This window comes from Pristiophorus japonicus, unplaced genomic scaffold (assembly GCF_044704955.1).
Source record: "Pristiophorus japonicus isolate sPriJap1 unplaced genomic scaffold, sPriJap1.hap1 HAP1_SCAFFOLD_826, whole genome shotgun sequence".
Classification (NCBI taxonomy): domain Eukaryota; kingdom Metazoa; phylum Chordata; class Chondrichthyes; family Pristiophoridae; genus Pristiophorus; species Pristiophorus japonicus.
The window spans coordinates 3,205-147,383 of NW_027254747.1; the positions used below are offsets into that span (position 1 = coordinate 3,205).

Genomic DNA, 144,179 nt, shown 5'->3' on the forward strand with positions numbered 1-144,179 from the left:
TCAGATACAAACCGGGCGAGTTCCAGATTGGATAAATAACACCCAGTTGGAAGAAATGGCACAGCACACTGGGCCATTAGACACCTGCACCCTGAAAGGAATGACTAGGGTGTATGCGGTTACAGGAGGATGTGAGGAGAAACAAACATAATACGAGGGGAAGAGTGCATCTGCGATGGACCAGTAGGAGATTAAAAAGAATGGAAATATAAGGGGAATATCTTTATCCGGATGCCGGAGAGAAGGAAACCTAACTATATGCTCTCACCCAGTGGGAGACTGGAGCAAGGATAGCTGTGGGTTTGACAATACTACGGAAGGATGTGTCATTGGAATAAGCCCTGCCCGAACCGAACCCACACATTAAGCCTATCAAGGGCGAGGAGAATATTGTGTGGTAACTAGACTGGGAACTTACGATGACGGAGGCTTGACTTGTAACATTACAATGCCTAACTTTTGCTTTACTCCCAGAGTGTTGGTGGTAGTGGGAAGAGCACACATGACGTATATAAACGCCAGGAAAACAATATAAGCGATGAGATTAAGCAAGATATTGATGATTACATGGAAGAGCAAGCACCACCAATTCCCGTTACTTGAAGATTTAACTGAGCTCAAAGGACCGTTAAGAAATTACATTATAAGATATTATGAGCTAAAGGATAAAGGCAAAGAACTGGACAGTGAGATAAAGGATAACCTGAAAAACCCGCCTTGATACTTGAGATTATACATCCGTGGATAAGGATCTTTTCACATACCCTAGTGGCAGTACAGGTAGTAATAGCCTTGAGTTGGTTGGTGATGTTATGTAACAAGTGCAAAAATAGGAGAGGCATACCCGAGTAAAATTACAAGATAGGGATTTGAATTATATCCCATGTGTTAGTCCTAGTGCAGCTGATAGTGGTGCTGATACTCCGGGGAGAATGTGCAGGCAGATACAAGAGACGCAGAGCAAAGACGCTGGCCAAGGCCCGTAACCAAGAACGTAGAAAGCCTTTGTTAGATCCAAAAAGGGGTAATCAAACACAAAGACGGCATGAATACCTGATACGAGTCGTGAGTGTCCCAATCCTATCGCCTGATCAACGAGACACACATGACAGGAAAAGGCAGGGAAAGGAAAATTGTTGTTCATGGTGGGTATTAGGGGTTACCACCTGATCAATTGGGAGATTGTAAGAGCGAAAAACCTTAATTAGGGGTAAAGTAATTTGGTGTAATTAAAATAAAGTAAGACTGAAAGTAAGGTTTACAATGTGTTCATGGTAGAATAGCTGAATTAGGCAGAAACACTAAGGTCAGAGAAATTCTCTTAGGAGATAAGAACACCCACAAGATTTATGTAAACAGTGCACAGAAATAATGAGAAGAGGCCACGATGTTCCAGCCACAGGAGATAACAGGGACAATGCCTCTTAAGCAGAGGGTAGCCATATGTCTGCCAAGGACATTAGTCTGAGAATTAGCCTGGGAAGACATTCCTAGAAATGTAACACATAACCTGTAGGCAGCTATTCCCTAGCAACAGTCGTCAGAACTGAATGTACCAATGGAATCATTAGAAATTACTGTAACCAATAAAATTAATGTAACTGTAGCACCCAATGAGATTGTTGTAACCTGTATTAACCAATGGAACACTTCCCCACGTAGTTCCACCATTTTGACTATCTCAACTGTATAAAAATGTAATTACACAGCTTGTCCTGAGAGATCAGCGTTGAGAGCACTCAGTAATGGTACTGATGAGGCCGGATCTCCCTTGATTAATCAGGTTTTAATAAACAACACTTTTCTCCATAAAAAATCTTTCATGTGAGTGTTATATTTTTTAATACTCCACAACATTAGCTCCAGACCCCCAGACTGAGCATTAATCCAGCCCGGGTAATTGACGGAAGCTCCAGACCAATAGGAAGAGCGGGGTAGGGGCTGGAGGACCGAGCAGGTGGCTGGTCCTCCAAACAATGGGAGTGAGGGGGCGGGGCTTGACACACCCAGTGGGTGGGGCTGAGCCTGGATTGGCTGAAATGCTATCCCATTTTTAAAACTGGTTTCTCTCAAACTCCAGCAAAAACTGGACCTTTTGTTGTGGCTTTAGACAGATGGAACTCTGGGGTGGAGCAAACATTGCAACATTTGGTAGTGAAATGGGTTCATTCAGGACACACAGCAGGGATTATTTCAGGAAATAACACAGTGCAGTGAGAAAGGAAATGCAGTGGATGTTGTGTAGATGGATTGTCAAAAGATGTTTGATAAGGTGCCGTACAGGAGGCTTGTTGATCAAATTAAGACTCACGGTATTAAATGGAGTGGGGCAGAGTGGAGAGGAAGTTGGGTAAAGAGCAGAAAACAGAGTAGTGGTTAATGGATGTTCTTCAGACTGGAGGGATGTAAACAGTGGTGTCCCCCAGGGTCAATGTGGGGACCATTGCTCCTCAATATAGAGAAATGATCTGGACTTGGGTATATGGGGCAAAAGATCAACATGTCCAGATGACGCCAAAAATGGGGAGCGTGGGAAACTGTGAAGATGACTGTAAGTGAGTTCAGTCTGAATGCACAGGTTTGTAAATGGGGCAGGTAGATGTCAGATGAAATTTAGTGCAGAGAAATCTGATGAGATACATTTTGGCAGGAAGAAAAAGGGAGCAAATGAACATTAAATAGTAAAACTTTAAAATAAGCAGAGGAGTAGAGAGATTTTGGGATCACGAAGACATGGCTCCAAGGTGACCAAGGCTGGGAACTCAACATACATGGACATTCAACATTTAGGAATGATAGACAGAAAGGAAAAGGAGGTGGGGTGGCATTGCTGGTTAAAGAGGAAATTAATGCAATAGTCAGAAAGGACATTAGCTTGGATGATGTGGAATCGGTATGGGTGGAGCTACGGAATACCAAAGGGCAAAAGACGCTAGTGGAGTTGTGTACAGACCACCAAACAGTAGTAGTGAGGTTGGGGACAGCATCAAACAAGAAATTAGGGATGCGTGCAATAAAGGTACAGCAGTCATCATGGGCGACTTTAATCTACATATTGATTGGGCTAACCAAACTGGTCGCAATGCAGTGTAGAAGGATTTCCTGGAATGTATTAAGGATGGTTTTCTAGACCAATATGTTGAGGAACCAACTAGAGGGCTGGCCATCCTAGACTCGATGATGTGTAATGAGAAAGGACTAATTAGCAATCTTGTTGTGCGAGGCCCCTTGGGGAAGAGTGACCATAATATGGTAGAATTCTTTATTAAGATGGCGAGTGACACAGTTAATTCAGAGACTAGGGTCCTGAACTTAAGGAAAGGTAACTTCGATGGTATGAGACGTGAATTGGCTAGAATAGACTGGCAAGTGATACTTAAAGGGTTGACGGTGGACAGGCAATGGCAAATATTTAAAGACCACATGGATGAACTTCAACAATTGTACATCCCTGAATGGAGTAAAAGTAAAACAGGGAAGGTGGCTCAACCATGGCGAACAAGGGAAATTAAGGATTGTGTTAAATCTAAGGAAGAGGCATATAAATTGGCCAGAAAAAGCAGCAAACCTGAGGACTGGGAGAATTTTATAATACAACAGAGGAGGACAAAGGGTTTAAATAAGAGGGGGAAAATAGAGTACGAGAGGAAGCTTGCTGGGAACATAAAAACTGACTGCAAAAGCTTCTATAGATATGTGAAGAGAAAAAGATTAGTGAAAACAAACGTAGGTCCCTTGTAGTCAGATTCAGGTGAATTTATAATGGGGAACAAAGAAATGGCGGACCAGTTAAACAAATACTTTGGTTCTGTCTTCACGAAGGAAGACACAATTAACCTTCCGGAAATACTAGGGGACCGAGGGTCTAGTGAGAAGGAGGAACTGAAGGAAATTCTTATTAGGTGGGAAATTGATGGGACTGAAGGCCGATAAGTCCCCAGGGCCTGATGGTCTGCATCCCAGAGTACTTAAGGAAGTAGCCCTAGAAATAGTGGATGCATTGGTGATCATTTTCCAACAGTCTATCGACTCTGGATCAGTTCCTATGGACTGGAGGGTAGCTAATGTAACACCACTTTTTAAGAAACGAGGGAGAGAGAAAAGGGGTAATTATAGACTGGTTAGCCTGACATCAGTAGTGGGGAAAATGCTGGATTCAATTATTAAAGATGAAATAGCAACACATTTGGAAAGCAGTGACTGGATCGGTCCAAGTCAGCATGGATTTACGAAAGGGAAATCCTGCTTGACAAATCTTCGAGATTTTTTTTGAGGATGTAACTGGCGGAGTGGACAAGGCAGAACCAGTGGATGTGGTGTATTTGGACTTTCAAAAGGCTTTTGACAAGGTCCCATACAAGAGATTGGTGTGAAAAATCAAAGCGCATGGTATTGGGGGTAATGTACTGACATCGATAGAGAACTGGTTGGCACACAGGAAGCACAGAGTTGGGATAAACGGGTCCTTTTCAGAATGGCAGGCAATGACTAGTGGGGTTCCAAAGGGCTCAGTCCTGGGACCCCAGCTATTTACAATATACATTAATGATTTGGACGAGGGAATTGAGTGTAAAATCTCCAAGTTTGCAGATGGCACTAAGCTGAGTGGCGGTGTGAGATGTGAGGAGGACGCTCAGAGGCTGCAGGGTGATTTGGACAGGCTAGGTGAGTGGGCAAATGCATGGCAGATGCAGCATAATGTAGATAAATGTTAGGTTATCCACTTTGGTGGCAAAAACATGAAGGCAGAATATTACCTGAATGGTGGCAGATTAGGAAAAGGGGAGGTGCAACGAGACCTGGGTGTTATGGTACAACAGTCATTGAAAGTTGGCATGCAGGTACAGTAGGTGGCGAAGGCAGCAAATGGTATATTGGCCTTCATAGCTAGGAGATTTGAGTATAGGAGCAGGGAGGTCTTACTGCAGTTGTACAGGGCCTTGGTGAGGTCTCATCTGGAATATTGTGTTCAGTTTTGGTCTCTTAATCTGAGGAAGGACGTTCTTGCTATTGAGGGAGTGCAGCAAAGGTTCACCAGACTGATTCCCGGGATGGCAGGACTGACGTATGAGGAGGGACTGGATCGACTGTATTCACTGGAGTTTAGAAGGATGAGAGGGGATCTCATAGAAACATATAAAATTCTGATGGGACTGGACAGGTTAGATGCAGGAAGAATTAAAGGCAATGTGGAATATTGGCCCCTATGACCAGAGTTCTAGACTCTCGAGCCAAGAGAAACAGCCTCTCAACATTTGAGAGAGGTAGTGCTTCGTGACATCACCCCTGAACGATCTTGTGGTGGACTCCCTCACTAAAGGAAATAGTTTTTCCTTTAATCATCTTAAACATCTTAATTAGGTCAATCATTAATCTTCTATATTCAAGGGAATACAAGCCTAGTCTGTGCAACCTGTCCTCATAATTTACGAAAGTCACCACTGCAAGTACAGGATCATAGAATTACAGAAATTTACAGCACAGAAGAAGAGCATTCGGCTCAACAAGTCCGCCGAATCCCACTTTCCAGCTCTTGGTCCATAACCTTATAGGTTACGGCACTTTAAGTGCGCATCGAAGTACGTTGAGGTATGCGATGAGTGTTTCTGCCTCCCTTTCAGGCGTGAGTTCCAGACTCCCACCACCCACTGCGTGAAAAATTATCCCCTCAAATCCCATCGGAACCTTCTACTGATTACTTTAAATCTATGCCCCCTGGTTATTGACCACTCTGCTAAGGGAAATAGGTCTTTCATATCCACTCTATCGAGGCCCTTCTTAATTCTATATACCTCAAATAGGGCTCCCCTCAGTCTCCTCTATTCCAAAGACCACAACCCCAGCCTATCCAATCTTTCCTCAGTTAAAATTCTCCAGTTGAGGCAGCATCCTCGTAAATCTCCTCTATACTGCACATCATTCCTGTAATGTGGTGATCATAACTGCACGCAGTACTCTAACTGTGGCGTAACTAGAATTTTATATAGTTCAAGCATAACCTCCCTGCTTTTATATTCTATGCCTCGGCTAATAACCACCTTATCTACTCGTCCTGGTACCTTCAGGGATCTGTGGACATGCACTCCAAGGTCCCTCTCTTCCTCTACATTTCTCAGTATCCTACCATTTATTGTGTATTCACTTGTCTAGTTAGCCCTTCACAAATGCATTACCTCACATTTCTGCAGATTGAATTCCATTTGCCACTGTTGTGCTCACCTGACCAGTCCATTGATATCTTCCTGCAGTCTACAGCTTTCTTCTTCATTATCAACCATGCGGCCAATTTTCGTATCATCTGCAAACTTCTTAATCAAAACCCCTACATTGAAGTCCAATTCATTGATTATATACCACAAAAAGAAAGGGACCAAGTAGAGCCCTGTAGAACCCCACTGGAAACATCCTCCCAGTCACAAAAACATCCATCAACCATTACACTTTGCTTCCTGCCTGAGCCAATTTTGGATGCAACTTGTCACTTTGTTCTGGATCCCATGAGCTTCAACTTTCGTGACCAGTCTGCCAATAGGACCTTATCAAAAGCCTTGCTAAAATCCATATAGACTGCATCAAACACACTACCCCTCATCGACCCTCCTTGTTATCTCCTCAAAAAATTCAATCAATTTAGTCAGACACTACCTTCCCTTAACAAATCCATGCTGACTTTCCTCGATTAATCCGTGACTTTCTAAATGAAGATTTATCCTGTCCTTCAGAATTTTTCCAATAATTTTCCCACCACCGAGGTTAGGCCGACTGTCCTGTAATTACCCCTTTCTCCCTTTTTAATCAACGGTACCACATTTGCAGTCCTCGTGTCCTCTAGCACCACACCGGTAGCCAGAGAGGATTGGAAATGATGGTCAGAGCCTCTGCTATTTCCTCTTTTGCTTCTCTTAACAGCATACATTTCATCCAGGTCTCGGGATTTATCTACTTTCAAAGCTGCTAAACCCCTTAATACTTCCTCTCTCACTATGTTTATTTCATCTAATATTTCACACTCATTGTCCCCAATTACAATGTCCACATTGTTCCTCTCTTTTGTGAAAACAGACACAAAGTATTAATGAACCATACCAAGCCTTCCCCCTCCACACAGGTTTGCTTTATGGTCCCTAATAGGCCCTTTTGTTATCCTCTTGCTCTTAATGTATTTATAAAACATCTCTGGGTTTTCCTTGCCATTATTTTTTCATGTCCTTTCTTTGCTTTCCTAATTTCCTTTTTAATTTCACCCCTGCACTTTCTATACTCCTCTAGGGGTTCTGCAGTATTGTGCGCTCGGTATCTGTCATAAGGTTGTCTTGATTTCTTTATCCTACCCTATATGCCCCTTATATTTGAGAGTGACTTACCCAAGTCTGAAACTAGGGTCTTAAACTTAAATAAAGCCAATTACATAGGTTTGAAGGGCAAGCTGGCCAAGGTAGATTGGAAAAATAGATTAAAAGGTATAGCAGTCAATAAGCAGTGGCTAGTATTAAAATATATAATTCTCAACAAAAATACATTCCATTGAGAAACAAAGGTCTAAGGGAAAAATGATCCGAGCGCACAATACTGCAGAACCCCTAGGAGTATAGAAAGTGCAGGGGGGAAATTAGGAAAGGAAATTAGGAAAGCAAAGAGAGGACATGAAAAAATAAAAGCAAGGAAAACCCAGAGATGTTTTATAAATACATTAAGAGCAAGAGGATAACAAAAGGGCCTGTCAGGGACCATAAAGCAAACCTGTGTGGAGGAGGAAGGCTTGGTGACTAACTAAAGAAGTTAAATATAGCATTGGATTGAAAGAATGTTGTAAAGATTAGTGATAAGTCTGAGGATTGCAAGTTTCAGAAAACAGCAAAGGATGACCAAAAAATCGATAAAAAGGGAAAAAAGGGAAACAAGAGAAAACTAGTCAGAAATATAAAAACAGATTGTAAGGTCTTCTACAAGTATGCAAAAGTGGAATAGAAAAAATAAACATTGGTCTCTTAGAGGCTGAGACAGGAGAATTTTTATTTTTTATTATTCGTTCATGGGATGTGGGTGTCACTGCCAAGGCCAGCATTTATTGCCCATCCCTAATTGCCCTTGAGAAGATGGTGGTGAGCCACCTTCTTGAAATGCTGCAGTCCGTGTGTTGACGGAAGTCCCACATTATTATTGAATTATTATGGGGAATAAGGAAATGACAGAAACATTAAACAAATATTTTGTATCAGTAGAAGAGGTACAAAACATACCTACAATGGTGGGGAACCTAAGGTCTAATGAGGGTGAGGAATGGGACTAAAAGCTGACAAATCACTGGACCCAACGGCCTACATCCTCGGGTTCTAAAAGAGATGGCTGCAGAGATAGTCGAGGCATTGGTTTTGATCTTCCAAAATTCCCTAGATTCTAGAACGGTCCCAGTGGATTGGAAATGTAACACCGCTATTCAAGAAATGAGGGAGAGAGAAAACAGGGAACAGGCCAGTTAGCCTAATAGCAGTCGTCTGAAAATACTGGAATCCATTGTTAAGGAAGTGGTATCAGGGCACTTAGAAAATCATAATATGATTAGGCAGAGTCAACATGGTTTTATGAAAGGGAAATCATGTTTGACAAATTTATTAGAGTTTTTTTGAGGATGTAACTAGCAGGGTAGATAAAGGGGAATCAGTGAGTGTAGTATATTTGAATTTCTAAAAGGCATTCGATAAGGTGCCACATAAAAGGCTATTGCACAAGATGAGGGCTCATGGGATTAGAGGTAATGTATTCGCATGGATAGACGATTAGTTAACGGACAGAAAGCAGAGTAGGGAAACATAGAAAATAGGTGCAGGAGTAGGCCATTCGGCCCTTCTAGCCTGCACTGCCATTCAATGAGTTCATGGCTGAACATGCAACTTCAGTACCCCATTCCTGCTTTCTCGCCATACCCCTTGATCCCCCGAGTAGTAAGGACTTCATCTAACTCCTTTTTGAATATATTTAGTGAATTGGCCTCAACAACTTTCTGTGGTAGAGAATTCCACAGGTTCACCACTCTCTGGGTGAAGAAGTTTCTCCTCATCTCGGTCCTAAATGGCTTACCCCTTATCCTTCGACTGTGTCCCCTGGTTCTGGACTTCCCCAACATTGGGAACATTCTTCCTGCATCTAACTTGTCTAAACCCATCAGAATTTTAAAAGTTTCTATGAGGTCCCCTCTCATTCTTCTGAACTCCAGTGAATACAAGCCCAGTTGATCCAGTCTTTCTTGATAGGTCAGTCCTGCCATCCCGGGAATCAGTCTGGTGAACCTTCGCTGCACTCCCTCAATAGCAAGAATGTCCTTCCTTAGGTTAGGAGACCAAAACTGTACACAATACTCCAGGTGTGGCCTCACCAAGGCCCTGTACAACTGTAGCAACACCTCCCTGCCCCTGTACTCAAATCCCCTCGCTATGAAGGCCAACATTCCATTTGCTTTCTTAACCGCCTGCTGTACCTGCATGCCAACCTTCAATGACTGATGTACCATGACACCCAGGTCTCGTTGCATCTCCCCTTTTCCTAATCTGTCACCATTCAGATAATAGTTTGTCTCTGTTTTTAACCACCAAAGTGGATAACCTCACATTTATCCACATTATACTTTATCTGCCAAGCATTTGCCCACTCACCTAACCCATCCAAGTCGCTCTGCAGCCTCATAGCATCCTCCTCGCAGCTCACACTGCCACCCAACTTAGTGTCATCCGCAAATTTGGAGATAAACAGGTCCTTTGCAGGTTGGCAGGCTGTAACTACTGGGGTGCTGCAAAGATCAGTGCTGGGGCCTCAGCTATTTACAATCTATATTAATGACCTAGATATATAGATAGATGATGTGAGTGGGCAGTAAGGTGGAAGATGGAGTATAATGCAGGGAAATGTGAGGTTGTTCACTTTAGTAGGAAGAATAGAAAACCATAATATCTTTTAAATGGTGAGACACTTTTAAATGTTGGTGTTCAGAGGGATTTGGGTATTCAGAGAGATTTAGGTGTCCTCGTGCAAGAAACACTGAAAGCTAGCATGCAGGTACAGCAAGCAATAAAGGCAAATGGCACGTTGTCCTTTATTGCAAGGGTTGGAGTATAAGAGTAAGGAAGTCTTGCTACAATTGTACAGGGTCTTGGTGAGTCCACACCTGGAGTACTGTGCACAGTTTTGGTCTCCTTATCTAACGAAGGATATACTTGCCTTGGAGGCGGTGCAACAAAGGTTCACGATTGATTCCTGGGATGAGATGGCTGTCTTATGATGAGAGATTGTGTAGAATGGGCTTATACGCTCTGGAGTTTAGAAGAATGAGAGGTGATCTCATTGAAACATACAAGATTCTGAAGGGGATTGATAGCATAGATGCTGAGTGGTTGTTTCCCCTGGATGGAACTAGGCCCAAGGGAAAGGCCATTTAAGACGGAGATGAGGAGGAATTTCTTCACTCAGAGGGTTGTGAATCTTTGGAATTCCCTGCTCCCGAGGGCTGTGGATGCTGAGTCTCTGAGTATATTCAAGGCTCAGATATATAGATTTTTGGTCTCTAGGGGAATCAAAGGATATGGAGATCAGAGAGAAAGTGGTGTTGAGGTCGATGATCTTATTGAATGGCAGAGCAGGCTCAAGGGGCTGTGTGGCCTATTCCTGCTCCTATTCCTTATGTTCTTAAATTGACATCCAAGGGGCTCTAGATTTATTAGTCCCATTCTTTTTCTTGAGGGTTCGTATGTTCCCTCACTATCTCCCTCCTTGAATGCCTCTCACTGCTCGGACGCTGATTTACCTTCAAGTTCCTGTTTCCAGTCCACTTTGGCTCAATCACATCTTGGCTTTTCCCAAAATTAACTTTTCCCCAATTGAGAACCTTTATTACTGGTCTATCTTAGTCCTTTTCCATAACTACCCTAAATCTAGCTAAATTATGATCACCAGCACGAAGATGTTGTCCCACTGATACCCCTTCCACCTGCCCAAACTTCATTCCCCAAAACTAAGTCCAGAACTGCGCCCTCTCTTGTTGGGCTTGCTACGTCCTGCCTAAAAAAGTTCTCCTGAATGCATTTTAAGAATTCTACTCCCTCTATACCTTTCACAGTTTATATTAGGGTAGTTAAAATCCCCTAGTATTATTGCCCTATTATTTTTTTCGCTTCGCAGAAATTTGTCTACATATTTGCTCTTCTATCTCCCTCTGACTGTTTGGGGGTCTATAGTACAACCCCAGCAGTGTGATTGCCCCTTTTTTGTTCTTCAGTTCATCCCACATGGCCTCATTTGATGACCTCTCTAACATATCGTCCCTCCTCACAGCTGTAATTGTTACTTTACTCAATATTGCGACCCCCCAACCTCCTTTTTTAATCCCCCTCTCTATCTCATCTTAAAACGCTGTAACCAAGAATGTTGAGCTGCCATTCCTGCAGTTCTTTTAGCCATGTCTCACTAATAGCTACAATATCATAATCACATGTGTCCATCAGTGCCTCGTCTATCTGCCATCATTCCCTAGACTCCATGCACTGACATTGAAGTGTTTCTGAAGAGGGCTGTCTTATGATTAGAGATTGTGTAGAATGGGCCGAAACACTCTGGAGTTTAGAAGAATGAGAGGTGATCTCACCGAAACATACCGACACTGGCGTTTAGCACTGCCAAACTCCCTTGTTGTCTATTTTCTAGCCTTTGTTTCTTCTGCCTTCCAAACATTAGCAAAATCTCTGGTGAGGATATTGGTCCCGGTCCTGTTGAGGGGCAACACGCCCGACACGTACAGGTCCCACCTCCTCCAGAAATGGTCCCAAAGCTTCCCTCCTGCACCATCTCTCCAGCCTTGCATTCATCTGCTCTATCTTCCTATTTCTGTACTCACTAGTACGTGGCACCAGGAGTAATCAAGAGATTATGACCTTTGAGGTCCTGCTTTTAATCACTTTCCTAGCTCCCTAAAATCTGCCTGCAGCTGAGCAACCCGTGGTGCGTGGACTTGGCGCTGGTTGTACTCCCCAGAGCAAACATCGGGCTCACCAGTATCCAGAACTGAAAACCGGTTAGCGAGTCAGGGGACTCCTGCCCCACCTGCCTGGTCCACCTTGTCTGTCTGGCGGTCACCCATTCCCTCCTATGCCTGCACACTCTTAAGCTGCAGGGTGAACACTCCCTGAAACGTGCTATCCACAAAATTCTCAGCCACATTGATGCACTGTGGTGAGGGTTTCTGAACCTTCCACACTTTCAGGCAGTGAGTTCCATACCCCCACCACTTTCTGGGTAAAGAAATTTCCCCTCAAATCGCTTCTAAACCTCCCCCAAAATTACTTTAACCCTATACACCATAGTTGTTGACGCCTGTGCTGAAGGAAACAGGTCCTTCCTATCCGCTCTATCTAGGCCCCTCAAAATTTTAAAGACCTCATTAAGGTCTCCCCACATACTCCTCTATTTCAAAGAAAACAAACCCAGCCTAATTAAGAGGGTTGGTGGGCAGGAGGAGGTTGCAGAGATAGGGAGGGGCGAGACCCTGGAGAGATTTGAACAAGAGGATGACAATTTTAAAGGCTGATGCCACCAGCCATCTCGCCCAGCACAGAATGTGACGCACTACCAACAGGAAGGATGTTACTTTAACTACTACAAATGCATAATAAGGGGAAATCAATCACTGTACATTTAACTAACAGCAACATGGAAAGAGGGAATTGAATGACCTTTAAATACCTAAGTCCACTTGGCACTAAAGGAACTCCAGGGACCCAAAATACTGACAAATGTTAAACTGTTTTGTTAAGAAATTGCGATCTAACTTTTTAAAAATAAATAGTTTAATAGAGATTCACACTGACTCACCTGACTGGCCGACTCATGATCCAACCCTCAAGCACCACGATTGGTTGCAGAACATTTTGCTCCCTGGGCCCTCCGGCTTCTGAGCTCTCTTCCTGTTAGTTCCCAGGGCAATCAATCACCACTCGCCAACATTATGCTGCCAGATTAAGTTGAGGGGCTCAGAGAAAGAAAGAAATTGAGGCCATGAATCTGAGTTAAGAAATAAAATTGGAGAAGCATGATTAAATGAACGAAGAGAGGCAATATAAACTAAAGGGTATAATCCTAAAGGGGGTGCATGAACAGTGAGACCTGCGGGTATATGTGCACAAATCTCTGAAGGTGACAAGATTGGTTGAGAAAGCAATTAAAAAAGCTTACGGGATCCTGGGCATCAGAGTACAAAAGCAAGGAGGTTATGATGAACCTTTATAAAACACTGGTTCGGCCTCAACTGGAGTATTGTATCCAATTCTGGGCACTGCACATTAGAATGTGAAGGTTTTAGTGGGTGCAGAAAAGATTTACAAGAATGATTCACGAGATGAGGGATATCAGTTACGTGGGTAGACTAAAGAAACTGGAGCTGTTCTCCTTGGAGCAGAAAAGGTTAAGAGGAGATTGGATAGAGGTGTTCAAAATCATGAGGGGTCAGGCTAGGGTAGAGAAACTGAGGAGGAGAGCTTTAAGGTGAGTGGCAAATGAACCAAAGGCGATGCAAGAAAAACTTTTGTACGCAGCGAGTGGTTAGGATCTGGAATGCAAGGCCTGAAAGGGTGGTGGAGGCAGACTCAATCACAGCTTCCAAAAAGGAATCTGAAAGAAAAACATTTGCAAACTCAGGGGAAAGGGTGGGAGTGTGGGACCAGTTGGGAGCTGGCACGGGCTCGACGGGCCAAATGGGCTTCTTCCATTATCTGATTGGGTGAGCAGAACTACTCTGTTCCCTGACTCAATCTAAAGCCTTCCTGATTGTGACCACCTCTTTTAAACCTGCCCTGCACCTTCACTGCTCCAAGGAGAACCACTCCAGATGCTGCAGCCATCATCTTATTGAGTAGCGGAGCAGGCTCCAGGGACCAAATGGCCTATTCCGGCTCCTATTTCTTATATATTCATGTCACTGGTCACCATCCTGTACCTGAGGGCCTCCCTGCACTAAGATGGCCGCCGCGCATGCTCCCTGCCCTGCAGCGGGACAAACTATGACGTCAAGAAACGCCTCGCCCCTCTCGCTCCCCGCGCTGCCAAAGATGGGGGCCGCACTCCCCCCGACAAACCGCCATCTCACTCTCCACCCACCAGTAACCAAGGCCCGTCGCCGCCCGAAGCTATCCTGCAGCCGCCACCCACCGACGACCCAAACCTCGCCGCCCGCGGCGTCAGTGAGTGTGTGAGGCCGCACGGAGCCTGGGCCGCCCCTACCCCGCGGTGTCAGTGAGAGATAGCCCGCACGGAGCCTGGGCCTGGCCGCTCCTACCGCCGCCCCCCGCGGAGTCACTGAGTGAGACAGTCCGCGCGGCAATCTCCACAACGGCTCTCCGAACATCCGGGCCGCGAGCGGAGCCCGCCGGCCAACCGCTCTCTCGCGCGCCGCCGCCACTCAGCCCGCAGCCAATGGCGAGGTCGCACGGGGCATCAGCCCACCCAGCGGCCGCTGCTCTGCGCCAATCAGCGGCGGGGCGTGGGGCTACTGTACCAATCAGTGGGTGACCAATACAGGGCGCGCTCTTCCTGAGGGGGCAGGGTCACTGCGCCTGTTTAAAGGGGGAAGGGGCTTCTCTTCTGAGGCAGTCCCTCGGAGTCGAGGATGACTTGCTTCCACATTAAAAATTAATTCTCAGGTGACTGAAGAGTCCAATGCGTGACTTACAGTCTCTTTCACAGGTGGGAACAGATGGTGGTTGAAGGAACGGGTGTCACTGTCGCCTCTTGGCTTCAGCTTGCTCCCGGCGAAGAGACTCGAGGTGCTTAGCGCCTTCCCGGATGCTTTTCCTCCACTTAGGCCAGGGATTCCCAGGTGTCACTGGGGATGTTGCACTTGTTCTGCGTCGGCACACATTCAGGGACTGAACTCCAAGTCATAGTCAACATCTTCACTGAGGCGTAAGAAAGCATCGGCCTGACACTAAACATCCGTTAGACAAAGGTCCTCCACCAAGCTGACCCCACAACACACCACTGCTCTCCCAGTCATCAAGATCTACGGTGCGGCCCTGGACAACGTGGACCATTGCCTAAACCTCGGAGCCTATTATCAGCAAGGGCAGACATCGACGACGAGATTCAACACCGCCTCCAGTGCATCAGCGCAGCCTTCGGGCGCCTGAGGAAAAGAGTGTTCGAAGATCATGCCCTCAAATCTGCCACCAAGCTCATAGTCTACAGGGCCAGTGATACCTGAGACGTGGACCATATACAGTAGACAGCTCAAATCGCTGGAGAATTACCACCAACGATGTCTCCACAAGATCCTACAAATCCCCTGGGAGGACAGACGCACCAATGTTAGCGTCCTCGATCAGGCCAACATCCCCAGCATCGAAGCACTGATTACACTTGACCAGCTCTGCTGGGCGGGCCACATCGTTCGCATGCCTGACAAGACTCCCAAAGCAAGCGCTCTACTCAGAACTCCTACATGGCAAGCGAGCCCCAGGTGGGACACCCTCAAAGCCTCCATGATAAAATGGAACATCCCCACCAACACCTGGGAGTCTCTGGCCAAAGACCATCCTAAGTGGAGGCAGTGCATCCGGGAGGGTGCTGAGTACTTCGAGTCTCTTCACCTAGAGCATGCAGAAAACAAACTCGGGCAGCGGAAAGAACGTGCGGCAAACCAGTCCCACCCACCCATTCCTTCAACGATTGTCTGTCCCACCTGTGACAGAGACTGTAATACCCATATTAGACTGTTCCGTCATCTAAGAACTCACTTTTAGAGTGGAAGCAAATCTTTCTCGATTTCGAGGGACTGCCTATGATGATGATGATGATGATGATGCACTTGTTCAAGGAGGCTTTGAGGGTGTCACTGCCTGTTTTTAAAGAGGCAGTGTCCCTGGGATGGTTTAAAGGGGCAGTGTCTCTGAGACTCACAAAGTTGCAGTGTCCCTGTGCCTGTTTAAATGGGCAGTGTCTCTGTACATGTTTAAAGGGGAAGTGTATCTGCGTTTGTTTAAATTTGCAGTGTCTCTGTGCCTGTTTAAAGGGAGAGGGGGTGAAATTTTGCTACTTTGTATCTCCCATTAACACTCCCAGCTGGTGAAATGGGATGCAAATGAGTTTGCGACTGGGCGCAGTGAGAACAGCGCTTTCCGCTAAATTTGCCGGGAGTTTTGCAGCGACGGTAAGACGTTGCACCCCGCTCTGCTGTGCTCCGTGAGGCTGGCGTCATCACCATGCACAGTGCCCCGGACCAAAAATTGTCCCTCGCCCCCTGGTCCTGCGCCTGGCACTGATGACGATAGCAGCCGTGTTTCAGTCGGATGTCGGCTGGTGGAGCGCTACTTACAGGCCCCAGCATCTGGTTTACTTTTAGTTGGCCAATAATGCTTCTTTCTTAGTTTCACATAGTCTCTGTGCCTGTTTAAAGGGACAGTTTCTTTGGATTCTCTTATTACTTCAAACCGGTATGCCCCGCTTTGTGATTTGGAGAACACGACAGGCAGTGAGGTCAGCACCAGTGATACCGAACCTCAATCCTAATATCAGCATCTTGGAAAAGGTAAGAGGAAGGTTGAAAAGTTCAAGAGGACATTGTTTGAACAGCCAGAGCAAGAGCAAGAGGCAATGGGCAATCCTCATTGGGGACTCCACCATCAGGCACACAGACAGCAGCCTATGTAGAGGTAAGGCTCTGTCAATAGCAGTCTTCTGTTTTCCAGAGACCAAGGTAACTGATCTCCAGCACCGTGTGGAAGAACTAATGAAAGGTGAGTGCAAAGATATTTAGTAGGTTTACATATTGGAATTAATGATATCATGGATAGAAGTCCATTTGTGATGCAGGATTCCTACAAAAGCCTCATAAATGTCCTTCAGCAAAGGGGTGCAAGGGTAGTAGTCTCCGGGCTATGAGGGGGGAAAGGGGTACGGAGGTGAATGATCAGCCATGATCTTATTGAATGGTGGTGCAGGCTCGAAGGGCCGAATGGCCTACTCCTGCACTTATTTTCTATGTTTCTACGTTACCAGTCATGTCCAGATCGATGGAGAGAAATAGCCAAAACCTTGGGATTCAACATCTGGCTTCAGGACCTCTGCAAAAAGAAGCAGCTTCACTTCATCAATAATTGGGAGGTTTTCGCTGGACAAGGTAAGTTGTTTAGGAGAGACAACCTCCATCTTAACTTCTTGGGAGCTAAAAGGTTGGCAGAGGGTGCTGAATTATCCCAGAGTTCAGCAAGGGGATAGTGTAGATAAGTTCAAAGCTAGCCTTACTACATGTGAAAATTACATAGAAGCAAAGCATGACGTTGAATCAGTTAGGAAGCAAACTAGAATTAATAACTAAGAAATAGATGGGAGACCTTTAAATTGCCTTCATGTAAATGCAAGGAGTGTTGGAAGCAAATTGTTAGAATTGTAATCCTGTGCTGTGTTGGAGAATTTAGATGTATTGTGTATTTCTGAGACATGACTAGATGACAATGATGGCAGACATTCACCTAAAGGTCTACAATGGTTTGAGAAAGGATAGTGTAGGTCAAAGGGGAGCTGGGGTTGCTATTTCAATCAGTGAGAATCGAACAGCTAGAGAGACTTGATATTGCCTCATTAGGCACAGCTGAAGTGATCTGGGTTCAAGTGGACCAAGCTGACGGGCAAGGATTAATTATTGGTAATTGCCTGTATTTTTAATTGCTCACTGCACTCTGGAATGGTTCCTACAGATTGGAAGGAGACTAATGTAGTCCCCATTTTTAAAAAAGGAGACAATGCAGACCCGGGTAGCTATAGGCCCATCAGTTTGACATCAGTAATAGATAAAACTCCGGACCCCATGAAGTCTCATGGCTTCAGGTCAAGCATGGATAAGGAAATATCCTGCTGATTACCACCTACCGCCCTCCCTCAGCTGATGAATCAGTACTCCTCCATGTTGAACACCACGTGGAAGAGGCACTGAGAGTAGCAAGGTCACAGAATGTACTCTGGGTGAGGGACTTCAATGTCCATCATCGAGTGGCTCGGTAGCACCACTGCTGGCCGAGTCCTGAAGGACATAACTGCTCGACTGGGCCTGCAGCAGATGGTGAGAACAACTCGAGAGGAAAAACCTACTTGATGTCGTCCTTACCAATCTACTTGTTGCAGATGCATCTGTCCATGACAGCACTGGTAGCAGCGACCACTGCAGAGTCATTGTGGAGATGAAGTCCCGTCTTGATACGGAGGATACCCTCCATTGTGTTGTGTGGCACTACCACCGTGCTAAATGGGATAGATGCAAAGCATATCTAGCAGTTCAAAACTGGGCATCCATGAGGCGCTGTGGGCCATCAGCAGCAGCAGAATTGTATTCCATCACAATCTGTAACCTCAAGGCCTGGCATATCCCTCACTCTACCATTACTATCAAGCCTGGGGACCAACCCTGGTTCAATGAAGAGTGTAGAAGAGCATGCCAGGAACAGCACCAGGCACACCTGAAAATAAGGTGCCAACCTGGGGAAACTGCAACACAGGACTACATGCATGCTAAAAAGCAGAAGCAGCATACTATAGACAAGGCTAAGCAATCCCATAACCATCGGATCAGATAAAAGCTCTAGTCCTGCCACATCCAGTCGTGAATGGTGGTGGTCCATTAAACAGTTAATGGGAGGAGGAGGCTCCATGAATATCCCCATCCTCAATGATGGTGGAGCCTAGCAAATAAGTGCAAAAGAAAAAAGGCTGAAGTGTTTACAACCATCTTCAGCCAGAAGTGTCAAGTGATCCATATCGGCTTCCTCCTGAGGTCCCCACCATCACAGAAGCCAGTCTTCAGCCAATTCGATTCACCACGATATCAAGAAACGGCTGAATGCACTGATATAGCAAAGGTTATGGGCCCCGACAACATCCCGGCTGTTGTGTTGAAGACGTGCTCCAGAACGAGCTGCAACTCTAGCCAAGCTGTTCCAGTACAGCTACAACACTGGCATTTACCCAACATATAGAAAACTGCTCAGGTATGTCTGGTCCACAAAAAGCAGGACAAATCCAATCCAGCCAATTACCGTCCCATCAGTTTACTCTCAATCATCATCAAAGTAATGGAAGGTGTCAACAGTTCTATCAAGCAGCACTTACTCAGCAACAACCTGCTCACTGATACCCAGTTTGGGTTCTGCCAAGACCACTCAGTTCCAGACCTCATTACAGCCTTGGTCCAAACATGGACAAAAGAGCTGAATTCCAAAGGTGAGGTGAGAGTGACTGCCCTCGACATCAAGGCATTTGACCGAGTGTGGCATCAAGGAGCCCTAGTAAAACTGAAGTCAATGGGAATCAGGGGAAACATTTTCCACTGGCTGGAATCATACCTAGCACAAAGGAAGATGGTTGTGGTGGTTGGAGGTCAATCATCACAGCCCCAGGACATCGCTGCAGGAGTTCCTCAGGGCAGTGTCCTCGGCCCAACCATCATCAGTTGTTTCATCAATGACCTTCCTTCCATCATAAGGTCAGAAGTGGGGATGTTTGCTGATGACTGCACAGTGTTCAGTTCCATTCGCAACTCCTCAGATAATGGAGCAGTCCATGCCTGCATACAGCAAGACCTGGACAACATTCAGGCTTGGGCTGATAAGTGGCAAATAAAATTTGTGCCACACAAGTGCCAGGCAATAACTATCTCCAACAAGCGAGAGTCTAACCACCGCCACTTAACATTCAATGGCATTACCCTCGCCGAATCCTCAACCATTAACATCCTGGGGGTCACCATTGACCAGAAACTTAACTGGATCAGCCACATAAATACTGTGACAACAAGAGCAGGTCAGAGGCTGGGTATTCTGCAGTGAGTGTCTCACCTCCTGACTCCCCAAAGCCTCTCCATCATCTACAAGGCATAAGTCAGGAGTGTGATGGAATTCTCTCCACTTGCCTGGATGAATGAAGCTCAACACCATCCAGGACAAAGCAGCCCACTTGATTGACACCCCATCCACCACTTTAAACATCCACTCCCTCCACCACCGGCGCAACGTGGCTGCAGTGTGTACCATCTACAAGATACACTGCAGCAACTCGCCAAGGCTTCTTCAGCAGCACCGCCCAAATCCGCGAACTGTACCACCTAGAAGGACAAGGGCAGCAAGCACGTGGGAACACCACAGTCTCCACGTTCCCCTCCAAGTCAGACACCATCCTGATTTGGAAGTATATTGCCATTCCTTGATTGTCGCTGGGTCAAATTCCTGGAACTCCCTCCCTAACAGCACTGTGGGAGTACCTTCACCACACGGACTGCAGCGGTTCATGAAGGTGGCTTACCACCATCTTCTCAAGGGCAATTAGTGATGAGCAATAAATGCTGGCCTTGCCAGTGACACCCACATCCCATGATCGAATAAAAAACTCGCAGCCCAGCAATGTGTTCAGCACAGAATGATCCCACACAAATCTAATCCCCACTAACACTTTCCACATTCATTCACTAGAAACAGCCCAGTGCCCGCGAGTAACTGCAGCTCTGTGTCTGACTTCAGTTTAAACACACAACTCAAAACATTGCAAAGAGAAAACAAACCCCATTATAGTTCAACAGTCTATTCATGAGCAGTGAACCCTTCACCCCAACTCCTCATTCACCCCTACTCTCCAACCCCCCCTCACCCCAACTCCTCATTCACTCCTACTCTCCAACCACCTCACCCCAACTCCTCTCTCGTCTTCCATTGACTTGAATGGATCGTATACTGACAATTGATATCTGTCAGAATTTGAAAGATATTTACAAATGCATCGAGGGGCTTTTAGAGTTTGGATCTTTCTTTATTCTGTCCACTCGAGGAGTTAGATAAACAATTTTCTCCTGTGAATAAAAAGCTGGAGTACTGGGCCATGATGTGTTTACTTGTTCATCTTATTGTCTCTAAATATTTAATCTTGTGGTTTCAGACACAAGATAATCAAGCTCATAATAGATTGTCTTTTACTGATGTTATTAACAGCACTGCAAAATACAGACAGTATAGTTACCTGATCTGGAGAACGGGGATAATACAGTGAATTCAGAGCTCTCTGCTCCCCAGGTCTGTTCTAACAAGCTGCGGCTACACTGGTGATATTTATGTTTACTACATTCATGATCTAACCCTGCTCAAACCATAACCAGGATATCTGTGCATTGTTCTGACTGTGACCACATGGCTGTGTCTCTATCATACACAGACACCGTTTCCTTGTTTTACATCTCCATACACAGACCGTCTCTTTACACATTACACATCACCCAGTCCAGGATGGCCAGCTCTCTAGTTGGCTCTTGATATATTGGTCTAGAAAACCATCCCTTATACACTCCAGGGAATCCTCCTCCACCATATTGCTACCAGTTTGGTTAGCCCAATCTATATGTAGATTAAAGTCACCCATGATAACTGCTGTACCTTTATTGCACACATCCCTAATTTCCTGTTTGATGCCATCCCCAACCTCACTATTACGTTTGGTGGTCCATACACAACTCCCACTAGCGTTTTCTGCCCTTTGGTGTTCCACAGCTCTACCCATTATAGATTCCAAATCATCCAAGCTAATGTCCTTCCTTATTCTATTGCATTAATCTACTCTTTAACCAGCAACTCTACCCCATGAGATTCGGCGGCAGTTGGTGAGGTGCGAGTCCGGGGTCGGAGGCCTATAAGAGGCCCAGCGGCAGCGAGAGGCGTACTTGTGCAGCTACAGGGAGAAGGCAAAAAAGAAGTAGAAAGAAACAGAAAGGTGATGTCACAGCCAAGAGGGTAAGTGATTGGCTGGTGATTGGTGAGTAGTTTTTCTTTCTTCTCTTCTATAACAGTAAGTAAACTTTAGCATTGTTGTTGCCTATCTAAGGGTTAAATCATGACAGGACAGCTCGACCGTGTGTTATGCTCCTCCTGTACCATGTGGGAACTCAGGGACGACTCCAGTGTTCCTGACAACTACGTGTGCGGGAAGTGTGTCTGCCTCCAGCTTCTGACGGACCGCGTTGCGGAGTTGGAGCTGAGGGTGGATTTACTCTGGAGCATCCACGATGCTGAGAATGACGTGAGTAGCACATGTAGCGAGTTGGTCTTACCGCGGGTGAAGGGTCCACAGCCAGATAGGGAATGGAAGACCAGCAGGAAGAACAGTGCAAGGAAGGTAGTGCAGGGGTCCCCTGTGGTCATCCCCCTGCAAAACAGATACACTGCTTTGAGTACTGTTGAGGGGGATGACTCATCAGGGGAGGGCAGCAGCAGCCAAATTCATGGCATCGTGGCTGGCTCTGTTGAACAGGAGGGGAGGAAGAAGAGTGGGAGAGCGATAGTGATAGGGGATTCAATTGTAAGGGGAAAAGATAGGCGTTTCTGCGGCCGCAACCGAGACTCCAGGATGGTATGTTGCCTCCCTGGTGCAAGGGTCAAGGATGTCACTGAGCGGGTGCAGGACATTCGAAAAAAGGAGGGAGAACAGCCAGTTGTCATGGTGCACATTGGTACCAACGACATAGGTAAAAAAAAAAAAGGGATGAGGTCCTACGAAACGAATTTAAGGAGCGAGGAGCTAAATTAAAAAGTTGGACCTCAAAAGTAGTAATCTCGGGTTTGCTACCAGTGCCACGTGCTAGTCAGAATAGGAATCGCAGGATAGCGCAGATGAATACATGGCTTGAGCAGTGGTGCAGCAGGGAGGGATTCAAATTCCTGGGGCATTGGAACCGGTTCTGGGGGAGGTGGGACCAGTACAAAGCAGACGGTCTGCACCTGGGCAGGACCGGAACCAATGTCCTAGGGGGAGTGTTTGCTAGTGCTGTTGGGGAGGAGTTAAACTAATATGGCAGGGGGATGGGAATCAATGCAGGGAGACAGAGGGAAACAAAAAGGAGATAAAAGCAAAAGACAGAAAGGAGATGAGGAAACGTGGAAGGCAGAGAAACACAAGACAAAAAACAAAAAGGGCCACTGCACAGCAAAATTCTAAAAGGAAAAAGGGTGTTAAAAAAACAAGCCTGAAGGCTTTGTGTCTTAATGCAAGGAGTATCCGTAATAAGGTGGATGAATTAACTGTGCAAATAGATGTTAACAAATATGATGTGATTGGGATTACGGAGACGTGGTTCCACGATGATCAGGGCTGGGAACTCAACATCCAGGGGTATTCAACATTCAGGAAGGATAGAATAAAAGGAAAAGGAGGTGGGGTAGCATTGCTGGTTAAAGAAGAGATTAATGCAATAGTTAGAATGGACATTAGCTTGGATGATGTGGAATCTATATGGGTAGAACTGCAGAACACCAAAGGGCAAAAAACGTTAGTGGGAGTTGTGTACAGACCTCCAAACAGTAGTGGTAATGTTGGGGAGGGCATCAAACAGGAAATTAGGGGTGCATGCAATAAGGGTGCAGCAGTTATAATGGGTGACTTTAATATGCACATAGATTGGGCTAACCAAACTGGAAGCAAGACGGTGGAGGAGGATTTCCTGGAGTGCATAAGGGATGGTTTTCTCGACCAATATGTCGAGGAACCAACTAGGGGGGAGGCCATCTTAGGCTGGGTGTTGTGTAATGAGAGAGAATTAATTAGCAATACCGTTGTGCGAGGCCCCTTGGGGAAGAGTGACCATAATATGGTGGAATTCTGCATTAGGATGGAGATTGAAACAGTTAATTCAGAGACCATGGTCCAGAACTTAAAGAAGGGTAACTTTGAAGGTATGAGGTGTGAATTAGCAAGGATTGATTGGCGAATGATACTTAAGGGGTTGACTGTGGATGGGCAATGGCAGACATTTAGAGACTGCATGGATGAACTACAACAATTGTACATTCCTGTCTGTCGTAAAAATAAAAAAGGGAAGGTGGATCAACTGTGGCTATCAAGGGAAATCAGGGCTAGTATTAAAGCCAAGGAAGTGGCATACAAATTCGCCAGAAATAGCAGTGAACCCGGAGACTGGGAGAAGTTTAGAACTCAGCAGAGGAGAACAAAGGGTTTGATTAGGGCAGGGAAAATGGAGTACGAGAAGACGCTTGCAGGGAACATTAAGACGGATTGCAAAAGTTTCTATAGATATGTAAAGAGAAAAAGGTTAGTAAAGAGAAAAAGGTCCCCTGCAGTCAGAATCAGGGGAAGTCATAACGGGGAATAAAGAAATGGTGGACCAATTGAACAAGTACTTTGGTTCGGTATTCACTAAGGAGGACACTAACAACCTTCCGGATATAAGAGGGGTCAGAGGGTCTAGTAAGGAGGAGGAACTGAGGGAAATCCTTATTAGTCGGGAAATTGTGTTGGGGAAATTAATGAGATTGAAAGCCGATAAATCCCCAGGGCCTGATGGACTGCATCCCAGAGTACTTAAGGAGGTGGCCTTGGAAATAGCGGATGCATTGACAGTCATTTTCCAACATTCCATTGACTCTGGATCAGTTCCTATCGAGTGGAGGGTAGCCAATGTAACCCTACTTTTTAAAAAAGGAGGGAGAGAGGAAACAGGGAATTATAGACCGGTAAGCCTGACATCGGTAGTGGGTAAGATGATGGAATCAATTATTAAGGATGTCATAGCAGCGCATTTGGAAAGAGGTGACATGATAGGTCCAAGTCAACATGGATTTGTGAAGGGGAAATCATGCTTGACAAATCTTCGAGAATTTTTTGAGGACAAGGGAGAACCAGTTGATGTGGTATATTTGGACTTTCAGAAGGCTTTCGACAAGGTCCCACACAAAAGATTAATGTGCAAAGTTAAAGCACATGGGATTGGGGGTAGTGTGATGACATGGATTGAGAACTGGTTGTCAGACAGGAAGCAAAGAGTAGGAGTAAATGGGTACTTTTCAGAATGGCAGGCGGTGACAAGTGGGGTACCGCAAGGTTCTGTGCTGGGACCCCAGCTGTTTACACTGTACATTAATGATTTAGACGAGGGGATTAAATGTAGGAGCTCCAAATTTGCGGATGACACTAAGTTAGGTGGCAGTGTGAGCTGCGAGGAGGATGCTATGAGGCTGCAGAGCGACTTGGATAGGTTAGGTGAGTGGGCAAATGCATGGCAGATGAAGTATAATGTGGATAAATGTGAGGTTATCCACTTTGGTGGTAAAAACAGAGAGACAGACTATTATCTGAATGGTGACAGATTAGGAAAAGGGGAGGTGCAACAAGACCTGGGTGTCATGGTACATCAGTCATTGAATGTTGGCATGCAGGTACAGCAGGCGGTTAAGAAAGCAAATGGCATGTTGGCCTTCATAGCGAGGGGATTTGAGTACAGGGGCAGGGAGGTGTTGCTACAGGGCATTGGTGAGGCCACACCTGGAGTATTGTGTACAGTTTTGGTCTCCTAACCTGAGGAAGGACATTCTTGCTATTGAGGGAGTGCAGCGAAGGTTCACCAGACTGATTCCCGGGATGGCAGGACTGACCTATCAAGAAAGACTGGATCAACTGGGCTTGTATTCACTGGAGTTCAGAAGAATGATAGGGGACCTCATAGAAACGTTTAAAATTCTGATGGGTTTAGACAGGTTAAATGCAGGAAAAATGTTTCCAATGTTGGGGAAGTCCAGAACCAGGGGTCACAGTCTAAGGAGAAGGGGTAAACCATTTAGGATCGAGATGAGGAGGAACTTCTTCACCCAGAGAGTGGTGAACCTGTGGAATTCTCTACCACAGAAAGTTGTTGAGGCCAATTCACTAAATATATTCAAAAAAGAGTTAGATGTAGTCCTTACTACTAAGGGGATCAAGGGGTATGGTGAGAAAGCAGGAATGGGGTACTGAAGTTGCATGTTCAACCATGAACTCATTGAATGGCGGTGCAGGCTAGAAAGGCCGATTGGCCTACTCCTGCACCTATTTTCTATGTTTCTACCTCCTTTTCCTTTCTGTCTATCCTTCCTCAATATTGAATACCCCTGGATGTTGAGTTCCCAGCCTTGGTCACCCTGGAGCCTCGTCTCCGTAATTCCAATTATATCATATCCGTTAACAGCCAGCTGCGCAGTTAATTCAGCCACCTTATTACGAATGCTCCTCACATTGAGACACAGAGCCTTCAGGCTTGTTTTTTTTAAAAACACTCTTTGTCCTTTTAGAATTATGTTGTAATGTGGCCCTTTTTGATTTTTGCCGTTGATTTCTCTGCCCTCCACTTTTCCTTATCTCCTTTCTACCTTTTGGTTCTGCCCCCATTTTACTCCCCTCTGTCTTCCTGCATAGATTGCCATCCCTCTTACATATTAGTTTAAACCCTCCCCAACAGCCCGAGCAAACACTCCCCCTAGGACATTAGTCCCGGTCCTGCCCAGGTGCAGACCGTCCGGTTTGCATTGGTCCCACCTCCCCCAGAACCAGTTCCAATGTCCCAGGAATTTGAATCACTCCCTCTTGCACCATTCCTCAAGCCACGTATTCATCTTAACTATCCTGTAATTCCTACTCTGACGAGCACGTGGCACCGGTAGCAATCCTGAGATTACTACCTTCGAGGTCCTACTTTTAAAATTTAACTCCTAGCTCCCTAAATTCAGCTTGTAGGACCTCATCCCGTTTTTTACCTACATCGTTGGTACCTATATGCACCACGACAACTGGCTGTTCACCCTCCCCCTCCAGAATGCCCTGCAGCCGCTCCAAGACATCTTTGACCCTTGCACCAGGGAGGCAACATACCATCCTGGAGTCTCTATTGTGGCCGCAGAAACACCTATCTATTCCCCTACCACTATAGCTCTCCTACTCTTTCTCTTGCCCTCCTGTGCAGCATAGCCACCCATGGTGCCATGAACTTGGCTGCTGCTGCCTTCCCCTGATGAGCCCCCCAACAGTACCCAAAACGGTATATCTGTTTTGGAGGGGGATGACCGCAGGGGATCCCTGCACTACCTACCTTCCTTCCACTGCTCTTCCAGCTGGTCACCCATTTCCTATCTGCCTGTGTAACCTTTACCTGCGGTGTGACCAACTCACTCAACATGCTATTCATGACATCCTCAGCATCGCGGATGCTCCAGAGTGAATCCATGTGCAGCTCCAGTGCCGCAATGCGGTCTGTCAGGAGCTGCAGCTGGACATACTTCCTGCACACATCATAGTCAGGGACACTGGAAACGTCCCCGATTTCCCATACAGCAAAGGAGGAGCATGGCAAAGGTAATCATGTTTGACAAATTTGCTGGAGTTCTTTGAGGATGTAACGAGCAGGGTGGATAAGGGAGAATCAGTGGATGTGGTGTATTTAGATTTCCAGAAGGCATTCGATAAGGTGCCACATAAAAAGTTACTGCACAAGATAAAAGCTCACGGGGTTGGGGGTAATATAATTAGCATGGATAGAGGATTGGCAAACAGTGACTCGTGGTGTTCTGCAGGGATCGGTGCTGGGTCCTCAACTATTTACAATCTATATTAATGACTTGGATGAAGGGACAGAGTGTAATGTAGCCAAGTTTGCTGATGATACAAAGATGGGTGGGAAAGCAAATTGTGAGGAGGACACAAAAAATCTGCAAAGTGATCTAGACAGGCTAAGTGAGTGGGCAAAAATTTGGCAGCTGGAGTATAAAGTAGGAAAATGTGAGGTTATCCACTTTGGCAGAAATAATAGAAAAGCAATTATAATTTAAACTGAGAAAAATTGCAAAGTGCTGCAGTACAGAGACCTGGGAGTCCTTATGCATGAAACACAAAAAGTTAGTATGCAGGTAGAGCAAGTAATCAGGAAGGCAAATGGAATGTTGGCCTTTATTTCAAGAGGGATAGAGTATAAAAGCAGAGAAGTCCTGCTACAACTTTACAGGGTATTGGTGAGGCCACACCTGGAGCACTCTGTACAGTTTTGGTCTCCGTATTTAAGGAAGGGTATACTTGCATTGAAGGCTATTCAGAGAAGGTTAACTAGGTCGATTCCAGAGATGAGGGGGCGGACTTATGATGATAGGTTGAGTAGGTTGGGCCTATACACATTGGAGTTCAGAAGAATGAGAGGTGATCTTATTGAAACTTATAAGATAGTGAGGGGCTTGACAAGGTGGATGCAGAGAGGATATTTACATTTATAGGGGAAACTAAAACTAGGGGACATAGTCTGAGAATAAGGGGCTGCCCATTTAAAACTGAGATGTGGAGAAATTTCTTCTGAGAGGGTTGTAAATCTGTGGAATTCTCTGAACCAGAGACCTATGGAGGCTGGGTCATTGAATATATTTAAGGCGGAGATCGACAGATTTTTGAGCAATAAGGGAGTAAAAGATTATGGGGGGCGGGCAGGGAAGTGGAGCTGAGCCCAAGATCAGATCAGCCATGATCATATTGAATGGTGGAGCAGACTCCAGGGGCCAAATGGCCTACTCCTGCTTATGTTTCTTTTGGAAGATCCCTCACCGCCCTGACATTGCCTTTTTGAGGGACTGTGGCCTGGTATGGCTGTGTTAGAGAAATAGGGGCCACGTGCCAGGGAGAGACCATAGAGAGAAAGGAGGAAAGGTAGAGAGGGACAGATGGGTAGAAAGTGGATGACTGTCAAAGAGAGCTGGCTGATCAGAAAAAGGAACAAAAAACAAAGGAAGAGACACACAGATAGAGAGGAAGAAGGGGGCAGAGGTGTCGAGGAGAGGTGACAGGAGAGATGGAAAACACAAACAGAAATAGCCAGATCTTATTCCTTGCACATTTTGGCTCTCTATAAATTACAGACTGTTTCTATTGTGGCATCAATGAGGTTCAAAGTACTCGGTTACATCACGTCGAGCTCTCTTTATATAATGGGGGTGGAGATCTGCACTTCACCACAGAATCAGTCACAGACTATTTCATAACCAGGTATAGCTTCTGTTTTCCATTTCTGGCAGATAACCAATGAGGAACCATTTTTAGCAATTGATCCAACACAATGCTGATGTCGATGGCAGAATGGATAATTCGTGATGTCCAGCTGTGTCCTCTGGTCACTGGGCGGACTGACCCTGGGTTTTTACCCATACACGTGCTGTGTCCTCTGGTCACTGGGCAGACTGACCCCTGGGTTGTACCTGTAAACCTGCTGTGTCCTCTGGTCACTGGGCGGACTGACCCTGGGTTTGTACCTGTAAACCTGCTGTGTCCTCTGGTCACTGGGCGGACTGACCCTGGGTTTGTACCTGTAAACCTGCTGTGTCCTCTGGCCACTGGGCGGACTGACCCCTGGGTTGTATCTGTACACCTGCAGTTTGGCTTTACAGTCTGATGAACCTTTATTGCACCCCTTCTATGGTAAGTATATCCGTCTTTCGGTAAAGAGATCAAAACTGTACACAATACTCCAGGTGTGGTCTCACCAGGGCCCTATATAACTGCAGTAAGAAGCCTTTCCTCTTATACTTTAATTATCTTGTAATAAAGGCCAACATACAATTTGCTCTCTTAATTGATTGCTTGTTAATTGATGTTAAATTTGTGATTTTTGTACCCAGGTCCCTCTCCTTTTAAAAAATACTCTGCTTTTTTATTTTTCCTACCAAACTGGATATCTTCATATTTCTCCACTATATTCCATTTGTCATGTTCTTGCCCATTAACTTAGCCTGTCGAAATCCCCTTGAAGCCTCTTTGTACCCTCCTCACAAATTGTATTCCCACCTAGCTTTGTATCATTAGCAAATGTAGATATTCAGGTTGTACTCTCCAGTCTGGGTCTCTTTCGTCTGGAAACATGCTTGGTCCAGCATCAGTCCCGGCGTGGGTGGTGGTTCTGTCTCTCTCTCGGCTCCGTGGCTGAGCTCTCTCCCTGTCTCGCAGCTTCTCTCCCCTCCCCGCTATTTCTCTCCCCATGCATGCACAGAACATGTCCGGGTCGCTGTCAGCAGCTGACATCCCGAGTACCGGAAAATGCTCTGATCCGGCACCGGTCAGGTCCCAAGGATGCCGGACCAGAGACGTCCAACTGTATAACATTTGGCCCCCTCATCCAAATCACTGATATATATTGTGAATAGCTGAGGCCCAAGCACCATCCTTGGAGTACCCGACCAGTTACAGCCTGCCAACCTGAAAATGAACCGTTTATTCCTACTCTGTTTTCTGTCCATTAACCAATCCTCAATCCATGCTAGTATATTAACCCCCAATCCCTTGAGTCCTAATTTTGTTCAATAACCTCGTGTGACACCTTATCGAATGCCTTCTGAATATCTAAATACACCACATCCACTGATTCCTCCTTAAATATTCTGCTAGTTACAACCTCAAAAAAGTCTCAACAGATTTGTCAAACATAATTTCCCTTTCATAAAGCAGTGTTGACTCTGTCCAATCTTATTATTTTTCTCTGAGTGCCTGTTACCACATCCTTATAATAGAATTGAGCATTTTCCCTACTACTGAGGTCAGGCTAACTGCTCTGTAGTTCCCTGTTTTCTTTCTCCCTCCTTTCTTAAATAGTCCAGTTACATTTGCCACCTTCCAAACCACGGGAACCATTGTAGAATCTATGGAATTTTGGAAGGTGATAACCAATGCATCCACTATTTCTATAGCTAATTTTTTCAATACCCTCGGATGTGGGCCATCAGGTCCAAATGATTTATTGGCTTTCAGTCTCATTATTTTCTCCAGTACCATTTTTCTTTACTAATACTAATTTCTTTCAGTTCTTCATTCTTACTGGACCCTGGGTTCTCCAGTAGTGCTGGCAAATTTTTTGTGCTTTCTTCCATTAAGACAGACACAAAGTATGCATTTAATTTCTCTGCCATTTCCTTGTTCCCCATTATAATTTCTCCTGTCTCAGCCTGTAGGGGACCCACATTTACTTTTGCTAATATTTTCCTTTTCACATACCTATAGAAGCTTTTGCAGTCTGTTATTTTGTCTCTCGATAGTTTACTCTCATATTCTAGTTTCCGTTTCTTTATCAATTTCTTGGTCCTCCTTTGCTGAATTCTAAAATCTACCAAGGCTTACTGCTCTTTTTGGCAACATTATAAGCATCTTCCTTTCATTTAATACTATATTTAACTTCTCTTGTTGGCCACGGTTGGATAACTATTCCTGTGGGGTTTTTGTACCTTAAATGAATGTATGTTTGTTGTAAATTATAACTTAATTCTTTAAATGCTAGCCATTCCTTTTCTACCATCATACCTTTTGATATAGTTTCCCAATCTACTTAGCCAACTCTCCCCTCATACCTACAGTTTCCTTTGTTTAACTAAATCACTTTCAAATTTAATGCAAAATTTTATCATGTTATGGCTACTTTTCCCCAAGGGCCACTTTCCTACATTATTAATTAACCCTTTCTTATTGCACACTACTAGATCAAAAATAGCCTGTTCTCTCATTGGTTCCTCAAAATACTGATCTAGAAAACCATCTTGTATACCTTCCATTAATTCGTCCTCCACACTATTACTGCAAATTTGGTTTGCCCAGTCTATATGCAGATTAAAGTCCCCCATAATTATTATATTACCTTTGTTACATGCACCTCTAATTTCCTGATTTATACAGTGCCTTACATTACCACTATGGTTTGGGGGCCTATAAACAACTCCCACCAATGTTTTCTGCCCTTGCTGTTTCTAAGCCACACCCAAACTGATCCTATTTCTTGATTTTCCGAGCTAAGACAGTATTCTTTATCCCATCCTTTATTATTAGGGCTACCACTTCTCCTTTTCAATTTTGCTATCTCTTCTAAAAGTTATGTATCCCGGAATATTTAGTTCTCAACCGTGGTCACTTTGCAACCACAGCTCCATAATGGTTATCAGATTAAGCCTATTAATTTCTATCTGCGCTATTAATTCATCTATTTTCTTGCGAATACTTCATGCGCTCAGATATCGTGCCTTTAGCTTTGGCTTTTTTCTATTTTTCCTTAGTCAGTAATGCCCGATTACCTTTGTTACTCTCTCTATCCCTTCCTCACCCACTCTGCTTATTTTTACCCAAAACTCTGCTCTAGAGCCTTGACATGTCTCTTGTTGCTTTTTCTCTCTATCTAAACCGTGCTGTACTTTCCTGGATCTCGCCACCCAGCCTTCAATAGTTTAAAGCCCTGTTTACTGCCCTAGTTATTCGATTCGCCAGGACACTGGTTCCTGCCCAGCTCAAGTGGAACCCATGGCAAGGGAACAGCTCCCTCTTTGCCCAGTGCTGGTGCCAGTGCCTGTAAAGAAAAACCCCTGCCTCCCACACCACTCTTTGAGCCATGCATTTACTGTTCTAATCTGCTTATCCCTGTAACAATTGGTGTGGGGCTCAGGTAACAATCCAGAGATTATTACCTTTGAGGTTCAGCTTTTTCATTTGAATCCCAACACCTCCATCTCTTTCAGCAGAACCTCATTCCTAGTACTACCTAGGTCATTGGTTCCTACATGGTCCACAACAACTGGAACCTCCCCTTTCCATTCCATGTTCTGCCTCTGATCTGCCCCAGGGAGGGGGCAGTGTGTGATGTCCCTGTGAGATGCAGTATTTTCAGTGTGTGACCCCGAGCTGCTTCAGGCTGGGGACAGTGTGTGATGTCCCTGTGGGATGCAGTATTTTCAGTGTCTGACCCTGAGCTGCCCCAGGGAGGGGGCACTGAGTGATGTCCCTGTGGGGTGCAGTATTTTCAGTGTCTGACCCTGAGCTGCCCCAGGGAGGGGGCACTGAGTGATGTCCCTGTGGGGTGCAGTATTTTCAGTGCCTGACCCTGAGCTGCCCTTATTCCTCCTGCTCTAGGGGGCAGTCACGCTCCTCTGAGTTGGAGTTAATAGGAGGGACCGCATCATCTACTGGATACCGGCGGTATTTCAAGGCACATCACGTCCGGCTCCCTCCCAGAGAAATCCAAAATCAACCTGCAGATTCAATTCATTTTATTATCAATTGTTAACAACATTTAGCTCCATTTGATGCAGCTTTCAGTATTTGAAGAATCCCTTTAAAGAGTTAAGTATGGATGCAAACACAAATTAGAATTATTTTTATCTGACCCTTTTCCCGTTGATTAATTGGTCAAATATCCAGAATATTAAACTCCAGTCCAGTTAGAGGGGGAAATCACTATCAGCAGAAAGAAACCCCAACTGTCAGAATGGACACGATTCAGTCTGGGGTAACAGCAGAATCCAAACCCTGCAGTCACTTGTGAACTCGCTGATGTCTTACCAGGTTGGATGACCGAGCGTATCCCTTCCCACACACGGAGCAGGTGAACGGCCTTTCCCCAGTGTGAACTCGCTGGTGTATCAGCAGCTGGGATGACTCAGTGAATCCCTTCCCACACTCAGAGCAGGTGAACGGCTTCTCCCTAGTGTGAACTCGCTGGTGTGTCAGCAGATGGGATGACCGAGCGAATCCCTCCCCACACACGGAGCAGGTGACCGGCCTTTTCCCAGAGTGAACTCGCTGGTGAGTTAGAAGATTGGATGAACAAGTGAATTCCTCCCCACATTCAGAGCAGGTGAACAGCCTGTTCCCAGTGTGAACTCGCTGGTGAGTTAGAAGGTTGGAATAACAAGTGAATCCCTCCCCACACACGGTGCAAGTGTACGGCCTCTCCCCGGTGTGAATTCGCTGGTGTCCCATCAGGTGGCTTGACTGAGTGAATCGATCCCCACACACGGAGCAGATGAACAGCCTCTTTGCAGTGTGACTGCGCCGATGTTTTTCCAGCTCTGACGGGTAATTAAATCTCTTCCCACAGTCCCCACATTCCCATGGTTTCTCCATGGTGCGGGTGTCCATGTGTCTCTGCAGGTTGGATGATCAGTTGAAGCCTCGTCTACACACAACACGTGTACAGTTTCTCCCCGCTGTGAATGGTGTGATGTTTTTTCAGGCTGTGTAACTGGTTAAAGCTCTTTCAACAGGCAGTGCACTGGAACACTCTCACTCAGGTGTGTGTCTCGGTGCTTTTCCACTCACAGTGATGTTTGAAATCTTCCACAGACAGAACAGGCAAACAATTCTCCTTCCACAGTCAAAGGCCGATGACATTCAGGTCCGGAGGAATCGTGTTATTCTGTCAGATCTTGACGTGCTGTTTGGTTTGATTTTCCCATCTGCAAATCCTGCCCTTCTTATACCCTGCAAAAGGAGTTTACAAAAATCATTACTGCAAGTACCAGACACAAATTCAGAACAGACAATTCTAGATTCCATGGAACATTCTTTCCTCTCTCATTCCTACAAAGCTGTAAATCCCTGTCCCATACACTCTCTGTCCTCCCTGTCCTGAAATTCAAACACATCGCACGTCTGAAAACAACATGTCCTCCGCTCCCAGTTTTCACCATCTACTTTGTCTAGGTTCAGTTCTACACTCACTGGTTCCCCTAACTTCCCCTGAAGGTACGGACTCTAGCTGAGTTTAGTTCTACACTCACTGGTTCCCCTCTCCTCCCCTGAAGGTGCTGACCCTGGGGACCCTGTAGCCCCACCCACACTTTGCTCCTCTGCAAAGATGGCCATACATGCACTCTACGCCTCGATGAATCGTGATGGTGACGCACAAACCTGCAGCTTTCCTTTTGTTAATAATTTTTATTTATATAGCAGCTTTAACATAGTACAACGTCCCAAGGCGCTTCACAACAGTGTCACAAGACCAGTTCGCCTAACATCTGTCGCAGGACATTTGGAAAAGCATAATTCAGTCAAGCAGAGTCAGCATGGCTTTGCTCCTGCTACGGCTCCAGTTTCCGGATACACTCTTATGTTTATAGATTCTGTCCCTTCCTGTCACGCTTTGGTTTTAGTTTCCCTCAATGCTACCCTGCTCTATTGCCTTCACCTTGTCCTTTAAGCTTTTAGATTTCTGCTCACCTGAACCCTCCCCCGCCGTGCCCTGCCCCCACCCCCTCCCCCCGACTGATTAGTTAAAGCTCTCTCTGCAGCCCCAGTTATTCGGTTCGCCAGGACCCTAGCCCCAGCATATTCCAAGTGGAGTCCGTCCCGAATATAATGTGGGAAAATGTGAGGTTGTCAACTTTGGCAGAAAAAATAAAAAAGCAAATTATTATTTAAATGGAGAAAAATTGCAAAGTGCTGCAGTGCAGAGGGACCTGGGGGTACTTGTGCATGAAACACAAAAAGTTAGTATGCAGGTACAGCAAGTAATCAGGAAGGCAAATGGAATGTTGACCTTTATTGCAAGGGGTTGAAGTATAAAAGCGGAGAAGTCCTGCTACAACTGTACAGGGTATTGGTGAGGTCACACCTAGAGTATTGCATACAGTTTTAATCTCTGTATTTAAGGAAGGATATACTTGCATTGGAGGCAGTTCAGAGAAGGTTCACTAGGTTGATTCCGGAGATGAGGGGGTTGATTATGAAGATAGGTTGAGTAGGTTGGGCCTATACTCATTGGAATTCAGAAGAATGAGAGGCAGTCTTATTGAAACATAAAAGATAATGAGGGGGCTCGACAAGGTAGATGCAATGAGGATATTTCCACTCATAGGGGGAAACTAGAACTAGGGGATGTAGTTTCAGAATAAGGGGTCACCCATTTAAAACTGAGATGAGAGGAATTTATTCTCTCAGGTGGTTGTAAATCTGTGGAATTCTCTGTCCCAGAGAGCTGTGGCGGCTGGGCCATTAAATATACTTAAGGTGAAAATAGACAGACTTTTGAGCGTTAAGGGAATAAAGGATTATGGGGAGCGGACAGGGAAGTGGAGCTGAGTCCATGATCGGACCAGCCACGTTCTTACTAAATGGCAGAGCAGGCTCGAGGGGCCAAATGGCGTGCTCCTATTTCTTATGTTCTCATTACACAGTACCAGATCTAAGATAGCCTGCTCCCTGGTTGGTTCCGCAAAGTACTGTTCAAGGAAATTATCCCGGATACACACTATGAATTCTTCCTCAAGGCTACCTTGGCCAATTTGATTTGTTCAAACAATATGAAGATTAAAATTGCCCATGATGATTCTTGTTCCTTTTTCACAAGCCTCCATTATTTCTTAATTTATACTCCATCCAATAGTGTAGCTACTGTTAGGGGGCCTATAGACTACGCCCACCAGTGAGTGTAGTATTTATTCTGTATCTGTTAGTCTCTGGTTAGCGAGTGTGGCTTTTCCTTTATACCTGTAAGTTTATGGTCTGGAAGAGAGGTTTTCACTCTGTACCTGTCAATTACTGGTAAGTGAGTGTGGGTTTCATTCTGTATCTTTCATTCTCTGGTAGATGAGTGTGAATTTTACTCTGTATATAACAGTTTTTGGTGTGTGTGTGGATTTCACTCTACTTGTCAGTCTCTGGTATGTTAGTTTGCGATTCCTCTATTCCAGTCAGTTTCTGTTATGTGAATGCGAGCTGTATTCTGTACCCATCGGTTTCTGAAATGTGAGTGTGCATTTTACTCTGTTCATGTCTGTTTCTACTCTGTGATTGTGGGTTTTCCTCCGGCACTGTCAATTTTTGGTATTTGAGTGTTGATTTTCTTTGTGAGTGCGGTTTTACTCTTTATTTGTCAGTGTTTGATATGTGAGTGTGGGTTGTGATCTGTATCCGTCAGTTACTGGTGTGTGTGTGTGTGGCTTTCACTCTCTACCTTTCAGTCTCTGGTATGTGTGGATTGTATCTGTAAATTTCAATCTCTGGTAGGCGAGTGTGGGTTTTACTCTCGGTCAGTTTCAGGTAATGTGGGCTTTTGTCTGTATCTGTCTGTTTCTGGTATTTGAGTGGGGCTTCATTCTGCAACTTTCAGTTTCTCTGATGTGAATGTGGGTTTTAGCACTGTACCTGTCAGTTTCAGGAATGGGAGGGTGGGGTTTTACACTGTACCTGTCAGTTTGTGTTACATGAGTAAGTGTTCAATCAGTGCAATAACTCCCAGTTTCTGGTAAGGGAGTGCATATTTAAGTCTGTATCTATCACTCTCGAGGATGTGTGTGTGAGTTTTATTCTTTATCTGTCAGTCTCTGAAATTTGAGTGTGGTTTTTCTCTGTATCTGTCAGTTTCTGGTATATGTATTTGGGTATTATCTGTATGTACCAATCTCGGTAACATGATTGTGTATTTTTGTCTATCTTTCACTCTCTGGGATGTGAGTGCAGGTTTTATTCTTGATCTGTCACTCACTTTTTTGTGTGTGTGGATTTTACTCTACAGTGGTCATTCTCTGGGATGAGAGTGTGATCTTCACTCTGTATCTATTAGTCTTTGGTGTGAGTATGGGGTTTACTCTGTATCCATCAGTCTATGGTATCTGAGTGTGGGTATTATTCTGTGAATGTCAGTCTATGGTATGTGTATGTGGGTTTTCCTCCTGTCAGTTTCTGTTATGTGAACGTGTGTTTTATTCAAGTGTGTGAATGTGGATTTCACTCTGTACCTGTCAGTCTTGTGTGTGAGTGTGGCACTTTTTAGCTGTACCTGTCTGTTTCTGTTATGAGTGGGGTTATGTTCTATATGTCACAGTTTCTGTTATGACATTCTACCTGTCTGTCACTGGTATGTTAATGTGTGTATGTTTTCTGTACCCGTCAGTTGCTATTATATGAATGTTGATTTCATTCTGTGCCTTTAAGTGTCTGGTACAGCTGTGGTATTGTGGGTTTGACATTGAATCAGTCAGTCACTTTCAGGTGAGTGTTGATTTTGCTCTGTCACTCTCTGATATGTGTTTTATTCTGTATCTGTCCGTCTCTGAGAAGTGAATGTGGGTTTCATTCTGTATCTATCGGTTTCTGATATTTGAGTAAGGGTTTTAATCAGTACCCGTAAGATTCTGTTACAGGAGTGTGGTTTTTAGTCTGTATTTGTCAGTCTCTGGAATGTGAGTATGGGTATTACTCTGTATCTATCAGTCTCTGGAATGTGAGTGTGGGTATTACTCTATCTATCAGTCTCTGGAATGCAAAAGTGTTTTTTTTCTGTACCTGTCAGTTTCTGGTGCGTGACTGTGGAGTTCACTCTCTAACTATCTGTCTCTGGTATGTGAGTGTGAGTATTTGTCTGTAGCTGTAAGTGCCTGGTACGGGAGTGTGGGTTTCACTGTCAGTCAGTCAGTCAATCTCAGGTACTGGAAATGATTGAATGACAGATTGTGATTTTTTTTCAATGTGTCTGAGTGTATGAATCATTATGTTTCTCTCAGTCTCTGGTACTGTTTGTGAGTGTGGGATGATTATGTATCTGTTAGACTGGTGGTGTGTGAGAGTGTGGGATTGATTATGTATCTGTTAGACTGGTGATGTGAGAGAGTGAGGGATTGATTATGTATCTGTTGGACTGGTGGTGTGTGAGAGTGAGGGATTGATTATGTATCTGTTAGACTGGTGATGTGTGACTGTGGGATTGATGATGTATGTTAGACTGGTGGTGTGCGAGAGTGTGGGATTGATTATGTAATTGACAGTCTCTTGTACTGAGCTATTCTTGCTCTGTGTGAGTGTTGGATTTGGTTCCGTCTCACCTGCTGTCGGCGGATGATAGTTTGCGATTATCGATGACTGTCTCAGGAGGAGGTTTGATTCAGTCCATTACCTCAGTTTCTCTGCTCTTGTATGTTAGCTGTTGGGTTTGAGAGTCATTGTACAGACACGAGTGTGAATTGACACTGTCAGTGTCCATCTGTTCGTGTGTGTGAGTAAGGGAGTGAAATTGGATCTGCCTTTCAATGAGATATGATTGGACTTTGAAACAACATATTATTGTACTGCTCCAAGTGACTGTGGGATTCATAATATAATTCTGGGAATTTGGATCACTGTGGGACTGACAGCTTCTGCTGCCTGTGACAATATGATTGAGGTCAGTTCTGTGTCTCTGCGCTCTGAGAGTGATAATGTACTTACTGTGTGTGAGAAGGAGCTGCCTGCACTGTTCCGGGTTGAGGAAAGATCAAATTTATTCTGGCTTGGTGAAGTATTTTGCTCTGAGAATAATAATAGGAGAACACTATTAGTTATGATATGGACAGCCAATGGAGAGATTATAAAAATAAAGTTATAATTCATGTGTTTGTGTTTAATAAAGTAAAGTATCTGGAGAGAGGAATCTGCGATACAAACAGTGTCATTGTCTGATCTCACTGCAGTACAGCGACACTCAGATTCACCACACCAGGTGTATAGGACTGTTCTATAGTAAGTTATCAGCATCCAGATACAACCCAAACCCAGCACTGGTCCATGAATGGGAACACCCGATTGGCACAGTTCAGGTTGATAGCTCCTGCTTCCATGGGACTACCTGTAAAATTCTGAATTTCTTCCTGGAATATAACCACAGGTACTTGGGCTATACAACAATTGTTCCCAGTCTATTGAAACAGAGTTAACGGCCTGTATCATTAACAGAATGTCACAGTTACCAAATGCTGATGTATCTGAGGGGGCGACAATGTATCGCTCGATCACCAGCAACATGGTTCTGAAGAATTCAACGCACAGAAACAAAATAACCCATTTTTGAAATGTCTCCTATCACAGTCCTCTTCTGGTGCCTGCAATAGATGCACTTTGTGACACTCCTCACATCCTCACTCTCAGGCTGTGTTTCCACTGTTCAATGTCCAAGAACAACAGACACTGTGAGATTGGAACTGAATCAGGAACATTCACTACTGATTTGGGGAAAGAAAGCAACAATGATTTGAAAGAGCGAGGTGATTTACTTTCTCTGTTACCTTACACCGTACACACACAGCCCGAGAATGGGCTCCCCCTTCCCCCACTCACTCCATGTTCCAGAACTAGTTCCTACTCCACTCTGCCTCTGACAGACAGCCCCCGACTGCCGCTGAACTTACCCCGACTCAAAGCCCGTCTGCGGACACAGCCCCAATGTGATGAACTGCTGCAAGGAGGCTGCTGTTTGCTCCCTTACTCGGGGCTGGGATATCTCCGCTCCCTGATGTGTTCAACGATCATCAGCCCAACACAGAGGAAACAGCAGCCATTGACAGAGCTGGAGGAGGGGAGCTCGCATGGGCCCTTTCTGTCAGTTTAAACACTGTGTGGAGGGGAGGAGCAGCATGCATTTAGTGAACTGATACTGTGCATGTTTCTGTGTCTCACGGTCCTGCCTCGATCTCTCCTGTCTCTCTCAGCTCTCTCTCTCTGTTGCTATCCCCTTTTTCTTGTACTGTTTGTGAAGGCGGGATCCTGTTATTTCATGTGATGTGGACACACTTGAGTACAACACTGACAGATAGAAACATAGAAAATAGGTGCAGGAGTAGGCCATTTGGCCCTTCGAGCCTGCATCGCCATTCAATGAGTTCATGACTGAACATGCAACTTCAGTACCCCATTCCTGCTTTCTCGCCATACCCCTTGATCCCCCCAGTAGTAAGGACTATATCTAACTCCTTTTTGAATATATTTAGTGAATTGGCCTCAACAACTTTCTGTGGTAGAGAATTCCACAGGTTCACCACTCTCTGGGTGAAGAAGTTTCTCCTCATCTCGGTCCTATATGGCTTACCCTTATTCTTAGACTGTGACCCCTGGTTCTGGACTTGCCCAACATTGGGAACATTCTTCCTGCATCTCACCTGTCTAAACCCGTCAGAATTTTAAATGTTTCTATGAGATCCCCTCTCATTCTTCTGAACTCCAGTGGATACAAGCCCAGTTGATCCAGTCTTTCTTGATATGTCAGACACTGTTTCTCTCTCTGGTGCTATATATGACAGTGTGGCACTGTTACTGAGCATAATATGGAGACACTGATGCCAAGTGTAAGACTGATAATGTGTGTGTCTCTCTCTCCCCACTGATGTTATACATGAATGTGTGATACTAGTATTGAGCCTAATATGCAGACACAGTTCGGGTGTTTAAGACTGATACTATGCCTGTCTCTCACCGCTCACTCCGATAGCCATCTCTGGGTGATGAGGATGGGATGGATAGATCACTGTTAAATGTCCCTCAGTTTAGGAGGAGAGAGACAGACAGACAGACAGACAAAGCGAGGCTGGTGGGGTGGTGAACACAATTTATATTTTCACGTTAATCAAACATATTTGCATGTATGAAGGGGAAGTAATGTTTGACAAATTTGCTTTGTCAAATTCTTTGAGGATGTAACGAGAAGGGTGGATTAAGGGGAACCAGTGGATGTGGTGTATTTGGACTTCCAGAAGGCATTTGACAATGTGCCACATAAAACATTACTGCACAAGATAAAAGTTCACGGGGTTGGGGTAATATATTTGCATGGATAGAGGCTTGGCTAACTAACAAAAAAAAAGAGAGTTGGGATAAATGGTTCATGCTCTGGTTGGCAATCAGTAACCAGTGGCGTGCCGCAGGGATCAGTGCTGGGACCCCAACTATTTACAATCTATATTAACAACTTGGAAGAAAGGACCAAGTGTAATGTAGCCAAGTTTGCTGATGATTCAAAGATGGGAGGAAAAGCAATGTGTGAGGAAGACACAAAAAATCTGCAAAAGGACATAGACAGGCTAAGTGAGTGGGCAAAAATTTGGCAGATGGAGTATAATGTTGGAAATTGTGAAGTCATGCACTTTGTCAGAAGAAAAATCAAAGAGCAAGTTATTTTATAAATGGAGAAAAATTGCAAAGTGCTGCAGTACAGCAAGACCTGGGGTACTTGTGCATGAAATACAAAAGTAATCAGGAAGGCCAATGGAATCTTGGCCTTTATTGCAAAGGGGATGGAGTATAAAAGCAGGGAAGTCTTGCTACAGTTATACAGGGTATCGGTGAGGCCACACCTGGAATACTGCATACAGTTTTGGTTTCCTTATTTATGAAAGGATATACTTGCTTTGGAGGCTGTTCAGAGAAGGTTCACGAGGTTGATTCCAGAGATGAGGGGGTTGACTTATGAGGAAATGATGAGTAGGTTGAGCCTCGACTCACTGGAATTCAGAAGATTGAGAGGTGATCTTATCGAAACGTGCAAGATTATGAGGGGGCTTGACAAGAAGGATGCAGCGAGAATGTTTCCACTGATGGGGGAGACTAGAACTAGGGGGCATAATCTTAGAATAAGGGGCCACCCATTTAAAACTGAGATGAGGAGAAATTTCTTCTCTCAGACGGTTGTAAATCTGTGGAATTCGCTGCCTCAGACAACTATGAAAGCTGGGACATTGAATAAATTTAAAAAAGAGATAGACAGTTTCTTAACCGAGAATGGAATTGGGGGTTTTGGGGATCGGGCAGGGAAGTGGACTTCAGTCCATCATCGTATTAAACGGCAGAGCAGGCTCGAGGGGCCCTATGGCCATACTTTTGCTCCTATTTCTTATGTTCTTATGTAAATTTGAGGTCATTCAAAACTCGGCAGTCCATGTCCTAACTTGCACCAAGTCCCGATCACCCATCACCCCTGTGCTCGCTGACCTACATTGGCTCCCAGTTAAGCAACGCCTCGATTTTAAAATTCTCATCCTTGTTTACAAATCCCTCTATGGCCTCACCCCTACCTATCTCTGTAATCTCTTTCAGCCTCACAATACCACGTGATGTCTGCGTTCCTCAAAATTGGCCCTCTTGAGCATTCCTGATTAGAACTGTTCAACATCGGTGGCCGTGCCTTCAACTGCCTGGGCCCGAAGCTCTGGACTCCCTCCCTAAGCCTCTCTGCCTCTGGACATTTCTTTCCCCCTTTAAGATGCACCTTAAAGCTACTCTTTGACCAGCTTTGGTCATCTGCTGTAATTTCTTCTTATGTGGCTCAGTGTCAAATTTATTTGCTTTGTCTTATAACACTGAAGTGCCTTGGGACATTTTACTACGTTAAAAGCGGTATATAAATAAAGTTGTTGTTGCTGAAAGCAATGGGAGCTCATACAACCAGAGCTCCCATTATTATCAATGATGTTCATTGGTGGTTCAGGCCCACATGATCCCAGGATATAAATACATACCTGGAAGACATGGTCCTGTACACTGCACTATGAAACTCAGACTCCGACCGCAATCCTATGTTCCTCTGAGACCACCAGGCAATTTTTTTTTAAATTCATGTCGGATGTGTTCACCCAAAAGAAGCTTACAACCACAATTTTCCACCCAAAGTATTGGTTTAATTTCTCTGCCATTTCCTTATTCCCTATTATAATTTCTCAGCCTGTAGGGGACCCACATTTACTTTTGCTAATTTTTCCTTCTTAACATACCTACAGAAGCTTTTAGTCTGTTTTTATATCTCTCGCTAGTTTACTCTCATTTTCTATTTTCCCTTTCTTGGTCCTCCTTTGCCGAATTCTAAAATGGTCCCAATCCCCAGGCTTACTGCTCTTTTTGGCAGCATTATAAGCTTCTTCCTTCGATCTAAAACTATCTTCAACTTCACTTATTAGCTACAGTTGGACCACCTTTCCTGTGGGGGTTTTGTGCCTTAAAAGGAATGTAATCATTGTAAATTATGTATTAATTCTTTACAGCGAGCCATTGCTTATCTATCTTGATACCTCTTAATGTAGTTTCCGAATGTATCTTAGCCAACTCACCCCTCATACCTAAAAAGTTTGCTTTGTTTAAATTTAAGACCCCAGTTTCTGATTTAACAAAATCACTTTCAAACTTAATGTAACATTTTATCATATTATGGTTATTCTTCCGTTGCCAGCACGTCCCATGTACAAATAAACAAAATAAACAAGACTCACTGTTAAAAGTTGTTGTTAATCACAAATCACTTTTTACAAACCACTCCAGGGCCTCGCCCCTCCCGATCTCTGGAATCTGTTGCAGCCCACAAGATGTCTGCACTCCTCAAATTCTGTCCTTTTGACCATCCCCGATTATAATCGCTCCACCATCGGTGTCCGACCCTTCAGCTGCCTGGGCCTCGAGCTCTGAAACTCCCTCTCTAAACCTCTCCGCCTCTTTCCTACTTTCAGACCCTCCTTAAAACCTACCTCTGTGACCCAGCTTTTGGTCACCTGCCGCAATTTCTGCTTTTGTGGCTCGGTGTCAAATGTATGTGTTGTATCCTATAACACTGCTGTGAAGCGCCGTGGGACGTTTTACTGCGTTAAAGGCGCTCTATAAAGAAAAGTTATTGTTAATACTGCAGGAGTGAGCTTGGGATCCGGCGCATTGGGAGTGGTGCCGCCCCTCAGCATTGACGTCACAGGCGATCTGGGCAGGGCTGTGACGTTTCCTGGTAACGGTTGAACATCCGCAATTTTTGAACTCAGGAACCACGTGACCCCCAAGCTGCCCAGCGCGCCTTCATCACAGTGGGCGGGGCTCTGCGGCGCTGCCGGCTCCTATTGGTGGGAGTGGCTGGCAATCTGCATCACGCAACCAATCGACGACCGGGAATTCTCTGAAGGTTATTAATTTATGCAGGAACACGCTCTGTGGCGGCAGTGCGCATGCTCGGTGCCGCCCTCCCCACCCCCAGTCCCCGGATGCCGGACAGTTTGCTGTAACCAGCGGTTAGACAATGTGGGGAACTGGGGGCCGCAGGGAACCGGACTGATGGTGGGCGGCTGGGGTCGGCGCAGAGCGCTCGGCCGGCGGGCGGGGAGGGTGCGGTGAGTCTGTGCGGGAAAACACCGAACTGAACACACAGCCCCGGAGCTCAGGGTTTGGGGACATGCGGGAGATAGACTGAAACTTCCAGTGAGATCAGACAGTGTGTAACCCGGGGGCCCAGTGAGATCAGACAGTGTGTAACCCGGGGGCCCAGTGAGATCAGACTGTAACCCGGGGGCCCAGTGAGATCAGACAGTGTGTAACCCGGGGGCCCAGTGAGATCAGATAGTGTGTAACCCAGGGGCCCAGTGAGATCAGACAGTGTGTAACCCGGGGGCCCAGTGAGATCAGACTGTAACCCGGGGGCCCAGTGAGATCAGATAGTGTGTAACCCAGGGGCCCAGTGAGATCAGACAGTGTGTAACCCGGGGGCCCAGTGAGATCAGACTGTAACCCGGGGGCCCAGTGAGATCAGACAGTGTGTAACCCGGGGGCCCAGTGAACTCAGACAGTGTGTAACCCGGGGGCCCAGTGAGCTCAGACAGTGTGTAACCCGGGGGCCCAGTGAGATCAGACAGCGTGTAACCCGGGGGCCCAGTGAGATCAGACAGTGTGTAACCCGGGGGCCCAGTGAGATCAGACAGTGTGTAACCCGGGGACCCAGTGAGATCAGACAGTGTGTAACCCGGGGGACCAGTGAGATCAGACAGTGTGTAACCCGGGTGCCCAGTGAGATCAGACAGCGTGTAACCCGGGGGCCCAGTGAGATCAGACAGTGTGTAACCCGGGGGCCCAGTGAGATCAGACAGTGTGTAACCCGGGGACCCAGTGAGATCAGACAGTGTGTAACCCGGGGGCCCAGTGAGATCAGACAGTGTGTAACCCGGGGACCCAGTGAGATCAGACAGTGTGTAACCCGGGGGCCCAGTGAGATCAGACAGTGTGTAACCCGGGGACCCAGTGAGATCAGACAGTGTGTAACCCGGGGGGGCCCAGTGAGCTCAGACAGTGTGTAACCCGGGGGCCCAGTGAGATCAGACAGTGTGTAACCCGGGGGCCCAGTGAGATCAGACAGTGTGTAACCCGGGGGCCCAGTGAACTCAGACAGTGTGTAACCCGGGGGCCCAGTGAGATCAGACAGTGTGTAACCCGGGGGCCCAGTGAGCTCAGACAGTGTGTAACCCGGGGGCCCAGTGAGATCAGACAGCGTGTAACCCGGGGGCCCAGTGAGATCAGACAGTGTGTAACCCGGGGGCCCAGTGAGATCAGACAGTGTGTAACCCGGGGGGCCCAGTGAGATCAGACAGTGTGTAACCCGGGGACCCAGTGAGATCAGACAGTGTGTAACCCGGGGGGGCCCAGTGAGCTCAGACAGTGTGTAACCCGGGGACCCAGTGAGATCAGACAGTGTGTAACCCGGGGGACCAGTGAGATCAGACAGTGTGTAACCCGGGGGCCCAGTGAGATCAGACAGTGTGTAACCCGGGGGACCAGTGAGATCAGACAGTGTGTATCCCGGGGGCCCAGTCAGCTCAGACAGTGTGTAAACCGGGGGCCCAGTGAGATCAGACAGTGTGTAACCCGGGGGCCCAGTGAGATCAGACAGCGTGTAACCCGGGGACCCAGTGAGATCAGACAGTGTGTAACCCGGGGGCCCAGTGAGATCAGACAGTGTGTAACCCGGGGGCCCAGTTAGATCAGACAGTGTGTAACCCGGGGGCCCAGTGAACTCAGACAGTGTGTAACCCGGGGGCCCAGTGAGATCAGACAGTGTGTAACCCGGGGGGCCCAGTGAGATCAGACAGTGTGTAACCCGGGGACCCAGTGAGATCAGACAGTGTGTAACCCGGGGGGGCCCAGTGAGCTCAGACAGTGTGTAACCCGGGGACCCAGTGAGATCAGACAGTGTGTAACACGGGGGACCAGTGAGATCAGACAGTGTGTAACCCGGGGGCCCAGTGAGATCAGACAGTGTGTAACTCGGGGGACCAGTGAGATCAGACAGTGTGTATCCCGGGGGCCCAGTGAGCTCAGACAGTGTGTAAACCGGGGGCCCAGTGAGATCAGACAGTGTGTAACCCGGGGGCCCAGTGAGATCAGACAGCGTGTAACCCGGGGGCCCAGTGAGATCAGACAGCGTGTAACCCGGGGACCCAGTGAGATCAGACAGTGTGTAACCCGGGGGCCCAGTGAGATCAGACAGTGTGTAACCCGGGGGCCCAGTTAGATCAGACAGTGTGTAACCCGGGGGCCCAGTGAACTCAGACAGTGTGTAACCCGGGGGCCCAGTGAGATCAGACAGTGTGTAACCCGGGGGCCCAGTGAGCTCAGACAGTGTGTAACCCGGGGGCCCAGTGAGATCAGACAGCGTGTAACCCGGGGGCCCAGTGAGATCAGACAGTGTGTAACCCGGGGACCCAGTGAGATCAGACAGTGTGTAACCCGGGGGCCCAGTGAGATCAGACAGTGTGTAACCCGGGGGGCCCAGTGAGATCAGACAGTGTGTAACCCGGGGGCCCAGTGAGATCAGACAGTGTGTATCCCGGGGGCCCAGTGAGCTCAGACAGTGTGTAAACCGGGGGCCCAGTGAGATCAGACAGTGTGTAACCCGGGGACCCAGTGAGATCAGACAATGTGTAACCCGGGGGCCCAGTGAGATCAGACAGTGTGTAACCCGGGCTCCCAGTGAGATCAGACAGTGTGTAACCCGGGGGCCCAGTGAGATCAGATAGTGTGTAACCCGGGGGCCCAGTGAGATCAGACAGTGTGTATCCCGGGGCCCCAGTGAGATCAGTCATTGTGTATCCCGGGGGCCCGGTGAGATCAGACATTGTGTAACCCGGGGGCCCGGTGAGATCAGACAGTGTGTAACCCTGGGGCCCAGTGAGATCAGACAGTGTGTATCCCGGGGCCCCAGTGAGATCAGACATTGTGTATCCCGGGGGCCCGGTGAGATCAGACATTGTGTAACCCGGGGGCCCGGTGAGATCAGACAGCATGTAACCTGGGGGCCCAGTGAGATCAGACGGTGTGTAACCCGGGGGCCCAGTGAGATCAGACAGTGTGTATCACGGGGCCCCAGTGAGATCAGACATTGTGTATCCCGGGGCCCCAGTGAGATCAGACATTGTGTAACCCGGGGACCCAGTGAGCTCAGACAGTGTGTAACCCGGCGGCCCAGTGAGCTCAGACAGTGTGTAACCCGGGGAGGATGGGCCCAGTGAGATCAGTCAGTGTGTAACCCGGGGAGAATTCCGGTGATTTTCTGTAAGTCCAGACGGGCGGGACAGGAATCTTGAGGAATAGAATAAAATCAAACAGAAATACTGGACATAGACTTTTCTGGAACATTGGAAAAACACTTTATACTACATTCCACTTCACAACATTAATATTCTTCTAATTTTCTGCCCTGCCATAATTAGATCTCCCGGTGAATGGCGGAGTGATTGAGAAAGTTCCACAGCTGGAAGGAAACAGGGATTGTGGACTGAGGAACAACAGCAGGTGAACCAGCACAGGATTGTGAGAGCACCAACCAGGGAGCCCTTTCCGATTGAAAGCGCTTCAATAGATCGACTGGGGAGAAAGGTAAGAGAAAGTGCCATTTACTCAGATACACACCGGTCCTGTAGACAGTACACACAGGTTACAAGGTAAGACAGGAAATGAGACTGGGAGAGACTGATCACCGAGCACAATTATCCAGCATGAGGTCGCGCAATGGGATGTGAAGTGAGATCACTTTCTGTCTCTAAACACACAGTCACAGTGAATCTTGTGTGTGTTTTAGAGTAAAGGGCTTTGATCCAAGAGGTGACTCCAGTTTGAGGCAGAGACCAGCAGATGGACCCGTCTCTGTACATTCGGTGGGGCTGAACTCACACCGACACCATCAGATCTCAATGTTCAAATATTTCCCATCTGGTGAGAAAGCCATTGGAAAGATTGAACTGGAAGCATCATCGTCAATTCATTGATCACAATGCACAGACCAATCTGAAATACCAGTACGGCCTATCACTGACAGAATCAATTGTTCATTCATGAACATTTGGAATTAACAGAAAATATATTGATAACTACTACTATTGAAGCATTGATCACTTGAGGTATGTAGTATTTGAATAAACTGAAACACAGATATGGAGAGTTGCAATTTATTGATTGGCGTCGTACTTGACCCTGAGATGAGCTTCCGAACCCATATTCCCTCAATCACCAAGTACGTTTACTTCCAGCTCCATAACATCGCCGGTCTCTGCCCCTTCCTCAGCTCATCTGCTCAAACCCTCATCCATGCCTCTGTTATCACGACATTGGACTATTCCAATGCTCTCCTAATCGGCCTCACACCTCGCACTCTCTGCAAGCTTACGCTTATCAAAAACACTCCTGCCCATATCCTTACTCAAGAACACAAGAAGTAGCAGCAGACGTAGGCAATAGGACCCCTCCCGTCTGCTCCGCCATTCAGTAAGATCTCTATTCGATAGAGAATTTCAAAGATTCACAACTGTAAGTGAAGAAATATCTCATCTCAGTCTGAAATGGCCGATCTCTTATCCCAATACTAGGACCCCTAGCTCGAGACTATCCAGCCCGTGTCAATTCTATGTTTCAATGATATCACCTTCCATTCTTCTAAACTCCAGAGAATATAGGCCTATTCGAATCAATCTGTCCTCAGCCCTCTCATCCCAACTTGTACCAATTTCCATTCACCCATCACCCCTGTGCTCGCTGAACTACATTGGCTCCTGCTCCATTGATTTCAAAATGCTCATCCTTGTTTTGAAATCCGTCCAGGACCTTACCCCTCCCTATTGCTGTAACCTCCTCCAGCCCTACAACCCTCAGAGATCTTTGCATTCCTCCAATTCTGGCCTCTTGAGCAGCCCCAATTTTTATCCCTCCAACATTGGTGGCCATACCTTCAGCTGCCGAGGCTATAACCTCTGGAATTCCCTCCCGAAACCTCTCCACCTTAAAAAAAGCTCCTCAATACCTACCCTTTTGAACAAGCTTTTAATCCTGTGGTAGTATTTCCTTACGTGACTGGATATTAAATTCTGTTTGCTAACGGTTCTGTGAAGTGCCTTGGGACATTTTACTACGTTTAAGGCAGATATAAATGCAATTTGTTGCTGATAACTGAAGATATTTATAATTGTAATATAACAAAACTACAGGCATGGGGAATTGCAATAGATTAATAACTGCAGAGGAAGAGGATTGTTTTGTATTGCTAACAGTGTGAATTATTTTAACGTGAGGTGGCCCTTGCACATTAGCTACCACACGGACTTGGCAAAGCAAGGTCTTGGTCCAATGGCAAGGGGATCCAAGACGACTGGACACCAGGCTCTGCTGCATGTTTCCTCTGGCACTGACACTCACTGGGGTACAGTTTCCTCTGGCACTGACTCTCACTGGGGTACAGTTTCCTCTGGCACTGACTCTCTCTGGGGTACAGTTTCCTCTGGCACTGACTCTCACTGGGGTACAGTTTCCTCTGGCACTGATTCTCACTGGGGTACAGTTTCCTCTGGCACTGACTTACTGTGTATCTAATTCATGCTGTCCCTGCCCTGGGAGTGCTTGATGGGACAGTATAAAGGGAGCTTCGCTCTTTACCGAACCCATGCTGTACTTGTCCTGGGATTGTTTGTTGGGACAGTGTAGAGGGAGCTTTGCTCTGTATCTAACCCGTGCTCTGCCTGCCCTGTGAGCTTTGATGGGTCGCTGTAGGAGAAACTTTCCTCTGAATCTAACCTGTACTCTACCTGCCCAAGTTGTATCTGATGGGACAGTATAGAGAGAGGTTTACTCTGTATCTCATCATCATCATTGGCAGTCCCTTGAAACCTAGAAAATAGATGCAGGAGTAGGCCATTCGGCCCTTCAAGCCTGTACCACCATTCAATATAATTATGGCTGATCATGCAACTTCAGTACCCCATTCCTGCTTTCTCTCCATACTCCTTGATCCCTTTAGCTAAAAGGGTCACATCTAACTTCCTTTTGAATATATCTAACGGACTGTCCTCAACAACGTTTTGTGGTGGAGAATTCCACAGGTTCACAATTCTCTGAGTGAAGAAGTTTCTCCTCATCTCGGTCCTAAATGGCTTACCCCTTATCCTTCGGCTGTGACCCCTAGTTCTAGACTTCCCCAACATCGGGAACATTCTTCCTGCATCTAACCTGTCCAATCCCATCAGAATGTTATATTTTTCTGTGAGATCCCCTCTCATTCTTCTAAATTCCAGTGAATATAAGCCGAGTCGATTCAGTCTTTCTTCATATGTCAGTCCTGCCATCCCGGGAATCAGTCTGGTGAACCTTCGCTGCACTCCCTCAATAGCAAGAATGTCCTTCCTCAGATTTGGAGACCAAAACTGTACACAATATTCAAGGTGTTGCCTCACCAAGGCCCTGTACAACTGCAGTAAGATCTCCCTGCTCCTATACTCAAATCCTCTCGTTATGAAGGCCAACATGCCATTTACCTTCTTCACCGCATGCTGTATCTGCATGCCAACTTTCAATGACTGATGTACCATGACACCCAGGTCTGGTTGCAAATCCCCTTTTTCTAATCTGTCACCATTCAGATAATATTCTGCCTTCCTGTTTTTGCCACCAAAGTGGATAACCTCACATTTATCTACATTATACTGCATCTGCCATGCATTTACCCACTCACCTAACCTGTCCAAGTCACCCTGCAGCCTCTTAGCATCCTCCTCACAGCTCACACTGCCACCCAAATTAGTATCATCTGCAAACCAGGATGACTTGCTTCCATGCCAAAAAAGGATGAGTTCACAGGTGTTTCAATGAAGGACCTAATATTCCAGATCCTGAACTACATCCTGAAGGGTGGAAGATGCCTGTGCGTGGCTTTATTTAACATGTGGTGGCCGTTGCACGCCAGCCACCACATGGGAAACTCTGTATCTAATCTGTGCTGTGCCTGCCCTGGCGTTGTTTGACGGGATAGTGTAGATGGAGATTTACTCTGTACCTAATCCGTGCTGTACCTACCTTGGGAGTGTTTGACGGGACAGTGTAAATTGGGCTTTATGTTGTATCTAACGTGTACTGCACCCGTCTTGGAAGTATTTGATGGGACAGTGTGGAGGGAACTTTACGCTGTATCCAATCCGTGCTATACCTGTCCTGCGAGTGTTTGATGGGACAGTGTAGAGGGAGCTTTACTCTGTATCTAACCCGTGCTGTTCCTGCCCTGCGAGTGTTTGATGGGACAGTGTAGAGGGAGCTTTGCTGTATATCTAACCAGTACTGCACCTGCACTGTGTGTGTCTGCTGGAACAGTGCAGAGGGAGCTTTGCTCTGTATCTAACCCGTGCTGTACCTGCACTGGGAGTGTTTGATGGATAATGTAGAGCGAGGTTTACTGTGTATCTAACCTGTGCTAACCTAGCAAGTTGTGAGGAGGACGCAAAGAATTTACAAACAAATATAGATAGGCTAAGTGAGTGGGCAAAGCTTTGGCAGATGGAGTATAATGTGGGAAAATGTCAGGGTATCCACATTAGTAGGAGTAATAAAAAAGCAAATTATTATTTAAATTGTGAGAGATTACAAAATGCGGTGGTACAGAGGGATCTGGGGGTCCTTGTACATGAAACACAAACATTTAGCATGCAGTTACTGCAATTAATTAGGAAGGCAAATGGAATGTGGGCCTTTATTGCAAGGGGGATGGAGTATAAAAGTAGGGAAGTCCTGCTGCAAATGTACATGGCGTTGGTAAGACCAACCTGGAGTACTATGTACAGTTTTGGTCTCCTTATTTCAGGAAGGATGTACTTGCACTGGAGGCAGTTCAGAGCAGGTTCACGAGGTTGATTGCTGAGATGAAGGGGTTGTCATAATGAGAAAGGTTGAGCAGGTTGGGCCTGTACTCATTGGAGTTTAGAAGACGCAGAGGTGATCTTTTTGAAACGTATAAGATTGTGAGGGGGCTTGACAGGGCAGATACAGAGAGGATATTTCTCCACGTGGGGGAATCTAACGCTAGGGGGCATAGTTTCAGAATAAGGGGTCGCTTATTTAAAAGGGAAATCAGGAGATGTTTCTTCTCTGAGGGTTGTGAATCTTTGGAATTCGTTACCTCAGAGAGCTGTGGCGGCTGGGTCATTGAATGTATTTAAGGTGGAGATAGACAGATTTTTGAAAGATAAGGGAGTCAAGGATTATGGGGAGTGGGCAGGGAAGTGCAGTTAAGGCCTGAATCTGATTAGCCATGATCTTATTGAATGGCGGAGCAGGCTCGAGGGACCAAATGGTCTACTCTGCTCCTATTTCTTATGTTCCATACCTGCCCTGGGAGTGTTTGATGGGATAGTGTAGAGAGTGCTTTACTCTGTATCTAAGCCCCTGTACCTGCCCTGGGATTGTTTGTTGGGACAGTGTAGAGGGAGCTTTACTCTGTATCTAACCCCGTGCTGTACCTGCCCTGGGAGTGTTTGATGGGACAGTGTAGAGGGAGCTTTGCTGTATATCTAACCAGTACTGCACCTGCACTGTGTGTGTATGCTGGAACAGTGCAGAGGGAGCTTTGCTCTGTATCTAACCCGTGCTGTACCTGCACTGGGAGTGTTTGATGGGATAATGTAGAGCGAGGTTTACTGTGTATCTAACCTGTGCTAACCTAGCAAGTTGTGAGGAGGACGCAAAGAATTTACAAACGAATATAGATAGACTAAGTGAGTGGGCAAAGCTTTGGCAGATGGAGTATAATGTGGGAAAATGTGAGGGTATCCACGTTAGTAGGAATAACAAAAAAGCAAATTATTATTTAAATTGTGAGAGATTACAAAATGCGGTGGTACAGAGGGATCTGGGGGTCCTTGTACATGAAACACAAACATTTAGCATGCAGTTACTGTAATTAATTAGGAAGGCAAATGGAATGTGGGACTTTATTGCAAGGGAGATGGAGTATAAAAGTAGGGAAGTCCTGCTGCAAATGTACATGGCGTTGGTAAGACCACAACTGGAGTACTGTGTACAGTTTTGGTCTCCTTATTTCAGGAAGGATGTACTTGCACTGGAGGAAGTTCAGAGAAGGTTCACGAGGTTGATTGCTGAGATGAAGGGGTTGTCATAATGAGAAAGGTTGAGCAGGTTGGACCTGTACTCATTGGAGTTTAGAAGACGGAGAGGTGATCTTTTTGAAACGTATAAGATTGTGAGGGGGCTTGACAGGGTAGATACAGAGAGGATGTTTCCCCACGTGGGGGAATCTAACACTAGGGGGCATAGTTTCAGAATAAGGGGTCGTTCATTTAAAAGGGAAATCAGGAGGTGTTTCTTCTCTGAGGGTTGTGAATCTTTGGAATTCGTTACCTCAGAGAGCTGTGGCGGCTGGGTCATTGAATGTATTTAAGGTGGAGATAGACAGATTTTTGAAAGATAAGGGAGTCAAGGATTATGGGGAGTGGGCAGGGAAGTGCAGTTAAGGCCTGAATCTGATTAGCCATGATCTTATTGAATGGCGGAGCAGGCTCGAGGGACCAAATGGTCTACTCTGCTCCTATTTCTTATGTTCCATACCTGCCCTTTGAGTGTTTGATGGGACAGTGTAGAGGGAGCTTTACTCTGTATCTAACCCATGCTGTACATGCCCACGGAGTTTTTGACAGGTCTCTGTACAGAGAGCTTTATGCTGTATCTAATCAGTGCTGTACCTGCCCTGTGAACTTTGATGGGTTGGTGTAGGGGGAGCTTTCCTCTGTATCCAACCCGTACTCTACCCGCTCAAGTTGTGTTTGATGGGACAGTGTAGCGGGAGCTTTAGGCTGTATATAATCCATGCTGTACCTATCCTGGGAGTGTTTGTTGGGACAGTGTAGAATTAGGTTTACTCTGTGTCTAATCCTTGCTGTACCTGTCCTGGGAGTATTTGATGGGACAGTGCAGAGTGAGCTTTACCCTCTGCCTAACCCGTGCTGTATCTGCCCTGTGAGTGTTTGATGGGGCAGTGCAGAGGGAGATTTACTCAGTATCCAACCAGTACTGTACCTGCTCTTGGGAATGTCTGATGGGACAATATAGAGGGAGGTTTATTCTATTTAATCCGTGCTGTACCTGCCCTGCAAATATTTGATGGGACAGTGCAGAGGGAGCTTTACCCTCTGCCTAACCCGTGCTGTATCTGCCCTGTGAGTGTTTGATGGGGCAGTGCAGAGGGAGATTTACTCAGTATCCAACCAGTACTGTACCTGCTCTTGGGAATGTCTGATGGGACAATATAGAGGGAGGTTTATTCTATTTAATCCATGCTGTACCTGCCCTGCAAATATTTGATGGGACAGTGTAGACGAAGCCTTACTCTGTTTCTGACCCGTGCTGTACCTGCTCTGGGAGTGTTTGATGGGACAGTGTAGAGGGAACTATACTCGCTATCTGGCCCATGCTATACCTGCCCTGGGAGTTTTGGATGAGACAGTGTAGATAGAAGTTTATTCTGTATCTAACACAGGCTATACCTGCCCTGGCATTGTTTGATGGGACAGTGTAGAGAGAGCTTTATTCTGTATCTGACCTGTACTGTACCTGCCTTGGCAGTGTTTTTGGGACAGTGCAGAGGGAGCTTTGCTCTGTATCTAACTAGTGCTGCACCTTCTCTGGCAGTGTTTGATGGGATGGTTAGAGGAGCTTTAATTGGTACCTAACCCATGCTGTACCTGCTCTGAGAGTACTTGATGTGACAGTGTAGAGGCAACTTTACAATGTATCTAATCCGTGCTGTACCTGTCCTGGGCGTGTTTGATGGGCTAATGTAGACGGAGATTTACCGTGTACTGAACCTGTGCTAACCTAGGAAGTTGTGAGGAGGTCGCAAAGAATCTACAAAGGGATATAGAGGGGCTAAGTGAGTGGGCAAAAAATTGGCAGATGGAGTATAATGTGGGAAAATGTGAGGTTATCCACTTTGGTAGAAAAAATAAAAAAGCAAATTATTATTTAAATGGGGAGAGATTACAAAATGCGGTGGTACAGAGGGATCTGGGGCTCCTTGTACATTAAACACAAAAAGTTAGCATGCAGGTACAGCAAGTAATTAGGAACGCAAATGGAATGTTGTTCTTTATTGCAAGGGGGATGGAGTATAAAAGTAAGAAAGTCCTTCTACAACTGTACAGGTCGTTGGTAAGACCACACCTGGAGAACTGCGTACAGTTTTGGTCTCCGTATTTAAGGAGGGGTATACTTGCACTGGAGGCAGTTCAGAGAGGTTCACGAGGTTGATTACTGAGATGAAGGGATTGTCATATGAAGGAAGGTAAAGCAGGTTGGGCCTATACACATTGGAGTTTAGAAGATTTAGAGGTGATCTTATTGAAACGTATAAGATTTTAAGGGGGCTTGACATTGTAGATGCAGAGGGGATGTTTCCCCTCTTGGGGGAATCTAGAACTAGGGGACATAGTTTCAGAATAAGAGGTCACCTGTTTAAAACTGAAATGAGGAGGAATTTCTTATCTGAGTGTCGTGAATCTTTGGAATTCTCTACCTCAGAGAGCTGTGGAGGCTGGGTCGTTGTGAGAATGTAGATAGAAGGTTTGCGAATGTGTTAGTAAGGGATCATGGGAAAATGGCCAAGAGAAATTGTCCAGCTGCGATATTTGCCCTGTCGACACAAACTAAGGATTACTCAGAATTGTGGTCAAACACGAGTTACGTGAAAAAGCAAAAGTCAGCCATGATTCAGACGAGGGGCTGCTATAAACAGCAGTAAAATAGGAAAGTGTGATGAGATTCGAAACAATAAACACATCCCAGGAGCCCGCCCTATTTGGAGAGTTGCTAGCCTGCAATTGGGTATGCTATGGGGGAAATCGACCAATGATTGTATAAACTAAGTGTCACTCAAATGTGTTCTGCTGTAACAGTATATAAGTGTTGAGCTTTTGTACTGTTACGTAGCTTGTCAGGACAGAGGTGGACAAACTCGACTCGAGTGTGTTCCCCTTTATCTTAACAGGTCCCGGCCGGGAGAATCTACAGAATAAAGGTCTTATGTTGCTAAGACTAAAAGTGTTCATGTGTCAGTGAATTCGCTGAAACAGATTGAAGGGAAAAGAATCCAGTATCAACATTTGGTGTCAAAAGTGGGATCTCAACGGACGACTGCCGAAAACTTGCGAATTAAGAGCTAGACTAGCCTTGGACGAGACGAGAGGGAAATGGCCACTGGAGTAAGTATAATTTCAATACTGCTCCAGTTTCCTCCGGTTTCAAAAGTCTGAGGAAAGTTTAGCCACTCGCTGGTTCTCAGGTGGTGTCTGAACGAGATCCAGGTCACTCTGGCGAACACTTTCTAAACTTAGGAAATTGTCGTGCGGCGTCACGACCAGGCTGTATGGGTTCGAGGCCCAAGTAAATTAAGTAAATTGTCGTGCGGCGTCACGAACAGGCTGTATGGGTTCGAGGCCCAAGTAAATTAAGTAAGAATTGTCGTGCGGCGTCACGAACAGGCTGTGTGGGTTTGAGACCCAAATAAATTTAAATCGGGAACCTAGAAAGATTAAGTAAATTGTCGTGCAGCGTCACGAACAGGCTGTGTGGGTTCGAGGCCCAAGTAAATAGAGAATCGCGCGAACCGCGTAGGGAAACGCGGAGGTTAGGGAATTACGTAAAATTAAGCTGCGGGACTACGCGGGTCTGTGTAAATTTTAAATTGTACTTACGCCAGGTGCGGTGTTAATCTTGTATATCACTTGGTCCACCTAGGCTCTGGGTAAGTTAAACTGAGATCACCACGGGGCGGCGTGGGGACGATTCGGATTAATTAGGACCCCGATCCAACGTGCGGCGACACAAGGATGGGTAATTTAGATAAAACTACGAATTCCCTGAAAGGTCATGGATCCCAAAAAAAAAAGAAATCTTGTGAACGTCTGTTTTAAATGCTTGTATGATTTTTACTGTGGATGAGAAAGCTTGTGTTGGGGAAACCGGGGAGTTGTGGTTTGCTTTAGCTCCACCCACTTTTTCAAACAGTGAAAGTTTTTTTAACCCTTCGTAGTGTTGTCCTGTGGGAAGTTTAAGAGTGTGAACCTTATTGAATTACGTATAGTCAGATGATAAGTTACGGAGCCAGGTAATGCACAAAGGATAGGTTTGTTGAGTAAAAACAAAATTGGTTAAAAAAAAAAAGGGATAAGGACTTAATAGCCAAATGGAGACAGTACTGTCAAAAGCTGAAAGATGAGTCCCTTCTGTCAAGCTGGCAGGAGAACGCCACTAAACTAGGGCTGTCCTTGACAGAAGGAGGACATGTTAAAACTGTAGACATCTTTAAGAAAGAGTGCGCGCACGAGAAACGTACTAAGAGTTCCCTTGGGACCTCTGAGAAGGGTACCGATAGACCACGTGGTCGAATGGTTGGTTTTGCGTTGACCGAGGCTGCTGATGAATTTGATGAATGGTCACTGACTCGGCGCCCAACCCCAACAGCGCCTCCCGCAGCCCCGGGCCCCTCACCACAGTCCCCTTCCCGCCAACCTCCACCCTTCACTCCGGCGGTAGGAGGTGATGATAACCGTAACCCCACACCAATGAACCGACAAGCCCAGACGGACTCTTCCTCTTCAGATAGTGACTCAAGTCCTCAGTTCACCGACCCTGTGGCCGGTAGGACCAGATCTAAGACTAAAGGACGTAACCTGATCGTTCAGACCTCTAGTCCAGAGAGGCGATGCGGGCGCTCTCATCAGCCCTGCTCTCAGTCCGAACCTCGAGGCCATTGGCGACGACTCACTCGTCATAGCCGAAGCTCCAGCATTAGTTCTACAGGCTCGGAGTGCTCTTCAGATAGAGAAACGGCCTCAGGAAATAATACTTCTGTCCAGAAAACTAGGGTAGGAACTAGGCAGTTCCCAGTTCGACCCATGCCAAATCCCAATCCAGAGCAGGTTGCAGAACACCCCACCATAGATGTAGAACCTGTCAAGTTTATAGATCGCCTCCGACTCACCATTGGAGTTTATAATGCAGAATCAAGAGACTTGTGGTCCTTAGTGCAGCAGACCCTGAGCCCGACTGAACACGACCGGTTCTTAGAAAATTTGGGGCGAGCCATCCACGATGAATTAGTGACTGCTCACCCTAATAATGCCCAGGATCGCCTAAACGCTATCTTTAATGCTCTCAGCAAGAACCGTCAGAAGCCCATCAGTATGGCAGCAGTAAACATAGAAACATAGAAAATAGGTGCAGGAGTAGGCCATTCGGCCCTTCTAGCCTGCACCGCCATTCAATGAGTTCATGGCTGAACATTCAACTTCAGTACCCCATTCCTGCTTTCTCGCCATATCCCTTGATCCCCTTAGTAGTAAGGACCTCATCTAACTCATTTTTGAATATATTTAGTGAATTGGCCTCAACAACTTTCTGTGGTAGAGAATTCCACAGGTTCACCACTCTCTGGGTGAAGAAGTTCCTCCGCATCTCGGTCCTAAATGGCTTACCCCTTATCCTTAGACTGTGACCTCTGGTTCTGGACTTCCCCAACATTGGAAACATTCTTCCTGCATCTAACCTGTCTAACCCCGTCAGAATTTTAAATGTTTCTATGAGGTCCCCTCTCATTCTTCTGAACTCCAGTGAATACAAGCCCAGTTGATCCAGTCTTTCTTGATAGGTCAGTCCCGCCATCCCGGGAATCAGTCTGGTGAACTTTTGCTGCACTCCCTCAATAGCAAGAATGTCCTTCCTCAGGTTAGGAGACCAAAACTGTACACAATACTCCAGGTGTGGCCTCACCAATGCCCTGTACAACTGTAGCAACACCTCCCTGCCCCTGTACTCAAATCCCCTTGCTATGAAGGCCAACATGCCATTTGCTTTCTTAACCGCCTGCTGCACCTGCATGCCAACCTTCAATGACTGATGTACCATGACACCCAGGTCTCTTTGCACCTCCCCTTTTCCTAATCTGTCACCATTCAGATAATAGTCTGTCTCTCTGTTTTTACCACCAAAGTGGATAACCTCACATTTATCCACATTATACTTCATCTGCCATGCATTTGCCCACTCACCTAACCTATCCAAGTCACTCTGCAGCCTCACAGCATCCTCCTCGCAGCTCACACTGCCACCCAACTTAGTGTCATCCGCAAATTTGGAGATACTACATTTAATCCCCTCATCTAAATCATTAATGTACAGTGTAAACAGCTGGGGCCCCAGCACAGAACCTTGCGGTACCCCACTAGTCACTGCCTGCCATTCTGAAAAGTACCCATTTACTCCTACTCTTTGCTTCCTGTCTGACAACCAGTTCTCAATCCATGTCAGCACACTACCCCCAATCCCATGTGCTCTAACTTTGCACATCAATCTCTTGTGTGGGACCTTGTCGAACGCCTTCTGAAAGTCCAAATATACCACATCAACTGGTTCTCCCTTGTCCACTCTACTGGAAACATCCTCAAAAAAGTATTAGAAACTAAACCCAAACGAGAAGAAACTGCCGACGAATTCATGGAAAGATTTATTGAAATATACGGAGGTCAATCAGGAAATAATGCCTTCAGGGCAGGGGACAATTCACCTCAATTCCGCGCTATTCTACTTCAGTGCCTGCCCTATTCGATTGCTCACGCTATCCGGACAAATAATATGAATTGGGCAGATAACAGTAGAGCCCAAATGGAAAGAGCGGTAAAATATTACTGGCAGGAGAAGAAAGGAGGGGAAGGAGGAGGCGCACCCCTGACCCGGGTCAAAACCGAATATGTGACTAGAAAGGAAGAACCCCCATGAAGAGGACCCTGGTCCGACCCGAGGGGATACCAGATGGAACCACAGTACTGTGTATAGGGATGGGTGGATAACCAAGGATACGGATATACCCAACACCCAAATGGCCCAGGGCCCTGCTAATTACGGACCGCCCTACTGTCCCCGGCCTGGTATGGGAAGAGGTCGGGGCTGGGAAAGACGAGATGGATGCTTTAATTGTGGGCAAGAAGGACATTGGAGTAGAGAGTGTTCCTCCCGTCGGCACGAAAGAGGAAGAGGAGGAAGAGGAGGGAGGCAAGGGGGGAGAGGACGGGGATCTTACACTAACTTCTCCCAGAACAATCCCTTTGGCCAACCATCCCCCGATTACGTAGCTTGATTGTACAGAGAACCTCCCCGGATGACGAACCGATTTGCCGGTTTCCAGTCCCTAGCACGGCTAAACAAATGCGACAGTGGTTGGGGATGATCAATTACCGTAGATCCTGGATCCCTAACGTTGCCCTGATGACTAAGCACCTTACCCCGTATACAAATAAGGAAGGCAGCTTTGAAATAAAAACTGCAGACGTCCAAGCCTTTAAGGAACTAAAGACAGCCCTGCTGCAAGCTCCGGCTTTGGGCCGGCCCCTCTATGACCGGCCCTTTCAACTGTATTGTACAATCCTGAAAGACTGTGCTACCGTTATCTTAACACCTCTCACTCCGTAGCTGCCCTCCTGGGCCAACTGCAGACTCAACACCTTACCATGGTCAGGCAAAGCAGATATGAGATCTACCTACTGAATAATCCTAAGCTGACCTTTCGGCACTGTACGGCCATTAATCCGGCCTGTTTTCTTACTGAGCCACCCCAAGATGAGGAAGAACCCAGTCATGATTGTTTATCTTTAATTCAGGAGGCCTCGTCGGTCAGGGAAGATTTAGTTGACGTACCAATGGAAGACCCAGACTGTATTATGTATGTTGACGGAAGTTCTTCTATTAATCCAGAAGGTACACGAATCTCAGGATACGCCATAGTAAACCAGGAGAATGAGGTCTTGGAATCTGCCGCTTTTGAAACCGCCTATTCTGCCCAACAAGCTGAACTATTCGCCCTCACCCGAGCCTGTATCTTGGCCAAAGACCTCAAAGTCAATATCTATACCGACGCTAGGTATGCCTTTAGGGTAGCCCATGATTTCGGACAGTTATGGAAAAATAGGGGATTCCTAACTTCACAGGGGAATGAGATATCTCATAGGCAACTAGTATCAGATTTGTTGCAAGCCCTCATGCTCCCTAAACGTATTGCTATTGTCAAGTGCACTGCCCACACTACCGGAAACTCTCCGGTCGATATAGGAAACCACTGTGCTGACAGAGAGGCTAAACAGGCCTCTTGCGGACAACAAATGGTGGTACCTAGAATGATGAGTCAAACTAAAAGTCCTGCCAAGGATAAGTTAGCCTCGGAAAAACCAATGCCAACCATCCAAGATGTCATTAAAGCACAGGAGGACGCTCCTGAAAAAGATAAACTGTTGTGGAAAGATTATGGATGTACTTATGATGATGTTTCTAAACTCTGGACCACTCCCGCGGAACAGACTTGCATGTCTGACGAGTTGGCTCTATGGGTTATTGAATGTATGCATTTTGCTACTCATTGTGGAGCAAGGACAACAAGTGACACGCTTTTGGCCACTTGGTGGCACCCTAGACTCCAGATGCTAGCCCAGAACATCAGTAGTCGCTGCCTTGTTTGCCAACAGCATAATCCAGGGAAGGGAGTCCCCTGTGATTGGGGTAAGACGCCCTACCAGAAAGCCCCTTTGAGACCTTACAGTTGGACTACATTGAGTTGCAAAAAGTTCAGTGTTACAAATATGTGTTGGTAATAGTAGATATGTTTAGCAGATGGATTGAAGCCTACCCTACCCTGGATAATAAGGCTCAAACTGTTGTTAAGGTGTTAATGAGGGAAATTGTTCCTAGATATGGTATAGAAACATAGAAACATAGAAAATAGGTGCAGGAGTAGGCCATTCAGCCCTTCTAGCCTGCACCGCCATTCAATGAGTTCATGGCTGAACATGAAACTTCAGTACCCCCTTCCTGCTTTCTCGCCATAACCCTTGATCCCCCGAGTAGTAAGGACTTCATCTAACTCCCTTTTGAATATATTTAGTGAATTGGCCTCAACTACTTTCTGTGGGAGAGAATTCCACAGGTTCACCACTCTCTGGTTGAAGAAGTTTCTCCTCATCTCGGTCCTAAATGGCTTACCCCTTATCCTCAGACTGTGACCCCTGGTTCTGGACTTCCCCAACATTGGGAACATTCTTCCTGCATCTAACCTGTCTAAACCTGTCAGAATTTTAAACGTTTCCATGAGGTCCCCTCTCATTCTTCTGAACTCCAGTGAATACAAGCCCAGTTGATCCAGTCTTTCTTGATATGTCAGTCCTGCCATCCCGGGAATCAGTCTGGTGAATCTTCGCTGCACTCCCTCAATAGCAAGAATGTCCTTCCTCAAGTTAGGAGACCAAAACTGTACACAATACTCCAGGTGTGGCATCACCAAGGCCCTGTACAACTATAGCAACACCTCCCTGCCCCTGTACTCAAATCCCCTCGCTATGAAGGCCAATATGCCATTTGCTTTCTTAACCGCCTGCTGTACCTGCATGCCAGCCTTCAATGACTGATGTACCATGACACCCAGGTCTCGTTGCACCTTCCCTTTTCCTAATCTGTCACCATTCAGATAATAGTCTGTCTCTCTGTTTTTACCACCAAAGTGGATAACCTCACATTTATCCACATTATACTTCATCTGCCATGCATTTGCCCACTCACCTAACCTATCCAAGTCACTCTGCAGCCTAATAGCATCCTCCTCGCAGCTCACACTGCCATCCAACTTAGTGTCATCCGCAAATTTGGAGATACTGCATTTAATCCCCTCGTCTAAATCATTAATGTACAATGTAAACAGCTGGGGCCCCAGCACAGAACCTTGCGGCACCTCACTAGTCACTGCCTGCCATTCTGAAAAGTACCCGTTTACTCCTACTCTTTGCTTCCTGTCTGACAACCAGTTCTCAATCCACGTCAGCACACTACCCCCAATCCCATGTGCTTTAACTTTGCACATTAATCTCTTGTGTGGGACCTTGTCGAAAGCCTTCTGAAAGTCTAAATATACCACATCAACTGGTTCTCCTTTGTCCACTTTACTGGAAACATCCTCAAAAAATTCCAGAAGATTTGTCAAGCATGATTTCCCTTTCACAAATCCATGCTGACTTGGACCTATCATGTCACCATTTTCCAAATGCGCTGCTATGACATCCTTAATAATTGATTCCATAATTTTGCCCACTACTGAGGTCAGGCTGACCGGTCTATAATTCCCTGTTTTCTCTCTCCCTCCCACCTATGTTCTTTCTCTGACTCAGGCTCTGCGACTAGCTCACAACCAGGTTCGAGAGGCTCACCTCGACCTCCCAGTTTTACCCGAATCATCCCTCGTGGCACCAGGGAAGTATGTCCTGATTAAGAAATGGATTCGAAAGGGACTAGAGCCACTATGGGAGGGCCTTTTCAGGTGTTACTCACTACCCCCACCGCAGCTAAGGTTGAAGGGAGAAGTGCCTGGGTTCACCTGCACCACTGTAAACTGGCTACTACATAAGCCTATGTTATCAGCCGTCCTAACCCTTGTTTCTGTTCCAGACTTCCTCTCCACCATAGCTGAATAAACCACATCCTTGGGGCAGGAAGAAAAACGCCAAGAACACGGGAAAAGAAAGGAACAAACAGACCTAGCTGTTTTTGATTTGTCCTTATCTTATTGTTAACTAATGTATAGTATCGTCTAAAATTATTTAAACATGTGTAAGCTAGTAGGTATAATTGTGCTATCTTGTGCTATCCTAGCAGAACTAGAAGGGGTATACCAGGAAGATGTGTGGAATTAATAGACTCCATGAATCCTGAGTGCAGGGGATCCCAGGGAAAGAACGGAGCGGTATGCTCAGACATTGCAAGCTACCCGCTTTGCTTCTCAGGACAAGGGTGGGGTTGTGTATATGCCCTGGTACCCGGGAACGCCACCTGTGTGCAGACACAGTGTGCCCGTCAGCACTATCGAGTGCGTAAGGGCCAGTTTACCTGTACCTGTAACGAGCAAAGATGCCTGAACGTGACCGCAGGAAAGCAAGTTATCTGCGGTCAGTGTAACGGAACTCTTGTCAGCTCAGAAACATGGGCATACCCGTTTGATGCTTACCAATTGGTAGGATCAGGCTCAAATTCAAGGGAACCTAGCAAATGGTGGTATAAGCAGTTCACGAGTGTTAGCAACACCGACGTAAAGTGTTATAGAGCTAAGGAAGGATTCGTGTTCCTCCTCAACAGCACCTTCAAGTGGCCTCCCACTAACCTTGGCCACTTTGTATGCCATTGTTTTCAATTTGATACCATCCTTTACTTCCTTCATTAACCGCGGATAGTTCTCCCGTCGCTTAAAGTCTTTCCTTCTCACCAAAATATATTTGCTCGTGGCTCAGGTAGTAATCCAAAGATTATTGCCTTTGTGGTTCTGATTTTTAATTTAGTCCCGAGCTGCTCAAAATCCTTAAGCAGAACCCCTTTCTTTGTTCGGCCTATGTCATTGGTACCTACGTGGACGACGACAACTGGATCTTCCCCCTCCCACTCCAATTCCTCTTCAGCCTAGAGGACATAGAAACATAGAAAATAGGTGCAGGAGTAGGCCATTCGGCCCTTCGAGCCTGCACCGCTATTCAATGAGTTCATGGCTGAACAGTAAGTAACTTGTTAACATTGTTGTTGGCAATTTAAGTGTATCTAAGGGTTAAGTCATGGCAGGAGAGCTCGGTCACGTGATATGCTCCTCCTGTACCATGTGGGAACTCAGGGACACTTCCAGTGTCCCTGACGACTACGTGTGCGGGAAGTGTATCAGCCTCCAGCTCCTGACGGACCGCGTTGCGGAGTTGGAGCTGAGGGTGGATTCACTCTGGAGCATCCACGATGCTGAGAATGACGTGAGTAGCATGTATAGCGAGCTGGTCTTACCACAGGTGAAGGGTCCACAGCCAGCTAGGGAATGGAAGACCAGCAGGAAGAGCAGTGCAAGGAAGGTAGTGCAGGGGTCCCATGCGGTCATCCCCCTGCAAAACAGATACACCGTTTTGAGTACTGTTGAGGGGGATGACTCATCAAGGGAGGGCAGCAGCAGCCAAGTTCATGGCATCGTGGCTGGCTCTGCTGCACAGGAGGGCAGGAAAAAGAGTGGGAGAGCGATAGGTGATTCTATTGGAAGGGGAATAGATAGGCGTTTCTGCGGCCGCAACCGAGACTCCAGGATTGTATGTTGCCTCCCTGGTGCAAGGGTCAAGGATGTCTCGGAGCAGGTGCAGGACATTCTAAAAAGGGAGGGAGAACAGCCAGTTGTCGTGGTGCACATTGGTACCAACGACATAGGTAAAAAAAAGGGATGAGGTCCTACGAGACGAATTTAAGGAGCTAAGAGCGAAATTAAAAAGTAGGACCTCAAAAGTAGTAATCTTGGGATTGCTACCAATGCCACGTGCTAGTCAGAGTAGGAATCGCAGGATAGCGCAGATGAATACATGGTTTGAGCAGTGGTGCAGCAGGGAGGGATTCAAATTCCTGGGGCATTGGAACAGGTTCTGGGGGAGGTGGGATCAGTACAAACCGGACGGTCTGCACCTGGGCAGGACCGGAACCAATGTCCGAGGGGGAGTGTTTGCTAGTGCTGTTGGGGAGGAGTTAAACTAATATGGCAGGGGGATGGGAACCAATGCAGGGAGACAGAGGGAAACAAAAAGGAGACAAAAGCAAAAGACAGAAAGGAGATGAGTAAAAGTGGAGGGCAGAGAAACCCAAGGCAAAAAACAAAAAGGGCTACTGAATATAAAGGGGCTGCAGGAGGGGTCAAAACTAAAAATCATGGTTTAAAAACTAGGATTAAAACACTCTACCTAAACGCACGCAGCATTCGAAATAAAGTAAATGAGTTGACGGCACAAATCATTACAAATGGGTATGATATGGTGGCCATTACAGAAACATGATTGCAGGGTGGCCAAGACTGGGAATTAAACATACAGGGGTATCTGACGATTCGGAAAGATAGACAAGAAGGGAAAGGAGGTGGGGTAGCCCTGTTAATAAAGGATGATATCAGAGCAGTTGTGAGAGACGATAGTGGCTCTAATGAACAAAATGTTGAATCATTGTGGGTGGAGATTAGAGATAGTAAGGGGAAAAAGTCACTGGTGGGCATAGTTTATAGGCCCCCAAATAATAACTTCACGGTGGGGCGGGCAATAATCAAGGGAATAATGGAGGCATGTGAAAAAGGAACGGCAGTAGTCATGGGGGATTTTAACCTACATATCGATTGGTCAACTCAAATCGCACGGGGTAGCCTGGAGGAGGAATTCATAGAATGCATACGGGATTGTTTCTTAGAACAGTATGTTACAGAACCTACAAGGGAGCAAGCTATTTTAGATCTGGTCTTGTGTAATGAGACAGGAAAAATAAACGATCTCCTAGTACAAGATCCTCTCGGAATGAGTGATCACAGTATGGTTGAATTTGTAATACAGATTGAGGGTGAGGAAGTTGTGTCAGAAACGAGCGTACTATGCTGAAACAAAGGGGACTACAGTGGGATGAGGGCAGAGTTGGCTAAAGTAGACTGGAAACACAGACTAAACGGTGGCACAATTGAGGAACAGTGGAGGACTTTTAAGGAGCTCTTTCATAGTGCGCAACAAAAATATATTCCAGTGAAAAAGAAGGGTGGTAAGAGAAGGGATAACCAGCCGTGGATAACCAAGGAAATAAAGGAGAGTATCAAATCAAAGACCAATGCGTATAAGGTGGCCAAGGTTAGTGGGAAACTAGAAGATTGGGAAAATTTTAAACAACAGCAAAGAATGACTAAAAAAGTAATAAAAAAAGGAAAGATAGATTACGAAGGTAAACTTGCGCAAAACATAAAAACAGATAGTAAAAGCTTTACGATATATAAAACGGAAAAGAGTGACTAAAGTAAATGTTGGTCCCTTATTAGATGAGAAGGGGGATTTAATAATGGGAGATGTGGAAATGGCTGAGACTTTAAACAATTATTTTGCTTCGGTCTTCACAGTGGAAGGCACAAAAACTATGCCAAAAATTGCTGGTCATAGGAATGTGGGAAGGGAGGACCTTGAGACAATCACTATCACTATGGGAGTAGTGCTGGACAGGCTAATGGGACTCAAGGTAGACAAGTCCCCTGGTCTTGATGAAATGCATCCCAGGGTATTAAAAGAGATGGCGGAAGTTATAGCAGATGCATTCGTTATAATCTACCACAATTCTCTGGATTCTGGGGAGGTACCAGCGGATTGGAAAGCAGCTAATGTAACGCCTCTGTTTAAGAAAGGGGGCAGACAAAGGCAGGTAACTATAGGCCGGTTAGTTCAACATCTGTAGTGGGGAAAATGCTTGAAACAATCATTAAGGAAGAAATAGCGGGACATCTCGATAGGAATAGTGCAATCAAGCAGACGCAGCATGGATTCATGAAGGGGAAATCATGTTTAACTAATTTACTGGAATTCTTTGAGGATATAACGAGCATGGTGGATAGAGGTGTACCGATGGATGTGGTGTATTTAGATTTCCAAAAGGCATTCGATAAGGTGCCACACAAAAGGTTATTGCAGAAGATAAAGGTACGCGGAGTCAGAGGAAATGTATTAGCATGGATAGAGAATTGGCTGGCGAACAGAAAGCAGAGAGTCGGGATAAATGGGTCCTTTTCGGGTTGGAAATCGGTGGTTAGTGGTGTGCCACAGGGATCGGTGCTGGGACCACAACTGTTTGCAATATATATAGATGACCTGGAAGAGGGGACAGAGTGTAGTGTAACAAAATTTGCAGATGACACAAAGATTAGTGGGAAAGCGTGTTGTGTAGAGGACACAGAGAGGCTGCAAAGAGATTTAGATAGGTTAAGCGAATGGGCTAAGGTTTGGCAGATGGAATACAATGTCGGAAAGTGTGAGGTCATCCACCTTGCGGAAAAAAAACAGTAAAAGGGAATATTATTTGAATGGGGAGAAATTACAACATGCTGAGGTGCAGAGGGACCTGGGAGTCCTTGTGCATGAATCCCAAAAAGTTAGTTTACAGGTGCAGCAGGTAATCAGGATGGCGAATGGAATGTTGGCCTTCATTGCGAGAGGGATGGAGTACAAAAGCAGGGAGGTCCTGCTGCAACTGTATAGAGTATTGGTGAGGCCGCACCTGGAGTAGTGCGTGCAGTTTTGGTCACATTATTTAAGGAAGGATATACTGGCTTTGGAGGGGGTACAGAGACGATTCACTCGGCTGATTCCGGAGATGAGGGGGTTACCTTATGATGATAGATTGAGTAGACTGGGTCTTTACTCGTTGGAGTTCAGAAGGTGATCTTATAGAAACATTTAAAATCATGAAAGGGATAGACAAGATAGAGGCAGAGAGGTGTTTCCACTGGTCGGGGAGACTAGAACTAGGGGGCACAGCCTCAAAATACGGGGGAGCCAATTTAAAACCGAGTTGAGAAGGAATTTCTTCTCCCAGATGGTTGTGAATCTGTGGAATTCTCTGCCCAAGGAAGCAGTTGAGGCTAGCTCATTGAATGTATTCAAGTCACAGATAGATAGATTTTTAACCAATAAGAGAATTAAGGGTTACGGGGAGCGGGCGGGTAAGTGAAGCTGAGTCCACGGCCAGATCAGCCATGATCTTATTGAATGGCGGAGCAGGCTCGAGGGGCTAGATGGCCTACTGCTGTTCCTAATTCTTATGTTCTTATGTATGCAACTTCAGTACCCCATTCCTGCTTTCTCGCCATACCCCTTGATTCCCCCGAGTAGTAAGGACTGCATCTAACTCCTTTTTGATGTCCTTAACCTTGGCACTGCGCAGGCATCATAGCCTTCGGGACTCACACACTCGGCTGCAGAGAACAGTATCTATCTCTGAAACTATACTGTTTCCTAACACTACAACATTTCTTTTTACTCCCCCCACATGAATGGCCTCCTGTACCACGGCGTTGTGGTCAGTTTGCTCATCCTCCCTGCAGTCCCTTCCCTCGTCCAAGCAGGGAGCAAGAATCTCGTACCTGTTGGACAATTGCAAGGACTGAGGCTCCTCCATCACTACCTCCTGGGTCCCCACAGCTGCCTTGCTCGTAGTCACACCCTCCTGTCCCTAACCACGGACCAAATTTGAATTAATTAATCTAAGGGGTGTGATGCCTCCTGGAACACAGGGTCCAGGTAACTCTCCCCCTCCCTGATGTGTCGCAGTGTCTGCAGCTCGGACTCCAGCTCATCAACGTGGAGCCGAAGTTCCTCGAGCAGCCAACACTTACTGCAGATGTGGTCGCCGTGGACCTCGATCGGGTCACCAGCTCCCACATGCAGCAGCAGTAACACATCGCCTGCCCTGCCATCTCTAATATATTTAGTTAAGTTTTCACGTTTTGAAAGTTTCGATTTTTAATCTCAGCTCTTAATTTAATGGCCAAGAAAAGAGAGAAAAACTGACCAACCAATCACTTGCCTACTTTCCTGTGATGTCACACTTTGAATCTTTTTATTTCTTATCCTCCCAGGTCACTTGGTGCTGTTTCGTCTGTCTGCTCGGCTGACTCACGCCCTTTGTAGGCTTACCGCTGCTCCCACTCTCGCGCCCTTTCCGAAGTCCCACTGCTCGGCTGACTCACGCCCTTTGTAGGCTTGCTGCTGTTCTGCTCTCGTGCCCTTTCCGAAGGGATAGGCGCAAGTAGGTTTTTCTCCTCGTGTTGGTTCTCTCACCACCTGCTACAGGCCCAGTCTAGCAGCTATGTCCTTCAGGACTTGGCCAGCTCGCTCAGTAGTGGTGCTACCGAGACAGTCTTGATGGACATTGAAGTCCCCCACCCAGGGTACATTCTGTGCTCCTTGTTATTCTCAGTGCTTCTTCCAGGTGTTCAACATGGAGGAGTACTGATTCATCAGCTGAGGGAGGGTGGTGGGTGGTCATCAGCAGGAGGTTTCCTTGTCCATGCGTGACCTGAAGCCACGAGACTTCATGGGGTCCGGAGTCAATGTTGAGGACTCCGGGCCACACCCTCCCGACTGTATACTACTGTACCGCCACCGGTGGGACAGGACACACCCAGGGATGGTGATGGAGGAGTCTGGAACATTGGCTGAAAGGTATGATTCTGTGAGTATGACGATGTCAGGCTGTTGCTTGACTAGTCTGGGACATCTCTTCCAATTTTGGCACAAGTCCCCAGATGTTGGTGAGAAAGACTGGGCTGGGTGTGCCGTTGTCGGGTCCGTAGCCGGTGCGGAGGTCGATGCCGGGTGGTCCGTCCGGTTTTATTCTTATTATTGTTTTTCGTAGTGGTGGATCAGTTGATGAATCAATATGATCTTATTGAATGGTGGAGCAGGCTCGAGGGGCCAAATGGCCTACTCCTGCTTCTAATTCTTATGTGCTTATTCCCTAGCCCAGATCCTGTCTCTATATTAAGAGCAATGGTCCCAACACTGATCCTGGGGGACACCACTGTTTACATCCCTCCAGTCTGAAGAACATCCATTAACCACTACTCTCTGTTTTCTGCCCTTTACCCAACTTCCTCTCCACGCGACCCCACTCCCTTTAATACCATGAGCCTTAATTTGATCAACAAGCCTCCTGTCCGGCACCTTATCAAACAACTTTTGACAATCCATCTGCACAACATCCACTGCATTTCCTTTCTCACTGCACTGTGTTATTTCCTGCAATAATCCCTGCTGTCTGTCCTGAATCAATCCATTTCACTGCGAAATGTTGCGACGTTTACTTCTGTAACCAGAATACCCCGCGCAGGGGTAAAATGCTCTATCAATGACACCAGGAGCCCAGACACGGGACCGGGCTGTGCTCTGAGCACAGTGGTGGAGGTGGTCTGAGGTGGAAGAGACATTCCGCGAGTCAGTAAGAGCTTGTGGGCTCAGTGGAGGAATTGGACTCCTGGGTGGGCAGCTTCATAAACACCTGGTGTAGGCCCCAGGCACCTAATATGAACCGGCAGGACCCATGTTTGACCCGCAGTGATGGACCCGACCGCTCGGGGTAACTAGCTGAATTCTTAGACACGATCAGCGTGCCTGCGCGGCCATCTTGGTACAGGAGCAGAGGGCAGGCGGGGCTTTAGGGTCCCAGTGACCTCGAGAGAAAATAATTTCTTCATTTATTCTCAGTTTGCACACACGGGATGTAGAACTGAACCCAACCAGAGAAGAAGGAGTGAGAAAACTGCAGATGGAAGAAAGAAATGATGGAGGTGGTGCGATGAGTTTGGATTACAGCACAGGGTGGAGGGAGAGTGTGTGGGATGGGAATTTACAGCTTTGGGGAACAAGAGACGAAAGAATATTCCATAAAAAGTAGGATTGTCTGTCCTCAATTTCTATCCTGCACTTCCAGTGCTGTCTTTCGTAAACACCTTTTACAGGATATTAGAAGAGGAGGATTTACAGACAGGAAACTAGAACCAATCATATCAAGATCTGACAGAGTCACTCGATTCACTTGAATATCATCGGCCTTTGAATGTGAAAGGAGAAACGTTTGTCTACTCTGTCTGTGGGGAAAGATTTCAAACATTAGTGTGACTGGAAAAGCACCGAGACACACACACCCGAGTGAGAGTGTTCCAGTGCACTGATTGTGGAAAGAGCTTCGACCAGTTACACAGCCTGAAAAAACATCGCACCATTCACAGCGGGGAGAAACCGTACACGTGTTCTGTGTGTGGACGAGGCTTCAACTGATCGTCAAACCTGGAGAGACACAAGGACACCTGCACCATGGAGAAACCGTGGAAATGTGGAGACTGGGAAGGGATTTAATTGCCCCTCTGCACTGGAAACTCATCGACGCAGTTACACCGGGGAGAGGCCGTTCACCTGCCCCGCGTGTGGGAAGGGATTCACTCGTTCATCCCACCTCACTGAACACCAGCGAGTTCACACTGGGGAGAGGCCGTTCACCTGCACTGTGTGTGGGAAGGGATTCACTTGTTCATCCAGCCGGCTGGCACACCAGTGAAATCACACTGGGGAGAGGCCATTTACCTGTCCTGTGTGTGGCAAACGGTTTACTAAATCATCTTATCATCTGAGTCACCAGCGAGCTCACACAGGAGAGAGGCCATTCATCTGCTCTGTGTGTGGAAAGGGATTCACGAATTCATTTGAGCTTCATGCTCACCAGCGTATTCATACCGGGGAGAGACCTTTTACCTATTCTGTATGTGGGAAGGCATTCACTCGTTCATCCCACCTCACTGAACACCAGCTTGTTCACACCAATAAGAGACTGTTTAAATGTTCTGACTGTGAAAAGAGCTATAAAAGCAGAAATGATCTGATGAAACACCAACGCACTCACACTGGGGCGAGGCCGTTCATCTGCTCCGAGTGTAGGAAGGGCTTCACTCGTTTATCCAACCTTCAGTCACACCAGCGCATTCACAAGTGACTGCAGGGGTTGGATTCTGCTTTTATTGTTGCCGTTAATCACATCCAGGACTGAACCATGTTCACTCGGACAGTTGGAGTTTGTTGCTGCTGGTGTAATTAATCCCTTTCACTGGGCTGGAGTTTAATTTTCTGGATATCAGAATCATAGAATGGTTACAGCACAGAAGGAGGCCATTCGGACCGTCGAGCCCGTGCCGGCTATCTGCAAGTCCCACTCCCCGCCCTTTCGCTGTAGCCCTGCAAATGTTTTATTTCAGGTACTGTTAATACGGATTCTTTTTCCCTCAATCTGTTTCAGCGAATACACTGACACGCGAACACCTCTTTGCCTTTTCTGTAAAAGACCTTTATTGAAGATTCTCCGGCCGGGACTTGTCAAGACAAAGGAACACTCTCAATCAGAGCCTGTTTACCTTCCCCTGGACAAGCCCCTTTTCAGCCCCGACACAACAACAGTTATACATTTTCAAAACAGAACACATTTGATTAGCACTTGGTCTATCCAATTCCTTTCTGCCTCCCCCCCCCCCCCCCCCCCCCCAACCGAGTACGTCCAATGGCAGGCAAGAAAGTCTCCCAATTAGGGCTGGTGTCAGGTTAGTTATAGCTTTGCTACACTGTCTTCCCTTATCAGTAAAGAACCCAATTAGTTTCCCTTCCTCCTTATCAGCAGAAGCTATTACTTTTTCCCTCCTATCTAGGATTGCTTTCTTTCTTTGTGTTGCCTTGCGGCTTTCTCATGACCCGTGTCTAACCTCAACTTCAACTCTTGGTAACCCCTTTTTTTTCTGTTGGTTCTGCAGTTGTCTGCATCTTGACATTTCTTTAGCTATTTTCCCATGATTCCCTATCTCCATCCTTTTGCCACATTCTCTATCCATCTACCACCTTCGCAACCCTTCTTTACACATTCTCATTCCCCCCTTTTATCATTCCATGATAACCCTGGTGCTTATTCCAGGAGTATCGTGTTTAGCCGTGCACATTCTCTTTCCTGATCCTCCTTATTGTCTGTGAGTCCGCCTCGAACCTCTTCGCCAGGTCTTATCAATGTCTGTTTAGGTTCTCACATCGTATCCTGTCGGAATATTATTGAATTGATAACTTCTGGAGCCTTGGTACAAGGCCGAAGAGAGGCCTTTTACCTCCTTATGGGCCAGTGCAGGAACCAGCACTTTAACCCTTGTCCCGCTGGTACCCCTAATGCCAAATTTCTCTTACAATTCCCCCCTTTTGGGCCTCGGCTATACGCCAAGCTGGCCATATTTCCCAATAACTATCTCCCTGTAGGCAAGTTCCAGATAGGTTCGTTCACCTGGGTGGCCATCTCCCAAGCTTCGGGATCTCCTGAAACCCTCCCACAGAGTTATATAAGGTAAGTTCTTCCTGTAGGACTGCTTAAATTTTCATCCCTTATGGCCTTAATCATAGTGCGTGCCCTGACTTATCGTTTGGCCTGTTTAATTCGTGCACATGTTAATCCCATCATGACCATCAGAACCAGACCCTGTATTACTACAAGTAAATGTGATATTATTCTTATCCATGGGTGAATTTGAATATTAAGTCCAACGTCCCACAGCTTTGAGTACCAGGACTGATCAGCCAGCATTGCGTTAGTGTTTCTCTGTAAGTTGTCTATTTCTTCCATCAGCCGGACATATTGTCATCTTTGATTCTGGATTCCTTGCACCAAACGTAATTGTTCCTCATTTAGTTCCGGTATCTGTTTGCCTTGCGGTTCCCATACCGCCTCTTCGTACCCTTCTCGGAAGTGATTGTTCCGTGGATGATTTCCGTTGTCTCGGGATATATGTGGTATCCATTTACATCTATGGGCCTGAAACACAAGTTAGGGTTGGTAATGACACAGGGGGTGACTCCTCCCCTGGTCTTAATCGTCGGGTTGGCTGCTCCTGTGCTCCATTCCCTTGTGGAGCAGCGATTGTTTCGGAATCGTGTTTGAGAGGAGTGATACTCAGCATGCATCCGTTTGTTTGGTGGAATCTGCAATCATCATTCGTCATTCGTGGCGTACCTCGACATAAAACCACTTGGTTAATTTTATAGCAGTCAGTTATATCAATGCCTTTGGTACTATTGTTAATTTTAATCACCCGTCTGGCAGGCTGATGGTAACGTAACAGAGTTTGGTTTCTCACTTCACCAATATTATCGATCTGATATAAGGGGTCTCCCTTTGTTACATCATACTGTGGTACGGACAACACAAATCCGATCATATTCACCCGCCCAGTAATACATCTGAATTTCGGCACCCATGCGTGACTATTCCTTCGTACCTCGCATGTGTTATTCATTTTTTTATCTAGAGTCCAATTGTTAAGTATGCTGTTCGGAATCCAATCTGGTATGTCTCCATTCTGGAGTTGCTCCAAATTATGTTATACCTCACTTAATATCCAGGCCCCATACCCGGAGCAAACTATCTCAGCCTGTAATCGTTTACTTATATCTTTCCCCATTGCGTGGATCAATTTTATTGTCTTGGCATTTCGGCAATGTATGGGCCAGTTCCCCTTGTAACAGTTCCCCTTCCGCGCCATCTCCTAACCGCGCTTGTAGGGCTTGGTTATCCAAGTCCCTCCCCACTAAACCACTCAAGACTACGCCATTAAGTTGTTAACCCGGTCGTATATTGCCTACAGGCCTATGGAATTCATCGTCATAACCCCTGCCGCATAACCCATGCCTAGTGTTTCCAGTATTCCCCTTTTTTTTCGACCTTGCCCTGTTCCATTTCTGACATTAAATCTCAGGGTAGTGGGTTCGAGGATCCGTTGTGTCAGGTTCTGGTATAGACTTATAGTTTCATTCCCACAGAAGCTAGGAAAAATGATATCCATTCGGTTTAGATTAAGTAGTCGCTGACGCACCCCAAATTATATCCTTTCTTTAGATTCTTTTATTACTAGCCCCCCTTTTTAGGTTGTATTCCTTCTTGTTTGCGCTGCGCATGATCAATACCGGCTTCTCCGTGTTATAACCGTGTCACGCTTCAGGACATACACCTTATATTCCAGAGACCTCCCTTGGTCTTTATTTTATCCCACTGGCCAGTTTCCCTAAACATCCTGGGGTCCCACCCCCTTTTTGCTCCGTTCTGTTCCCACCCCTCTGTTTCTTGCGGTGGATTTGGCTGCTTGTTTGCAGCTTCGTCCACCCAGGCATGAGCTTCTCGAACTGAAATTCCATCCAGTTGGATTTCTGCGCCCTTCCCCTTTTGGTCCTATGAAATTGCTCCTGTCCTCGGAATGTACTGGTGCCCATGGCATCGGCAGCCTGCTGCATTACAACCTTACTTAATACGCTATACAAGCCATGCGTTAAAATAAGTTCTGTCCTTGCTCCAGTCCTTGGCTGCTGGGCTGCATATTTCGGCAGTCAAATTAAACAAAGCTAGTTCATGTAGTTGTGTCTTTCCTGCGTGTGCTATATCTCTCGTAGTCCATCTGTATTATCCAGTGCTTGCGTGGGCCTCAAGGTCCCCAGTATCCTGCGTCCCCAGAGTCGAAGTAGCCGCTGTGGTCCCATCTCGGTGAGTGTTTTATCTGCAAATTTTAAACAGATAGCCTGGTCGTCACCAGGTGTTAGGTTCTGGTCTACTCATCTTTTATCCATGCATGTTGCGGTCACTCTGAAATTGGAGGTAAAATTAGGTTGGGTTTGTAGACTACACTTACCCACCGTGGGGTACATTGGCTCTATTGCCATAGGTGATGGTGCTATGGCTGCGCACTGCATTATCCGTCTGGCCCCGTTTTTTTTAATCTCTTCCAGCTTATTTATCTTAGCTTTTAACTCTTGAATTTGTTTTGTTTGAGTATCTTTCTTTTATTTGTATCAGGCGAGTATTATTACATCGGCTAGTTCTGTTTTAATTTTTATTCTGACTATCGCACCATTTCCTCTGTTAGGTGAGTCTTTTTTATTCTATTAAGAAATCAAAATTAATAATGTCCAGTGTAAAACAGCTGTCAATGGAAAGGGTTAACTCCTTTACAGGTTTGTAAGAAAGCCTGATGTCATTGCGTGACTTCACGTAATCATCCGAAAAATTCTTTTTTTTAAGTCTTTGTGCCTTCAAAACTTGCTTAGAAATTAGGAATCCGTTTAAAAAAAGCAGAAATCATTAGTAAAGCCGTCATAATAAAAGTCTTCTCATCAGGGAAGACGGCATTTTAGAGTAAACGCCAAGGTTTTCTTAACTTCTAATTGACAAAGATTTTTTTTGATTGATTTAAAACGAGACCACACCATTTTAATAGCTATTTTGTTTACTGAAATCCAATTTTCACACACGCTGTGTACATTCTAACATCTCGTTTTATTTTACGGTCCCGTTCACTGGGCAAATCTTGTGTTTTATTTCTCTCTCGGCACAAAATCTAAACATCCGTGCCAGTTCCATTTTCTATAAGAATTTTAAAATTCAGTAAGATTCTCTAATTCCCAGTTTTTTTTTCTGTGCTGAGTTCGCATAGCTTAGATCTTTTCTCCTCATTATTTTCAAAACCCTCCTGCTTGTTTAGACTGTTCAGGACTTTTCTTGATAAACAATGTCCATTTTGGAAATCTTTCAAACTGGAGTGAAACTTTCTCATAATTTAAAATCATTATCACTGTAGAGTGTCTTTTACCTCTTCCAATTTTTTTTTCCTTTTCCTAATTAAACCAATATCTTTTTCGCAGCAAACATCAACTAGTATTTAGTAAGTTATGTCTTTTTCCATCACAAACACATTTTTTCAGCACTTATTTATTACGTTACATCTTTTTTTTCAGATCTCCTTTCTTCAAATTAGGTTTTGTATTTTACACGGAGGGCTCGTGACTCCATAAATTAATTTAAAATAATTTGTTTACTTTCAAAGTGGCGTCTTTATCTTTTTCTTTTCTCCATAACTTGAATGGAGTCCAGCAATTAAGCTTTGAGGGTTGCTTTTCGTTATCTCAAAATGCTTCAGTTTCAAAGTCGTTAAAATGTCTTTTCTAAACTGCTAAAGCTTGCTGTTTTTAACATTTTTCAAAAGTCCCTTTTACACCTTTGCGGATAGCTCGCCACTCGCCCAGGAGTTTGACCTGATTCCTGAAGGTATTTCTAGATTGTTTCCAAATCTTTTAGTTTTATATCTCCTTTTTTCTTTAAGAGATCAGATTTAATTTAATAATTTTTTTTTTTGAATCCACCTCAGTATTTTGCTGTGCCTTCTCTGAATATCTCAAAATCCCAATTCAAACTTTGTAATTTCAATCTTTATTTAAAACCATTTTTTTGAGCTAGAAGCTTTTTTAAAAAGGCATTCTTTATCTCATTCCGAGACTAAATTTATGTCTTTCAACCCAGTGTAATCAATCATTGCATGTTTTCTTTCGACAAGTAAGTGTGCGTGTCAAATAAATTCTTTTTTTTTTCAACCACCGGGACCATGTATTTTTTATCTTTTACTCAACAAACCTATCCTTTGTGCATTTCCTAGCTCCGTAACTTATCATCCGAATAAATCCACACCTGCGTTTCTAACTTAAAATGTCTTAAAACTTCCCACATACAGGACAACACTACAAAGGGTTGAAAAAACGTTCACTCTGTTTGGAGAAGTGGGTGGAGCTAAAATAATCAAACAGCTGCTTCACTCCTCCAAACAGGCTTTTTTAAAAAAACATGAAAATTCATTCCGCAGTCAAAAAATCACAGAAGTACTCTCATTCAAAAACAGACATTCACAAAAGTCTCTCTTCATTCAACAAAGCTTATTAATTAAATTTTTTCTTTGGCCGGCTCTATTTTTGGATCCATGATTGCCCAATTTTATCCTTACATAATTCCTTTTATCCTTACACAATTCCTCGTGTCGCCCCGCGATTTAGTTCTACACAATTCCTCGCGTCTCCCCGCGGTTTAGTTCTACACAATTTCCCTTTTCTTCCACGTCGCCCTGCGGTTTTCCTATTTGCGTCGCCGCGCGATTGTCTATTTCCCTATCCCTCTGCGTCGCCGCGCGGTTTGCGTCGCTGCGTGATTGTCTATTTCCCTATCCCTCCGTGTCGCCGCGCGGTTCGCGTCGCCGCGCGATTGTCTATTTCCCTATTCGTGTCGCCGCGCGATTTAAGTCCAATCAGCGCCTAGACGGACTAAGTGATATACAAAGTCGACGTCGTACCTGACTTGGACACTTATTTCCTAAGTTAACAGGTATTCGCCAGATTGACCTGGATCTCGTTCAGACGCTACCTGAGAACCAGCGAGTGGCCAAACTTTCCTCAGACTTTTGGAACTGAAGGAAACTGAAGTGGTATTTTAAAGGGTACTCTCTCCAGTGGCCACTTTCCTCCCGTCTCGTCCAAGGCTAGTCTGGCTCTTAATTCGCAAGCTTTCGGCAGCCGTCCGTTGAGATCCCACTTCTGACACCAAACGTTAATACGGATTCTTTTTCCCTCAATCTGTTTCAGCGAATACACTGACACGCGAACACCTCTTGCCTTTTCTGTAAAAGACCTTTATTGAAGATTCTCCGGCCGGGACTTGTCAAGACAAAGGGACACTCTGAATCAGAGCCTGTTTACCTTCCCCTGGACAAGTCCTTTTCAGCGCGAAAAGCACAATAGATATACATTTTCAAAACAGAATACTTTTGACTAGCACTTGGTCTATCCAATTCCTTTCTGCCTCCTCCCCCCCCAGAGTACGTCCAATGGCAGGCAAGAAAGTCTCCCAATTAGGGCTGGTGTCAGGTAGGTTAGTTATAGCTTTGCTACACTGTCTTCCCTTATCAGTAAAGAACCCAATTAGTTTCTCTTCCTCCTTATCAGTAGAAGCTATTACTTTTCCCTTCCTATCTAGGATTGCTTTCTTTCTTTGTGCTGCCTTGGGCTTTCTCATGACCCGTGTCTAACCTCAACTTCAACTCTTGGTAACCCCTTTTTTTTCTGTTGATTCTGCAGTTGTCTGCATCTTGACCATTTCTTTAGCTATTTTCCCATGATTCCCTATCTCCATCCTTTTGCCACCTTCTCTAGCCATCTACCACTTTCGCAACCCTTTTACACATTCTCAGGGGCATAGTCTTAATAGCCTCCTTCCTGTCATTGGATATGGTCCTAGCTCCTTGGGATATTTTGTGTCCCAGGTACTATACCACGGCTTGTCCGATTTGTGCCTTTTTTGGGATTTACTTTGAATCCTGTGTCCTGCCGGACTTCCAGGGTCTCTATACGTGCTCCTGTATGCTCCCTATCATCCTCGGATGTTATTAGTAAGATCATCAACGTATTGTAGTATTGTACTCCTAGACAGGGTTAAATCCACCTTTTCTCTGGCTCAACTCATAGTCTGGTGGAATATAGCCGGGCTACTGTGGAACACTTGTAGGACCCGTGTCCAGGTGTACTGATGGTCGCCGACTTTGAAGGTGAATTTATCTTGGGACTCTTTTGCCAGGGGCATGGACCAGAATCCATTGGCTATACAGTGAAGTCCTTATGCTCTGGTTTTAATCCATTAAATGTTGTGACTGGGCTGGCCACGATGGGATGTTGACAGGGAGTCACCTTATTGAGGGCAGTATAATCAATAGTTAACTGATATGATCCGTCCGGCTTTCGCACGGGCCAGACAGGGGCATTTGTTATTCCCTCTACCTCTGAGTATATCGCTTTCCAGTAACTTCCCCACTATCTGTCTCACAGCTTGTGCAGCTTCTGGTTTTATCGGGTAGTTGGGTACTTCCTACATTAGCATGCCCATCAAAATTACTCTGTTCCCCGAAGGAATTTCTAGATTGTTCCCAAACATTTTAGTTTTATTTCTTTCTAAAAAAGAGATCAGCTTTAACATTTTATTTTGAATGTATCTCAGTATTTTGTTGTGCCTTCTCTTAATCCGTGGTACTTGAAACCTTCAACAAAATGAACTCTTCACTGTTCCCCATCCTAATCTCTGCTCCCCTTTTGTAATATTTGTATTTATTGTTGGATTACAAAATGTCAAATATAGTAATACTGTTTTTTTTAATCGTAAGAACATAAGAATTAGGAACAGGAGTAGGCCATCTAGCCCCTCGAGCCTGCTCCGCCATTCAACAAGATCATGGCTGATCTGGCCATGGACTCAGCTCCACTTACCCGCCCGCTCCCCATAACCCTTAATTCCCTTATTGGTTAAAAATCTATCTGTGATTTGAATACATTCAATGAGCTAGCCTCAACTGCTTCCTTGGGCAGAGAATTCCACAGATTCACAACCCTCTGGGAGAAGAAATTCCTTCTCAACTCGGTTTTAAATTGGCTCCCCCTTATTTTGAGGCTGTGCCCCCTAGTTCTAGTCTCCCTGACCAGTGGAAACAACCTCTCTGCCTCTATTGTCTATCCCTTTCATTATTTTAAATGTTTCTATAAGATCACCCCTCATCCTTCTGAACTCCAACGAGTAAAGACCCAGTCTACTCAATCTATCATCATAAGGTAACCCACTCATCTCCGGAATCAGCCTAGTGAATCGTCTCTGTACCCCATCCAAGGCTAGTATATCCTTTCTTAAGTAAGGTGACCAAAACTGCATGCAGTACTCCAGGTGCGGCCTCTCCAATACCCTGTACAGTTGCAGCAGAACCTCCCTGCTTTTGTACTCCATCTCTCTCGCAATGAAGGCCAACATTCCATTCGCCTTCCTGATTACCTGCTGCACCTGCAAACTAACTTTTTGGGATTCATGCACAAGGACCCCCAGGTCCCTCTGCACTGCAGCATGTTGTAATTTCTCCCCATTCAAATAATATTCCCTTTTTCTGTTTTTTTTTCCAAGGTGGATTACCTCACATTTTCTGAAATTGTATTCCATCTGCCAAACCTTAGCCCATTCGCTTAACCTATCTAAATCTCTTTGCAGCCTCTCTGTGTCCTCTACACAACACGCTTTCCCACTAATCTTTGTGTCATCTGCAAATTTTGTTACACTACACTCTGTCCCCTCTTCCAAGTCATCTATGTATATTGTAAACAGTTGTGGTCCCAGCATCGATCCATGTGGCACACCACTAACCACCGATTTCCAACCTGAAAATGACCCATTTATCCCGACTCTGCTTTCTGTTCGCCAGCCAATTCTCGATCCATGGTAATACATTTCCTCTGACTCCGTGTACCTTTATCTTCTGCAATAACCTTTTGTGTGGCACCTTATCGAATGCCTTTTGGAAATCTAAATACACCACATCCATCGGTACACCTCTATCCACCATGCTCGTTATATCCTCAAAGAATTCCAGTAAATTAGTTAAACATGATTTCCCCTTCATGAATCCATGTTGCGTCTGCTTGATTGCACTATTCCTATCTAGATGTCCTGCTATTTTTTCTTTAATGATAGCTTCAAGCATTTTCCCCACTACCGATGTTAACCTAACCGGCCGATAGTTTCCTGCCTTTTGTTTGCCCCCTTTTTTAAACAAGGGCGTTACATTAGCTGCTTTCCAATCCGCTGGTACCTCCCCAGAGTCCAGAGAATTTTGGTAGATTATAACGAATGCATCTGCTATAACTTCCGCCATCTCTTTTAATACCCTGGGATGCATTTCATCGGGACCAGGGAACTTGTCTACCTTGAGTCCCATTAGCCTGTCCAGCACTACCTCCCTAGTGATAGTGATTGTCTCAAGGTCCTCCCTTCCCACATTCCCGTGACCAGGGAGGACCTTGAGACAATCACTATCACTAGGGAGATAGTGCTGGACAGGCTAATCGGTCTGCTCATTTATGCTTATAGTGATTCACAGATCACAGAATGCAAAGCACTGGTTTTATAATTGTGTGCCCAATTTCTGTTTTAGAAGCTGAACATCAAAACTCTAATCTTTTGCTCTGTAACTTCAATTTTGTGATACAGTATTTCATAAATTACATCTTTTTAAGCTTCAGCTTCTGACTCAGTAATTGTGTAATTTTATTAAAAAGGCTTCCAAACCCAAGATTTTCTAATACAACCAAAATGTTTATCAAGGAGAATCACCTGAAATATCTTGATCCCAATTCAAATATTGTACTGCCAATCTTTTATTTAGAACTTTTTTTACTGAGCTAGAAGCTTTCGTGTCAAGGTTTTACACAAAGGAAAATGGGGGCGTACTTCCCCAGCCCGCAGGCTTTTTTTAAAGGCATTACAATTTCCCTTCTCCGTTCTTTATCTCATTCCTAGACTAAATTTATTGTCTTTCAACCCAATGTAATCAATGAATTTATGTTTTCTTTTGACAAGTAAATGAGCGTGTCGAAATTTTTTTAAAAACCAACGGGACCACGCATCTTTGACCTTTTGCTTAACAAACCTATCTTTTGTGAATTTCCTAGCTCTGTAACTTATCATCCGAATAAATCCGCACCTGCGCTTCTAACTTAAAATGTAATTCAATTCTAGGTTCGCACTTTCTTAAAACTTCCCACATACAGGACAACATTACAAAGGGTTAAAAAAAAACTTTCACTCTGTCTGAAAAGTGGGAGGAGCTAAAACAAACATACAGCTCCACCATTCTTTCAAACAGGCTTTCAGATACATGAAAAATTCATTAATTCCCACCTCAAATATTCCGCAGTCACAAATCACACAAGCACTTTCATTCAAAGACAGACATTCACAAAAGTCTCTTTTCATTCAACAAAGCTTATTAATTGTTTGGCCGGCTCGATTCTTGGATCCATACATCACTTAAGATAGTCACTATCAGGTTTTTTATGGTCGTCCGAAAAATATCCTAACCCCCATAAGAGAGCAGTGTCCAGCATATCTTTCGACGCCATACTTATTTTTTGATACATCTACCCTTATATCGGTTTCACTGTATTCTCAGATACTGACTGTCTTCCCACTTGTATCAACTGTCCCACCGACTTCTTATCAATTAAACTGTATTCTAGATACTGACTGTCCCTCCAGTCAGTTTCCCCTACCCCTAGAGCCTGCAATCCCATCGACACCCTTATCGATTTATCTGTATTCTAGATACTAATGGTTCCTCTACCCGGTTCCCCTTGAACTTCGAGGCCATATCCACATCGATGCTTTCTGATAGTGTCTATCGTGACTTCCCACTTCCTCAAAGTCTTTTGCACCATAGCAGACCTTTCACAGATTCAAGTACCCCGGGGCAACAGACACGTCTCGGAACGGCTCACATCGGATTATGAGTGGTAGTTGAAGATACTCACTCGTGATGAATTCGTCTACGTTTGTCTGTAGGCTGCCCGTTGTAACCCTGCTTGCAGCGCCATAATGTTGGGGGTATTAAAAATATAACACTCGCATGAAAGGTCTTTTATAGAGAAAAGAGTTGTTTATTAAAACCTGATTAATCAAGGGAGATCTGGCCTCATCAGTACCGTTACTGAGTGCTCTCACCATCGATCTCACAGAACAAGCTGTGTAATTACATTTTTATACAGTTTAGATACAGTCAAAATGGTGGAACTACGCGGGGAAGTGTTCCATTGGTTAATACAGGTTACAGCAATTTCATTGGGTGCTACAGTTACATTAATTTTATTGGTTACAGTAATTTCTAATGATTCCATTGGTACATTCAGTTCTGACGACTGTTGCTAGGGAATAGCCCCCTACAGGTTATGTGTTACATTTCTGGGAACGTCTTCCCAGGCTAATTCTCAGACTGATGTCCTTGGCAGACATATGGCTACCCACTGCTTAAAAGAGGCATTGTCCCTGTTATCTCCTGTGGCTGGAACATTGTGGCCTCCTCTCATTATTTCTGTGAGCTGTCTACATAAATCTTGAGGGTGTTCTTATCTCCTAAGAGAATTTCTCTGACCTTAGTGTTTCTGCCTAATTCAGCTATTCTACCATGAACACATTTTAAACCTTACTCTCAGTATTTATTTTAATTACAATGTTTTACTTTCTCCCTAATTAAAGTTTTTCACTCTTACAAGCTACATTTGGAAAATAAACATGAATTGAACCTGTCGGTTACGGCATTCATTAAATCGAAATTAATAGAAATCACCAGAAAAAATATCTTCTGGAGTTTACTCAATGGGATGTGAGTCTCCGCTGAGGGTTTGTTACAGTTTTGTCTCCAAATCCAATCAAAACGGCCTGATTTTGGTCAGCTTGAATAGTGAACATACTGCAGGTCTGTCTGCTCACCGATTTTTAAAATAATTTATTATTATTTATTGTCCCTTTGCCCCCAATCTCGATGGGATGGCAAAATACAATTCAGTTCCCCAATTTGGACTTTCAATTATTGGAAAAAATCCTAAGGGACAGGATAAATTTTCAGTCAGAAAGACATGGTTAATCAGGGACAGTCAGCATGGATTTGTTAAGGGAAGGTCGTGTCTGACTAACTTGATTGAAGTTTTTAAGGAGGTAACATGGAGGGTTGATGAGGGTGGTGCGTTTGATGTAGTCTATAAGGATTTTAGCAAGGCTTTTGATAAGGTCCCACATGGTAGACTGGTCACGAAAGTAAAAGCCGATGGGATCCGAGGCAAAGTGGCAAGTTGGATCCAAAATTGGCTGAGGCAGGAAGCAAAGGGTAATGGTTGATGGGTGTTTTTGTGACTGGAAGGCTGTTTCCAGTGGGGTTCCACAGGGCTTTTTGTGGTATATAATCAATGATTTAGACTTGAATGTAGGAGATATGATTAAGAAGTTTGCAAATTATATGAAAATTGACTATAGTTGATGAGAAGAAAGCTGCAGACTGCAGGAAGATATCAATGAACTGGTCAGGTGGCAGAACAGTGGCAAATGGAATTCAAGAAGTGTGAGATAATGCAGTGAGGTAATGGGGAGGTCTAACAAGGCAAGGGAATACACAATAAATGATCGGACATTGAAGTGTAGAGGAACAGAGGGACCTTGGTGTGCAGGTCCACAAATCCTTGAAGGTAGCAGGACAGATAGAATAAGGTGCTTAAGAAGGCATACGGAATACTTGCCAAGGCATAGAATACAAGAGCAGGGAGGTTGTGCTTGAACTGTATAAAACACGAGTTAGGCCACAGCTAGAGTACTGCGTGCAGTTCTGGTCACCACATTACAGGAACGAGAGGGTACAGAAGAGATATGAGGATGTTGCCTGGACTGGTGAATTTTTAGCTATGAGGAAAGATTGGCTAGGCTGGGGTTGTTTTCTTTCGAACAGAGGAGGCTGAGGTGCATAAAATTGAGGGGCCTAGATCGAGTGGATAGGAGGGACCTATTCACCTTAGCAGAGAGATCAATAACCAGGAGGCATAGATTTAAAGTAATTGGTAGAAGGTTTAGAGGGGATTTCAGGAGAATAATTTCACACAGGTTGGAGGGAGTCTGGAGCCCTGCCTGAAAGGGTGGAAGAGGCAGAAACCCTCATCGCATTTAAAACATACTTGGATATACACTTGAAGTGCCATAACCTACAGGGCTACGGACGATTAGCTGGAAAGTGGGATTAGATTGTACAGCTGTTTGTCAGTCAGCACACACACACACTGGGTTGAATGGCCTCCTTCTGTGATGTAAATTTATATGATTCTATGAAAACTAGAATTGTCTGTTCTGAATTTCTATCCTGCATTCAGTGATGGTTTTTCTAAACTCCTTTTACAGGGCATTAGAAGGGGAGGATTTGCAGACGGGAAACTCAAACCACACATCACATCAAGATCTGACAGAGTTACTCCATTCATCAGGACCTGAATATCATCGGCCTTTGAATGTTGAAGAAGAAATGTTTGTCTGTTCTGTCGGTGGGGAACGATTTCAAACATCAGTGTGACTGGAAAAGCACCAGACACACACACCCAAGTGAGAGTGTTCTAGTGAACTGCCTGTGTAAAGAGCTTTAACCAGTTACATAGCCTGAAAAAATATCGCACCATTCACAGCGGGGAGAAACCGTACACGTGTTCTGTGTGTGGATGAGGCTTCAACTGATCATCCAACCTGGAGAGACACAAGGACACCCGAACGATGGAGAAACCGTGGGAATGTGGGGACTGTGGGAAAGGATTCAATTCCCTGTCTGAGCTGGAAACTCATCGACGCAGTTACACCGGGGAGAGGGCGTTCACCTGCTCCGAGTGTGGGAAGGGATTCACACTGCCATCCACCTGCTGACACACCAGCGAGTTCACACTGGGGAGAGGCCGTTCACCTTCACTGTATGTGGGGAGGGATTCACACAGTTATCCATCCTCACTTCACACCAACTTGCTCACATTGATGATAGACCCTTTAAATGTTCTGACTGTGAGAAGAACTTTAAAAGCACAAGGGATCTGCTGACATACCAACACAGTCAGTCTGGGGAGAGACCGTTCACCTGCACCGAGTGTGGGAAGGGATTCACTTACCCATCCCACCTGCTGACACACCAGCGAGTTCACACTGGGGAGAGGCCGTTCATCTGCTCCGTGTGTGGTAAGGGATTCGCTCAGTCATCCAACCTGCTGACACACCAGCGAATTCACACTGGGGAGAGACCATTCAACTGCTCCGTGTGTGGGGAAGGATTCACTCAGTCATGCAACCTGCTTACACACCAGCGAATGCATTCTGGGGAGAGACCGTTCACCTGCTCCGTGTGTGGGAAGGGATTCTCATTGTCATCCCACCTGTTGACACACCAGCGAGTTCACACTGGGGAGAGGCTGTTCACCTGCTCTGACTGTGGGAAGGGATTCACTAATTCATCCTACCTGCTGAAACACCAGCGAGTTCACACTGGGGAGAGGCCGTTCATCTGCTCCGAATGTGGGAAGGGATTCACTGATTCATCCAACCTGCTGAAACACCAATATACTCACCGGAGAAAGACTGCTCCCCTGCTCAGTGTGTGAGAAGAGATTGACTCGGTCATATACCCTACTGACACACCAGGGAGTTCACACCGGGGAGAGGCCGTTCTCCTGCTTCCTGTGTGGAAAGATTGACCTGTTCATCACACCTGCAGAGACACCATCAAATTCACGTGTGACTGCAGGGGTTCGATTCTGCTGTTAATCACATCCAGGACTGAACCATGTTCATTCTGACAGTTGGAGTTTGTTTCTGCTGATGTTAATAACCCTATAACTGGGCTGGAGTTTAATATTTTGATACGTCAAGTAAATCAGCTTTCTTTCAAACACACTGTCGAGCATTGGATATCTCCAAAATAAGAGGAAACTGATATCCTATTACAGACTGTTCCATTTTTGGGCCTTTCCTGCTTTCTAACTCTAGATTATTTCAGTTCTCATACCTTCGGTTACTCTCGGGGACATGTTCCAGCTTGTGTGATGAAGTGCTTCCTGTCATCACCACCAAATGGCCTAGCTCTAATTTTAAGGTTATGACCTCTTGTTTTGGACTCCCCCAAAATAGTTTCTTTATCTACCTTATCATCTCTTTTAATCATCTTAAAACACCTCAATTAGATCACCCTTTAATCTTCTACATTCAAGGGAATACAAGCCTAGTCTCTGCAACTTGCTCCATAATTTATAAAAGTCATCATTAAGTACAGGGTAGAAATTCTGAACACATAGTTCTAGTTTCTCTGAAACATTCTTTCGTCTCTTGTCCCTAAGCTGTAAGTCCCCCGTCCAACACACTCTCTCCTCGTCACATCCTCTCTGTTTGAAATCCAGATTCAATGCATGCTCTGATTTTTCTCCATTTCACTCCTGAAGGTGCTGCGTGATGTTGGGGTTCAGCCCCAGTCACTGCCCTCAAACAGATACATAATGAGGGGAAATCAATCTCTACCTTTAACTCACAGCGACATGGAAAGAGGGAAATGAATGATCTTTTCAACACCTGGTCCACTTGGCACTGAAGTGTCTGAAACTCCACTGCCTGTGGAAGGAGCTTTAACATCGCATCAGGGAAACAAAATAGTGACAAATGTTAAACTGTTTCGTTGACGAAAGAAATCTTGCGTTAGTTTTTAAGCCATAAATTGTTTGATGGGTTCACACTGACTCACCAGACTGTCCGACTCAGGTTACACCCCTCAAGCTCCACGATTGATTGCAGAACACGCTGCTCCCTGGGCCCTCCGATCTTTCTCCCAGTTGGTTCCCAGGGCAGTCAATCACCACTCGCCAACATTATGCTGCCAGATGAGGTTCAGGGGCTCAGAGGAAGGAAATAAATGAGTCTTTGAAACAGATGGGCGATGCAATTAGAGAAACATGATTCAATATATTAACAAAACTATTTAAAATCAAATGAAATTAATTATAATTAATATGGTCACTTCATGCCAAGTGGGAAACAAGTGATGTCTGGACCGTGCAGGAGGAGTGTTTGCGCCTGGCTACACAATGTGTCACTGGCTCTCCGCTCCAAATGCAGTTCTTCCAGTTTTGCCAGAGTAAATAAGGAGCAACTGTTTCCATTGGCAGAATGATTGGTCTCCAGGGGACACAGATTTAAGGTGATTGGCAAAAGAACTAGAGACAACATGAGGAAACTTTTACGCAGCGAGTTGTGATCTGGAATGCACTCATGATGGCTCAAGTGTCCACCTTCTGTGCTGTCCCATTCTATGATTATGGCGGATGTCCATACCCAGAGTGCTCCGCGTGGTGTAATATGCCCTATCTCCATCAGGTGGGGGGCGGGGGACAGTTCTTCTGAGCCCAGTAGGACCAACAATTTCCCATGTGGGACTGTCGAGGGAGGTGGGTTCCCTTCCCTGAAGGACATTCGTGAACCAGTTGGGTTTTTACCACAATCCGGCAGCTGTCATGGTCACTTTTTTTCTAGTGCAGGCCCCACATATGACCAGATTTTTTCAGCTCAATTTCACAAACTGTCTTTATGTTTTTGTGGGTTCTCTCTCTCACTCCATTTTTCCTGTTTGAAATTCATTTTACAGGGTATTGAAAGGGGACAATTTGTGGACTGGAAGCTCAAATCAAACATCACATCGAGATCTGATGGTGTTACTCAATACATCAGGATCTGAATATCATTTGAACATGGAATCAAAAAGCACCGTTCACAGCGGGAGAAACGGTACATGTGCTCTCTGTGGACAAGGCTTCAACCGATTCTCTGACCTGTCGAGACACCAGCGAGTTCACACTGGGGAGAGACTGTTCACCTGCTCAGAGTGTGGGAAGGGATTTACTCGATTATACATCCTGCTGATACACCAGCGAGTTAAATGCCCGGATTGTGGGAGTGCGATAAAAGTTCCAGGGAACTGACGTGCCATCCACGTGTTCACACTGACTACAGACTATTCAGGTGCTCTCAGGTGGGCTTTTATCTGACCTCACTGTACACCAGCGCACTCACACTGGGGAGAGGCCGTTCATCTGGTCCGAGTGTGGGCAGGCAGTTTCATTCATCCAGCCTGTTGACACACCAGCGAGTTCACAAGTGATTGCAGGAGTTGGATTCTGCTGTTGTTCAAATCCAGGATTGAATCGTGTTCATTCTTCCAGTTGGGGTTTGTTTCTGCTGATAATACTCCTGTAACTGGACTGGACTTTACTATTTGGGATATAGGTCAATAAATCTGCGTTACTTTCAACACATTGCTGTAGATTTTTGTCTTTCCCACCTGAGTGTTTAGCATCACCTGGTTGGAGCTCAGTAAGGAAAATCTGGAGGGAGGATTGTACGGTGGGAACAGCTTCAGCCTGGACACAGTCCTTCAGGGCCACACTGAAAGGAGCAAACGGCACTTTGGTCTTTCTTGTCTTTCTTCACTGACGGCAAACTCTCTGTGTAGGTTAATCTTGACGTGTGTAAGGACCAGATGATATTCACCCAAGGGTGTTTAAAGAGATGGGACGGGTGCTCTGTGAACCCCTTGCCCATATCTTCAACAGCTCAATAGAGTCAGGGATTGTGCACTGAGATTGGAAGGGAGCTCACGTACTTCCCATTTTCCAGATTTGGGACAAATCCGAGCCAGGGAACTAAAGGTGCATCAACATGACCTCGATCACCGGGAAGATGCTTGAAGGGATTCCAGGAGATGCTGTTTTCGATCATGGGGAAAGGGAAGGGGCCCATTAGAGACACTGAACGCGGCTTCCACAAAACAAGGTCACGTCTTACAAACTAGCTTGAGTTTGTAAAGAAGTTGTTAGGTTGGTGAATATCTACCTCAAGGGTGTCAAACTCATTTTCTGTGGTGGGCATAATCCAATATCCTGGCACTTGGCGTGGGCCACATTCAGCAAAAGTTATTAACATAAGAATAAATAAAGATAAACTATATCGGAATTTACATTTAGATTTTATTTACTGCCGTTGCTCCCGATCCCTGGCACCTCTTAGCTTGAGCATTTGTGTACTGACCCTGCTCAGACCATAACCACAAAGATATCTGTGCATCGCTCTGACTGTGACCACAAGGCTGTGTCACTATCCCACATACACATACCGTTTCCTTGTTTCACATCTCCATACAAACAACATCTCTTTACACATCCCCTTTCTATACAATTACAACAGACATGAACAAGGGCCTGAGGCTGATTAAAAGAAATAAGAACATAAGAAATAGGAGCAGGAGTTAGGACATTTGGCCCCTCGAGCCTGCTCCACCATTCAATAAGATCATGGCCTCAACTCCACTTCCCTGCCCGCTTCTGATAACCCTCGACACCCTTATCGTTCAAAAATCTGCTTATTTCCACCTTAAATACATTCAATGACCCAGCCTCCACAGTTCTCTGGGGCAGAGAATTCCAGATTCACGACCCTCTGAGAAAAAATTCCTCCATATCTCAGTTCTAAATGGCCGACCCCTTATTCTGAAACTATGCCCCCTAGTTCTATATTCCCCCATGAGGGGAAACATCCTCTCTGCATCTACCCTGTCAAGCCCCCTCAGAATTTTATACGTTTCAATAAGATCACCCCTCAGTCTTCTAAACTCCAATGGGTAATAGGCCCAACCTGCTTAACCTATCTTCATAAGGAAACCCCTTCATCTCAGGAATCAACCTTGTGAACCTTCTCTGAACTGCTTTCAGTGCAAGTATATCCTTCCTGAAATAAGGAGACCAAAACTGGACACAGTACAGGTTGAACCTCTCTCAGTCAGGACTCCCTTATCCGGGTGACGCATGCGCAGAACACGACCCGTTTCCCCCCACCACCCACGCCCCCCACCCCCCCAGGTTTCCCATTCCCTTTTTAGACACAATGGTGATGCCTTTCCTTTATGATTTAATTAAATCATTCACCTAAACAGAAAATCGAACACATTTACTAGAAAGAAAGTGATCAGCAGTAGCAGAAGCCCCTCAACCTAGAACACCTCAGGGCCCGCCGACACCTCGGGGCCCAATGGTCCCGCCGACACCTTGGGGCCCACTGACACCTCAGGGCCCGCTGGATCCCGCCGACACCTCGGGGCCCTCTGGATGCCACCGCGCCTCGGGGCCCTCTGGTCCCACTGACACCTGGGGGCCCGCTGGATCCCGCCGACACCTCGGGGCCCTCTGGTCCCACTGACACCTCGGGGCCCTCTGGTCCCACTGACACCTCAGACCGTCTCTGCCTATTGACACCTCAGGGCCCGAACTCGGGCAACCTCCTCTCTCCCCCCACCCCCCCCGACCTTGAGCGACCTCCTCCCACCCCTCGGGCCAATGACCTTCCCTCATCTGACAAAACCCCTCATCCGGCACATGGATGCCGGATAAGGGAGGTTCCACCTGTACTCCAGGTGTGGCCTCACCAATGCCCTGTACAGTTGTAGCAAGACTTCCCGAGTTTTATCCCCCTTGCAATAAAGGCCAATATTCCATTTGCCACGCATTTCATTGCAACAAAGAAATGTTCAGTTAGTTTCCATTACAGGCAAAATGCAGAGCAAAAGAGCAGCATACTGGCATCTTAACAGGATCTCATCGACCTACAGGCTTTTGTTAAATACATTTGCTGAGTGGATATAAATGTAAACCAGCTTTGCAGGTGTGATGCTCTATTCACACATTGAAGGAGAGAGAGATGCTGTTGGGGCACACGCTAAGTCCAGTAGCTGAAAGTGATTAACCGACTGGGTTTTATATTTTGTGATCCTGGACCTGTTACCAATACCAGCAAAATTAAAGCCCATGGAATATAAGGGACAGTGGCAGCATGGATCCGGAATTGGTTAAGTGACAGGAAACAGAGAGTAGTGGGGACAGATTGTTTTTCAGACTGTAGAAGGTATGCAGTGGTGTTCCCCAGAGGTCAGTACTAGGTACCACTGCTTTTCTTGATATATAAATGACAGACTTGGGTGTGCAGGGTACAATATCCAAATTTGCAGATTACTCAAAACTTGGCAGTATAGTGAACAGTGAGGAGGATAGTGAAAGACTTCAGGAAGACATAGACAGGCTGGTGAAATGGGCGGACACGTGATAGATGAAATTTAACATAGAAACGTTCAAAGTGATACATTTTGGTAGGTACAATTTTAAAGGGGTACTTGAACAGAGAGACCTGGGGGTATATGTGCACAAATCATAGGTTGAGAAAGCAGTTAAAGAAACTTACAGGATCTTCGGCTTCAAGAATAGAGGTATAGAGTACAATGACAGAGGATGGGACGACCTTGGATCTGGACTGAAGGTGATGGAGGTTGAACAGTTTCCCGTTTGTTCTGCAGACTAGCTCCACTCCAGTGGGGAGCTTACTGAGGGTGTGATGCAGCACTGCAGTAAGGAAGAACGAGAAGAGCGTTGGTGCGATGACACAGCCTTTCTTGACCATGGTCTGAACGTGGATTGGGTCTGTGGTGGATTCGTTGGTCAGGATCACAGCTTGCATGTCATTATAGAGCAGGCTGAGGATGGTGACAAACTCTGGAGGGCAGCCGAACTTGAGAAGGAACCTCCATAATTTCTCACAGTTGACAGTGTCGAAAGCCTTTGTGAGGTCAAAGAAGGCCATGTGCAGAGGTTGGTATTGTTCCCTGTATTTCTCTTGTATTTGACTCGCTGTGAAGATCATATCCATTGTTCCCCTTAGTGGGCAGAATCTGCATTGCAACTCTGGGAGGCGCTCCAACCACAGGGAAAAGGTGATTGAGGAGGATTCTTGTCATTGAATTACAGTACACAGACGACGCTTGTGTCTGCGCAGTCAGAGGCCGAACACCAAACCATCGTCAATACCTTCATGGAAGGGTAGGGGAGCATTGGCCTTACACTAAACATCCGTAAGACAAAAGTCCTCTACCAACCTGCCCCCGCCACACAGTACTATCTCCCGATTATCAAAATCCACAATGAGGCCTTGGACAACGTGAACCATTTCCCAAACCTCGGGAGCCTACTGTCAACAAGGGCAGATATCGATGATGAATCCAACACCGCCTTCAGTGTGCCAGTGCAGCCTTCGGTTGCCAGAGGAAGAAAGTGTTTGAAGACAAGGACCTCAAACCCGGCACAGAAGTCATGGTCTACAGAGCAGTAGTGATACCCGCCCTCCTATATGCTTCAGAGACATGGACAATGTGCAGCAGGCACCTCAAAGCACTGGAGAAGTATCACCAACGCTGCCTCCACAAGATCCTGCAAATCTATTGGCAGGATAGGTGCACCAACATCAGTGTTCTCGCTCAGGCCAACAGCCCAAGCATCAAAGCATTGACTGAAAGCTCGGTGCCTCAATGCGAGGAGTATTTGGAACCCAGGAGAGGGCTCTGAGCTAGTTAGAGTGGGTGAGAGCTCAGATGAACAGGACTCCAAGAAAGAATGCAAAGGCAGGAGGCAACAGAGCAGAGAAGCACTGGGGTAAGTGTAAACCACAAGGTGTTAGGAAGGGACATGATGTATGAATATAAAGGGGCTGCAGGAGGGGTCAAAACTAAAAATCATGGTTTAAAAACTAGTATTAAAACACTCTACCTAAACGCACGCAGCATTTGAAATAAATTAAATGAGTTGACGGCACAAATCATTACAAATAGGTATGATTTGGTGGCCATTACAGAAACGTGGTTGCAGGGTGGCCAAGACTGGGAATTAAACATACAGGGGTATCTGACAATTCGGAAAGATAGACAAAAAGGGAAAGGAGGTAGGGTAGCTCTGTTAATAAAGGATGATATCAGGGCAGTTGTGAGAGATGATATTGGCTCTAATGAACAAAATGTTGAATCATTGTGGGTGGAGATTAGAGATAGTAAGGGGAAAAAGTCACTGGTGGGCGTAGTTTATAGGCCCCAAATAATAACTTCATGGTGGGGCGGACAATAATCAAGGGAATAATGGAGGCATGTGAAAAAGGAATTGCAGTAATCATGGGGGATTTTAACATACATATCGATTGTAACAAATCAAATCGCATGGGGTAGCCTTGAGGAGGAATTCATAGAATGCATATGGGATTGTTTCTTAGAACCATATGTTAAAGAACCAACAAGGGAGCACGCGATCTTAGATCTGGTCCTGTGTAATGAGATAGGAATAATAAACAATCTCCGAGTAAAAGATCCTCTCGGAATGAGTGATCACAGTATGGTTGAATTTGTAATGCAGATTGAGGGTGAGGAAGTAGTGTCTCAAACGAGCATACTATGCTTAAACAAAGGGGACTACAGTGGGATGAGGGCAGAGTTGGCTAAAGTAGACTGGAAACACAGACTAAACGGTGGCACAATTGAGGAACAGTGGAGGACTCTTAAGGAGCTCTTTCATAGTGCTCAACAAAAATATATTCCAGTGGAAAAAAGGGCGGTAAGAGAAGGGATAACCAGCTATGGATAACCAAGGAAATAAAGGAGATTATCAAATTAAAAACCGATGCGTATAAGGTGGCCAAGGTTAGTGGGAAACTAGAAGATTGGGAAAATTTTAAACGACAGCAAAGAATGACTAAGAAAGCAATAACGAAAAGAAAGATAGATTACGAAAATAAACTTGCACAAAACATAAAAACAGATAGTAAAAGCTTTTACCGATATATAAAATGGAAAAGAGTGACTAAAGTAAATGTTGGTCCCTTAGAAGATGAGAAGGGGGATTTAATAATGGGAAATGTGGAAATGGCTGAGACCTTAAACAATTATTTTGCTTCAGTCTTCAGAGTGGAAGACACAAAAACCATGCCAAAAATTGCTGGTCACGGGAATGTGGGAAGGGAGGACCTTGAGATAATCACTGTCATTAGGGGGGTAGTGCTGGACAGGCTAATGGGACTCAAGGTAGACAAGTCCCCTGGTCCTGATGAAATGCATCCCAGGGTATTAAAAGAGATGGCGGAAGTTATAGCAGATGCATTCGTTATAATCTACCAAAATTCTCTGGACTCTGGGGAGGTACTAGTGGATTGGAAAGAGGCTAATGTAACGCCTCTGTTTAAAAAAGGGGGCAGACAAAAGGCAGGTAACTATAGGCCGGTTAGTTTAACATCTGTAGTGGGGAAAATGCTTGAAGCTATCATTAAGGAAGAAATAGCAGGACATCTAGATAGGAATAGTGCAATCAAGCAGACGCAACATGGATTCATGAAGGGGAAATCATGTTTAATTAAATTACTGGAATTCTTTGAGGATATAACGAGCATGGTGGATCGAGGTGTACCAATGGATGTGGTGTATTTAGATTTCCAAAAGGCATTCGATAAGGTGCCACACAAAAGGTTACTGCAGAAGATAAAGGTACGCGGAGTCAGAGGAAATGTATCAGCATGGATAGAGAATTGGCTGGCTAACAGAAAGCAGAGAGTCGGGATAAATGGGTCCTTTTCGGGTTGGAAATCGGTGGTTAGTGGTGTGCCATAGGGATCGGTGCTGGGACCACAACTGTTTACAATATACATAAATGACCTGGAAGAGGGGACAGAGTGTAGTGCAACAAAATTTGCAGATGACACAAAGATTAGTGGGAAAGCGGGTTATGTAGAGGACGCAGAGAGGCTGCAAAGAGATTTAGATAGGTTAAGCGAATGGGCTAAGGTTTGACAGATGGAATACAATGTCGGAAAATGTGAGGTCATCCACCTTGAAATAAAAACAGTAACAGGGAATATTATTTGAATGGGGAGAAATTACAACATGCTGAGGTGCAGAGGGACCTGGGGGTCCTTGTGCATGAATCCCAAAAAGTTAGTTTGCAGGTGCAGCAGGTAATCAGAAAGGTGAATGGAATGTTGGCCTTCATTGCGAGAGAGATGGAGTATAAAAGTCCTGCTGCAACTGTACAGGGTATTGGTGAGGTCGCACCTGGAGTACTGTGTGCAGTTTTGGTCACCATATTTAAGGAGGGATATACTAGCTTTGGAGGGGGTACAGAGACGATTCACTAGGCTGATACCAGAGATGAGGGGGTTACCTTATGATGATAGATTGAGTAGACTGGGTCTTTACTCGTTGGAGTTCAGAAGGATGAGGGGTGATGTTATAGAAACATTTAAAATAATGAAAGGGATAGACAAGATAAAGGCAGAGAGGTTGTTTCCACTGGTCGGGGAGACTAGAACTAGGGGGCACAGCCTCAAAATACAGGGGAGCCAATTTTAAACCGAGTTGAGAAGGAATTTCTTCTCCCAGAGGGTTGTGAATCTGTGGAATTCTCTGCCCAAGGAAGCAGTTGAGGCTAGCTCATTGAATGTATTCAAATCACAGATAGATAGATAGATTTTTAACCAATAAGGGAATTAAGGGTTATGGGGAGTGGGCGGGTAAGTGGAGCTGAGTCCATGGCCAGATCAGCCATGATCTTGTTGAATGGCGGAGCAGGCTCGAGGAGATAGATGGCCTACTCCTGTTGCTAATTCTTATGTTCTTATAGTCTTATCTTCTTATGACTATGCTTAATCAGCTCTGATGGACGGGTCACATTATCTGCATGCTCGATACGAGACTCCAAAAACAAGTGCTCTACTTGGAGCTCCGACATGGCAAATAAGCCTCATGTGGGCAGAGGAAACACTGCAAGGACACCCTCAAAGCCTCCTTGAAAAGGCGCAATATCCCACAGACACCTGGGAATTCCTGGACCAAGACCACTTAAAGTGGAAGAGAAGGATCCGGGAAGGCGACAACACCTTGAGTCTCTTCGCCTGCAGCTCGGGGAAGCCAAGCGCAAACAGCGGAAGGAGCGCACGACAATCCAAGCACCCCACCCACCTGTCCCTTCAATCAACATCCCATCAACCACCATCTGCCCTACCTGTGACGGAGACTGTATTGGACTCATAAGTCACCTGAGAACTCATTAATGTGGAAGCAAGTCATCCTCGACTCCGAGGGACTGCCTAAGAAGAAGATAGAGTACAAAAGTGTGGATATTATGATGAACCTGTATAAAATACTGGTTCGGCCTCAACTGGAGTATTGTGTCCAAAGGCGACATAAGAAAAAACATTTTTACGCAGCGAGTTGGTCCAGACCTGCAGTAATCACCGGGCAGTGTGAGCTGAGAATGTGCGGTGGGGCAGCGGCACCAGGCAGTAACACGGGAGGTGAGCGAGCTCCAGGGAGTGGGTTAGAGAAACTCTGGGAGAAAAGCACCGAGTGTGGCCCCCGGCCCCGAGCCCCAAGTCCCAGGCCCTAAGGGAAAACACTCCACATTATCCACTTTACAAACACCCGGTGTGGTGGGCCTTAGGCCCGAACAAGAACCTACGGGTTCGGCGAGTTCACAAGTGACTGCAGGGGCTGTGTTCTATTATTGCTGCTGGTTAATTACATCGTGCTCATTTTGACAGTTGGGGATTGTTTCAGCTGATGTTAACAATCCCTGTAACTGTGCTGGAGTTTAATATTTTGATATTTCAAATAACACAATGTGTCGGTATTTGATGTCACCAAGATAAGAGGAGACTAATTGTCCTGTTACCGACTGCTCCAATTTTTGGCCTTTTCTCCTTTCTAACTCGATATTATTTCTGTTCTCATACCTTTGGTTACTCTCATGGACAAGTCCCAATTCGCCATTCCTTCCACAGTGTCTCTCCTCATCTTGGTATCCAGGGATGGTATCGGTAACATGCCCGGAATCACTAAACACAGAACCCAGTCTGTTGATCACTTTCAGCTACTGGACTTAGCGTGTGCCCCACAGCATCTCTCTCACCTTCGATGTGTCAACAGAGCATCACAACTGCAAACATGGTTTCAATTTAAATTTGATTCCACTCAGGAAATGTATTAAAAAAATAAATACATAAAAATAAACTGATCACAACAAATATTTGGCAAAGGTTTAGAGTCAACAAGATGAACAAGTAAACACATCACGGCCCAATAAACCAGCTCTATATTCACAGGATAATCTGTTATCAAACTCCTCGAGTGGACAGATTAGAGAACAATATTAATTCTAAGAACATCTAGCATCTGTTGTAATATGTTTCACATCCTGACTGATACAATCTGTCGGTTTCTTTTCAGTTGCAGTGAATGGAAAATTAGAGGGATGTTGGCATATGGAACTCGGTTAATTCAGCTTCTGAAAGGTGTTTGTGTTAAATGCATTTGATCGAGGGAAAATGTGGTTGGCATCATTAGAGAGAGGGAGAGAGAGAGACAGAGACAGAGTTCACTGAGCAACAGTTGGTGTTAGCAACCAACGAGCCGTGGATATTCCCATCGTAGAATGTTTAGATTAGAAATATTATGTTGGGATCAGAAATGTCTAAAGACCAGTGGTTTGTGCTTGCCACAGGAAGGCCACAGTGTTTTTGCATGCTTCTAATGTTGATGCATGTCGAAGAAAATGCAGACTTGTGTCTCTAGACTATGTAGTAGCCAGGGACTACTATATTAGGTACTGCCTGCTCCAGTTTGATGAGAGGTTGATGGCATAGCAAGAGATCCAGCAGTTTTAAGAATTTATCTCTAGTTATCTGCAGACATCGAATGTCACAGTGTCTTGACAAAATTGGATATACAACTACCCTATTGGGTTAAATTATCGGGATCAATTGTTATAGAACTGTTGCAGAATTGAATTCTTATAGAATGGAAAAGTAGTGAAGTTATGCTTAACCTGTATCGAACATTGTTAGACTGTACTTAAGACTACTGAATACAAATCTAGTTGCCATATTAAAAAAAGGATATAGATGCACTGGAGGGATCCAGAGAAGATTTACAAGGATGATAGCAGAAATGAGGGTATATCTATCCTATAAGGAGAGGCTGGGTATCTTTTCTCTTCAAAAAATAAGGCTGAATGGTGACCTAATAGAATTCTTTAAAATTAGGAAAGGTTTTGATAGAGTAGGTACAGAATGTGTCATGTCTGTAACCTTCACATAACTGTAACCTTTTATGTAACAACACTGTATACACCTGAGAAATGCACATCTCGACCACAGGGGGTGAACTTGTGGGAGACACTCCTCACTTGGTCATCCAGGTATATAAAGGGATGTCCCACGCAGGGTTAGCACTTCTTGGTCCTGGGAATAAAGGTTCAGGTCACGTAGTGACCTTGTCTGCGGTATATGCCTCGTGTGATTCTATAGTAAGGTGTAAGGACATTACATTTGGCGACGAGAAATGGGAATCAACGACCCATGAGGATGGCCACCGGTAGCACAGAGGAACGGTACTGTGTTAGTGAGGACTGGGACGATTTCGTTGAGAGGCTCCAGCAGAGCTTTGTCACGAAGGACTGGCTGGGAGAGGAAGTGGCTGACAAGCGAAGGGCGCATCTATTGACCAGCTGTGGTTCTAAGACATATGCGCTGATGAAAGACCTGCTCGCAACCGAGAAGCCGGCAGACAAGTCCTTTTAAAGAGCTCAGCACACTGATCGGTGAGCACCTCAAACCGGCAAGCAGTATACACATGGCCCGGCACCGGTTCTATACACATCGGCGTCGGGAGGGACAAAGCATATTGAACTTCATTGCGGACCTTCGCCGTTTTGCCAGCCTCTGTAAGTTCACAGACACCTGCAGGGGGGAGATATTAAGGTATTTCTTCATTGAGGGCATTGGTCATGCCGCAATTTTCAGGAAGCTTATTGAGACCAAGGACTTGACTTTAGAAAGGGCAGCAATGATAGCTCAGACCTTCATGGCAGGGGAAGAGGAGACCAAGATAATTTACGCGTGCAGCCCTGGTTCCAACGTGGCGATGGACCAGGGAGTTAACATTGTAAATGCGACTCAGAACCCCACAGGCAGGCAAAGGCAATTCAACACTGCCCAGGCAGCAACAGACTCTAGGGTGGGCCAGCAACAGAGACAATGGCAGGGGGAACGGCAATTCACGCCATCACAAGGGACAATGCGTCCCGGGATGGAACCATTGACACTCACCAACAGAGTGCTCAGGAGTAATCAAAGAGACAATCAGAGAGGAATGCCTGGTAACAGTTCCTTTGTTCACAACAATCTCAGCTCATGCTGGAGGTGTGGTGGCAGACATGCTGCGAAAACCTGTAGGTTTCAATAATTTATCTGTAGAAACTGTAACTTCAATGGTCATTTGGCCAGAATGTGCAGAAAGCTCATAGCGAGGCTAGTTTGCGAGGCTAGTTTACAAGGCAGAGGAACCAGATGAGGGATCTGCAAGGCAGATTGATGCTTGGGGCAAAGTTATGGACGCTGAAGTCCAGTGGGTTCATGTGGCAGACATCCACAGCTCGTATACCAAAACGCCACCTATGATAATGGAAGTCCTATTACATGGCATCCCGGTACGCATGGAGCTGGACACAGGAGCCAGCCAGTCACTTATGAGTGCCCAACAATTTGAAAAACTATGGCCACTCAAAGCTAACAGGCCCAAACTGGAACGCATTGACACGCAGTTATGGACATACACCAGAGAGATTATCCCAATGCTAGGCAGTGCAAACTTGGTGGTCACACACAACGGATCGGAGAACCGGCTGCCACTCTGGATTGTCCCGGGGAATGGTCCCGCACTCTTGGGGAGGAGCTGGCTAGCTGAGATGAACTGGAAATTGGGGGATGTGCACGCCATTTCATCTGTTGAGCAAAGTTCATGCTCACAGGTCCTACAGAAATTCGAGTCACTTTTTCAACTATGTGTCGGGACTTTTAAGGGCACCAAAGTAATGATATGCATCACCTCGGACACCAGACCAGTGCTCCACAAAGCCAGAGCCGTGCCGTATGTGATGCATGAGAGAATTGAGAGTGAGTTGGACAGGCTGCGAAGAGAGGGCATAATTTCGCCTGTTGAATTCAGTGACTGGGCAAGCCCCATCGTTCCTGTCCTTAAAGCGGATGGCTCAGTCAGGATTTGTGGCGACTACAAGGCCACCATCAACCGGATGTCACGACAGGACCAATATCCGCTTCTGAGAGCGGAGGATATTTTTGCCACGCTGGAAGGTGGCAAGCTGTTCACCAAGTTGAACCTCACTTCAGCCTACATGACTCAGGAACTGGCTGAAGAATCCAAGCTTCTGACTACCATCACTACGCACAAGGGGCTATTTATTTACAACAGGTGTCCATTTGGCATTCGTTCAGCGGCTGCTATCTTCCAGAGGAACATGGAAAGCTTGTTAAATCCATTCCTGGAACAATCGTATTCCAAGATGACATCCTAATCACGGGTCGAGACACCGAGGAACACCTCCACAACCTGGAGGAGGTGCTACGCCAACTGGACTGGGTAGGCTTGCGACTAAAGAAGTCCAAGTGTGTGCTTTTGGCCCCAGAGGTCGAGTTTTTGGGCAGGAGGATTGCCGCAGATGGGATCCGGCCTACCGAATCCAAAACGGAGGTGATCTGTCATGCGCCCAGGGCCGGCAACACATCGGAGTTGCGGTCTTTCCTAGGACTCTTGAATTACTTCGGGAACTTTCTGCCGAACTTAAGCACATTGTTGCAGCCGCTACACGTGCTCCTGCCTAAGGGTTGTGAATGGTTTTGGGTGGACTGTCAAGAACGGGCTTTCAATCGGGCGCAGAACCTGCTTTGTTCTAACAAGCTGTTGACCTTGTACAACCCCTGTAAGAAACTGGTTTTAACGTGTGATGTATCATCCTATGGGGTTGGGTGTGTGTTGCAGCAGAGTAATGATGAAGGCCAACTCCAACCTGTGGCTTATGCCTCCAGCTCGCTCTCCCAGGCAGAACGGGGATATGGGATGGTTGAAAAGGAAGCACTCGCATGTGTCTACGGGGTGAAAAAGATGCACTAGTACCTTTTCGGCAGAAGGTTCGAGTTAGAAACGGACCACAAGCCATTAACATCTCTGTTGTCCGACAGCAAGGCTGTCAATGCCAATGCGTTAGCTCGCATACAGCAGTGGGCCCTCACGCTGGCTGCGTATGACTACACCATACAGCACCGGCCAGGCACCAAAAATTGCACTGACGCGCTCAGCAGGCTCCCACTGGCGACCACTGAGGGGGCGGTGGAGCACAGCGCGGAGATGGTCATGACCGTTGAGGCTTTCGACATCGCAAGCTCCGCCATCACAGCCCGCCAAATCAAAATCTGGACCAACAGAGATCCCTTCCTATCTCTGATAAAGAAATGTTTCCTGACTGGAGATTGGGCGCCCATACACAGGAGGTCCGACCATTTCACAGAAGGATGGACGAGCTCTTCATCCAAGCCGACTGCCTGCTATGGGGCAGTCGGGTAGTCATGCCCCACAAAGGTAGGGAAGTATTCATCAGGGAACTCCACAGCGAGCACCCAGGCATCGTGCTAATGAAGGCCATTGCCCGGTCACATGTATGGTGGCCGGGAATTGACTCAGACCTGGAACACGGGGTTCGCAGGTGCACGATGTGTGCTCAGCTGTGAAATGCCCCAAGGGAGGCCCCACTTAGCCCGTGGCCCTGTCCCACCAAGCCATGGTCACGTATTCATGTAGAATACGCGGGCCCGTTCATGGGAAAAATGTTCCTGATTGTTGTCGATGCATACTCGAAATGGATCGATGCATCATATTGAATTCGTGCACAACATCCACCACTGTGGAGAGTCTGCATATGGTCTTTGTGATCCACGGCTTGCCAGACATCCTAGTTAGCGACAATGGCCCATGTTTCACTAGCTATGAATTCCAGGAGTTTATGTCGGGTAATGGTATCAAACATGTCAGGACAGCACCGTTCAAGCCGGCTTCCAATGGCCAGGTGGAACGTACGGTTCAAATCATAAAACAGGGCATGTTCCAGATTCAAGCAACCTCCCTTCAGTACTACCTATTGCGCCTCCTGCTGGCCTATAGGTCCCGCCCGCATTCGCTCACGGGAGTCCCGCCCACAGAACTACTCATTAAATGCATGCTTAAAATGCGGCTGTCCCTCATTCATCCAGCCCTGTCAGACATTGTTAAGGGCAAGCGCCAGTCTCAAATCGAGTGCCATGATCGCAACTCAGTGGGGAGATGCATAGAAATCAATGACCCTGTATTCGTTCTTAGTCATGCTTTGGGACCCAAGTGGCTTGAGGGTACTGTAATTGGCAAAGAGGGGAATAGGGTCATAGTGGTCAGACTTAGCAATGGGCAGATATGCTGCAAACATCTCGACCAAGTAAAGAAACGGTTTAGCATGGACACTGAGGAACCTGAGGAAGATCATGAGATGTTACCCACACCACTGCCAGTGAACGAGCAACAGGACATTCAACAGCATGTACAGTCCCTGCGGCCAGCCCGGACAGGCCGGAATCACCTCAGGTCACCGAGACCCCAACTGTGGCGCTCCACAAGAGAGCATTGACCGCCTGAAGGACTCAATCTTTGACCCAAAGACATGGAGGGGAGGTGATGTCATGTTTGTAACCTTCATATAACTGTAACCTTTTATGTAACACTGTTCACTGTAAACACCTGAGAAATGTACACCTTGACTACAGGGGGTGAACTTGTGGGAGTCACTCCTCACCTGGTCATTCAGGTATATAAAAATAAGAACATAAGAACATGAGAATTAGGAACAGGAGTAGGCCATCTAGCCCCTCGAGCCTGCTCCGCCATTCAACAAGATCATGGCTGATCTGGCCGTGGATTCAGCCCCACTTACCCGCCCGCTCCCCATAACACTTAATTCCCTTGGTTAAAAATCTATCCATATGTGATTTGAATACATTCAATGAGCTAGCCTCAACTGCTTCCTTGGGCAGAGAATTCCACGGATTCACAACCCTCTGGGAGAAGAAATTCCTTCTCAACTTGGTTTTAAATTGGCTCCGCCGTATTTTGAGGCTGTGCCCCCTAGTTATAGTCTCCCCGACCAGTGGAAACAACCTCTCTGCCTCTATCTTGTCTATCCCTTTCATTATTTTAAATGTTTCTATAAGATCACTCCCCATCCTTCTGAACTCCAACGAGTAAAGACCCAGTCTACTCAATCTATCATCATACGGTAACCCCCTCATCTCCAGCATCAGCCCAGTGATTCGTCTCTGTACCCCCTCCAAAGCTAGTATATCCTTCCTTAAGTAAGGTGACCAAAACTGCACACAGTACTCCAGGTGCGGCCCCACCAATACCCTGTACAGTTGCAGCAGGACCTCCCTGCTTTTGTACTCCATCCCTCTCGCAATGAAGGCCAACATTCCATTCGCCATCCTGATTACCTGCTGCACCTGCAAACTAACTTTTTGGGATTCATGCACAAGGAACTCAAAAGAGTTTCATGCACAAGGACTCCCAGGTCCCTCTGCACCGCAGCATGTTGTAATTTCTCCCCATTCAAATAATATTCCCTTTTACTGTTTTTTTCCCCAAGGTGGATGACCTCACATTTTCCGACATTGTATTCCATTTGCCAAACCTTAGCCCATTCGCTTAACCTATCTAAATCTCTTTGCAGCCTCTCTGTGTCCTCTACACAACCCGCTTTCCCGCTAATCTTTGTGTCATCTGCAAATTTTGTTACACTACACTCTGTCCCCTCTTCCAGGACATCTATGTATAATGTAAACAGTTGTGGTCCCAGCACCGATCCCTGTGGCACACCACTAACCACTGATTTCCAACCCGAAAAGGACTCATTTATCCCGACTCGCTGCTTTCTGTTAGCCAGCCAATTCTCGATCCATGCTAATACGTTTCCTCTGACTCGGTGTACCTTTATCTTCTGCAGTAACCTTTTGTGTGGCACCTTATCGAATGCCTTTTGGAAATCTAAATTCACCACATCCATCGGTACACCTCTATCCACCATGCTTGTTATATCCTCAAAGAATTCCAGTAAATTAGTTAAACATTCTATAGTAAGGTGTAAGGACACTAAAGAATGAATGTTTACACTTGTAGGGAAGAGCATAACAAAGGCCATCAATATACGATAGTCACCAAGAAATCAAATAGGGAATTGAGAACAAACTTTTTTATCCAAAGATTGGTGAAAATGTGGAACTCACTACCACAGGAAGTGGTTGAAGCGAATAGTATAGAAGCATTTAAGGGGAGACTAGTCAAGCATATCAGAGAGAAGGGAATAGCAAGTTATGCTGATCGAATTAGATGAGGACAGGCGAGAGGAGGCTCAAGTGGAGAATAAAAATGGTCTTGTTGGGTCGAATGGTATGTTTTTGTACCGTATATCTCATGTAATCCTGTTTTTCAAGAAACACTGCTTGAAGGTGGAGATAAATGACTTGCATCCAAATGCAATTGTTGCTTTAGTTTTCTTTGTAAATCACAAAGTCTGGACATAATTTGTTTGTGAAATTAAAACTTGATGTGCTGTTCAAGCACATGAGGAGGGAAAGTTAGCTGAAATTTAAGGGGATAATCAAGTTTGCTTTTTGAAAAGAGCCAGTCAATGTAGTCTTGTCCAAACTACATATTCAGAAAGAAGTTTTTGGAGGGAGACTGTTGTGTTAAAATTAACTAACATCCTTCATCTCGCAGACTGAATTGCTCTCTGGCATATTTTGGGGAATAAAAGGTCCAAGAAGAGTTAAGTAAAAATGGTTAAATAAAATTAAACAAACAAAATGGGTTATAACTTGGAGCAAGTGGGAATGTTTGATCTATGTTTTAAAGATATTAAGATAATATTGTATTAGACAGTAAAATTCCTCCGGGGCTCTTGAGTGAAATGGTGAATACTGTATCAAAGTTAATGAAAGGGAGTGAATGAAGATGTAAGATGAAAACAGGAAAATTACACCATCAATTTGGATTTTTTTCTTAAATCATTGTTCTTGGGTGAATTGGCATAAATCATCTGGGTGCAATCTGGTATTAATGCAAATTCTTGTGAAAGTCAGGGAAGTGTAGTAAATTGATAAGATTTATCTTCAAGGTGTTTGTGCCATTGCTTGTACTGAAACATAAGAAAACTGGATTTGATGCCCTGACCACTATAATGTGGTTTACTTCCTCTTTAAAATATTTTGAATTGTGTGTTTCACTGAAGTTAGGCGCAGTGCTGCAGTTAATTGTGGGTATTGAACTGTTTCTGGTGAATTAATGTGGACTGTGTTATTTGGGAATAGATTTGTGTGGGATCATTCTGTGCTGAACATATTGCTGGGCTGCGGGTTTGGCCTCAGTCCCAGTTAAGAAATGTTGTTGACATCAAATCCAGGGACTACTTACATTATGACACCAAATCCAGGGTCCACTTATACTGTGACACCAAATCCAGGGACCACATGCATTGTGATCCCAAATCCAGGGGGCACTTACTCTATGACACCAAATCCATGGACCACTTACACTGATAAACTAGATTCAGGGACAACTTACACCATGACACCAAATCCAGGGATTACCAATACTGTGACAAAAAACCTGGAACCACTGAAGCACCAAATCCAGGGACCACTTACACTGAGACACCAATTTATAAAACCTTTCACGACCACCGGACGTCTCAAAGTTTTTTTTTTTAACAGCCAATGAAGTACTTTTTGGAGTGCAGTCACGATTGTAATGTGGGAAACGCGGCAGCCAATTTACGCACAGCGAGCTCCCACAAACAGCATTGTGATAATGACCAGATAATCTGTTTTTTTGTTATATTGATTGAGGAATAAATATTGGCCAGGGCACCGGGGATAACTCCCCCGCTCTTCTTCGAAATAAATGTAGTATCATGGGATCTTTTAGCGCACTTGAAAGGGCAAACGGGGCCTCGGTTTACAGCGCAGTGCTCCCTCACAGGCGAGTGTGCTGCGCACTGAGACTACAAAATTACATAGGATATACGGCACATACACTATCCAGTCCATGCCGGCGTTTATGCTCCGCTTGGGAATTATAGAGCCTCAACATGAGGAATGATAATCTTCAGCCCAGGTATAGGGGTTATTAAAATCAGAAGAAACAAACTCTAGCTGCCAGAATGAACATGGTTCAGTGCTCAAAGCAATTACGATAAATCCAGGTCTATTGACAAACGTGGCCTTTCAATGGCGGGTTGTTTCCCCAGCATGCACCGCGGGGGAGAATGTGCCGCACCCAGTCTACAAGTTCCCAGCGCGCAAGCGCGAAATCCGCCTTGGTTAGGAGCATCCGCGCTGCGTGTAATGGTGGAGAGAGACAGTAGGGAGAGGCTGCGGACAACTCGGTAAGATTCATGGGGCGGAGGGGCGTAATGGATCCGCGAGTGGGCGGAGAGGCTTCATAAACAACTGGTGTATGCCGCAAGCCGGGTATAATAACCTGATCGCCCCACGTTTGCAGCTCGCGACTTTCTCCAATTCACAGGCCCAGGCTAACTGCCGCCATCTTTGTACAGGAAGGCCGGTTCCACGCTCCGCCATCTTGAAACAGTGAGTAGTAAAGCGCATGCGCTGTTCTCTTGGTGCAAAACGTGGGTGGGGCTTCAGTGTTTGGTCCCAACTGGGGCCAAGTGCCCGTGTGAAAATTGCAGCCTCACCATCTCGTCTAAAGATGCTACTCAGTTTACATCCCACACATTTGTAGCAAGAGCCTCAGAGATGGGTCCCCTTCTATAGTCCTAGGGCTGGAATGCCCCGTCTACAGTCCCAGGGTTCGAATCTCCATGTACAGTCCCAGGTTTAGAATCTCCATGTACAGTCCCAGGTTTACAATCTCCATGTACAGTCCCAGGTTTACAATCTCCATGTACATTCCCAGGATTAGAATCTCCATGTACATTCCCAGGATTAGAATCTCCAAGTACAGTCCCAGGGTTGGAATCCCTATGTACATTCCCAGGATTAGAATCTCCATGTACAGTCCCAGGGTTAGAATCTCCATGTACAGTCCCAGGGTTGGAATGCTGGGACTGTACACAGACAAAGAAAAAAATAGAGGCCTTGAATCTGAGTTGGGAAAGCAATCATAGAAACATGATTCAGTTTCTATACTAATATATTTGAAATCAAATCCAATGAATTGTTGCAAGTAGCATATTCCTTTCATGCCAAGTGGGAAACAAGTGATGTCTGGGATGTGCAGAGTGTTTGAGCCTGGTTACACAGCGTGTCTCACGGCTCTCCACTCCAAATGTGCTTCTTTCGGTTCACAGTCTTATTTACAAATCCAACTGACTGGATATACCTCACCGTTTAAACCGCATCACGGAAATATCAGCATTTGATATTTAGTTATGCTAAACCTTAATAAAACATTGGTTAGACCTCAGCTGGAGTACTGCGTTCAATTCTGGGACCCAAACTTTAGGAATGATGCCAAGCTTTTAGAGAGGGTGCAGAAGGAATGGTGCCAGGGATAAGAACATAAGAAATAGGAACAGGAGTAGGCCAAACGGCCCCTCGAGCCTGCTCTGCCATTCAATAAGATCATGACTGATCTGATCATGGACTCAGCACCACTTTCCCGCCCGCTCTCCATAACCCCTTATCCTCTTATCATTTAAGAAGCTGTCTATTTCTGTCTTAAATTTATTCAATGTCCCAGTATCCACAGCTGTCTGAGGCAGCAAATTCCACAGATTTACAACTCTCTGAGAGAATAAATTTCTCCTCATCTCTGTTTTAAATGGGCAGCCCCTTATTCTAAGATCATGCTCTCTAGTTCTAGTCGCCCCCATCAGTGGAAACATCCTTTCTGCATCCACCTTGTCAAGCCGCCTCATAATCTTATACGTTTCGATAAGATCACCTCTCATTCTTCTGAATTCCAATGAGTAGACAACCTACTCAACCTTTCCTCATAAGTCAACCACCTCATCTCCGGAATCAACCTAGTGAACCTTCACTGAACTGCCTCCAAAGCAAGGAGTGGATGAGGCACTTCAGTTATTGGCAAAAGAACCGGAGGTGAGATGTGGAATCATTTGTTACACAGCGACTAGTTGTGATCTGGAATGCTCTGCCTGAAAGCAGATTCAATAGTAACTTTCAAAAGGGAATTGGATAAATACTTGAAGGGAAAAATATACTATGCTACGGGTAAAGAGCAGAGGAGTGAGACTCGTTGAATAGTTCTACCAAAAGGCCGGCACAGACATGATGGGCCGAGTGGCCTCCTTCTGTGTTGTACCACTCCCCGACAATGGCAGATAGTCTTACCCAGAGTGTCCTGCATGGGGGGGTATGCCCTATCTCCATCAGCAGGGGGACAGCGCACGGGAAGGGCTGATCCCGGAGAGCGCCTTCCTGTGCGGAGCGGCTCCCGGAGACTGAGCAGAGCGAGCGCGGCCTCAGCAACACCGAATGTAGGTCTCAGACCCCGAGTCAGAGCCGCAGGGCCTGGTGGACGTGCGACCAGGGCTCCGGCACCAGGAAGCCCCAGGGGCAGCACCTCCCCCACACAAGGAAAACGACAACTTGCATTTATACAGCAGGCCGCTCTGTGTCGGTGTGGGCGCTGGATGCGGAGGTCGGTTCCGGGCCTCCTGTGTGGGTCTGTTTGTTGCATCAGTTTGAGCTGGATTGGAGATGGAGAAGTTGCTGGGTTTAACCCCCAGTATTTCTGAGCCCAGTAGGACCAATAATTTCCCATGTGGGACTGTCACGAAAGGTGGGTTCCCTTCCCTGAAGGACATTGTGACCAGTTAGATTTTTAACGACAATCTAGCAGCTTCTTTGGTGACATTTCTCCAGTGCCAGCCCAACAAATGACCAGATTCATTAAGCTCAATTTCACAACCTGTCTTTATGTTTAGGTAGGTTCTCTCTCAACCTTCCGTTTCCTGTTTGAAATTCATTTTACAGGGTGTCAAAAGGGGAGGATTTGCAGACGGGAATCTCAAACCAAATGTCACGCCAAGATCTCAAGGAGTTACTCGTTACATTGGGACCGAAATATGATCGACCTTTGAGCATGAAAGCTAAAAGCACCGTTCACAGCAGGGAGAAACGGTACATGTGCTCTGTGTGTGGACAAGGCTTCAGCCTATCATCTAACCTGGGGAGGCACAAGCGCAGTCACACTGGGGAGAGGCCGTTCACCTGCTCCGTGTGTGGGCAGGGTTTCATTTGGTCATCTGACCTGCTGACACACCAGCGAGTTCACACTGGGGAGAGACCATTTACCTGTGCAGTGTGTGAGAAGGGATTCACTCGGTCATACCATCTTGTAACTCACCAGCGAATTCACACTGGAGAGAGGCCGTTCACCTGCTCCGTGTGTGGCAAGGGATTCGCTCAGTCATCCGAACTGCTGACACACCAGCGAGTGCACACTGGGGAGAGACCGTTCAGTTGCTCTGACTGTGGGAAGGGATTCACTCGATCATCTCACCTGCTGATACACCAGCGAGTTCACACTGGGGAGAGGCCATTCACTTGCCCCGAGTGTGGGAAGGGATTCATTCGGTCTTCCGACCTGCTGGCACACCAGCGATTTCACACTGGGGAGAGGCCGTTCACCTGCTCTGAATGTGCGAAGGGTTTCACTCAGTCATCCACCCTGCTGAAACACCAGCGAGTTCATACTGGGGAGAGGCCATTCACCTGCACTGAATGTGGGAAGGGATTCACTCAGTCATCAAGCCTGCTGAGACACCAACGAGTTCATATTGGAGAGAGACCATTTACCTGCTCTGAGTGTGGGAAGAGTTTCACTCAGTCATCCGACCTGCTGAAACACCAGCGAGTTCACACTGGGGAGACACCATTCACCTGCTCTGAGTGTGGGAAGGGATTCACTCAGTCATCCCACCTACTGAGACACCAGCGAGCTCACAAGTGACTGCAAGGTTTGAATTCTGCTGTTGTTGCTGCTGTTAATCACATCCCTGATTGAATCATGTTCATTCTGACTGTTGGAGTTTGTTTCTGCTGGTGTTGATAATCTTTTAACTGAGCTGGAGTTTAATATTTTGATATTTCAAATAACAGTGTGTCGATATTTAATGTCTCCTAGATAAGAGGAGACTAATTGATGTCCTTTTACTGACTGCTACATTTTTGGGCCTTTTCTCCTTTCTAATTCTACTTTATTTCAGTTTTCATACCTTCAGTTACTTCATGGACAAGTCCCAGCTCCCCATACCTCCCAGCGTGCCTCTCCTAGCCTTGAGATGCAGCGATAGTATTGGTAACATGCCCGGGATCACGAAACACAAAACCCAGTCTGTGAATCACTTTCAGCTACTGGACTTTGCGTGTGCCCCACAGCATCTCTCTCACCCTCGATGTGTGAATAGAGCATCATGCCTGAAAACGTTGTCTTGAATTTAAATCCACTCAGAAAATATATTTAACCAAACATAAACAAGTAAATACATCATGGCCCAATAATGCAACTTTATATTCACTGTTATCTAACTCCTTGAGAAGACAAAATAAATATCCCAAATGTAAGAGCTCCTCGAATCCTTCAATACCTTTCAAATCATGACCAGTTCCTTCTTATTCTAGAATTCCCCATCCCTGTGGGAAATGAAATTGGTCAAAAAATGCTAATTGGAAATTTCTAACATTTTTTCTCTTTCTGGTGTTTAAAGCTGACCAGTTCCTTCTCTCAGAGAATCTCTGAGGAGACTCTTTGATTTAAACACAGATCTCTCCTCTCTTATATCTGGGATTAGAGTTACGGGGAATTTAAAAACCTGACCACTCAAAAGGGCCCGTCAGTCATATACAGACTGACCCGATCACACAGCTCGGTGTCAGTGTGAACTATTCCTCTCTCCTGCCTGTAACCGATGAAACTTGTAACACTGAGGCTGAAATTCCACTTCCGTGTGCCGGGATGGAGGTAGTGCTGGGCACAGAGGAAGCAGCAAACTGGGTTCAGAGTGGGCATTCTGGCTTTGCCCATTCCTGGGGTTTCCCCTGAGCATGTGCTGGGGCCCAGTGGGCATTCACTGCTCTGGGGTATTTCTGGACGTGTCCTCACTGCCCCTGGAATTCCCACACATTGCCCCCTGGGTGTGAGGCCAGCGCTCTGTGCCTTTAAACACTGGAGTGAAGCCGAGTCCTGCAGGCACACACTCACCAGGAGGAGTTTCTAACTGTCTAGACCGACCTTTTGGGAAAATTAATCACACTTTTGGGCCAGTTGTGTTTTTTTCCCATTGTTCCATTTCCTGTTCCTTTGGTTTAAATCTTTATTTGTTCCCTTTGGTTTGGTTTTACTTTCACTGCTGGGCCTCCCACTAAAAGCACTTTGTCTGATCTGCCCGTGGGAATTAGCAGACCCATGGTAACACTGGTAAGACATTCTATTCCACAGAATAGGCTAGTTGGAAATTCTAATCAGATCAGGGGAAAGAACAGGGTTTGTCTGTTATTGACCACAATGTAAGCTTAAACCAGATTGGGTAATATATTAGATTATAATGTGCGATGTTTATACCTATAATTGTGAAACTATAAGAAATAATATAATTAACAGTAGGCAGAGTAGTTTAGGGATATTGAGAACATTACCGAAGAAAAGTATCTGCTGGGATCCAGGGAATGCGTTCAAGTTCCAGCTGTCTTTTCCTTGCTTCCTGCCAAAATCCAGCAGAGAAGCCAGGGATGGATCACTGCAGGGAATAAAAGTGAAGGGAGACTGATGTAAGGGGGCAGTCGGGACTGGAGACATCGGAGATCAAGCTCAGGGTGCCTGAGGTTCCATCCAGCGGGCTGACCTCATGTCAGTTACTGTGGACACGCGGGACTTGCATGTTTACTCTGATTGATGGATCAATACAAGATACAGTACAGGGCAGAAAATCTGCTCATCTTATATTTCTTATTCAAGTTGCTGAAACTGGATTCTCAAACCTGCTAATTAATATCACATGGCATTAGCTAGAATCTGACATCTCTTTACTGTTCCAGTCTACTCCTTTTACACTTTTACTGTTAAATCTACTTTTCCGACCATTGTCTTCTCCCAAAATATATCACCTCATATTTCTCTGCATTAAATTTTATCTGACATCTACCGGAGCCATTTACTAACCTGTATATTCACACAGAAGTCACTTGCAGTCCTCACAGTTGGTCATGGTCCCAGATTTGGTGTCATCTGGAAAGTTTGATCGTGTGCCCCATATACCCAAATCCAGATCCTGTCTCTATATTAAGAGCAATGGTCCCAACACTGACCCTGAGGGACACCACTGTTTGCTTTCCTCCAGTCTGAAGAACATCCATTAACCACTACTCTCTGCTTTCTGCCTTTTATCCAACTTCCTGTCCACACTGCCCCACTCCCTTTAATATCGTGAGCCTTAATTTGATAAACAAGCCTCATGTCTGGCACCTTATCAAACACGTTTTGCCAATCCATCTGCACAACATCCACTGCATTTCCTTTCTCACTACACTATGTTATTTTCTGCAATAATCCCTGCTGTCTCTCCTGAATGAATCCACTTCACTACCAAATGTTGCAATGTTTGCTCCACACCACAGGGTTTCATCTGCTTAAAGCCACAACAGAAAGGTCCACAAAGCGGCCCCGCGGCAAACTCCAGGAGAGGGAGAAAATGAACGTCTATAAATGAAGGAAACCAGTGAGGGAGCGTCTGTAAATGGAGAATTGTTGACTGGTCAGGGAGTGACTGGAAATGGTGACTGGTGAGAGAGCATCTATAAATGAAGTAAAAATGGAAACCAGTCAGGGAGCGTCTGTAAATGAAGGAGAAATGGTGACTGGTCAGTGGGTGCCTGTAAATGAAGGAGGAATGGTGACTGGTCAGGGAGCATCTGTAAATGAATAAATGGGGACTGGTCAGGGAGCATCTGCAAATGAAGGAAAAATCGTGACTGGACAGGGAAATGAAGGAGAAATAGTGACTGGGTTCAGTTGTACACTCACTTGTTCCTCTCTCTACCTTGTCATATGCAATATTTATGGAGGATTTTTACTAAATCAGATCAAAAAAATGATAAATGATACAGAAAGTAACAGATTTCACATCTTATGTAGAGGGAGCTTTACGCTGTATCTAGCCCGTGCTTTACCTGCCCTGGGAGTGTTTGATACGAGTTTGTAGAGGGACCTTTACCTGACCTGGGAGGATTTCATGGGACAGATTAGAGGGAGCTTTACTCAGTATCTATCTGGGTGCTGGACTTGACATGGGAGTGTTTTATGGCAACTTTAAATATGCTTTACACTGTATCTAACACATACTGTACCTGACCTGTGAGTTTTGATGCGTAGTTTAAATATGCTTTACACTGTATGTAAGCCAAGCTGTACATGACCTGGCAGTGTTTGATGGGACAGTGTAGAGCAGTGGTGGGCAAAATATGGTCTGTGGACCATATCTGGCCCGCCAAGACATTCTATCCGGTCCGCTGGATGGGACAGAAATAGAACGCGAGCCGGAGCTCGAGCTGCACATTCGTCTATCCACTTTCACTTCTCATGGGTCAGAGACAGAATCGAACTGCAGCCAAAGAAAAACCATAGTAATACTTAATTCAAAATAATAATTCGCAAAATCGATTCACCCCGGCCGATTAAAAGGATCCATTCCGTGAGACTTGCCCCAATGGCGGATGTAAGTACCCAGAATGCACTGCGTACTAGAATATGCCCTATCCAATTTAGAGTGGGGTCATGGCTGCTCATCTCCGCTGAAGAGAGTGACCGGCGTTGCATCTTTCCTCTCCTGGTATCCAGAGTATGACGGCAGGGGAGTTCTCATCTGGCACCAATTGGGACGGCATTAATAATCTCGAGTCTCGTCGCCAAGAGCATGCAGAAACCAAGAGCATGCAGAAACCAAGCGCAGGCACTGGAAGAAGTGTGCGGTAAACCAGTCCCACCCACCCTTTCCTCCAACAACTGTCCGTCTCACCTGTGACAGAGACTGTAATTCCCATATTGGATTGTTCAATCACCTAAGAACTCACTTTGAGTGGTAACAAGTCTTCCTCGATTTTGAGGGATTGCCTATGATGATGATGATTTACAGAGATCAGAAGATACCACAATATTTTCAATTTTTATCTTTGATTCATTTCTAGGTGGTATCGACAACATGTTGTGTATGTAAGATAGCATCTGACTACTATCTGAATTTATGTTTATGCAATGTTCATGTTTATCAAATGTTCCCTCTAATTTTATTTCCATGCGTGGTCCCTTTAAATTTGGTCCTTGGCCACGAGGCAGTTGCACATGCGCAGTGTCTCTTTCAGCGGCAGGAGCTGGGGATGGGCCTGCGCGAGACCATGTGATTGTTGCTGACCGTGCGGCCATGCACCTTCGAGCCAACATTGGTGGGCAGCCCTCAACAGCTCAATAAAACTTGTTAAATGGCCCTCCAGTCCAAGTAATTGCCCAGCCCAGGTCTAGGTGATGAAAGCCATGGTGAGTTGCTGAATCTTGTAGATGGTACACACTGCAGCCATGGTGCACTGGTGGAATGTTATCAAATAAACAAAACAGGTCTGTTAACAAATATAAACAGTAATCCCAGCGGCCCAGATCAGGTGTAACTGCCGTATATTCTGGGCTGTAATGGTTCACATTAAGGACACACATGAGATAATAACAAGGCATTGTTGTGTGTATTGTACCACATTGTAATGCCAGAGTCCCGGAGAGTTTGGAGGAACTTGATGAATGGTCTGAGAATAATTGTGTTATGGGCAGGAGGGTAAGACTGACCAATGGCTGTGCTCCTGGAAGTGCAAATATGCCCCACTCTTACAGCTGTGAGAGGCAGAGGAAACAGACAGAAGGGCTGATATAGAATGACAGACTGGTGTCCATTCCATTATAACCATGGGCTGTGACCTCTGCTGCAGACCCGGGATCCCAGGATGAGGGAAATAACCATTGCAAAGAAATGAAGGGAAACCTGATCGGTGAACTCCTGGTAAACTGTGGGAGTGAGTAGGAGCTGGAACTCCAAATAGAGAAATACTACCGATTAAAAAGGATTACATCCCAGAACTTACTGTTCATAGAGTTAAACCTGTGGGGCTGAGGGCACAGGAGTAAAACTGGGAGTGAGGCCTTGATGGTTGTGACTGCTCCCGTGAGACGCTACAGTGTATCCCAGCAGAGATCCCTGTAGATCCCCACAGACCATTTAGGGAGTGCAAGATACTGAAGGATTCTTTCACGGCTCTTTAAAGAGAGGAAATATCCCCAATAAACCATTATACACAAAGGGATAGTCCCGGAGATTCAGAACACATGGGAACAGCTCTTGGCGTCTGTCCACAGGTGAATGGGATTTTGAGGTCCAGTGTTGATTGGTGGAAATTCAACACCAGGATCAATTTGGTCACAGACACTCTTCACCAAATTCACTGATCTCTGGCCACTCTAAGCAAAGCTGAGCTGCTCCCCCCCCCCGCCATGGCCAGTGATTCCGGCAGAGGAATGTTGCTTTTACAGCCCGGAGCAAAGAGCTTTCACCCACTGTTGGACTTTCTGAGTTTACTGGTTGCAGTCAATCAGCAATAATTTGAATCTATCCAGCATCTCCCGGGGTGTAATTTTCAAACTCTAACACTGTGCTGGGACGGCATTGCAGTATCGGCCAAAGGCAGCACATGGGCCTTAGACACAGACCCAGATAGCCTCCCAATACAACTTGGTTTCATGCCCCACACTAGCCCCATTATGGTCTCTCTCAGGGGGATTTCCTGCCCGTTTTGCAGGGTCTGGAGTAATTTCCATGGTGTGGGTCGATAATATAAAGAACTGCCGCTGATTTTATGAGATAATAAAACAAGAGGGATGGAGCTTACCAATCCCAGCACAACATGTCCCCTCTATACAGTGCGGGGAGACATGGGGCAGACACTGCGACTTCCTTCATGTGGACCGTGGTGACAACTGATGTAACCGGGGAGACAATGGGTTCTGTTCGATTCTAAAACATGGAACAGTTCATTGTTTCTGACTCTCAATGTTGTATTATTGGAGAAGGTTAAATTGGAATTATGATTAAAATGTTCCTTGTTAAAATTTCGGATCTTTGTTGCTGGCAGTTCTGCTCTAATGGAGCAGGAAGATGATCCGAGCCAGGCCTGGCCCAGATTTAATTTCACAGCAGGACTTCAGACTAGTTCCAGGAACATCTCCTGCTCCCAATCTCTGAAACACTGGCTCCTCACATTTGGACAGTGTGTGTCCAAGTCTCACCCAGTCTCTGAGACACTGCCTCCTCACACTTGGACCCCAATTGTTATTCACTGTCACTGTTTATATTCCTCTATCTCCCGCTGCTGGAGTTCTCTCACCACTCGGCAGGTTGCTGTTTGTGAGGAGATTTCCATCCGGAGGTTTAGCGGGATGTCTGCTCAGTGCTGGCCATTTCTGATGGCTCATTATCCGCAAGGCGCTGTGAGACCTCCAGCCACTGGAGGCAGTGTGGACAAGAGGCAGAGGCTGATGCTGGTGTCAAAGGCCTGAGGTTTGAGATTGACTGGGGAAACATGGACTTCACAAACTGAAAAGGAGAAGCTGGAAGGAGCTCGGAACAAGGTGGTTACGCGGGACTTTAAAACATCACTTTAAGTTAAATTGTGAGAGAAGGACTCTGGGACACGGGGTAACACTGAGCGAAGATAAACAGGACCAATCTCAGGAATTCCTCTCCGCCCAGAGAGTGACCAACACTTGGAGCGGACTCCAGGAGGAGCTGGGGGTGACACTCACTGCCAAGGACAACCTCCTCCTACTGGTCCTGGGCTGTGTTCTCCATCGGCCTTTTGTCCTCAGGTGGTCCTGGGGTGTATTTCACACAATAAAAACAAGCTGAAGAGTGTGTGAATGTGAGGCTTCAGTGTGAGAGGAACCAGCTTCCTCAGACACTGCTGTGGTCCAGAAATTTTCACAACCGAAATGCAGATTGCCCATGTCATTGCTGCAGTGATTTCACCGCCAGATTCCCCGCCCCGCCCCCATCCAAGGCGGGATCCCAATATCGGGCGGTAACTGGACCGTGTGCTTCCGCCACATATTGGATTCGGGAAACCCGGAGAAAACTCTGCCAGGATCACGGCGGGGTCACTGGATGTCTATGAACCAAGGAGTCAAATCCAACCCCCGGGACAGATGTTTGTCTTTCCGTATTTGGGAGTAAAGTAGCGCCTAGACAGAGCACACAGAGTAAATCAGGTTGAGCAGGATCCGAATGGAGCAACGGAATTCGCCCAATGTTCCCTCCATTCATTGTTCTCTCTCCGCACCGCCCAGGCCCGATAAGGGTTGATCCGCCCTCAGGGCCTTTCCCTGCCGCTGGGCCACTGCACTTGTGGCAGGCGAGGCTCTCTGCCGCCATCTGCTGGTAGGGACTCAACCGCATTCGGGCTCTTTCCCCACCGCTGCGTCACTGTACCTGCCTCGGGCCAGCGCGGCTCTCTGGCGCCCTCCCCTGGCCCGCTGTGTATTGTAAGATTGGTCTTTCCCCACCGGTGGGTCTCTGAATCTGCCTCGAGCCGGTACGGCTCTCTGGCGCCCTCTCCTGGCCCGCTGTATAATGTACGATTGCTGGTTGAGAGCCTTTCTTTCGTCTGCTCACCACATCCTCCCAACCCGACTGCCGCTGACTCAATGCCCATTTTATTGTAATGTTTGGATTGCCGGAAAGCACACAATGGTTCGTTCTGAGTTTTATGGATTCACTGAACATTGGACTAGGTTCTCGTGAATGAATTGGGCACGTTGCATCACGACATGTAATTGACCAATAAAACTGGAGCTGACGGTTTTTTAACTCCCAGGCGGGGTTTCGATGTCAACTCATTCTTTCGTCCTGGCAGCTGAAGGGCATGCGCTCTTTTTACAGGACAGTCGAATATTCAGCATAACCCCGCGAGCTGGAGCTGGCACCATCCAAAGGGGAAATATTCTCCACCTCTGCATCCTTCCCATCACGCTCCCGTTTGTGGTCAGGGCTCTCATCGCTCCAGGGGTCAATCAGCTGTTTATTCTCTCCCAACAAGACAGATAATCTGCAATGTGGGATATTAAAGCGATGCCTCACATCCCTCGCTCTTGTTTTTACCATTACCGCAACCCCTTTCGGAGCCACCACATCCTGACTTCTCTCCAGCACAGACCGAGTCCGGCCTGACATGGTGAACTCCGCGGGGAGCAGTTGAGGGCCCGTTAGTTCAGAACAGTCATTGAGCTATTTACAGATGAACATGTTGTGAATCACGGTTTGATTCCTTTCCTGTGCTGCACCAGTGGACTGCGATGATCAGCGGTTCAGTACCACTAATGGATTCAGTACAGCCTGATCGGTGTAAATGGATCGAACCACCTAGATACATGTGGGAGACTGACCAGGAGGGTCTGAGCAATAACATAGATGGATCACTGCAGCTAAACCCACCTGATCTTTATAAATGTACCGGACCATCTAGATACATGTGGAGAGGGGATTGGCCAGGAGGGACTGCTCATTACAACAACTACCACGTTCATTTATATAGCGCCGTTAACTTAGTAAATCACCCCAAGTCGCTTCACATAATTAGCCAAAACAATATACTGAGCCAAAGGAGAGATGAGTACAAGTTCCCAAAAGTGTGGTCAGAGATATGTTCTAAGGATGGTCTTAAAGGACGAGTGAAATGGAGAGGTTTAGGAAGGAAATACCAGAGATTAGGGCCCAGACAAGTAAAGGGACAACCGCCAATGATGAGGTGGAGGATGGACAAGAGTCCAGAGAATCAGCAATGCAGAATTCATAAAATCATAGAAATTTACAGCACGGAAGGAGGCCATTCGGCCCATCGTGTCCATGCTGGCTGACAAAGAGCTATCCAACCTAGTCCCACTTTCCTGCTCTTGGTCCATAGGCCTGTAGGTTATGACATTTCAAGTGCATATCCAAGTATTTTTTAAATGTGGTCAGAGTTTCTGCCTCCACCACCGTTTCATGCAATGAGTTCCAGACCCCTACCATCTTCTGAGTGAAATTATTTGCCCACAAATCCCTGCTAAACCTCCTACCAATTACTTTAAATCTATGCCCCCTGGTTGTTGACCCATCTGCTAAAGGAAATCGGTTCATCATATCAACTCCATCTAGGCCCCTCAAAATTTTATACTCCATCAATTAGGTCTCCCGTCAGCCTCCTCTGTTCCAAAGAAAACAGACCCAACTTATCCAATCTTTCCTCATCGCTAAGATTCTCCAGTCCCAGCAACATCCTCGTAAATCTCTTCTGTACCCACTCTGGTGCAATCACATTTTTCTTGTAATGTGGTGACCAGAACTGCATGAAGTACTCTAGCTGTGGCCTAAGTAATGTTTCATACTGTTCAAGCTCTTATATTCTATGCCTCGGCTAATAAAATCAAGTATCCCATATGCCTTTTAACCACCTTATCCACATAGTCTGCTATTTGCAGGGATCTGTGGACATGCACTCAAAGGTCCCTTTGTTCCTCTACACTTCTCAGTATCCTACCATTTCATGTGTATTCCCTTGCCTTGTTAGCCCTCCCTCTGGATTGAATTCCATTTGCCACTGTTCTGCCCACCAGATCAGTCCCTTGCTATCTTCCTGCATTCTGAAGCTTTCTTCTTCTTTATAACTGCACGGCCAATTTTTGTATCACCTGAAATCTTAATCTTACCCCCGACATTCAAATCTAAATAATTGATATATACCACAAAAAGCAAGGGACCTAGTTCTGGGAGGATTATAGGACTCGAGGACTTTTCATGGATAGGGCAGGGGCGACCACATGGAGGGATTTGAACAAGAAAATGAGAATTTTAAAATCAAGACGTTGCTGGACAGAGAGCCAATGCAGTTTAACAAGCAAGGGGTGACGTGTGAAAGGGACTTGGTGCGAGTTAGGTTATATGCAGCAGAGTTTGGGTGAGTTTAAGTTTATGGAGGGAGCAAGATGGGAATTGGGACAGGACAGCATTAGATCAGTCCCACCAGGAAGTGACAAAAGCCTGGAGGGTTTTAGCGGCAGAAGGGGCGGAGCATGTAGAGGGAGCCTTACTCTGTGTCTAACCCCGTGATGTACCTGCCCTGGGAGTGTTTGATGACCGTGTAGAGGGAGCTTTACTCTGTATCTAACCCGCGCTGTACCTGCCGTGTCAGTGTTTGGTGGGACAGTGTAGAGGGAGCTTTACTCTGTATCTGACCCATGCTGTACCAGGAAAAGGAAAAGGAAATGGAAAGGGAAAGGGAAAGGGAGAAGCCCATTAGAGATACTGAAGATGGCTTCTTGAAAACAAGTTTGCGTCTTACAAACTTGCTTGAGTTATCGGTTTGGGGTTAGGATTAGGGGTTATTGGTTTGAGGTTAGGATTAGGGGTTATTGGTTTGAGGTTAGGATTAGAGGTTATCAGTTTGGGGTTAGGATTAGGGGTTATCAGTTTGGGGTTAGGATTAGGGGTTATCAGTTTGGGGTTAGGATTAGGGGTTATTGGTTTGGGGTTAGGATTAGGGGTTATTGGTTTGAGGTTAGGATTAGAGGTTATCAGTTTGTGGTTAGGATTAGGGGTTATCAGTTTGCGGTTAGGATTAGGGGTTATCGGTTTGGGGTTAGGATTAGGGGTTATCAGTTTGGGGTTAGGATTAGGGGTTATCGGTTTGGGGTTAGGATTAGGGGTTATCAGTTTGGGGTTAGGATTAGGGGTTATCGGTTTGGGGTTAGGATTAGAGGTTATCAGTTTGCGGTTAGGATTAGGGGTTATCGGTTTGGGGTTAGGATTAGGGGTTATCAGTTTGGGGTTAGGATTAGGGGTTATCGGTTTGGGGTTAGGATTAGGGGTTATCAGTTTGGGGTTAGGATTAGTGGTTATCAGCTTGGGGTTAGGATTAGGGGTTATCGGTTTGGGGTTAGGATTCGGGGTTAGGGATAGAATCCACTTTTGACAATGCTAGTGACACTAAGAACATAAGAAATAGGAGGAGTAGGCCATCTGGTCCCTCGAGCCTGCTCCGCCATTTAATAAGATCATTTAATAAGGATAGGAGGTGGAGCGGGTGTCCAACGAGGCCTACAAAAGGTCCATCAGTTGGCGGGAGTTCGAGCGGGACTTTGGAGAGGAGGCACAGCGGGTGTCCAGGGAGGCCGACAAAAGGCCCATCAGTCGGCGGGAGTTCGAGCGGGACGTCGGAGAGGAGGCCAGCTGGTGCAGCTGCAGCAGGGAGGCAAAAAAGTAGAAAGAAATCGAAAGGTGATGTCACAGCCAAGGGGGTAAGTGATTGGTAAAAAGTTTTTCTTTTTCTTTTTCTTTATCAGTAAATAGCCTTTTAGTATTGTTGTTGCTAATTTAAGTTTATCTAAGGGTTAAGTCATTGCAGGAGAGCTTGGACACGTATTATGCTCCTCCTGTACTATGTAGGAAGTCAGGGATGCTTCTGGTGTCCCTGACGACTACGTGTGCGGGAAGTGTATCCGCCTGCAGCTCCTGACAGACCACATTGTGGCACTGCAGCTGGGGGTGGATTTACTCTGGAGCATCCACGATGCTAAGAATGACATGAATAGCACGTGTAGCGAGTTGGTCTTACCGCAGGTAAAGGGTACACAGCCAGATAGGGAATGGGTGACCAACAGGAAGAGTAGTGCAAAGAAGGTAGTGCAGGGGTCCCCTGTGGTCATCCCCCTGCAGAACAGATACACCGCTTTGGGTACTGTTGGGGGGATGACTCATCAGGGGAGAGCAGCAGCAGCCAAGTTCATGGCACCGTGGGTGGCTCTGCTGCACAGGAAGGCAGCAAAAAGAATGGGAGAGCTATGGTGATAGGGGATTCAATTGTAAGGGGAATAGATATGCATTTCTGCGGCAACAACCGAGACTCCAGGATGGTATGTTGCCTCCCTGGTGCAAGGGTCAAGGATGTCTCGGAGCGGGTGCAGGACATTCTGAAAAGGGAGGGTGAACAGCCAATTTTCATGGTGGATATAGGTATTAATGATATAGGTAAAAAACAGGATGAGGTCCAACGAGACGAATTTAGCGAGCTAGGAGCTAAATTAAAAAGTAGGACCTCAAAAGTACTAATCTCATGATTGCTCCAGTGCCACGTGCTAATCGGAGAAGGAATTGCAGGATAGCTCAGATGAATACGTGGCTTGAGGAGTGGTGCAGAAGGGAGGGATTCAAATTCCTGGGACATTGGAACCGGTTCTGGGGGAGGTGGGACTAGCACAAACCGGATGGTCGTCACCTGGGCAGGACCTGAACCAATGTCCTATGGGGAGTGTTTGCTCGTACTCTTGGGGAGGAGTTAAACTAATATGGCAGGGGGATGGGAACCTCTGCAGGGAGACAGAGGGAAATAAAATAGAGGCAGAAGCAAAAGATAGAAAGGAGAATAGTAAAAGTGGAGGGCAGAGAAACCCAAGGTAAAAAGCAAAAAGGGCCACATTACAGCAAAATTCTAAAGGGGCAAAGTGTGCTTAAAAAGGCAAGCCTGAAGGTCCTGTGCCTCAATGCGAGGAGTATTTGGAATAAGGTGGACGAATTAACTGCGCGATAGCAGTTAACGTATATGATGTAATTGGCTCCAGGGTGACCAAGGCAGGGAACTCAACATCCAGCGGTATTCAACATTTAGGAAGGATAGACAGAAAGGAAAAGGAGGCGGGGTGGCGTTACTGGTTAAAGAGGAAATTAATGCAATAGTAAGGAAAGACATTAGCTTGGATGATGTGGAATCGGTATGTGTGGAGCTTCAGAATACCAAGGGGCAGAAAACGTTAGTGGGAGCTGTGTACAGACCACCAAACAGTTGTAGTGAGGTTGGGGACAGCATCAAACACGAAATAAGGGATGTGTGCAATAAAGGTACAGCAGTTATCATGGGCGACTTTAATCTACATATTGATTGGACAAACCAAACTGGTAGCAATGCAGTGGAGGAGGATTTCCTGGAGTGCATTAGGGATGGTTTTCTAGACCAATTTGTCGAGGAACCAATTAGGGAGCTGGCCATCCTAGACTGGGTGATGTGTAATGAGAAGGGACTAATTGGCAGTCTTGTTGTGCGAGGCCCCTTGGGGAAGAGTGACCATAATATGGTAGAATTCTTTATTAAGATAGAGAGTGACACAGTTAATTCCGAGACTAGGGTCCTGAACTTAAGGAAAGGTAACGTTGACGGAATGAGGCATGAATTGGCTAGAATAGACTGGCAAATGATACTTAAAGGGTTGACAGTGGATAGGCAATGGCAAACATTTAAAGATCACATCAATGTACTTCAGCAATTGTACATCCCTGAATGGAGTAAAAATAAAACAGGGAAGGTGGCTCAAACATGGCTAACAAGGGAAATTAAGAATAGTGTTAAATCCAAGGAAGAGGCATATAAATTGGCCAGAAAAATCAGCAAATCTGAGGACTGGGAAAAATTTAGAATTCAACAGAGGAGAACTAAGGGTTAAAATTAAGAGGGGGAAAATAGCGTATGAGAGGAAGCTTGCCGGGAACATAAAAACTGACTGAAAAAGCTTCTATAGATATGTGAAGAGAAAAAGATTAGTGAAGACAAACGTAGGTCCCTTGCAGTCGGATTCAGGTGAATTTATAATGGGGAACAAAGAAATGGCAGAGCAATTGAACAAATACTTTGGTTCTGTCTTCACGAAGGAAGACACAAATAACCTTCCGGATGTACTAGGGGACCGAGGGTCTAGTGAGAAGGAGGAACTGAAGGATATCCTTATTAGACGGGAAATTGTGTTAGGGAAATTTATGGGATTGAAGGCCGATAAGTTCCCGGGGCCTGATAGTCAGCATCCTAGAGTACTTAAGGAAGCGGCCCAGAAATAGTGGATGCATTGGTGATCATTTTCCAACAGTCTATCGACTCTGGATCAGTTCCCATGGACTGGAGGGTAGCTAATGTAACACCACTTTTAAAACAAGAGCGAGAGAAAAAACGGGTAATTATAGACCGGTTAGCCTGACTTCAGTAGTGGGGAAAATGTTGGAATCAATAATTAAGGACGAAATAGCAGCGCATTTGTAAAGCAGTGACAGGATCGGTCCAACTCAGCATGGATTTATGAAAGGGAAATCATTCTTGACGAATCTTCTGGAATTTTATGAGGAGGTAGCTAGCAGAGTGGACAAGGGAGAACCAGTGGATGTGGCGTATTTGGACTTTCAAAAAGCTTTTGACAAGGTCCCACACAAGAGATTGGTGTGCAAAATCAAAGCACATGGTATTGGGGGCAATGTACTGACATGGATAGAGAACTGGTTGGCAGACAGGAAGCAGAGAGTCGGGATAAACAGGTTCTTTCCAGAATGCCACAGGACTCAGTGCTGGGACCCCAGCTCTTTACAATATGCATTAATGATTTAGATGAAGGAATTGTGTGTAATATCTCCAAGTTTGCAGATGACACTAAACTGGGTGGCGGTGTGAGCCATGAGGAGGATGCTAAGAGGCTGCAGGGTGACTTGGACAGGTTAGGTGAGTGGGCAAATGCAAGGCAGATGCAGTATAATTTGGATAAATGTAAGGTTATCCACTTTGGGGGCAAAAACGCGAAGGCAAAATATTATCTGAATGGCAGCAGATTAGGAAAAGGGAGGTGCAACGAGACCTGGGTGTCATGGTTCATCAGTCATTGAAAGTTGGCATGCAGGTACAGCAGGTGTTGAAGAAGGCAAATGGTATGTTGGCCTTCATAGCTAGTGGATTTGAGTATAGGAGCAGGGAGGTCTTACTGCAGTTGTACAGGGCCTTGGTGAGACCTCAGCTGAAATATTGTGTTTAGTTTTGCTCTCCTAATCTGAGGAAGGACGTTCTTGCTATTGAGGGAGTGCAGCGAAGGTTCACCAGACTGATTCCAGGGATGGTTGGACTGACATATGAGGAGAGCCTGGATCAACTGGGCCTTTATACACTGGAGTTTAGAAGGATGAGAGGGGATCTCATAGAAACGTATAAGATTCTGATAGGACTGGACAGGTTAGAAGCGGGAGGAATGTTCATGATGTTGGGAAAGTCGAGAATCAGGGGACACAGTCTTAGGATAAGGGGTAGGCCATTTATGACTGAGATAAGGAGAAACTTCTTCATTCAGAGAGCTGTTAACCTGTGGAATTCCCTGCCGCAGAGAGTTGTTGATGCCAGTTCATTGGATATATTCAAGAGGGAGTTGGATATGGCCCTTACGGCTGAAGAGATCAAGGAGTATGGAGAGAAAGCAGGAAAGGGGTACTGAGGGAATGATCAGCCAAGATCTTATTGAATGGTGGTGCAGGCTCGAAGGGCCGAATGGCCTACTCCTGCACCTATTTTCTATGTTTCATGGCTGATCTGATCATGGACTCAGCTCCACCTCCCTGCCCGCTCCCCATAAGCCTTTACTCCCTTATCGCTCAAAAATCTGTCTATCTCTGCCTTAAATATACTTAATGACCCAGCCTCCATTGCTCTGTGGGGCAGGAATTCCATAGATTTATTACTAGATGCTTCCTTTTTCATTTCATGTTTTGTAAAATCATGCAAATGATTCAGAAAGCAGCCGCATGAATTGGTCATTCCAGGAATCTTTTTTCTCGTCGATTTTCTCCCTTCTTTCATTTCTCTACATTTCCCACAGAAAAAGATATCAGGGATAATTTGGGATTTTGGGACAAAAATAGGCGGATCCAGGTGCGCTGGTTACATCCAATCATCAGTCTGTTTGAAAAGGGCTTCTGATGACAATCTTCCACCAGGCACCACCAGTCCCCATATCTTCATCCATTACCCACCTTTCACCCTCACTAGAGCTGGATCCACCACCATGGCCATTCCCCACACTGAGGCTCTCTGATTTCCATGTATATCTCTATGTAAGATGACATGTCCTTACTAAACAGTGTAAATGCACATGAGGCCCATACTTGAGAGAAGGTCACTCTGTGACCAGTAACCTTTATTAGCCAGCACTTAAGTGAAGAAGGTGGTTGGAGCTTCCCCTTTTATATCTGAAAGTCCAGGTTAGGAGTGTCTCCCATAAGTTCACCACCTAGTGGTCAATGTTCTCAGTGTACAACTTAGGTCAGTTTATATATGGGTTACAATGACAGTTGAATACATGACATCACCTCCCCCCTCCCCCTCCCCAAAAGTCTTATTGGGATCACAGGTTAAGTCTCTCTGGTGGTTTACGCGCCCTTGTAGAGCGCCCGAGTTGGGGCTCCAGTTGTTGGGCGCTGGCCTGAGTGTCTGCTGTTCGCGGTGCCTCAGGCCTGAGCGTACTGCCCACAGTGACTGGGCTCTCCTCCGCTTGGTTTCGGGGTTCGGTCACCTGTGGAGGAGTGAACTCTACATATAGTGTTGTTCCTCTGCTTCTTCTATGGGGTTGCTGAACCTTCTTTTTGTTTGATCCACGTGTTTGCAGCAGATTTGTCCATTGGCAAGTTTAAATACCAGAATCCTATTCCCCTCTTTGGCAATCACAGTGCCTGCGAGCCATTTAGGCCCTGCAGCGTAGTTGAGGACAAAGATAGGGTCATTGACATCAATACATCGTGCCCTCGCATTCCCGTCATGATAGTCACATTATGACTGGTGCCTGCTCTCAACAATTTCTTTCATGGTGGGGTGTATAAGGGATAATCTGCTTTTGAGCATCCTTTTCATTAGCAGCTCTGTGGGTGGGACCCCTGTGTGCGAGTGTGATCGGGATCTATTGGCCAACAGGAGGCGTGATAAGCGGCTTTGTAGGGAACCCCCTTGGATTCTGAGCATCCCCTGGTTTGATTATCTGCACTGCTCGTTCTGCCTGGCCGTTTGAGACCGGCTTGAACGGTGCTGTTCTGACACGGTTGATACCATTTCCTGTCATGACGTCCTGGAATTCAATGCTTGTAAAGCACAGGCCATTGTCGCTGACCAAGACGTCCAGTAGACCATGGGCAGTGAATATTGCCCGTAGACGTTCTACCGTGGCAGAGGATGTGCTTGAATTGAGAATGTCACACTCGATCCATTTGGAGTAGGTGTCTACGACAACCAAAAACATTTTTCCCATGAAAGGACCTGTGTAGTCCACATGGATGCGTGACCATAGCTTGGCGGGTCAGGACCAGGGGCTAACGGGAGCTTCCCTGGGTGCATTCCCCAGCTGAGCACACGTGTTGCACCTACGAACACAAAGTTCCAGGTCTACATCTATTCCTGGCAATGGCCTTCATCATGACAATGCCCGGGTGCTCATTGTGGAGTTCTCTGATGAACATCTCTCTGCGCATCTGGGGCATGACTACTCGGTTTCCCCACAGTAGGCTATCAGCCTGAATCGAGAGTTCATCCTTGTGCCTGTGAAATGGTTTGAACTCCTCAGGGCATGCCCCATACATGGCTGCCCAGTCCCCATTTAGGACACATTTCTTGACGAAAGACAGTAGTGGGTCTCTATTTGTCCAGACTTTGATCTGACGGGCTGTCACGGGTGAGCCTTCGCTTTCGAAAGCTTCAACAGCCATGACCATCTCAGCAGCATGCTTGGTTGCCCCCTTGGTGGTGGCGAGTGGGAACCTGCTGAGTGCAGTTTTCAGTGCCCGGTCTGTGGCGAATTGTATAGTCATAGGCGGCTAACATGAGTGGGGGCAGACAAAAGGCAGGTAACTATAGGCCGGTTAGTTTAACATCTGTCGTGGGGAAAATGCGTGAAAATATTAAGGAAGAAATAGCGGGACATCTAGATAGGAATAGTGCAATCAAGCAGACACAGAATGGATTCATGAAGGGGAAATCATGTTTAACTAATTTACTGGAATTCTTTGAGGATATAACGAGCATGGTGGATAGAGGTGTACCGATGGATGTGGTGTATTTAGATTTTCAAAAGGCATTCGATAAGGTGCCACACAAAAGGTTACTGCAGAAGATAAAGGTACGCAGTCAGTGGAAATGTATTAGCATGGATAAAAAATTGGCTGGCTAACAGAAAGCAGAGAGTCAGGATAAATGGGTCCTTTTCGGGTTGGAAATCGGTGGTTAGTGGTGTGCCACAGGGATTGGTGCTGGGACCACAACTGTTTACAATATACATAGATGACCTGGAAGAGGGGACAGAGTGTAGTATAACAAAATTTGCAGATGACACAAAGATTAGTGGGAAAGCGGGTTGTGTAGAGGACACAGAGAGGCTGCAAAGAGATTTAGATAGGTTAAGCGAATGGGCTAAGGTTTGGCAGATGGAATACAATGTCAAAAAGTGTGAGGTCATCCACCTTGGGAAAAAAAAGTAAAAGGGAATATTATTTGAATGGGGAGAAATTACAACATGCTGCGGTGCAGAGGGACCTGGGGGTCCATACAATGTCAAAAAGTGTGAGGTCATCCACCTTGGGAAAAAAAAGTAAAAGGGAATATTATTTGAATGGGGAGAAATTACAACATGCTGCGGTGCAGAGGGACCTGGGGGTCCTTGTGCATGAAACTCTTTTGAGTTCACCTGTGAAAACTCCTTGTGCATGAATCCCAAAAAGTTAGTTTGCAGGTGCAGCAGGTAATCAGAAAGGCAAATGGAATGTTGGCCTTCATTGTGAGAGGGATGGAGTACAAAAGCAGGGAGGTCCTTCTGCAACTGTATAGGGTATTGGTGAGGCCGCACCTGGAGTACTGCGTGCAGTTTTGGTCACCTTACTTAAGGAAGGATGTACTAGCTTTGGAGGGGGTAGAGAGACGATTCACTAGGCTGATTCCAGAGATGAGGGGGTTACCTTATGATGATAGATTGAGTAGACTGGGTCTTTACTCGTTGGAGTTCAGAAGGATGAGGGGTGATCTTATAGAAACAGTTAAAATAATGAAAGGGATAGACAAGATAGAGGCAGAGGTGTTGTTTCGACTGGTCGGGGAGACTAGAACTAGAGGGCACAGCCTCAAAATAAGGTGGAGCCAATTTAAAACCGAGTTGAGAAGGAATTTCTTCTCCCAGAGGGTTGTGAATCTGTGGAATTCACTGCCCAAGGAAGCAGTTGAGACTAGCTCATTGAATGTATTCAAATCACAGATAGATAAATTTTTAACCCTTAATTCCCTTATTGGTTATGAGGAGCGGGCGGGTAAGTGGAGCCGAGTCCACAGCCAGATCAGCCATGATCTTGTTGAATGGCGGAGCAGGCTCAAGGGGCTAGATGGCCTACTCATGTTCACCTCTGTATGCGGGCCGATGCATTTGCATTTATGGCCTTGTTGTCGGCCAAAAGGGACGTTGGGGGTTTGTGATCTGTCTCTAGCTGAAATTTCCTGCCAAACAGGTACTGGTGCATTTTTTTTTACTGCATATACACATGCAAGCACTTCCTTTTCTTGCATCCCATAGCTCCTTTCTGCCTGGGACAGACTTCTGGAGGCATAAGTTACTGGCTGTAACTGACCCGTGGCATTAACATGCTGCAACACACACCAGACCCCATAGGACAACACATCGCACGTTAAAACAAGTTTCTTACGTAGGTCATATAGTGTTAACAGATTGTTGGAGCATAACAAATTGCGTGCTCTATCAAAAGCCCTTTCCTGGCTGTCCCCCCATACCCATTCGCGACCTTTGTGTAGGAGCATGTGTAGCGGCTCTAACAGCATGCTCAATTTGGGAAGAAAGTTACCAAAATAGTTCAGGAGCCCCAGGAAAGAACGTAGCTCAGTCGTGTTACGGGGTCTGGGTGCTCTCTGGATCCCGTCAGCTGCTACCCTCATCCCCAGGAATTCTACCTCTGGAGCTAGGAAGATGCACTTCGCCTTTTTCAGTCACAGCCCTACCCGGTCCAGTCTGTGTAGCACCTTCTCCAGGTTGTGGTGGCGTTCTTCAGTATCGCAATCCATGATGAGGATGTCTTCTTGAAAAACCACCGTCCTTGGAATCGACTTGAGGAGGCTTTCCATATTTCATTGAAAGATCGCGGCGGCTGAGCGAATCCTGAACAGACATCTGTTGTACTCAAACAACCACTTGTGTGTCGTGATGGTGGTCAGCTTCTTCGACTCACTCGCCAGCTCCTGGGTCATGTAAGCTGAGGTCAGGTCCAATTTTGAAAAAGGTTTGCCACCGGATAGCGTCGCAAAGAGGTCCTCCGCTCTCGGTAGATGGTACTGGTCTTGGAGTGACACACGATTGATGGTGGCCTTATAATCACCACATATCCTGACCGACCCATCCGACTTGAGCACCGGCACAATCGGGCTCGCCCAGTCACTAAATTCGACTGGCGAGATGATGCCTTCCCTCAGCAGGCGGTCCAATTCGCCTTCTATCTTTTCCCGCATCACATACAGCACCGCTCTGGCCTTGTGGTGTACTGGCCTAGCGTCCAGGTTTATCTGAATCATTACCTTGGTCCCCATGAAAGTGCCAATGCCAGGTTGAAAGAATGAGTCAAATTTGTCCAGGACCTGGGAGCATGATATTCACTCCACAGAAGAAATTGCAATTACATCGCCCCATTTCCAGTTCATGACAGCAAGCCAACTCCTCCCCAGTAGTGCGGGACCATCCCCCGGGACAATCTGTTCTCTGAATCTTTGTGGGTCACGACTACTGTGGCGCTGCCTAGCACCGGAATGATCTTCTTTGTATATGTCCGTAGCTGTGCATCAATCGGCAATAATTTTGGCCTCCTGGCCTTGGACGCCCACAACTTGGTGAACTGTTTGATAATCAGGGACTGGCTGGTCCCCGTGTCTAGCTCCATTGATACTGGGATGCCATTGAGGTGCACTATCATTATCGGTGGCGTCCTGGTGTATGAACTGTATTTGTGCTCCACATGAACTCACTGAACTTCAGCTTCTAGTGATTTCCCCCAGTGTTCATTTGGCCTCGTAGGGCTTACATCGGACACGTCCTCCTCGTACATCAACCTGGCTGCAGGCTTCCTGCACATACGTGCCAAGTGACCGCTGACATTGCAATTTCTGCAGGTATATTGCTGATACCTGCAAGCTCTGGCTGGGTGTTTACCTCCACACCTCCAATATGAGCCATTGTTGGAAACAAAAGGTCCATTACCAGTCGATCGTCTGACTGTCTCTGTAACTGTCCTTAAGCGCACCATTGACAGGTGTTGATGGCCCCATTGTCGCTTGCAATGGCATGAATCGCCATTCAGCTAGCCATTGTCTCTGTTGAATTCCCCCTTTGGGTTCGACTACATGCTCGGGCATGTCCAATTGCCCCTGTCTGTCTCACAGTTAGCCACGGTTGAGCCACCTTCCCCATTTTATTTTTACTCCAGACAGGTATGTACAATTGTTGAAGTTCATCCATGTGATCCTTAAATGCTTGCCATTGCCTATCCACCATCAACCCTTTAAGGATCAGTTGCCAGTCTATTCTAGCCAATTCACATCTCATACCATCGAAGTTACCTTTCCTCAAGTTCAGGATCCTAGTCTCTGAAGTAACTGTGGCATTATCCATCTTAATAAAGAATTTTACCATATTATGGTCACTCTTCCTCAAGGGGCCTCGCACAACAAGATTGCTAATTAGTCCTTTCTCATTACACATCACCCAATCTAGGATGCCCCCCCCCCCTCATTGGTTCGTCGACATATTGGTCGAGAAAACCATCCCTAACACACTCCAGGAAATCCTCCTCCACCGTATTGCTACCAGTTTGGTCAGCCCAATCTATATGTAGATTAAAGTCACCCATGATAACTGCTGTACCTTTATTGCACACATCCCTTATTTCTTGTTTGATGCTGTCCCCAACCTCACTACTACTGTTGGGTGGTCTGTACACAACTCCCACTAGCGTTTTCCACCCTTTGGCAACATACCACCCTGCAGTCTTGATTGTGGCCACAGAAACGTCTATCTATTCCCCTTACAATAGAATCCCCTACCACTATAGCTCTCCCACTCTTTTTCCTGCCCTCCTGTGCAGCAGAGCCACCCACGGTGCCATGGACTTGGCTGCTGTTGCCCTGCCCTGATGACTCATCCCACCAACAATACCCAAAGCGGTGTATCTGTTTTGGAGGGGGATGACCACAGGGAAATCTGCACTACCTTCCTTCCACTGCTCTTCCTGTTGGTCATCCATTCCCTATCTGTCATGTAACCCTGACCTGCGGTAAGACCAACTCACTAAACATGCTATTCATGGCATCCTCAGCATCGTGCAAGCTCCAGAGAGAATCCACCCGCAGATCCTGTGCCACAATGCAGTCTGTCAGGAGCTGCAGCAGAGTACACTTCCTGCTAATGTAGCCATCAGGGACACTGGAAACATCCCTGCGTTCCCACATAGCACAGGAGGAGCATGACACCTGTCCGAGCTCTCCTGCCAAGGCTTAACCCTTAGATCAACTTAATTTGGCAACAACAATGATAAAGGTTACCTATTGATAGGGAAAAGAAAAAGAAAAACTACTCACCAATCACCAGCCAATCACTTACCCCCTTGGCTGTGATGTCACCTTGCGATTTATTCTACTTCTTTGTTTACCTTCTGCAGCTGCACCTACACCAGCTGGCCCCTCCGACTGTTGGGCCTTTTATAGGCCTCTCCGATGCTGCCCCAGACTCCCGCTGCTCGAACTCCCACCACTCCGACTGTTGGGCCTTTTATAGGCCTCTCCGATGCTGTTCCGGACTCCCACTGCTCGAACGCCCGCTTCTCCAATGCCGAGCCTTTTATAGGCCTCTCCGACACTGCTCCAAACTCCCGCTGCTCGAATTCCCACCTCTCCAATGCCAATCCTTTTATAGGCCTCTCTGACGCTGCCCGGGGCACAATGGACATGATATTTGCAGCGCGACAGCTGCAGAAAAAATGCAGGGAGCAGCACCAGCCCTTATACATGGCCTTTTTCGACCTTACAAAGGCCTTTGTCAATGTCAACCACGTGGGTCTATGGAACTTCCTCCTTCATTTCGGATGCTCCCAAAAGTTTGTCAACATCCTTCACCTGCTCCAAAGGACATGCAGGCCATGATCCTTACCAATGGATCCATTACAGACCCAATCCACGTCCAGACCAGGGTCACACAGGGCTGTGTCATTGCTCCAACCCTCTTCTCAATCGTCCTTGCTGCCATGCTCCACCTCACAGTCAACAAGCTCCCCATTGCAGTGGAACTAAATTACAGAACCAGTGGGAAGTTGTTTAACCTTTTCCGCCTCTAGGCCAGGTCCACGATCACCCCAACCTCTGTCGTTGAGCTACAGCACGTGGATGACACCTGCGTCTGCACACATTCTGAAGTTGAACTCCAGGATATAGTCGATGTATTTACTGAGGCATTCAAGAGCATGGGCCTTACGCTAAACATCTGAAAGACAAAGGTCCTCCATCAGCCGGTCCTTGATCCACGGTGCAGCCCTTGACAACATGGACCATTTCCCATACCTCGGGAGCCTTGTATCAACAAAAGCAGACATTGATGACGAGATTCAACACCCCCTGCAGTGTGTAAGTGCAGCCTTTGGCCACCTGAGGAAAAGAGTGTTCGAAGACCAGGCCCTCAGGTCTACCACCAAGCTCGTGGTCTGCAGGACTGTGGTGATACCTGCCCTCCTGTATGGCTCAGAGGCATGGACCATGTACAGCAGACACCTCAAGTTGCTGGAGAAATATCACCAATGATATCTCCGCAAGATCGTACAAATCCCCTGGGAGGACAGGTGCACCAATATCAGCGTCCTTGTCCAGGCTAACATTCCCAGCATTGAAGCACTGACCACACTCGATCAGCACTGCTGGGCAGGCCACATAGTTCACATGCCAGACACGAGACTCCCAAAGCAAGTGCTCTATGCGGAGCTCCTTCATGGCAAATGAGCCAAAAGTGGGCAACAGAAACATTACAAGGACACCCTCAAAGCCTCCCTGATAAAGTGCGACATCCCCACTGACACCTGGGAGTCCCTGGCCAAAGACGGCCCTAAGTGGAGGAAGTGCATCTGGGAGGGCGCTGAGCACTTCAAGTCTCATCGCCGAGAGCGGGAGGTGGGTGGGGTGGCTTGACCCATCCACCTCCACGGAGGTGTGTGGGGGACCTGACCCATCCACCTCCATGGCACGAACCTGGTATTGCAGTACTTCCAGGAACGGTGCAGTGGCTCTAGGCCTTTTGGCTAAGAGCATTGGCGCAGAGTGATCCTTGAATGGGCCCAAGGTGACCTCTGGCGTTTGTGATTTGACAAAGAATTGGAACGATTGGCTACGAATTTCAAAAAGAAATGCTGAAATCAAGCGCAGGCAGCGGAAAGAGCGTGCAGCAAACCAGTCCCACGCACCCCTTCCCTCAACGACTGTCTGTCCCATCTGTGACAGAGTCTGTGGCTCTCGTATTGGACTGTTCAGCCACCAAAGAACTCACTTCAGGAGTGGAAGCAAGTCTTCCTCGATTCCGAGGGACTGCCTATGATGATGATAATGATAAACATTCTCTGTCCTTGCCCCCCAGGCCCAGTTCCTTTGCTCAGATTCTGCTAAAAGTAAATTGGGAAAAGTTCACTTTGATTTTTAAAGGCTGAATTATTGCAGAGAGCTGCGCATGCGGGGATAAGCCCCGCCCCCTGTGTCGATTTCCAGTGAGCAGAAGAGCGCATGCGCCCTCCCCTCCCCCAGCCTGTGAGCGCCATTCAGTCAGTGAGCGGAAGAAGATGGTTTAAACAGCCGGGAATGGAGACACTGCGGCCCCGGGGTAAGGCAGCGAGCAGCAGCCTCCTTACAGCAGCACATCGCTTTGGGAGCGTGTCCGCAGATGGGCTCAGAGATCGGCACTGAGTCCGAGGGAAGTTCAGGCGGAGTGGAGCAAGAACTGGTCTCTGCGTGGAGTGAGTGGGGGAAGGGAGAGGCCATTCTCGGGTTGTGTGTGTAGCCACTTTCTGTTCCTAATTTAACAGACTGGAGATACTGAGTGGTCTTCTCATGTTCCTAATGTAATAAACACGAGGGACATAATGGCTTCCTCCTGTTCATATGTAACAAGCTCTAGGGGCAGAATGACCTTCCCCTGTACCTATGTATCAGGCTAGAATGGGATAAATGGCCTCCTTTAGTTAGAAACATAGAAAATAGGTGCAGGAGCAGGCCATTCGGCCCTTCTAGCCTGCACTGCCATTCAATGAGTTCATGGCTGAACATGCAACTTCAGTACCCCATTTCTGCTTTCTCACCATACCTCTTGATCCCCTTAGTAGTAAGGACTACATCTAACTCCTTTTTGAATATATTTATTGAATTGGCCTTAACAACTTTCTGTGGTAGAGAATTCCACAGGTTCACTGGGTGAAGAAGTTCCTCCTTATCTCGGTCCTAAATGGCTTACCCCTTATCCTTAGACTGTGACCCCTGGTTCTGGACTTCCCCAACATTGGGAACATTCTTCCTGCATCTAACCCGTCTAAACCCATCAGAATTTTAAACGTTTCTATTAGGTCCCCTCTCATTCTTCTGAACTCCAGTGAATACAAGCCCAGTTGATCCAGTCTTTCTTGATAGGCCAGTCCCGCCATCTCAGGAATCAATCTGGTGAACCTTCGCTGCACTCCCTGAATAGCAAGAATGTCCTTCCTCAGGTTAGGAGACCAAAACTGTACACAATACTCCAGGTGTGGCCTCACCAATGCCCTGTACAACTGTAGCAACACCTCCCTGCCCCTGTACTCAAATCCCCTTGCTATGAAGGCCAACATGCCATTTGCTTTCTTAACCGCCTGCTGTACCTGCATGCCAACCTTCAATGACTGATGTACCATGACACCCAGGTCTCGTTGCACCTCCCCTTTTCCTAATCTGTCACCATTCAGATAATAGTCTGTCACTCTGTTTGTACCACCAAAGTGGATAACCTCACATTTATCCACATTATAATTCATCTGCCATGCATTTGCCCACTCACCTAACCTATCTAAGTCACTCTGCAGCCTCATAGCATCCTCCTCGCAGCTCACACTGCCACCTAACTTAGTGTCATCCGCAAATTTGGAGATACTACATTTAAACCCCTCATCTAAATCATTAATGTACAGTGTAAACAGCCGGGGCCCCAGCACAGAACCTTGCGGTACTTCACTAGTCACTGCCTGCCATTCTGAAAAGTACCCATTTACTCCTACTCTTTGCTTCCTGTCTGACAACCAGTTCTCAATCCATGTCCGCACTCTACCCTCAATCCCATGTGCTTTAACTTTGCACATTATTCTCTTGTGTGGGACCTTGTCGAAAGCCTTCTGAAAATCCAAATATACCACATCAACTGGTTCTCCCTTGTCCACTCTACTGGAAACCTCCTCAAAAAATTCTAGAAGATTTGTCAAGCATGATTTCCCTTTCACAAATCCATGCTGACTTGGACCTATCATGTCACCTCTTTCCAAATGCGCTGCTGTGACATCCTTAATAATTGATTCCATCATCTTACCCACTACTGAGGTCAGGCTGACCGGTCTATAATTCCCTGTTTTCTCTCTCCCTCCTTTTTTAAAAAGTGGGGTTACATTGGCTACCCTCCACTCGATAGGAACTGATCCAGAGTCAATGGAATGTTGGAAAATGACTGTCAATGCATCCGCTATTTCCAAGGCCACCTCCTTAAATACTCTGGGATGCAGTCCATCAGGCCCTGGGGATTTATCGGCCTTCAATCCCATTAATTTTCCCAACACAATTTCCCGACTAATAAGGATTTCCCCCAGTTCCTCCTCCTTACTAGACCCTCTGACCCCTCTTGTATCCGGAAGGTTGTTAATGTCCTCCTTAGTGAATACCGAACCAAAGTACTTGTTTAATTGGTCCGCCATTTCTTTGTTCCCCGTTATGAAACAGATTCCAGGGGCTGAATAGCCACTTCTATTCCTGTATAACAGACTCCAGGGGCTAAATAGTCTCCTCCAGTTCCTATGTAACAAGCTCGAGGGGCTAAATGCCCTCCTCCTGTTCCCCTGAAACAGTCCCGCGGGGATGAATGCCCTTGTCCTATTCCTAATGTAACAGACCCGAGGGGCAGAATTGCTTCCTCCTACTGCTTTCTAACTCCAATTGCTGAATAGCCCTCTCCAGTTCCTAATGTAATGAGCTCGAGTTGCTGTATGGCCTCCTCCAGTCCCTATATGACATCCTCGAAGGGTTGAACGGCCTTCTCCTGTTCCCATGTCACAGGGTCAAAGGGCTGAATGGTCTGCTTGTGATCCTAATTTAACATGCTTGAGGGGCTGAATATCCTCCCCCAGTTCCTATATAACATGTGCGAGGGGCTGAAAGACCTCCTCCAATTCCTCTAACAGGCTGGAGGTGCTGAATGGGCACCTCCTGTTCCTGGTTAACAGTTCCGAGGGGTGGAATTGGCCTACTCCTGTTCCGATGTAACAGACCCAAGGTACTGAGGGTCTTCTCCTGTTCCTAATGTATGAAGCACGAGGGGATGAAAAACTTCCTGCTGTTCCCATGTCACAGAATCAAAGGCTGCGTGGTCTGCTCGTGTTTCTAATGTTAGAGAGGCTGAATTTCCTCTTCCCATATAACACAATGGAAGGGCTGAATGGCATCCTCCTGATCCAATGTAACAGGCTCGAGGGGAAGAATAGCCTCATCCTGTTCCTGTCTAACAACATTCAGTGCTGAACAGCCATCTCCTGTTCCTGTGTAATAAGTTAAATGGGATGAGTGGCCTCCTCCAGTTGCAATATAACATGTACGACTGGCTTATTGGCCTCTTCTAGTTCCTATAACATTGTCGGTGGGCTGAATGGCCTCCTCCAGTTCCTACATAACATGCTTGAGAGTCTGAATGGCCTCCTCCTGTTCAGATGCGAAAGGCTCCAGAGGATGGATGGCCTCCCTATTCCTGTGTAACAGTATCCAGTCGATGCATCGCCTCCACCAATTCCTTTATAGCAAGGCTGTGGTTCTGAATGCCCACCTCCTGTTTCTATGCAACAAACTTGAGGGTCTGAATGGCCTCCTATTATTCATTTGTAACAGGTTTGAGGGGCTGAATGGTGTCCATCTATTCCTGTAAAGCAAACTCCAGGGCTAAAAGGCCCACTCCAGTTCCTAATGTAACAGAGTCGAAGGGCAGAATGGCTTACTGTTCCTGTGTAACAGGATCCAAGGACTGAATGGGCCTCCTCCACTTCTAATGAATGGCCTCCCCCTGTTCCAAATGTAACAGACTCGAGGAATTGAATGGGCCTCCTCCAGTTCCAATGTATAAGGCTCGAGGGACTGAATGGTCTCCTCCTGTTCCTTATGTAACAGACTCGAGGGACTGAATTGCCTCCTCCTGTTCCAATGTAACAGACTCGAGAGACTGAATGGCCTCCCCCTATTCCTTTATATAACAGGCTCATAAGAACATAAGAATTAGGAACAGGAGTAGGCCATCTAGCCCCTCGAGCCTGCTCCGCCACTCAACAAGATCATGGCTGATCTGGCCGTGGACTCGGCTCCACTTACCCGCCCGCTCCCCATAACCCTTAATTCCCTTATTGGTTAAAAATCTATCTATCTGTAATTTGAATACATTCAATGAGCTAGCCTCAACTGTTTCCCTGGGCAGAGAATTCCACAGATTCACAACCCTCTGGGAGAAGAAATTCCTTCTCAACTCGGTTTTAAATTAGCTCCCCTGTATTTTGAGGCTATGCCCCCAAGTTCTAGTCTCCCCGACCAGTGGAAACACCCTCTCTGCCTCTATTTTGTCTATCCCTTTCATTATTTTAAATGTTTCTATAAGATCACCACTCATCCTTCTGAACTCCAACGAGTAAAGATTCAGTCTACTCAATCTATCATCATAAGGTAACCCCCTCATCTCCGGAATCAGCCTAGTGAATCGTCTCTGTACCCCCTCCAAAGCTAGTATATCCTTCCTTAAGTAAGGTGACCAAAATGCATGCAGTACTCCAGGTGCGGCCTCACCAATACCCTATACAGTTGCAGCAAGACCTCCCTGCTTTTGTACTCCATCCCTCTCGCAATGAAGGCCAACATTCCATTCGCCTTCCTGATTACCTGCTGCATCTGCAAACTAACTTTTTGGGATTCATGCACAAGGACCCCCAGGTCCCTCTGCACCGCAGCATGTTGTAATTTATCCCGATTCAAATAATATTCCCTTTTGCTGTTTTTTTTTCCAAGGTGGATGACCTCACATTTTCCGACATTGTATTCCATCTGCCAAACCTTAGCCCATTCGCTTAACCTATCTAAATCTCTTTGCAGCCTCTCTGTGTCCTCTACACAACCCGCTTTCCCACTAATCTTTGTGTCATCTGCAAATTTTGTTACACTACACTCTGTCCCCTCTTCCAGGTCATCTATGTATATTGTAAACAGTTGTGGTCCCAGCACCGATCCCTGTGGCACACCACTAACCACCGATTTCCAACCCAAAAAGGACCCATTTATCCCGACTCTCTGCTTTCTGTTAGCCAGCCAATTCTCGATCCATGCTAATACATTTCCTCTGACTCCGCATACCTTTATCTTCTGCAGTAACCTTTTGTGTGGCACCTTATCGAATACCTTTTGGAAATCTAAATACACGACATCCATTGGTACACCTCTATCCACCATGCTCTTTATATCCTCAAAGAATTCCAGTAAATTAGTTGAACATGATTTCCCCTTCATGAATCCATGTTGCGTCTGCTTGATTGCACTATTCCTATCTAGATGTCCCACTATTTCTTCCTTAATGATAGCTTCAAGCATTTTCCTCAAGACAGATGTTAAACTAACCAGCCTATAGTTACCTGCCTTTTGTCTGCCCTCTTTTTTTTAAACAAAGGCGTTACATTAGCTGCTTTCCTATCTGCTGGTACCTCCCCAGAGTCCAGAGAATTTTGGTAGATTATAATGAATTAATCTGCTATAACTTCCATCTCTTTTAATACCCTGGGATGCATTTCATCAGGACCAGCGGACTTGTCTACCTTGAGATCCATTAGCCTGTCCAGCACTACCCCCCTAGTGATGGTGATTATCTCAAGGTCCTCCCTTCCCACATTCCTGTGACCAGCAATTTTTGGCATGGTTTTTGTGTCTTCCACTGTGAAGACCGAAGCAAAATAATTGTTTAAGGTCTCAGCCATTTCCACATTTCCCATTATTAAATCCCCCTTCTCATCTTCTAAGGGACCAACATTTACTTTAGTCACTCTTTTCCATTTTATCTATCGGTAAAAGCTTTTACTATCTGTTTTTATGTTTTGCGCAAGTTTACTTTCGTAATCTATCTTTCCTTTCTTTATTGCTTTCTTAGTCATTCTTTGCTGTCGTTTAAAATTTTCTCAATCTTCTAGTTTCCCACTAACCTTGGCCACCTTATACGCATTGGTTTTTAACTTGATACTCTCCTTTATTTCCTTAGTTATCCACGGCTGGTTATCGCTTCTCTTACCGCCCTTCTTTTTCACTGGAATATATTTTTGTTGAGCACTGTGAAAGTACTCCTTAAAAGTCCTCCACTGTTCCTCAATTGTGCCACGTTTAGTCTGTGTTCCCAGTCTACTTTAGCCAACTCTGCCCTCATCCCACTGTAGTCCCCTTTCTTTAAGCATAGTATGCTCGTTTGAGACACTACTTCCTCACCCTCAATCTGTATTACAAATTCAACCATACTGTGATCACTCATTCCGAGAGGATCTTTGACTAGGAGATTGTTTATTATTCCTATCTCATTACACAGGACCAGATCTAAGATAGCTTTCTCCCTTGTAGGTTCTGTAACATACTGTACGAAGAAACAATCCCGTATGCATTCTATGAATTCCTCCTCAAGGCTACCCCATGCGATTTGATTTGACCAATCGATATGTAGGTTAAAATCGCTCATGATTACTGCCGTTCCTTTTTCACATGCCTCCATTATTCTCTTGATTATTGTCTGCCCCACCATGAAGTTATTATTTGGGGGCCTATAAACTACGCCCACCAGTGACTTTTTCCCCTTACTATCTCTAATCTCCACCCACAATGATTCAACATTTTGTTCATTAGAGCCAATATCATCTCTCACAACTGCCCTGATATCATCCTTGATTAACAGAGCTACCCCACCTCCTTTCCCTTCTTGTCTATCTTTCTGAATTGTCAGATACCCCTGTATGTTTAATTCCCAGTCTTGGCCATCCTGCAACCATGTTTCTGTGATGGCCACCAAATCATACCCATTTGTAATGATTTGTGCCATCAACTCATTTACTTTGTTTCGAATGCTGCGTGTGTTTAGGTAAAGTGTTTTAATACTCGTTTTTAAACCATGATTTTTAGTTCTGACCCCTCCTGCAGCCCCTTTATATTCATACATATTGTCCCCTCCTATCACCAGGTTTGAGGGACTGAATGGCCTCCTCCTGTTCCAATGTAACAGGCTCGAAGGACTGAATAGCCTCCCCCTGTTCATTATGTATGAGGTTCGAGGGACTGAATGGCCTCCTCCTGTTCCTTATGTAACAGGCTCGAGATACTGAATGGCCTCCTCCTGTTCCTTATGTAACGGACTCGAAGGACTGAATGGCTTCCTCCTGTTCCAATATAACAGTCTCGAGGAACTGACTGGCCTCCCCCTGTTCCAGTGTAACAGACTCGAGGGACTGAATGGCCTCCTCCTGTTCCTTATGTAACAGGCTCAAGGGACTGAATGGCCTCCTCCTGTTCCTTATGTAACAGGCTCAAGGGACTGAATGGCCTCCTCCTGTTCCTTATGTAACAGACTCGAGGGACTGAATGGCCTCCCCCTGTTCCTTATTTAACAGACTCGTGGGACTGAATGACATCCTACTGTTCCAATGTAACAGACTCGAGGGACTGAATGGTCTCCTCCTGTTCCTTATGTAACAGGCTCGAGGGACTGAATGGCCTCCTCCTGTTCCTTATGTAAAGGCTCGAAGGGATGATTTTCCTCCAGGTTCCATGTGTTGAAAGGCCTCCAAGTTCCAAGATCCAGGGACTGTTCTTCCCCATTGTTTTGGAAATAGCATCGGGCAGTAAACAGGAGCTCAATGCTTCTTTCCCACCAGCTCTCTGATCGGGCTCCTCGCACTGATTATGTTTTCTCATCTCGCTCAAACGTTCTCAAATGTTGCTTTCTTTTCCATCACCTCTAGGGTTATTAGCCAAGTTTGCATCGAACAAATCGTGATCTCACCAGTAACAGCACTTTCCCGACGGTTATCCACGAGGCTGCTTCTGACATTTTCTTC

The 144,179-nt window shown here is 46.1% G+C and overlaps 1 protein-coding gene, 2 long non-coding RNA genes and 1 pseudogene across 10 annotated transcripts in view; 3 read left to right on the forward strand and 1 right to left on the reverse strand.

Annotated features, from left to right (window-relative positions):
• Positions 1–12,860: 12,860 nt before the first annotated feature.
• LOC139257398 (zinc finger protein 239-like) lies at positions 12,861–44,063 on the reverse strand. Of its 7 annotated transcripts, none has more exons than XM_070874446.1 (4): positions 43,854–44,063; positions 38,803–38,882; positions 33,160–34,080; positions 12,861–13,044 (listed from the first exon to the last, which is right to left on the reverse strand). In XM_070874446.1, exons 3-4 carry the CDS (start codon positions 33,736–33,738, stop codon positions 13,000–13,002), a joined length of 624 nt encoding a protein of 207 aa, XP_070730547.1. In that variant the 5' UTR covers positions 33,739–34,080; positions 38,803–38,882; positions 43,854–44,063; the 3' UTR covers positions 12,861–12,999. The 7 variants fall into 7 exon arrangements, 3 of the variants coding, with proteins under 3 accessions (XP_070730547.1, XP_070730546.1, XP_070730548.1); XM_070874445.1 differs by having other exon boundaries at positions 43,602–44,063; XM_070874447.1 differs by lacking the exon at positions 43,854–44,063 and adding an exon at positions 39,759–40,276.
• A 291-nt stretch (positions 44,064–44,354) lies between these two features.
• Positions 44,355–64,316, forward strand: LOC139257399 (uncharacterized). Its single transcript, XR_011592291.1, has 3 exons — positions 44,355–44,477; positions 47,844–48,009; positions 63,931–64,316. It is a non-coding gene; the product is annotated as an uncharacterized lncRNA (long non-coding RNA).
• Positions 64,317–80,238: 15,922 nt separating this feature from the next.
• On the forward strand, positions 80,239–112,906 carry LOC139257401 (zinc finger protein 420-like; annotated as a pseudogene).
• A 23,683-nt stretch (positions 112,907–136,589) lies between these two features.
• Positions 136,590–144,179, forward strand: part of LOC139257400 (uncharacterized) — a 23,329-nt gene continuing 15,739 nt past the window's right edge. The window contains exons 1-2 of one of the 2 annotated variants that reach the window (XR_011592292.1): positions 136,590–136,805; positions 144,084–144,179. The exon at positions 144,084–144,179 is cut by the window's right edge and continues 19 nt beyond it. This is a non-coding gene — a long non-coding RNA (uncharacterized lncRNA). The remainder of the gene's footprint in view (positions 136,806–144,083) is intronic. The other variant, XR_011592293.1, reaches the window with a different exon arrangement.

Excerpts from the sequence above, each read along its gene's own strand:
- LOC139257398 (XM_070874446.1), bottom strand. The coding sequence starts at position 33,738 with ATGGACACCCGCACCATGGAGAAACCATGGGAATGTGGGGACTGTGGG. Across the intron at positions 13,045-33,159 it reads ACGCTCGGTCATCCAACCTG|ATTCATGGCCTCAATTTCTT; the intron begins GTAAGACATCAG and ends TTCTTAACTCAG.